We start from the raw sequence: 144,179 nt of genomic DNA, 5'->3' as shown, positions 1-144,179 counted from the left end.
TGCGATTCGTTTAACATGCTCTGATAAAAGTGGGTCACATTTGCTGAGGAGCTTAACTGTGCCTAAAGTTTCCATTTGCATGATCACCAATACATTGACTGGAACCAAGGAAAGCCAATCCCTGCTCAGAAAGAAAAAGGATGACATTCAGGATGTGTTCAAATTTTTTTCCAGTTATGAGTTTCTGTAGAGGGTTCAGTCAAGAGTAAATTCTCAACTGAACTTTCAGCTGATGCTGCCCTATTGGCTGATTTCCATGCAACATAGTTTTCTTTGTGTGACACTGAACTTTCATGTGATGGTATTCGGTCTTTCAACTTCCTCCAACCTCTGATGCTCCATCCTGATTGATCGGAGAGAACTGGTGCATTTGCAGCACTTTTGTTCAAAATGTGAAGCAGGGTGCACAGTACAGAGATTATTTTTTCATACTCCAGCATAACCAGTCTCTTGTGCAGGTCTCACCATTTGGAAGAGTTTTTGTCAGCAGACGAGTAGGGAAAGCATGATTATCAGCATCTTGTTGAATGTTACTTGGAATTTCAAAATAACTAATTTGAAGAAAAGATTGCATTTGGGCAGCATTGCTTTTGTCAATAATTCCAATGTCAGTCACAGTCAAACCTTTAGTACTCATGCATTGCTCTTGCTGTGTAAGATCTACATCTTCCTGTTGCTGTTGACTTTCTTGATCATACACAGGATCTTCTGCTGCATCTGTTACTGTTGACACGTCTCCTTGACTACTGTCCTCATGTTCAGGTATTGGCATTGAAATATCACCTGTTGCAGTTGCAGAGTCTTCATTATCTGTAACACTGTTTGTTGGGTAAGGTGTGCTTTCTGGTGGTTTGAGAAATGACGTTATTGGCTTTGAGCTCTTAGCTGCTGCTTCACCCAGTTGTTTTCTCAGTCTCTTGCTTGCACCACTTTCAAATCTCCTCTTCATAGTGATCTATCTGGTCAATATGTAGCCTATCCACGCTTGAAATATTCTGCTGTAAATAAGTAGCTTATCTACACGTGAAATCTTCTACTGTAAACATGTACACAAATGCTGAATGGTACACAAATGCTGAAAAGACTTAAAATGAAGGAATACTAATTAAGAACACAAAATGAAACAGTCAGACAGGTTATTATCTTGATCACTGAATCAAAACTCAAGCACGCAATGTATAATATAACAGGCTGAGCTGAAGACAAAGGGATGACATATATACATATAGTAAACACGGATACAGACCAAGGGATAATGTCCAAAATTTTCAGACGTATGTCCTAACGAAACTCTCTGTACAAGATGGTCCTCACAAGTTTTCACCTTGAATCTGGGCCTATAGACTACGAAAGCCTATGATGATGGCAAAACTATCAAGCTAGGGTTCAACCAACCAATCAGTCACCTCTTTTAGCTACCATATGAAGATGATGATGAGGAATTCTCACACATAAAAAATTCCTTAGTCAACTAGATGTAAAACTATAAAGACATTAAAATGTAGTAATTCTCTACCTTTCAACATGCACTTGATCCAGCAGCAGCCACTAGTAGTAGTTTTTCTTTATGTAATCAGCTGATCTGAAAGGACACGTTCACAAGTCTAATCTTGTGCCATCAGAACTGATATATTTTTATTAATATTTATGAACATTTTTAACTCTTTAATATGACAAAATCTATATCAGTTAACAAAAAAATTGTCTTTTACCAAATCACATCTCTTATTTGCTTAAATTTGCAGCTCTAAACTGAGAGTGTGTCATATTTTGGTCAAATAGGGATGCACATAAAAACAAGTTGCGAAATATATCAAATGCCAAAAAATTAACAAGTGTCTAAATTTGAGGCCCCCTTTGAGCTTGAGGCCCGGGGCAAATAGCCCTTCTGCCCACCCCCCAACCCCCTCACGTGCGACCGGCCTTGGCTATGTCTGAGGGCTTTTAATATACTGGATCCTTTAATAAGAAAATTAAGACATATAAGGTCTGAGGAATCACCTATTTTTCTTCAATTTTCTCTTTTGACAACAATAATAACTATATTAGGCATAGATGCTGAATCTACTATGGGATTGAGTGGGGCCAAGGGGTGGTAATAGCTACTGTATTTCAAAGTTTGTCCAATTGACCTTACTTACAAAATTTGTTCCAGTGATTCTAGTAGCTCAGTAGCTGTCAAATTCCATATCAGGTTTCTGCCAATCCATACTCATTTTATTAAAACACAGAAGAAAGTACTCAAACTAGTACACTTAAATGTAAATTTCAGCAAAACCTGTGATGTACTTTAAAGCGGAAGCCAATGGTGGTGTTTCAATCTTCAGTCACGCAGCAATATTGGTATTACTGTAGCTGAAATATATTAGGCTTTTGCATACAAGGCATAAAATGTTTGAGGTTCCAGTGTACAGATCTGATTGACAGTTTGCAACAAATTCATATCTCAGAAATGGGTTGATGGGTTTATCACTTCAAAAGGTTTATCACTTCAAAAGGTTTTCTCCCCCTACCCCACTCTCCTGCTGGTAATAGCTTATCTAAAGTGATCAAACACCCATTTTTTCATGGTCTGTGTGTATAAAAACATCCTCACTGCATTTTCCACTTTTATGCATCAGATAAAGTGAGCTGTAGCTCACGAAAGCTTATGCTCAAATAAATTGGTTAGTCTCTAAGGTGCCACAAGTACTCCATTTCTTTTTGCGAATACAGACTAACACGGCTGCTACTCTGAAACCTGTCATTATGCAAAGCATTGCATTTAGCCGTATGGAGTGGAAATCCATCAACTGCATGAAAAAACTTGTACAGATACAGACAGACATCATCTTCCTCTCCAAATGCAAACAGATGGACATCGTACCAAAAGGACTGAAGGTAAAAAATCCATTACAATCTACATACCACACAGACTATGCTGACAGCTTGTGCCACACGCTCTCAAAGAAACTGCAGAACCACCTGATCAATATCCTCTACAGCAAACAGGGAAAGATTAAGAATGAGCTCTCAAAACTGGATACTCTCATAAAAAAACAACCTTCCACACAAACTTCCTCATGGCTGGACTTTACTAAAACTAGACAAGCCATTTACAACACACACTTTGCTTCTCTACAAAAGAAAGAGGACACTAAACTTTCTAAACTACTACAAGCCACAAGGGACCACAGCAATGGTTCCCTCAACCCACCCAGCAATATTGTTAATCTATCCAACTATACTCTTAGCCCAGCAGAAGAAGCTGTCCTATCTCAGGGCCTCTCCTTCTGCCCCTCCACCCCCACGAACATGATACAGTTCTGTGGTGACCTAGAATCCTATTTTCGACGTCTCCGACTCAAAGAATATTTCCAACACGCTTCTGAACAACATAATAATCCACAGAGACCTTCCTACCAACACTACAAAAAGAAGGATTCTAGGTGGACTCCTCCTGAAGGCCAAGACAGCAGACTGGACTTCTACATAGAGTGCTTCCGCCGACATGCACGGGCTGAAATTGTGGAAAAGCAGCATCACTTGCCCCACAACCTCAGCCGTGCAGAACACAATGCCATCCACAGCCTCAGAAACAACTCTGACATCATAATCAAAAAGGCTGACAAAGGAGGTGCTGTTGTCGTCATGAATAGGTCAGAATATGAACAAGAGGCTACTCGGCAGCTCTCCAACACCACTTTCTACAAGCCATTACCCTCTGATCCCACCAAGGGTTACCAAAAGAAATTACAGAATTTGCTCAAGAAACTCCCTGAAAAAGCACAAGATCAAATCCGCACAGACACACCCCTGGAACCCCGACCTCGGATATTCTATCTACTACCCAAGATCCATAAACCTGGAAATCCTGGGCGCCCCATCTCAGGCATTGGCACCCTGACAGCAGGATTGTCTGGCTATGTAGACTTCCTCCTCAGGCCCTACGTTACCAGCACTCCCAGCTACCTTTGAGACACCACTGACTTCCTAAGGAAACTACAATCCATCGGTGATCTTCCTGAAAATACCATCCTGGCCACTATGGATGTAGAAGCCCTCTACACCAACATTCCACACAAAGATGGACTACAAGCCATCAGGAACACTATCCCCGATAATGTCACGGCAAACCTGGTGGCTGAACTTTGTGACTTTGTCCTCACCCATAACTATTTCACATTTGGAGACAATGTATACCTTCAAATCAGCGGCACTGCTATGGGTACCCACATGGCCCCACAGTATGCCAACATTTTTATGGCTGACTTAGAACAACGCTTCCTCAGCTCTCGTCCCCTAATACCCCTACTCTACTTGCGCTATATTGATGACATCTTCATCATCTGGACCCATGGAAAAGAAACCCTTGAGGAATTCCACCATGATTTCAACAATTTCCATCCCACCATCAACCTCAGCCTGGACCAGTCCACACAAGAGATCCACTTCCTGGACACTACAGTGCTAATAAGCGATGGTCACATAAACACCACCCTGTACCAGAAACCTACTGACCGCTATTCCTACCTACATGCCTCCAGCTTTCACCCAGACCACACCACACGGTCCATTGTCTACAGCCAAGCTCTGCAATACAACCACATTTGCTCCAACCCCTCAGACAGACAAACACCTACAAGATCTCTATCAAGCATTCTTACAACTACAATACCCACCTGCGGAAGTGAAGAAACAGATTGGCAGAGCCAGAAGAGTACCCAGAAGTCACCTACTACAGGACAGGCCCAACAAAGAAAATAACAGAACACCACTAGCCGTCACCTTCAGCCCCCAACTAAAACCTCTCCAATGCATTATCAAGGATCTACAACGTATCCTGAAGGATGACCCATCACTCTCACAAATCTTGGGAGACAGGCCAGTCCTTGCCTACAGACAGCCCCCCAACCTGAAGCAAATACTCACCAGCAACTACATACCACACAACAGAACCACTAACCCAGGAACCTATCCTTGCAACAAAGCCCATTGCCAACTGTGCCCACATCTATTCAGGGGACACCATCACAGAGCCTAATAACATCAGCCACACTATCAGAGGCTCGTTCACCTGCACATCTACCAATGTGATATATGCCATCAAGTGCAAGCAATGCCCCTCTGCCATGTACATTGGTGAAACTGGACAGTGTCTATTTAAAAGAAATAAATGGACACAAATCAGATGTCAAGATTTATAACATTCATAAACCAGTCAGAGAACACTCCAATCTCTCTGGTCACGCTATTACAGACATGAAAGTTGTGATATTCCAACAGAAAAACTTCAAAACCAGAGTCCAGCGAGAGACTGCTGAATTGGAATTCATTTGCAAATTGGATACAATTAACTTAGGTTACCTTGCATGATGACTTAGCCACTCCCAGTCTCTATTCAAAGCCTATTTCCCCTTGTTTTTTCTACACCCTTCCCCCCGTCCGTTCCTCAGACGTTCTTGTTAAACCCTCGATTTGTGCTGGAAATGGCTCACCTTGATTATCATACGCATTGTAAGGAGATTGATCACTTTAGATAAGCTATTACCAGCAAGAGAGTGGGGTAGGGGGAGAAAAACTTTTGAAGTGATAAACACCCATTTTTTCATGATCTGTGTGTATAGAAACATCCTCACTGCATTTTCCACTTTTATGCATTAGATGAAGTGAGCCATAGCTCATGAAAGCTTATGCTCAAATAAATTGGTTAGTCTCTAAGGTGCCACAAGTACTCCTTTTCTTTGTGCCTTATAAGATTCACTGAGGCCTAGATATAAGACTCTATTGGCTGCATATATTTCCTTCTACTAAAACATATTTTTATCACACTGTAAAGATATCAAAATTGTTTGGGCTTTTTCATTTGTGGTGGTTTTGACCCTGAATAAAGCTTTACATTTGTTTGATAGGATTACTGCAGCTAATGCTAAATCAGTGACCGGTGACAGTGAAATGGCATTGAGAGACACCTGAGGTCAAGTTAAGCGTGATGAAGTGTTTTGTATATTTTACCACTTTGGAAGTTTATAATTCACCTCATACAATTTTTTCCATAATATTCAATATTTCATGACAAATCCAAGGTGACAGTTGGAAGGCACCCTCTATTGTTGCATGCTTTTCAATATGGTATGAATGGATTAAACTGGTAATGAGTTCCAGAAAACCAAAGAGAATTTTCATTGTGCGCAGTATCAAAAGATCAGGCTTAACAAGAAATACAAAAATAATATAGCCTGTGGGACTGAATAGCACAGGGGATTCATAATAGGATATAGAGTGTATAGTTCACCTTTTAAAATCTAGTCCAGGTGAAGTAGTAACCAAAAGTTGACTGTTTAAATGCTATTGGGTGGCTTATGTGAAAAGAAATTAATCTCAGTCCTGTTTCCAGTGAACAAAAGTCCACATTAGAAAAAGCACTAATTGAAACCAATTCTTTGAAGTTAATGGGAGTTGATGAATCGGGCTCTTTAATTGCAATCTCAGCAAGAGGCTAAGGATTAAATCAGCCTACTCACAAAACTATCTTGTGTCTCCAAGAGGTAGTCCCTTCAGTTCAAGGTATGTAGGAGGGGCATGTACTGTACTGAATCTCTTTGGATAAAGATGTGGCTGCTCTGAAATCATTGTTTAAACCATCCATTGTTCATAGGGATATTCATTATGTTCCTATCAGCTAGGTGTTTGAAGTATATCATTATGTTTTATCATGTGTACTTTCAGTTTTTCAGGTCTCTTAGATCCTGGACTGAAGCCCATGGGAATCATTGGCAGTCATGTCATTAGTTGTTTGACATACACATTAATTTTGATCTACCAGAACAGTGGTGAACCTAACAAAATATAAGTGGGAATATCTTGGTGTTTTTTGAGAAGTACGGTATCCCTAAACATCTTACCATACTTGATGTCTTTTAAGATATCTGCCCTCCTCAGAGATTTTCCTGACATTGGCTGATCACTTATTTTATATCTGAATAAAAAAATTGCTTGAAAATATAAGGATATTTTAGTAACTGCTCTTATGGGATATGAAATTGTTGTTCCTTTTTCATGGAATTGCTTTCAAAGAAGCACACAGGAGAGGTAGTAAGTGCCCTACTATAGCATTACATGGACTCAATTGTTTACATCCACTAATTTAGGTGCCTTGGTTTTGGGGTGCACCACTTGAGATCTATAGGTGTGTATCCAAAATTAATAGAATACTTTTGAAAATTTAAGTCATAATTTTTAAAAAGCAATGCACCTTCTGTCTGTTTTCTTGGATATTTTGAGGATTTCACCTGAAGTACTTTAGTTATGGGATATGTCTTTTTAAGCACAAGTTCATTGTAGCTAAAGAACTGACAAAGGAGCTAGTTTAAATAACAATATACCAAAATGCGGTGGGGGGCGGGGAGGGTAGAATTACTTCCTCTATGTAAGATTAGTTACAAGAGTTGAATGAATTATTCATAATGAAGTCTGAAACCAGGCTAGAGTCACCCTGAATTTGTTTTTAATTGTTTTTAATTACAAACTCAAATCTCAAACTAACTTTCTTAAAGTTCACTAAAGTTCCTGGGCAAACTTTATGGTTTTACATAAAATCAAGCTAAATTCACACTTTCCTGTGGTTGTGGCATCAGACCAAGTGAAATTCAGTATTTTGGATTGGTCAGGATTAAATACATAAGTGAAGCATTTATCCCTGTGGAGTCAGAACTAAAGAAAAACTAGGTTTGCCTGAACCCTTGTGATTTTTGCACAGTTCTGCTTGCTACAAAAAGGATGGGTGGCTTCGTTAGCCACAACTATTACAAGTACAAATAGACTGAGTATATTTCTCTGAATATATTTCACAGAAATATACTATCAGAAACAGTAAATATAAGTTAGGGTTACAAACATCTCACCGTCCTATGATGGCTTTCCATGTAAAAGCAAATTTTAAAGAACTGCAGTGTGACAGGCTATCTTTTTTCCCCCTCCAAGTACAAATCTTTATGCCAACTTATCTTGTACCCCGCCGTTCCCTGGGGAACTTGGGTTCACTTAAATATTGCTGGACAAGAGATAAAAAGGATCTGTTGAACACATGTAGAGCAGCTGCTTAGGGAGAAAAACAATCTTCTTGTTCAATGGCTGTATTACTCATTTCCGCTGTCTCACTGTCCACGCAAGCACTGACCTATATGGAGCTAGTCTTTGGGATTTTCTCATGTCAGCAGCAAAAAGCCCACCCAGGAGATCATTGCTGTAAACATTCATGTGTCAAAGAAGTTGACACCTGCTTCCATATAGAAAGAGGGCTATGCAGAGAAACAAAATGTGAATAGAATCAAACAGTGAAAGGGGTCAATCCTGCAAGATACAGAATAGGGTGTGCGGCAGCACAGAGGTGAAAGGAGCACAGTTGCTCAGCACCAACATTGGCTCAGAAGGGCGCTCGGAGTGGTATGCATCTAGGTGCACCATGCTGAGCAAGACTTGCTGTTGCTTACTGCTACACAGGAGAGTACAGGGTTGCTCAGCAGCCAAAGTGGACATTCCACTGGGTGGAGTTGGGAAAGGGTTAGGAGTCACATACTTATGTGATGATCTTAGGCATGCATGTAAGGTGCTCAGCATTGGCCTAAAAATAACTTATTTTTTCAATGCACAGTGACTTCTTAGGCAAGTGTCCTCAGCTACAGGACTTAGTGATTCTGAAGAGCACAGGCAATACTTCCTTACAGAAAAAAGTAATTAGGATGTGAAATACCTGAAGGTTAGTGAGGGATTGTCAAGTGGGAGGGGGTCTTCTTGCTTGGTATTATGAGGGAGGAAGTATACTGCTAGATACAGTTTTGTAGTTTGCCTCAAGGTCCTTATTTGAGAGGCCAACTGCAGCATCTGTGGCTCTTTAATAGCTATCTCAGTAGGGCTTAGATGGTGGAACAAAACTGCCGTGCATTGGTATATGGAAACATGGATTACAATTGGTTATGAGGACTGTGATCTCTGGGGTAATAAAGATGAGGCGAGAAGGCAGGAAGAAATTTTATGAGGCATAAATGAAGACTGAGATCTTGCATTTTGATTACATTGGTTTCATCTGTACACTCCTGCAATAATGACTGAAAAGCAGAGTTTGGCCAATTTCTGCTGCTAATTAACGTATAGAAAACAATATTTAATTTATTGTGTCACCTCAGCCAAAGCAGCAAATACTCTCTCCACTGCAAAGCACTATAGTATCAAAAACTAAATCCAAATGAAAACACAACCCACTGTTACATATCATTGGTTCCTAGGCACAACTCACACACCTAATCAGTGGAGCAAACAGTCAAACCAAAAAGATGGTGAAGAAGCCGAACCACTACCTAAAATAGCAATATATGAATCACTTGGAAGAACTAATCAAAAACATCAACGAGTAGACTGCTATAGATCCCACTGCAAAACTATCGTATTAGCAGACTACTGACCAGAGTGGAATATGCAAAACTAAGGTTCTAACCAAATACAGAACCTGGGAGGCACAAAGCAAAGATTAAATCCAGGAAAAGTAACTATCTACTCAATGTGACAAAGGAGACTATACAAATGAGGTCTCAAAGACTCAAGTATGAAGTCACCTGATTTCTCTCAGGAGGGCGAGATGTTAGTGGACAAGATATCTGGTCTTTGGTCCATGTTGGTAAATGTAAGGTTACTAGTTAATTTTATTTAACCATGATTTTATTTAAAGGCAAGACCCTTAATTCTGCAGATATAACCAAGATCTAATTGGATAGCACTATGGTATGAGGTTTGGCACCATTGCCCCAGCTGGGTATTTGTGCAGCATGATACATAGCAGCCATGTGACTCCTGCCCCAAAGATAGATCTAATAAAGTGTCTGTCTTGTGTTTATCTTGTATGTGAGTAGTCCTGTTAAGTATGTGAGTAATCCATAAAGGTTTAGTAGGACTACTTTGTCCTCAGCAATTGACACAGTGGACAGCTTTTTCCCCTGATGTAGCTTTCACAGTTCATCCTGACTCATGGATGACCTATGGCAGCTGAAGCAAGCAGAAAGATGGCTGGATAGCTGGTAGCTAAATTTTTGTGTTGAAGCTGATTGATGGTAGCACAATTATTTCTTGAGGAGTTATGCTGTGTAAAGAGGTAAGGAAAAGTTCTGGATCCTTTTCTGGTGGGGGTTGCCAATGCCTGTTTGAAGGAGAGTAGTGTCCCGGTTAGGTTTGAGGAAGTACTTGTTTGGTCTTTACTTTGCAGTTAATAACTTGTCCAGTTTTTGCCCTATCTCTAATACTGTATTATATTTTTGGTTACAATGATAGAGAAGGATGAGTCAAGACAGCTTCCTCAATATTTGCATACCTTGGAATTCCATGACCCATGTCAATCTGGGTTCAGGTTTGCGTAACTCACACAGACTGCACTCCTTGTGGAGCTTGAGAGACGCTTCCTGCCAATGGATAATCAGATGTCCGTACTGTAACTGTTAGCTCTATCTGCTGACTTTGTTACTGTAGGTCACAAGATGGTGTTGACTTATAGTGATCTACATGGGAGTAAGTGAGAATACTTTCAGGCAGTTGCATTCCTCTCTTTCTGAGATATCCTAAAAAGTAATGTTGGATTGCAGGTCTCCTATCCCAGTCATGTTCTCATGTGCCACTAGATTCCATCTTGTTGCCAAAAGGGCCATGTTAGGTGCTGAAGATTTCTGGGGAGAGGGAAAGTCCTGGCCATATTTCCTTTCCCCAGTGACAAAGGCAGCAGGGAGAGGCATTAGCACGTAAGGTGCTTTGCTGGCACAAAATCCTTAGAAGATCCCTTTGTGCTCATGTGGCCAGTTACCCAAGCTTTCTAGCTACCTTGCACTAGCAGCACCTTGCAAAGAGGTCTCAATGCAGGGGAAGTTTTGGGTCATATATTTTGCATGCAAACAGCATTTTAAATAACGCACCAGCAGATCAGGTAGCTGTCTTAGTCAATTAGCTTGTCAGAATAGTAGTTGACATGTGCAATTTTTGCTTTTTGTGGGCACAAATATGGACAAAATTGCAGGCATAAGTGACAGTCCTTCAAAGTGTGACCATAGTAATCTGGTGTATTCAGTAGCAGTGAAATAGTTTAAAAGAAGCTGTATGTCTTCAGATGAATGATGTAGTCCAACAAATATGCCATACTGCATGGCTGAACATCATATTTTATTGCTTCCTGTTAAGTGACTTACATTTGCTTGTCTCAAGAAAATGAAATGTATAGTAGCTATAATGTTGTGATGAAGATCTTAAATATAATATGAATAGTTCCCAAATCAAGTGACCAAATGGCAAAATAGTCCAGGTTCAGACATGAACACATTACTGATGACTTTGGTATCTTTTTCTCTCCTTCCCTCACTGGCACTGAAATTGCTTACTGCTTATCACTGAAAATGTTAGTTACTAAGTTGAGTTTATTTCCTAAAACCATTTCAAAAATAAACTTGTTTGTTTCTACAGACATCTCTACATCACTGGCTATCATCAACCTTTTCAGACTAATGTACACCTTTCAGGAGTCTGATTTGTCTTGCTTAGCCCCAAGTTACACCACACTTAAACTATGTGCTTACAAAATCAGACCTAAAAATACAAGTGTCCCAGCACTCTGTTACTGAAAAATTGCTTACTTTCTCCTTTTTACCATATAATTATAAAATCATGTGGAATATAAATATTATACTTACATTTCAGTGTATAGTATACAGAACAGTATAAAGAAGTCATTGTATGAAATTTTAGTTTGTATTGAATTCACTAGTGCTTTTTATGTAGCCTGTTGTAAAATTAGACAAATATCTAGATGAGTTGATGTACCCCTAGGGGTCTGCGTATGCCTGGTTGAGAACCACTGGTAAAAGAAAATAATAGTAAGGAGATAATGACAACTGCAACAGACATGGCTAACGAAAATGGAAAGAAAAGCTGTAATATGTCAAGAAACACAGGTTGCAACACCCACATTTTGTTGAACACAAAGGAACCTTATAAACTCATGGCATAGATGTATATACATGTGCATTTTTCTGAAGACACTTGCATGGAATAAATAACATGGTCAAGTGGCTTTACTTTTTTAATAGTTTCCAAAACGATTGCTATTTTAGAGAGAATAGTTCCACTTAAGTCCCAAGTTTCCTGTTTTTATTATCCACACTTCACATGGTGGTTTAAAGTAAATTACCCATTGCAGACTTTGGAAAGCATTCTCTTCAGCCCAGTGTAGTGTATTGCTACTTTTCATAAAAATCTCTCTGGGTTTACATTTTGAGAGCAGTTATTTAGAAACATAGGTTTTAGATCAGTCTGTTCTTCTGTGCATATACATTCAGATGCTGCTTTTTGCTACATCCTGGAATCGTAGAGCTATTCATTTCATAATGTCTAATTCAGCTTTGTTTTCAAAAAGAAAGTAACCTCAAGCACAATCATTTGAATACAGAACTTGGTCCAGATTGAACAAGGTACTTAAAAGAATACGCCTAACTTTAAGCATACGACTATTCTCCTTGACTTCAATGGGGGTACTCACATGCTTAAAGTTAGACATATTCTTAAGACCAGAATTGGGGACCTCTGTTGTGTTCCTAGACATTTCACAAACTTCATATGCTACAAAATTTTCAGATATTTAATATCAGTTATTCTTTTCTATGGTTATGAGTACTCATATATCACCTACCTTTTTATAGTATATTAGTTAATTTAATGCAATGAAAATATATATTTCAAAGAACCCTGTTCATACACGGAGATTCTAGACAGTCAATATTTTTAGTACATTGTGGGGGGGGGGAAGAGGAGGTTAGCATAATTTCCTTTGTTCTTTCCTGCACTCCTGCTGTATTGTAAGTGGATAGTAATGCACGATAAAAATGTAAAAAGAAAAGGAGTACTTGTGGCACGTTAGAGACTAACAAATTTATTTGAGCATAAGCTTTTGTGAGCTACAGCTCACTTGACTGAATGCATCCGATGAAGTGAGCTGTAGCTCACGAAAGCTTATGCTCAAATAAATGTGTTCATCTCTAAGGTGCCACAAGTCCTCCTTTTCTTTTTGCGAATACAGACTAACACGGCTGCTACTCTGAAACCTGTTTAAAATGTAGGAATTGTTAGAGATCTGAATATATTTTCTTTAGTATGGCTGTGAAAATCCCTCCCTCACCACCCTCTTACCTCAAGGATTAAAAAAAGGTTAATCTGAACCTAAAAATCTAAATGAGATTAAAAGAAAGAGATGGATTATCCTATCATCTACAAAAGCACTACAATATATGAGCTGTTATGCTGTTTAATGGGAATGCTGTGGAAATGATAATGTGTGCCATCAAACACTGAACACAGATGGTCATCAATATTTTTTTCCCACAATGAGATGGTGAACTATCAATGACTTTTACACATTTGATGTTCGTGTTTAGGTAGGGCTGAGACTGAATTTTCTGTATGCATTTTGTCTTCCCATTTCTTATTGTTTTTGTTCAGTAACAAGTGAGGCATCCTTGTTTTAATAGGTAACAAAAAGAGAAATGGCACAGAATAAGATAAAACCCATTTTTAGACTCGTTTTATTTCTAAGTCTCTTAACATAACAATTTTTCTCAAATTTATACCCCTCTTGTATGGCCATCCCAAATTTGGTTTATTTAGTGAATGTTCTTCAGCTATCATGCCCTTTCTCTTCAAGAACCTCTGCTCATTTTCTCTTGAGACCCAGTTCTCTGTTTTCTGGGTGATGTCTCTCTCTCTCTCTCTCCTCCTCCTCCTCTCCTTTCAGGTTATTGTCTCTTTATTTCCTTCTCTTTCTGACTCAGTCCCAGATGGTGGTTCCAGTCTTGCCTTTCTTTTCCCCAATGAAGACTCTCCATTCAGCTGTGAGAGGATGTATCTTGTTAACCTTAGTTTGCTGCTAGGTTTTAGTGAAAGTAGCATGGCTTTAATGGTATGATGGAACCTCTCAAATGATGTGATCATATAATCTATAGACTGAGCATTTCAAAGTCATAGCGCCAAATTGTTGCCCCCATGGTTTGTCAAGTCAGTGGGGTTAGATAAATGCAGCAGGGGGAAGGAAACATTTTATGTGGGTGCACAATGTACTACTATTCTGACATCCTTGTGTTTTATACAACAGTCTGTACCATTCTGTAGTGCAATAACAGTGTATAATTACCTACACTAATATAATTCTTGGGGTCTAGATCAAGTAATGATTTATCTTTCTCTTGATGGTTAAAAATCCTTATCATGCACCTCAGCATATGGTAATATTCTTCCCAGATTCTCTTACACGTTTTCTTTTCATGCATTTATCATAGTATTATACATATATTCTTACAACAGGTATTACTCTTAAAAATAATTTCAACTCCAGCCAAGGGTGTCCCTCTCCTCCTGTATATATTTCCATCTACTTGTTACACACATAGAAGTGCTCATTGGTTCTTCACCAAATTTTGATTTCACCTCAGATTACATAAGCAATGTGAAATCTCGTCCATTTCGGGGGTTAGGGTATATTTAACAACAAAAATCACAAACTGGATAAATGTAGCAGTTTACATTAATTTAATATCTGAATTTAATCATTTAATTTAATATCTGGGGCTGTCTCCTGATTGGCAAAAATGTTAATCTTCATCTGTATACATTCACACCAACTTAAATCTAGAGTTGGTAGAAATGTTGTGAATTTCAAAGTTTCAGTGAAAAATTTTATCCATGTTTTAATGAAAAAATGACAAGAGTTTAACACAATTTTCTCAGTCCTCTCTATATGTTCGACCAGTTCTACGTAAATCTTCTCCACCTCCGTTCAAAACTGTCACCGGATGTCTGCTATCTGAACAAGACAGAAGGAGGGAATTTAAGAGCACTTTTCATCCAGACTTGTAGATGGTATTCCATTGCACAAATGTGCATGTATTGGCACAATGCAAATTTATGTCACAGAGAAGGTGATGTAATATGTGGAAATGTAACTTAGTTTATATATCCGTAAGTGATCTCAGTATATGCTGTGATTTTGGTACCCCTGCTAGATATCCTGCAGTCATGTTCTTGATATAATAGAGACCGGTGAAGTGCATTAAAAGGGAGGTGGACATTTTCATTAATAACATTTGTCTTTATAACGTAACTTTCGGGTTTGAAAGAAAAGCACTGAATCTTTTTCATCTTATTAGTCTTTGTAGTAAGCTTTGCTGTCAAAATTGTTCAATTTTGAATTTTATTTTTTAAATGGGCTGTTTGCCTTCAGTCCAGATATTAAATATAGCTTGATCAAACTCTTGTTAAGTATGTGTCTCAAAAATAGTTCTCTGCTTGCTTTATATTAGGATATAGAGACATGTCTCCCCAAGTAAGCCCAGACACAGTCATAGAAAGCTCTATATTATACCAGGATTTGACTTACTAGGAGAACGACGTTATTAATAGAAATAGAAGAAAAATGAGGGGGACAAGCTATGCTTCTAATGGACAGAAGAAGAAAGAAAGAGAACTTTGATTTAATCTATTGATTTGCTGTTAAGTAACAGAACAGATGTTTTCTGTTATGTCCCTGGCTAAAATTCAGTAGGTGCCAGTAATACTTTTGGACTGGTGGCTTCTGATAAGACTGAAAATTGACATCTGTTCTATTGTTACTAAATGGATATGGCAGGTTACTCTGCTGTAGGTGGCTCATTTCATGGTATTTTTAATAAAGAAACAATATCTCTCTTTTCCTAGACCAAGACAAAACGAAAGAATATTTAGCCAGGAGTTTTTTCACTCCAAAGACATGTCAGACAGGATTTGAAGTCTTCCCATGAAAAGTTTAACATTTACAGTATGTAGTTTCACACACAAATTTGTTTTGCTCTAAGGCTGCATCATTCCTGGTGCCTAGAGAAAGAATAGCTTATCTTTGTTTGCCTTATTTCTACCTGTCAGCTACCTCTTTGAATGTCGAATTCAATAATTATCTATAGTGGTTCCCAAGGTTACATGATTGAAATGCTAAGGTGTTAGAATGAGGTTGTATTAACATTGTCTTAGTTTAACCAACTTCCTCTCCTTCCTTCATACCCAAACATTAACCAGATCACCATTTAATGGAAGTTCAAAGGCTTCCCCAAAAGGTTCGGAAGGCTCTGTGATCTCTAAAAATACATGAGTTTTGTTCACCTTGGAAACCACTTGAAGCAACGTAATTCCAGAACTCAGACTGTTTCCTGGTGCTTATGTTTGGGCCTGATGTAATGGGCTTTAGACTGAGCCCTATGGGGAAAAAATTAAGCTGAATCATCCATGTACACATGAATGAGACACAGAATACAAATGCTTATATATATTTACACATATAATTGATACAAAGAGGATGAATTTGTGTTTTAAGTGCAAAATACAACTCAGTCATAACTCCATCATTCCAGTCTGTCAGTATGTATCTAGTGTGGGTAACCTTGCTGAGGTGTCACAAGTGACTCTATAATGAAAAAATATATATATTATAATTAATATAATACAAAAGCAACCTTAAAGCAGGATTAAAATTCCTGTTTCGTGTATTGATGACAAAAATTAGCTCCCACATTTGGTAAATTTTCATAGGTAAACTGAATTTTCGCTGTAATTCTTTAGTAAAGAATTTTCTAACTTTTTTCAGAGGAAACATTTGAACATATTCCCAATGTTAAGTTTGGCCCCATTTTCATCACTTTTTCTTTGAGTGCCTGTTGCTAAACAGTCCCAGTCCCCAGAAATTGCAAATTTTAAAACACACATTCTTGTATCACCTAGGAAATTGGCCACTTTTGAAATTTTGAACTTAAATGCATAAAGAATTATGCTCCTCATTCATGATAACCTAAATGAGCTATGTAAAGAATATCCTTGAGAATAGCTGATAAAACTAGAACTCGAAGAGGAGTGAAGTAGTAAGGTGGTTTGCTCCCGTAGCACAAAGGGGCATAAAGCTGCCCTCAGTGGGCTGCTGCTGGTTCCCCTGCTGGCATTCCCTGACTGATACAAGGCTAGGATATCCAGCTCTGCATGACTGGGTAATTGTATAGTTGAGGATAAACTGAGTTTAACCACTTCTGATTTGGGGAATATGGAGTTTAGTTTTTTTAAAACCACTATATGACTGGATCGCTACTGTACTCCAGTACTCCCAAATTTACATAATGGTCCTTTGAGGGCCTTTATAAACTGTCATACTTTAGAATAGCCCTGGACTTGCTCTAACTTACGTTGAGGGCAGAACCAGTCTATGGATATCATGGGGATCAGGGAAGCTCTTTCCATCCAATAGGCCCTCAAAACCCATTCCCCATCACTTCTATCTTGTTGCTTTCTTTCAGGGAAGGACTAGAGGCCCACTTCTCCTTCGTTGATGTTAGGTGAGTGTCCCACTTCCCATACCTGTCAGAGCAAGACAGGAGGAGGGGAAGATTTGTGCCTTAGATGGGAGTCTCTAAGTCACAATGCCTCCCAAGGCTACTCCAGAGTCAATGCAACGTATACACCAGCAATTGCTCAGGGCTGTGCACAATGAAGGCACAATCAAACCTTGTATCTAGGTAAAAGGCAACACATAAAATCACATTGTGAGGCAAACCTTGAGACATGGTAAGAATGGCAATGGAAGGAGTTAATTTTGAACTAAACGAGGAGGAACCACTTGGGCAACCTTGTCTGTGCAAAGCTGGAATTTGAATAAATTCAAATGCAAATTCAAGCAATTTTAATTTCACCGAGATTAAAAAGTTAGTCTATGAAAGAGCCCCAAAGTACTACAATTAGATTTCTAATAAATATCAGAAATTTTCATTTTTTAAAGGAAACTAAATTTATCCCTGATTTTAGCTGAAACAACCCAGTTAAATCTTGGAGTGCTGACACCTGGGATTTTTCCACACTGTACTATCACCATCTATAATGTTACAAAAATTTAAGAGGAAAAACTATGCATAAAACAGTGGTATTTCACCTATTTTTTTAACATACTGTGAGTTGTCTGATTCTCAATATGGAAAATAAGCATGTTGTGTAATGTCTTTTGTGGTATTGGAAAGAACAGATTTTTCCCAGATGTGGTGATGTGTAGCAAGCAATTAATAGGCTCCCTATTTTACATGTTATCATAAGGTCATTTTGTCCTATGCTGAAAGCACAGCTAATTCCATATATTGTACTATATTCAGAAAAAAACTCAGGATGATGAAGAACTTAGCAATAAGAACTGGGCTAAAATACAAATACTATACTTGGAATGCAGCCTTGACACTGTAGTTACTCCCTGTGGGTGAAGTTCATGGCAGTGCAGACAGCTCGTGAAAGGTCCTGCACACTACCTTAACCCCTTGATGGAGGATTTAAGTGGCAAGACAAGAACTACTTTCCATTCTTGGAAAGAAGAAAAGAGACTGCAAGCAGAACAATACAACGTTTGAAACCGTAGCTTGTTCATGATCTTGTTTGTGTAACCATCACTGATGATGCATTAGGGCAAAAATTATTTGGCCTCCTATGCCATATTATTGGGCCCACCTGAGTTGCCTCATTTAAGTCACTGAGATTAGTGAATGGAGATCTATATTTCTAGATTTCAAGGCCAGAAGGAAACTACTGTGGTGATCTTGTCTAATTTTATCCATAATTCAGGCCACACAATTTCACCCAGTAATTCATGCATTTAACTCAGCTCTTGTTGAGCCAGACCATATCTTTAAAGAAGATATCCAATCTTGATTTAAAGACTTCAAATTATGGAGAATCCACCACATCCTTAGAATAGTTGTTGTACTGGTTAATCCTCACTGTTAAAAATTTGGCATCTTATATCTAGTCTGAATTTGTCTATCTTCAGCTTCCAGTCACTGAATTTCGTTATGCTGTCATCTGCTAGATTAAACAGACCTATTCTATCAGAACTCATTTCCCCATGTAGGTATTTATAAACCAGGATTAAAACATCTCTAATCTTCTTAGTAAATAGACTAACCATTTTAAATCTCCAATGGTAAGGCTGGACTTCCAGACCTTGAACATTTCTTGTAGCTCTATTCTCTATTCTTTCCAGTTTTTCAACACTTACATATACTTAAGTGCTTTTCTGAATTGGAGCCATTCTGCCTAATCTGAATCAGCAAACTTTCTAAAATGGTAGCACCCTATCAAGCCTCAGAATGTTCAAAAATTTGATTTGGCTAAGAACCCAAAAGTCTGGTTTCTTAATCAACCTTATCCAAACTTTCCACGCATTTTAAGTCTGGAAAGCCAGGCTAGAAATGCTCAAGTGAACAGATTTTTTTTTTTTAACATAAGATTTGTGATGCTTCAGGGGAGACCTTGGAAAATGTCAATGGAAAATGTTATGGGAGAAAAATAAATATATCAGAATGTCTAAAGTCACACACATACATCCTCTTTTTGTAAAAGAATAAATTAAGGTTCCTGCCCTAGATGTGGTTAAATCCCATCAACTTTCATTGACATCAGGAGAGATTGAGGGCATACAGCAGCTTGCAAACTGTGCCCTAGGACAGCAACAGATCTAAAAGAAAAAGTGGTTGCTTTAAGGACTGGGATAGGAATCCATTAAAAATGTGCATGCTAATCTGTAAGCATTTGTTTACTACCTATATCTGTGTAAACAATATTGCTGAAATGAACTCAGTCACGTAACTTTGTTTTGGTATGCAAGGTTAACGTGGGACAAATCGAACTATCAGCATCCAGATTCCAGAATGGAGATTTCAACATGCAGACATCCAGGCAATCCTTACTATCTTTAGAGTTTTTTCCGTGGAGGTCACTTAGACTATTTATATCACATTTTCACTAGGCACTAGTTGAACTGACTCTGCATGGTAGAAATATAAATAGATTATCATTAAGGCTATTAATGTTCCAACCAATGGTCACAATTATAGATTTGCTTATCTGACCAGCTGAGGTTCATCTTTAAATCAGTATCAACCTGGTATATTCCTTGGGACAGCTACAAAAATATACAGTGGTGATTCACCTAACCTACCACTGGATGTCAGTGTTTACTGTACACAAATACAAGTGTATTAAAGTCTACAGTCTGGCAGTAAAAAAATGAACTCTTAAAGAAATCAGCTGAAATGTTAAAGTTTAATTCATTTAGTCGGTGGTAAGAATTTGATACTTTCATGATGATTAAGATCAGACCTTATGGTAGTGCTTTGTGTCAGAGTAGCATCATCTGTGATACATGCAAGGTGAACATAAATCTCCCTATCCCGTTATTCCTCGCATGAAAAGCTGCAGATCCATGTCATCAAATCAAAGAGTCACATTATAATGATGTCATCATGACATAATGGTGGTTGGTAGTGTGATGTTGCATCAGCAACAACTCAATATTGTCTCATGCTGATTGAGCCTTAAGCATCAGAATGCAGATACCAAAGGGACAAAGCCTTTGAAACATCTAAAGATGTTTAGGTAGATAATGTTAGGAAGTTGTGCCATGACTGTTTTGTAGCTCTAGGTCCAGGACAATATCTCCCACCCTCTCTCCCCATCTTTCCTACTCCTCCTAGCTTCTGGGAGGGAATTAGGGGAGGTGTTTCTTTTCTGTCTTCCTTCTGGTTTTCCCATCTCCTTAATTAGCTGCTGGGAAAGATAAGAAGGGTTTCTGGATGTCCTACTCTTTTTTTACTCAGCACTTCTTTCACAGCCAGGCAAATCAAGAGTAGCTCTTTTTGGATCCACAGATTCATGAAAATGGCACGTGAGACCTCAGCGAGCTACATGGCCAGCTCTACAGTCAACAGGTTGAGTATTGAAGCTCTAGCAAATGTACTGGCCTATAACTTATTCTTGTATAATTCATTCTATAAATGTCTGGAGACAAAATCTGCAATGATTTTAGAAAGATTACAGAATGACAATATTCTGCTGGGAAATTAAGAGGCTCAATTCCATGAATGCTCTCTTTGATTGAAGAAAAATCTTAAATTGGGGTGGAATGAATCATTTAGGAAAAACAAGTCCAGTGGCAGTCATCTAGTTTGAGACTGACGAATCCCTGAAGAGGACTCAAAGAATTACTGTGTATAGGCTAGACTGGGAACATACTACCCTAATGAAGTATTTACAGACTCCCTAACATTTAGTTGGTGATTTTAAAATACAATCTTTAATTTCTTGATTTCTATGTATTTTGGTTTTAATTAAAATGTTTTACCAGAAATCTATGCAAAAACTTCTTAACTATCTTAAAGTTCTTACTCTGGGAATTTCTGTATTGTTTCCAAAAAGGAAAGTAAAACATAAAATGTTTTATTTATATGTCTGATCATGGAATGCTGGATACGGTTACCTTAACTACAGTCTGTACTATAGCTCATGTTATTTTTTTACCGTTAGTTTCATGGTATAAACCATTAAGAGTTTATTAATGCCCATTTTGCACTTGGTGACATAGTTTGTAATTTTTCATAGGGAGAAGCCCCCTTTGGTTTATGTGAACAATAAGTTATATGTGTGCATTTTTCAATAAAATTATCATTTCAATTCCCCCTTTAAGACAATCCAGGAACTTTTTGGAAAGTGTATGGGACAATTTCCTGGTGCAAGTGCTGGAGGAATCAACTAGGGGCAGAACTCTTCTTGACCTGCTGCTCACAAACCAGGAAGAATTAGTAGGGGGAGCTGAAGTGGATGGGAACCTGGGAGGCAGTGACCATGAGATGGTCGAGTTCAGGATCCTGACACGGGGAAGAAAGGAGAGCAGCAAAAACGGACCCTGGACTTCAGAAAAGCAGACTTTGACTCCATCAGGGAACTGATGGGCAGGATCCCCTGGCAGAATAACATGAGGGGGAAAGGAGTCCAGGAGAGCTGGCTGTGTTTTAAAGAATCCTTATTGAGGTTACAGGGACAAACCATCCTGATGTGTAGAAAGAATAGTAAATATGGCAGGCGACCAGCTTGGCTCAACAGTGAAATCCTTGCTGATCTTAAAACAAAAAAGAAGCTTACAAGAAGTGGAAGATTGGACAAATGACCAGGGAAGAGTATAAAAATACTGCTCAGGCATGCAGGAGTGAAATCAGGAAGGCCAAATCACACTTGGAGTTGCAGCTAGCAAGAGATGTTAAGAGTAACAAGAAGGGCTTCTTCAGGTATGTTAGCAACAAGAAGAAGGTCAAGAAAAGTGTGGGCCCCTTACTGAATGAGGGAGGCAACCTAGTGACAGAGGATGTGGAAAAAGCTAATGTACTCAATGCTTTTTTTGCCTCTGTCTTCATGAACAAGGTCAGCTCCCAGACTACTGCACTGGGCAGCACAGCATGGGGAGGAGGTGACCAGTCCTCTATGGAGAAAGAAGTGGTTCGGGACTATTTAGAAAAGCTGGACAAGCACAAGTCCATGGGGCCGGATGCACTGCGTCCGAGAGTGCTAAAAAGGAGTTGGCGGATGTGATTGCAGAGCCATTGGCCATTATCTTTGAAAACTCATGGCAATCCAGGGAAGTCCCGGACGACTGGAAAAAGGCTAATGTAGTGCCCATCTTTAAAAAAGGGAAGAAGGAGGATCTTGGGAACTACAGGCCAGTCAACCTCACCTCAGTCCCTGGAAAAATCATGGAGCAGGTCCTCAAGGAATCAATTCTGAGCCTCTTAGAGGAGAGGAAAGTGATCAGGAACAGTCAGCATGGATTCACCAAGGGCAAGTTATGTCTGACTAATCTAATTGCCTTCTATGACGAGATAACTGGCTCTGTGGATGAGGGGAAAGCAGTGGATGTGTTCCTTGACTTTAGCAAAGCTTTTGACACTGTCTCCCACAGTATTCTTGCCAGCAAGTTAAAGTATGGGCTGGATGAATGGACTATAAGGTGGATAGAAAGTTAGCTAGATTGTCGGGCTCAACGGGTAGTGATCAATGGCTCCATGTCTAGTTGGCAGCCGGTATCAAGTGGAGTGCCCCAAGGGTCGGTCCTGGGGCTGGTTTTGTTCAATATCTTCATAAATGATCTGGAGGATGGTGTGGATTGCACCCTCAGCAAGTTTGCAGATGACACTAAACTGGGAGGAGAGGTAGATACGCTGGAGGGATAGGATACAGAGGGCCCTAGACAAATTAGAGGATTGGGCCAAAAGAAATCTGATGAGGTTCAACAAGGACAAGTCCAGTGTCCTGCACTTAGGATGGAAGAATCCCATGCACTGCTACAAACTAGGGACCGAATGGCTCGGCAGCACTTCTGCAGAAAAGGACCTAGGGGTTACAGTGGACGAGAAGCTGGATATGAGTCAACAGTGTCCCCTTGTTCCCAAGAAGGCCAATGGCATTTTGGAATGTATATGTAGGGGCATTGCCAGCAGGTCGAGGGACGTGATCATTCCCCTCTATTCGACAATGGTGAGGCCTCATCTGGAGTACTGTGTCCAGTTTTGGGCCCCACACTACAAGAAGGATGTGGAAAAATTGGAAAGAGTCCAGCAGAGGGCAACAAAAATGATTAGGGGACTGGAACGTATGACTTATGAGGAGAGGCTGAGGGAACTGGGATTGTTTAGTCTATGGAAGAGAAGAATGAGGGAGGATTTGATAGCTGCTTTCAACTACCTGAAAGGGGATTCCAAAGAGGATGGATCTATACTGTTCTCAGTGGTAGCTGATGACAGAACAAGGAGTAATGGTCTCAAGTTGCAGTGGGGGGAGGTTTAGGTTGGATATTAGGAAACACTTTTTCACTAGGAGGGTGGTGAAACACTGGAATGCGTTACCTAGGGAGGTGGTGGAATCTCCTTCCTTAGATATTTTTAAGGTTAGGCTTGACAAAGGCCTGGCTGGGATGATTTAGTTGGGGATTTGTCCTGCTTTGAGCAGAGGGTTGGACTAGATGACCTCCTGAGGTCCCTTCCAACCCTGGTATTCTATGATTCTATTATTTGGCTGTTCCTTACTGGGACAGTGTGTACATGTCCCAAAAATGTAACTGAGCATGCTGATTTTAGGTGTAAAATTGCACAAGTATTTTTGCATGTGCACCTTGGGCCTTTCTGAAAATTTGAACTGCTTTATTCAGAATTTAGCTGGCAATTTTGCTGGGGTGATATACAAGGCAGAATAGAATTCAGTTATCTTTTTCATACCTGTATTTACACTTCAGGGCTAAAGTTAGTAAAAATACTTAGCTCCTAACAGGTAGGGCCCTACCAATTTCACAGATGTTGAAATAAGCCCTTCCCTGTGAAATCCGATGTCCCTTTGTTCCTAGTAGCGCCCAAGCAAAGGAGGCTCCTAGCTCCAGCTGGGCAGGGGAGGGATTGGACTTGTCTATCTCCTACACTGCTACTCTGGAGGAACGGAGGAAGGAGATCAGACCCACTTCCATCTCCAGGAACCTCCTGCGGCTGCAGGAAGCTCTGCGGTTGCTGCTTTCGGAGTCCTGCTCTGAAGGCAGCACAGAAGTCAGGGTGGCAATTCCATGACTCCCCTACAAAGGTTTGCAACACCCTACCCACCCTCAATCCCCTTTTATATGGGACCCCCATGGTGACAACAATGAGAAATTTCAGAATTAAACATCTGAAAATGTGAAATTTACCAATTTTCAAATCCTATGGACATGAAATTGATCATAGTGGACCATGAATTTGGTAGGGCTGTGTCTCTGAACTGACTTCTTGTCAGCAACATAAGAAAATATGAGTAGAAGACATACGAAAAGCAGATGTGCTAAATATTAAAGTGCCAATTTTACACAGACATTTTCCTGACCATAACACACTAGAAAAATATTTAACGCATTGAGTTTGTGGGGAAAACTTTTCAAAAAGAATGCAGAACATATACTGACAAATTTAGAAGGCTGGCTAAAGCTGCTTTGAAAATTTGGCCCACAATCTTTTTTGAAGTCAAAGTGGGATATTTCTATTTGCTTTAATTTCAAAATCCCCAAGATACTTAAAATATAAAAATAAATCTTTTCCCTCTTCCATTTTTAAATACCATATTGAATCAATTTTAGTTAGTTGCAAAATCTTATAAGGAGGATGTCCTTAGATCTCCCTTGAATTAGTTAACATGTGAATCATGCCAACATTTGGTTTCAGTTGTGTAAGCCATTTGATGAAAGCTAATGAGTAAAAGGAGAAAACTGAAAATTCAGATGCATTTCTTAACACTATTGTGAGTAATTAAAACTGGGAATAAAGTAATGATTATCATGAGAATCAAATGCTCAGAAACAGTTTATTCTCTTTGTACTTTTGAGCACTCAGTAAATTAAATGATACATTCCATTTTAATATGCATTTAATTTAGTTGCAGTTCACACTTGTAATAAAAATATTTGAAATTGAACTAAATGTTTTTGTTGTCTCATCACCTCTATAGATTTGTTATGTCTGAGTGAAAGACTGTCATGTTGCACGGTTTGCCTTAGCCTGTTCTAACCAACATATGTGTGATTCATTTAGGGTCCAATCCAAGTAGGGTAGTAAGTAAGAATAGATAAACTATTTGGATAAAATAAGAATCCATCCTACCCTTAACTTTTGTTGAAAACCTCTCTGAGGCTTTTTGAGTGTCAAAAATTTGGCTCTCTTCCTAATACAAATTTTTAGCAATACTTAAATAATAAACCATTTGTTCATACAACTCTTATTAACTCACCCTTAACTAAAGAGGTAAGATATATTAAATACACCTGTCTAATGCCAGAATTTATTTAATGGATAACAAAATTATTACCACAGATATATGCATGGGAACCTTATTGAAGGACTATCATAAATCACATCTTAAAGGATGGTATGGCCTACACAGTTCCCATACACACTGGCCTTTTAGGGGAGATATGATTCTTCGTTGCTCCTTCCTGGTCCAGGGGTTAAATTACATACTTTGGTCCATTGTGACCATGGTTGCTGGGAGACACCACTCTGAGAATGCCCAATCAGGGCAAACTGCCAAAATAGGGCAGATGATCCCCAAAAATGGTGGTTTATTCTATAATTAGATTCACCAAGCCAGTAACAAAACAGCTTCTGGAATACCTTACTGGTTACCAAGAAGTTAAAATACAGTTCCCATTAAGCAATCCAGCCTTTGGCTACCATCCAGACAGCCAGTCTAATATAGTGAGGATTACTTAAAATCTTATTTATCATATATAAAATTTGACCAGTCTCAAGAGATCAGACACATTACCCACCAGATCAATGAATATTTTGGATCTTACCCGAATGCAGACTTACAGCCAATTCTTATTAACTAATTTAAGTTTTATTTTAAAAAGAAAAGAGTTACTATGGTTAAAAGATCATTATACATACAGGTATGAATAAAGTTCTTGGATCAGTTCCTAACAGAGATGGTGAACTGATTTTATAAAAGTCCTTTCAGAATCAGCTTCACAGGTTATAGTCCATGTGAAGAGTTTATTCAAATTCTTCCATGAGAAATAGCAGGGATACTCCACATGGACCTGCAGACCTCAGTCTTGTGGCTTGAACTTCCCCTGACAAAATTTAAGCAGATCTGAGATAAAAAAGGATCAGGCCCTTTATAGTTCTTAAGCAAGCTATGCTAGCCTCTCGACAACAGACATCACAGCAGGCATTCCTTGGATGAAGACTAGGTAACCTACATTGTTGCTTTGAAGTAAATCTCTGTTTCCTAGGCACTCACCAGTAACTAGCTGCATTCATTAGCATATGGTAATTAACCATTCAAGCGGTTCATAGAGAGTTTACTACAAACTTCAAAGAGAAAAATAGACAATGATATTATTACATCCCAAGTTTCATCAAGATGTTAATATTCCCTTTTGATCTCTGAATCAATAGAATATAGTAACAGGAACAGAAGTTTATCAATGCAATCTAACAGATATAGGTAAACACAGACTAATACAATTAGTATCTACTTGTTGTTCTCTGACAATACAGGTTTAGATTTCAAAGAATGTAGTGTACTTAATATGGCTTCAATAACTCTACTAGAAATGGTCCTGTTTACCATTTCAATACTTCTCTAATGTCTTTAAAGGTTGATTTTGGGTCACTTAGCCTGCTGGCTCAATGTCACACCTATAATGGAGCATACTGTTAGAACCAGTAAAATCACAGAGCTCTATAGAAGGTAGACTCTTTAAAGGAACCCACTGTTGATGCTTCAATACCATTGTGAAGGGCACTGTAGAAGAGGCAAGATAGACAGGCATGGCACTGCTAAAGATGCACATTCTTAATTGGCCATGTTAGGATCTGAAACTGCTGACACATGTTACTAGTTTCATTCTTTATTATTTCTACTGAAAACAATAGCTTCTAATTACCACAGCATGAAATATCATGTAACATCTTGTGCCAGCTCAGATTAGTTATGGAAAGGGGATCAAATAAAGAGAGAGTACATAGTTCAGTCAACAACATTTGATGTTATTAGTCTCTCTTAATTCTTCACTCATCTTTGTTTCTCTTCTCTTTCGTTGTCATTTGGAAGTGGTACTGAATGCTGATAAGACCATTTATTTTGCTTTGTCAAATCCCAGCCAATCATTTTTAGGCAATTAATTTAGTTACCAAGTATTTTCTGAGGTACCAGATGTTAGCTGCCAATAGGACAATAACATATTACAAGGCTGGGTGCTATTTCCTTCCTGCTGTGTGAGGTTGGGCAAGTCACTGTGTGCCTCTTTCTCGCTCTCTCATGTCTAAACTGCAAGTTCTTCAGGGCACAATTTATGTCTTTATTGTATAGTTTGTTCAGGGCCTAATGCAATGAGGTCCTGACCTTGACTGAAGTCTCCAGGTGTTACAGTAATACAAATAATAATAATTACTTACATGTATTCTATTTTTGACTCTAGCCCATATTGAATTATTGATCCTTTAGCGATCATCAGTTTGACTGACGTATATCAGCTTTGTTCTGATAGGAATTTCAGTGCAGGCTTGTTATTTTAAGTATCTTCATTGAGTTTCAGTTTCCAAAACATCATTACAAGTGCATTTAGTCACCCACCTCTTGCTGTACTTACATGTTTCTTAGCCTTCTGTATGGCTGAATATATTTTTCAGGACCACATAAAAATGCTACTGTAAACTCATTTGCCCTTCAGCTCATAGTTTATGCAGACTAAGCAAGACTTAAGGCATCCAGAGTGTTGAGGTGGGTTTTTCTAAAGCATTTTTTAAACATTCAAGTACTGTTCCATCTTTAGCTCTGTTAGAGACAGCATGTTGTTTAAATAAAACAGACAAATTTAGAAAGCGGGATTTTTGCTCTGGAGAGAGCTAATTTGATCAGACAGCTTCGCATATTGTAATCGGTATTCAGTTTTTCCAGCTGTCAGACATGTTATCCCTTTGAATTTAACCTAAATTTAAAGATATTTTTCCCAAAATTAATCATACCAAAATAGCTAAATTTCTGAATTAAGTCTTATAGAACCTTAAGCATAAAAGGAGAGTGATAGGATGTCGTGCATGAAGTTATTTCCTAATGAAAGACACATTGCTTGTATGATGGAGTGATGGTTAACGTTTAAGACAATTTAATATTTCTGTTACTAACAAGTACCACCTATACCAATTACATTAGTTTGATCCCCTAGCTTACTATTAAGTGTACTATTTAGCCACAGTGTCAATGTACAAATTACTAATACTCTGAATTTCAGTCTAGTCTTAAATGTTTGGATCTGGAATTTTGATTCTGCCTCATAAAAAGCCCATAGGCAAACTTTCGATCTGTTGCAGGTTCAGATGTAGAACACTTGATGTAGGATTTAAATTTGGGCCTGTCTCTATTTATTTGGGCCAAATCTAATTAACTGTAGCATATACTATCTCTTTGAAGTGAATAGAAAAAAATGCTATAAAACTGCTTAAATCAACCTACCAGTGATTTTTTCAGCTGTGTGTATAGGCTGACTGAGTCTGGAGAATGATTCCAATATAGACAAATCACATTGCTCTCCCTCCCATTAATTTATGAGAATTTAAGATTTTATTTAGCTTTTCTCTACACATCAAAATTAATTTTATTGTGAAGTGGTCCCCTGGATTAACTCTGCCAATGACATCCACCTTGATCACCCATTTTCCCCACAAGCATCTGAGTGCTTTTTCCTATGCCAGCCCCTCTGGGAGAAAGTAAAAAGCTGCTTTTGGTACAAGTCCTTTTTGATTTTGCTTATTGAAATTAGACAGTTTTATTTGGAAATAACTGTCCACACAGACACTTTCAGTAAGATAACAAAAGATGTGGATGAAATCTGATTTAGATATTTCAGTGCGAATTTGCGTGTGCAGCCTTGAATATGTTGAGACTTGGTTACCTCAGAAGCCACCTCATTCCTTGAGTGAAGTGGCTGCTATTGTGATGTCAGGATGAAGGTGTGGTTGAAAAGACCAAAGACCAACCTCCATTTTGGAAGGTGGGCTCTAAACTACAGGGAGCCCTACAGTCAACACGAGGCTCTGGTTGCTGTTATGTTATATAATATTTAAATAAAAGTAATTTAGGTGCTAAATACAAGGTCTCCCTACGTTAATATGAATAGCAATACACTCTTTGTATGATAATGAGGAAGCTTGAGATCATCTCCAGTGCTGAGCTAATTAGGAGGGGGCTGGAAGCAGGACATACTCAGTGAGGAGGCCTTTAGTTGTGGAAATTGCATCATTCATCATTTTGTCAAAGCCCATGTTGTCCTTTGGGTCACTGCAAGGCCAATTTGTTATCCAAAGCTTTTCCTGGAAGGGAAAACATAGTTACATTTTGAATGTGGAGATGTGGTAGATTTCAGAGGGTTCCATTGGTTACTGATTGGACGTAGCTATTTATAATTTATATTTATAGTGAATACACTCAGAACTCCTAACTGGACACACATTTATAAACTGAAATAAATATGCTTCTATTTCCTTAACATAGGAAATCTCTGTTTTAGCCCTAAGAACTTCTTCATCAGAAGGTTTGCAACAGCATGCATGCTCCCTCCCTCCCCAAACCTAAGGGCTTGTCTCCACAGCGATTTAGTGGAGCAAGCGGGTGTGCTATTTGAAACCGGAGTACATCAAAGTGCACTACAGAATTTTTAATGCACTGTAGCAGTGTCCACATGTTGAGTTAGCATATGGCAAGCTAGTGCACTGTACAATTATACTCTGGCTTGTCATGCACTAACAGTAACCTGATGTGTAAACAAGCCCTAAGAAGGCTTTTCTCGTGTATATCATGAGACACCTATGGAATTAGTGGCAGCTTTGCTTATAGACGTGTTATTTCACATATATAGAAATTTCCTCCATGAGCCCTATATGCCTTTTTCTGGCTTCACCATTGCTTCCTGGATATTGAGCTGAAACATATGAAATGTAACTAGATATGGCATTTTATTTCTAAATATATATAACTATATTGGTCACACTTTATCTTAAGGTTCCATGCATAAACAGTTTATAAAGGATTTATAAATGGTTAATCAATTGTTATAGATTCTAGCAAGTCAATAGGTTGTTTATAACCATAGTTTATAATCATCTATAGCAGTGGTTCTCAACCTTTCCAGACTACTGTACCCCTTTCAGGAGGCTGATTTGTCTTGCATACCTTAAGTTTCTCCTCACTTAAAAAAGACTTGCTTACAAAATCAGCTGTAAAAATACAAGTGTCACAGCACACTATTACTGAAAAATTGCTGACTTTCTCATTTTTATCATATAATTATAAAATAAATCATGAACCCACCCCCAGGTTGACAAACACTGATAGAGCATTGACAAAACATGTCATTGTATGAAATTTTAGTTTGTACTGATTTCACTAGTGCTTTTCATGTAGCCTGTTGTAAAACCAGGCAAATATCTAGATGAGTTGACGTACCCCATGGAAGACCTCTGTGTACCCACAGTGTACACATACCCCGGTTGAGAACCACTGATCTATAGCACCTTTAACTGATCTACTTCTAACCATCTGTAATACATACTACTCATGTCAATAACATGCTTAAAACAGCTGTTGATAATTTATTAATTAATTTATAAACCATTTATTAATGGAACTTAATATGAAGTTTGGCTGATATATAATTATAGCTGCATCATTTATATTAAAACATAGTGTTTATATGTTGAACTTTATGAGCTATTGTCTATATTGTGTCTTGTAAGAATTCAGTAAAAATACTATTAAAAATAAGGCTATTGCAGTATGGATAAGTTTTGTTGCAGAAATATATAGGGGATGCTTGACTGGCATCTCAGTCACATCATGTGCTCTGAAATCAGCCTTTGAATGGACAATCAGTGGGTCCAATAGTTTCTGAACAACAAACCACAGTGATGGAGAATGGGGAGTATTTGGCCTGTCAAATATTTTCTCAATGAATGTCAAGCAAAGGTATTCTTAATCCCATTCTTCAGCTATCACCACTTAACAGGTGTTGCAGAGAATTAGAATGACTGTATATAGCAGCATGTTTGTTCATTTATGCCCAGATGCTATATTCACACACTATATGCAATGGCAAAACTCCAATTGGCTTCAGCAGAAAGGGATCAGGGCTATATTACCATTAATTCTACAGACAAACACGTTACCTTAGGCCAGATTTTATCCATATATCTGGATGTGATTTGAGGCCTGTAATTGGTGCTATGAAAGTTTATACATAAAAGGCAAATAATATTTATTATGTGAGTAGCTGAATGAATGAATTTTGTTATGCAACATAATGTGTACTGGGTATGTTCTTTTGCTGGTTCCATTTTGACAGAGGTATAATGAGTCAGGGAACTCTGTTAGATAGAGTGCAGCACTGTTTAGTGATATTGAAGATTTAGGATTTGATCTTGCATTGAGAACTGTGCTGACATATCCCTGTGCCCACTTAGTTCTCAATGCTGGATAGAGGCCTATAGACAGTACTTGATTACATAATTATCCATTAAGTCACATGAAAGGCATTTTATGATACTGGAAAATGAGAAGACTGAAATCATTTATCCTAAATTAATGTTTTGTACCAGCTCGGTCCTGCAAAGTACGGAGAACTCTGGTCCCAACTGACCAAAGCACTTAAGTATGAGTTTAGCTTTAGGTACGCTGGCTCTGCCTAGGCATACCCTGTGCCTGTTCAGATGCCCATTGAAGTCCACAGAACACCACACGAGTGCAGCCGTCCATCAGCATGAAGATCATTGCAAGATCCAGATGTAAATCTAAAGAAACCAAGCTAAGTTCATGTTCCATGCTTCAGAAATGTTGTCCTTATACCCCCCAAGCAAGTGTGTTACCCTTGTCTTCAAGCAGGAATTTTCCATTTTGAGAGAGCTGAAAGAGATGATTGTACTTCTCTGGCATATTTTCCCCAAATGCCATGCTAGGAATGTATTAATATCTCTTTGATACCACAGAGGAATGTGGAATGTGAATTCTGACAGGATTTCCTGTGCTCATTGGAGGAGAGGGCAAATGGGGAGAGAAGCTGGAGTGATGGAATCTCTGCTCCCTGTGGGAAGTAGAAATGGAATTTACTTCATGCCACACTTTCATGCTGGGACTCCTCACAGTTCTGCCAGTGGCATCACGGCATGATATTAAATCATCTGTTCCTAACCATAAGCCAATGCTCACATCTTTCAAATGACCTTGGGACAGTTATGAGTAAAAGACAACCAGGATTTGAAGATATGATGCTCATAATAAATAATAAAAATAGAGCAAATATCACATCAGTTTGGGGTTAGTATTAGGTATGTTCATTTTAACTATGAGCATAGCTTTCATCTAATCTTGCTTAAAACCTCATTGTATGATCACATTTTCTTACTGGTAATTTTGAGCTTCTTAAATATTATGGTCCAGCTAATCATGTCAATTATATGCCACTGCAAAACCCAAAGGTTTCCATTTTTGCCAAAGGAAAATTCAAGTTGTGCTTTGTAATCATGACCCTTTATGACTGGCAAAACAGAGATTTTATGACTGCCTGAGTTGCAGGGGTATTGACCATTGACCTCAGTGGGAGCTGAGGTACCAGTGCCTTTGAAAATCAGGTTATTTTAAAATGTGTATCTCTTATTTTGCTGACTGTGGCAATCCTTGAATTTCAGTTGGGTGAGTGCTATGGGGTGAAAGGTCCTATAAAAGTTTGATTATTATTATTTTGTTTATTATGACTGTCACACAACTGGACAATTTAGCAATTACCTTAATTCTTGCCCTTTCCTTCCCAGGACCCTCTTGTGCTCCCATTCCTTCTTTGTGTATCCTTCTCTACTCCCAGGGTAAACTCACATGCGTATGCACAAATACACACATATACATATACAAACACATATGCATGCTCTCTCTTTCTATCTAGCTTTATTAACACTTACCAAGTACTGACATTTCTATTTATAAGAATCAATCTCTGTGACTATGTTTATAGTCTCCATTAATTCTAGCTCTTGGTGCTTGTCCTTTGCTTCTTTCTTTAGTGTACAGACACTGTAGTAAATTAATACTCTTCCTATTCTTTGTCTTTTGTTTCATATGTGGCTCTGTGCTGTACCTTATTTTGTATGTTGAAAGCATGCATTAGTTTTGAGTGAAGTGAAAGCTCCCTTTTCCCTTCTTTCCTACTTAAACAAGCCATTTCAGTTTTAGATAATGACAGGTTTCAGAGTAGCGGCCATGTTAGTCTGTATCCGCAAAAAGCTGTAGCTCATGAAAGCTTGTGCTCAAATAAATTTGTTAGTCTCTAAGGTGCCACAAGCACTCCTTTTCTTTTTCCAGTTTTAGTATAATTCTAGATCCTTCTGCTTCGGTGGAGTCTGTCTCTGAGATGAAGACGTAGCTGTACATACAATAAGAAATAACTAGGGTGCCTTAGTAGTTATGTCATGCTCACTGTCAGTAAATATTTACTTTTTAATGTAGATAAATAATACAGCAGGGGAGATGGCTTTTCAATATATGTAAACATGTAACAGTGTAGATGGCATCACTCATGACTAGATGTGGGCACATTTGTCTTTGTCAGAGGGCTTCCACTAGAACCCATCTTAAATACTGTGGAAACCTCTTAAAATGAATTTTAATGGAGTTCCCATTAGCAATATCATTGTGGCCCTATTTCAGCCAGGCATTTAAATGCATGCTTAATTTTAAATAATGGGGTTACCCATGTGCTTATTGATGTCAGTGGGACTGCTTGCGTGCTTAAAGATAAGCATATGCTTAAATGCCTTGCTGAACTTGGGCCTAAATCGGGATTTGTTGCAGTATAACTCTGAAGAGGAATGGTTTTTACACTTCATTTTAAAACATGAGAAAAACATAACAGATTCATGAGCCCATATGCAGTATTTGGTTTGCTGGAGTCTGTCCCCAGACTTTCCTGAGCGGCAGTGCACTTTTTCCAGTAATAATACATCAGCTGAAGCCTTTACTAAAACCTTTCCTCAGGTAAAATCCCATTGACATCAATGGGATTTTTCATTAAAAAGGAATTTTCAGGATGTGGCCTTATGACAGTATTTGTGAACCAGTGGTCCCTTTATTCCAAACTTGAATGCTGCCTAATTTCATAATTTTCATTCCCCTCTGAGAATAATGGGTACTAGAAACTTTATATACTGTTATAATATAATTTATCCAAAATTTTGGACGGTCACAAACCTTGTGAAGCCAATTCAGTATCTCATCTTTCCGCAACATGACTTTGATGCTATTACTCTCATGTTATTACCTTTCAGCATAACTCAAGCTCCTTAATGCACCCACCCCTCTCTGCTTTTTGGAACACACCTCAACTCCTCAGACCTGTGAGTCCCTCTATCCCACCTACCTTGGAAGAACTGCTTTGAAATAAATTTTCTACATTCTGGCCTGTTCTGGGGCTTCCAGGCTGAGATGTCTCCCCCGACTACACTACTACATACAAAGTTTGAAATTTGAAAATTGTAGTTCCCAAGAACCCAGGAGAAGGCAGCCAGATTGTGAAATGGATCCTCAAGTATAGAAGCTACAAGCTTTAGGTAGGCCTGGTCAAAATTTTTCCATCTAAAACTGTTTGACAGAAAATTGGGTTTTCGGCTGAATGATAGATGGCATGTTAGAGGGATTGTCTGACGGAGAAGCAACCCACAGCGTAGCTGAGAAGAACTTTTTGTTCTCTGGGGAAGGAGGCTTGGGGCTGGGTTGTTGTGGCAAGAAACTCTCAGCATGTTGAGAAGTCACATGATAGGAAGCTGGCACATAGACAAGTTCTCCTTGACCAAACTGGCCCTTAGGAAGGTTTGATTTGGAGAAAGAAATGAGGTTTGAGCTAGCTACTGTATGATAACAGATTAGCTATCCTTAGAATTCTTTTCCCTTCTCCTGCCATGGGAGAGGGGTTGGTGAGGGGGGAGAGACAAAGGCAGCATTTTCCTTTTAAGTTTGAAATTATAAAAGAAACTTTTGAATGAGGAATTTTAAGCTGTTGGCTTCACCCACATTAGTGGTACAGGAGACATAACTGTAAGTGACTGCTGGCCAGCTGAATGCTGTTTGTTTGTTTTTACAGCACTGGAAGCTCTTTGAAAACTCTAGGAGTAGGGATGTTTCTGAAGTTTTATTTCATTGTTTAGCTATCTATCTGTCATCCAGAAGTGCAGTGTTTACTTAAACATTACAAGTTCAGTGTTGTAAATTAACAAATCCTGTTGTAAATTAGAAGTCTTGGCTTTAAACTGTTGGACTATTAATATTATAATTGAAAACAGCTCAACAAATGTTTAGCTTTTGAGAACTAACTTTACAGAAATACCTATGCTTTATAAAAGAAATATGTTCCAAAGGAAGTTTTCAAAGTGTGTAAAACCATATATATTTATATATATATACATATATATATATAGTCCCTCTAGCCAAGTATGCTGTCTTCCAACAGTGGCCAGTGTAAGATGCTTCAGAGGGAATGAACAGAACAGAGCAATTTATTTAGGGATCCATCCCTGCTGTCCAGTGCCAGCTACTTTAGTGATCAGAGAAATTTGCCACGTAAAGGTTTGGGATATCCAGAAAATCAAGGCTTTGATGTCAATCATCCTCTTGAGCTTCTGTCTATGCTGCTCAAACATAGGGTTTTGTTAATACTATTAAATGTTGACATGTTTCCAAGAATTAGACTGCAATTTACAGAGTATAGTTAAAACATATTCTCTGCTCCAAGGAGCTTATGAGGAAGGCAGATTAATTGTGTGCTAGTCCTCAAGAGCTGGGCAGGGACTTAATGGTCACTCTGACAGTCGCAGTTCAGGTCACATTTCTCCCTTGTTCCATGAGAGAAGAACCCAATCTAAATAAGACAAGGCAAACTCATGGAATGTCAATTTGGGAACAACAGGTCTTGGGTTAACCAGTACAGAGAAGAAGGGAGGAGGGACTTTCTGAAAAGGTTTTTTAAAAGCAGGGACTTGAAGGAGGAGAGGGCGCTTGGCAGATCAGAACAGTGAGACTGTTCCAGGCATTATAATAGAGGGCACTTGAAGAGCGGAGACAAAAAAAAATGACTAAGGTAAGAAGATTGGGAAATGCTTAGGAAGTGGGAAAGGAATAATGGGAAATGAGTAGGAATTTAGACGAAAATGAGCTTATGTATTGATGTATGGATGAGCAGTTTTATGCATAACCAATAGAGGGATTTATGGAGGGTGGTAATGAAGTATGGAGCAATGAGAGTGAAAATGATATTAGCAGTAGCAGGACACACAGGAGTTTCACCACGTGGACACCTCTGCTGCAGTACAGACGGAGTAGCAGCTGTTAAGAACTGACACTTCAGGCAGGCGGTTATCAGGGGATGCAATGAGTCCATCATACATGAAGAATAATACCTCAAAACAGGTACCTCCTCCATCCTGTTGCGCAGGTCACTTAAACAAGCAGCATCACTGCTAGGTAGGTCTTGTTAGGGAGAAGGGACTCCTCTAGGTATATGTCTGATGGGGTTGACAGACCCCATACTAAGATAAATGGGGTGGTGGAACAGTGTGGGGCCAAGAAGGCCCTGCCCCTCAGCAGCTGCCAGGCATGCTCTCTATGGAGGGCCTGCTTAAAAGGAACTCTGGCAGTCTTGTGGGAGGAGCATGGAGGAGATAGTGGCTGCAAGAAGGCAGGCAGCACAGTCTACAGAGGAAGTATTGGGACTGTAAGTAAGGCTTGGCTGGTATCCCCCCTTGCACCTGACTAAGGGAGTTTGGGAAAATGGACACGGAGGGTGGGTAGGTAAGCATTCTTCACCCCAGCTGAAGCCCTGAACTACTGAGACTGTGTAAGCAGAAGGCTCAGGCCACTCCCCAAACTGAAGGAAAACAGGGAAGATAGGAAGTGGCTCAGGAGAGGCTGATCTGGAATGGCAGCCACAAGGGACTGAGCTACCCCGTTGCCTCTCGCTTCTTGAGCTGTGGGCTGAAAGTCAGAGGGCAGGGAGGGCCTGGATCTCCATATCCTTCCCCTTTTCCCCCAACCTACTGAGAGATTCTAAAGGACTCCACGGGGGCAATGAATGATGGACTGGCTGCCAGGGCTCCGAACTGCCCAGAAGAGCGGTGTCCAAGCCCAGAGACAGTATTTGGCTGTGGCCTGACAACGAGGCATGCTGGCCCCAGAGCAAAGCTTGCAACAGGTGGGTTTTATATTTTATCCTTTCCTCCTGAAGAAATGAGTTCCATATCCATGGCCCCATGTGCTCTGTGGCAAGCTGGAGGTAAGTTCTGGGGCAAGAGTCCAAGCTTCTAGTATTGTCAACCGGAACATCTGCAACATCAAAAATCATGAGATAGACAAAAAAAATGTTTTAAAATCCCATTACTTTTTGGTTAGTTTTTTGATATTTGAACTCTCAGGGGGAATTGACTCTTTTTTGGGGGTAGGGGGAGGATGTATTTCAAGAAACTCAACCAGAAATGTATAGAACATACACATAGGGTGTGACGGGGATCACCTCTTTTTTTACTTTTCACCGATGGGAAGGACACTTTCCCAGCACCTCCCAGGGTCTAACACCTCTCTTCTGGCTGCATCTCAGTCACTGTCCCCACCTTCCATGCCTGAAAACTGGGTAGTTGCTGTCAGTCTCAGAGCAGGAAGTGGCTTTTGATATAGGTCAGGCCAAATCCACTGATGGTTTTGAACGTCGGGATCAGGACTTGGACGCAATTGGCACAGATATTGCCTAACTATAGCAGGAAAAAATGGTTCTCACTAAACGTTGGCAAATGTTGATTTTTTTTAATGGTGAATATTTGCACATTGGAAATTCTGATTCATGACCATAAATAAATAACAATAACTACAAATAACCAATTTTTCAGTTTGGTTTGGTGCAAAGCAATATTTTTGAACTTTTTGGTGAAAAGCAAAAGTAAAAAAAAAATTCATTTTAGATCAAATGTAACATTTAGTTCAATCCAAAACGAAACATTTCATTTTGATTTTGAAATTTTAAAAAGTTATTTATTTATTTTAATAAAATCAAGAGGAATTCCCAAGTGAAATATGTTTCAACTTTTCATTTTTCAAAAGATTTGAGCATTTCTGATTTTTTTCCCAACTGAAACAATTTGTCAAAATTGACCCAAATTCACGACCTGTTTCAGTTAAGCCAAATCTTCCATTTTCAGTGCAAAAAGTATTTACACACAAATTTTTTCCTGGTTCTACTGAGGACCTCAAAGTGATACAGAATTTTTATACTGTTCCCAAGCAAGCTACTCTTACATCATTTCTGACTTTCTTGTTTTTCTTTGTGTCGTGCTTGGGCCTTAGGAGACTGAGAAATTCAGTTTTCAAAAGCTGTTCATTGTACTGTGGTTTGATATATTATGCAGCATTTATGTGACCTCTTACATTAATAGATCTGCTGGTGACTTTATTCCACGGCCAAGGACTCTTTTAACTTCTTGGATGCTAGTGTTTACACCACGGTTGACCTTTTTAGACCACCATAAACATTTCCATTGCCTTAATTCTGGTTAGCAAAAGGGGATAGCATGTTATGGAATAGATTAAAGGGCAAGAGTATGAATTTTGCTCAACCTGAGTCTAAACTTTAATTAGGTAGAAAGATTACGACCATTATAAAGCTGTTACACTGTTCTTGGTATTTTAAGGGTTTATTTTAATTGCTTTTGACTTTTCTGAGACAGTGTTGTAAGTAGCCCTCTTGCTAAAAAGTGATGTCATTGCAGTAAGGGACACTAGTAATCAAGTGAATCTGCTTTTAATGTTTTAATAGTGAGAAAAAAACATTTAAATATTATACATGTTGATTGTTAAATCCTTACTAAAGCAGGTTGGAAAACTGTTTGTAATGCTGGCTCCACAAACTTAGATTTCCTTATTCTCATACTAGGCTAACAAACACTACAGAATGAATTTTTAAAAAGTGTTTCTTACTGTATGGGCTGCTTTGCTGATCAAAATGGGTTTTATTTTCCTATACTCAGTTACTGAAATATATGCACTGTTGATATACATGCCCAGATTGATTGTACTTGGGGCCTGATCTAGAAAAACACTGTATGTGCTTATCTGTGGTCAATGGGATTACTCGTGTGCTTTAATTTGAGCCTGTGCTTAAATGCTTTACTGGATCAGGGTTTTAGAGCCTGAATTTCAGAAGTACTGACCACTCACCACACTAATTGAAGTCAATGGGAGTGGTGGTTGCTGATCACCTAGAGTTTCATCCTGCAAGGTGTGCCTTTTGGGAGGCGCTGAGCATCAAAACGTCACAATACTCTCAGACCTGCTTTCGGGCCCTGATCCTGGAAAGCACATGGGTTTTGATTCAGCATGTGCTTTGCTGAATCAGCGCCATAAATCAAGTAATAGCATTCTGTGCATTGACACTTCATTTTTCTTAACCACGTACAAGCTCAAAGCTGTAACACATTGAATGCCCTGGCAGCGACTGTCACCCTCATCTCTCAATGACTCCAAGGATCTGCTCCTGGAATAGGTAGTACCTGTCTCACTAGGAATCACTAGGATACCGTTTTCCAGTGTTATTGGTGGCTGAGCTCGTGACAGTACTTACACCTTACAGTGAGTGAGTGTAGCACTTTAAATTGATCTGCAGGTCCCCCACCCACCCTCACCTTGTGTGCATCTTTCTGATTTGACTTTTCTGTCTTATATCAGGCTCATATAGATCTTGAAATTTAAGTGAGACACATTACAGACACCCTCTGTTATTGTACGTTGCAATAATATAGGTGGGCACTTGATTTATAGTTCTGGTGCACCTCTACTCTACTGTTTTGAGCTGTTGGTTTACTAGTGTTTGTACTTTTATCTAAGGGTTAGAAAGTTCATGTATATTTTGTTGAAAAACAATCTAGTTTCTAACCTAATACTAGGTATTGACATTGACCATTTCAGCTCTTTGACATTGCCCAGCTTTGTTTATAGCTGAGGAACAGCCTATGTATGGGTGGAGGATCTTACATTTCTGAATGCTTATATTAACCATTGGCTCCAAATCAGGAAACATGTGAACAACATTTTCTAAATCTGATCAACTGCAGACGCATAAGTTCATGTCACTTATATGAACATTCTTCCATTTAAACTTAGTTCTCCCTCTTGTGAGTCAGGATCTATAAGATATCATAACCCTCTAGCATTTGTATATTTATGATATTAAAGAGATTTGGGACTGCTTAGGGTACAGATGGTCTCAGACCAGCTCAGGAGATCCCAGCCTGTCCAACCCATGAACAATGAGGGCATTCAAATCACGAGATGAACTTTGTGGTTGGGATCATTTTATAGTAGGCTGAACTAGATCATCCCTGCTATTTTGGATAACTCAAGCCCATCTCTAGTTTAAAGAACTATGGAAAACTTTATAAATTCTTCTCTGTAGAGTCAGTTCTCCTTAGATATCTATCTTCTTGTACTTTCTGGATCTCTCTCCATTTATTACTAGAAATGTCTTCATGGAAACAGGATCTTTGTGTCTTCAGGTGAGGACTAAACAGAAGGAAAAGAACTTTGAAGTCATAACCCTCTCTACAGCAGCTAGTAGTGATTTCACAAAAAGTTATACGGCTTCATGTGAGGAAAAAGCCAGTGAAAGCAACAAACTTTTAAACCAAACAAAAAATGTAGAGCCCAGATAGTGCTTGGGTATAATGTGGGTGGATGTGCCAGGGGAGCAAGGACACAAGTCCCTCTGCCACCCATCCATCCCATGAAGAGCAGCTGGGCACAGCTGCAGTCACTTTTTGTGCTCTCAGAGTATAAGACATCCCAAAGGAGACTGAGAGAGGCAGAGTCAAGGCAGAACTAGCCAGAGGTACAGATGTCAGTGGTTTGAGCATTGGCCTGCTAAACGCAGGGTTGTGAGTTCAATCCTTGAGGGGGCTGTTTAGGGATCTGGGGCAAAAATTGGGGATTGGTCCTGCTTTGAGCAGGGGGTTGGACTAGATGACCTCCTGAGGTCCCTTCCAACCCTGATATTCTATGATTCTATGTGAATGCTGCATTCTCCCAAAGGGATGATGTAGTGGGTGCGCTTCCCCTGTAAGCCAGAGACAAAGCCCCCTTGGGTAGCATGGCTCTGCACTGCCCTCCATGTGGGCCAGTCGCTAACATTCACAACAGAAACTATAACATACAGTCAAATGCTTTTTTAATTTTTCAAATTCTCCAGAAGGTGTTGGCTGCTCTTTTAGCTCAAACAATGTTGACAGGTCAGTAATGAGAGACAAAGGACAAATTCCTTTAAAAAAAATCCAGATAATTTAATACAAATAAAGAACCAGAAACATCAGAGCAAGCTGTATACATTGCACAAAGCATCAGGAGTTTCTGGTCTCTTTTCAGAATTTTGACACGTTATATAGTTTGGTTACAGCTATTAAGAAAATACAGTGCAGAGATATTTCCAAGCAGTCCTCTTGCCATTTAAGACAATCATTTATGTCTTTTTGAAGCTGCACATGCACATGCAGCATGGGTCTCAGTACAGGTAGGAAGGATGCTTCTGCCTTGTACTAGATTACACTAAGTAATAGTGAGGCTACCTCTGAGGACTAGGCACGGACTAGACATAGGTGCAGTGAGAACTTTGTGTATGTAGTAAACTTTCTATTTCTAATTCAGTATGCCTAAAACTGAGAGAAAAACACATTGACTGATAATAACAATGGAAAAGAACTAGAACTTATTTCAAAAACAAAATGATGGAAACAAACACAGGATCATAGGTAGGGCTGGGAATAGTTCTAGGAAGTCACAGGTGCATAATCAGGCTGTTCTGTGGTTATGTATGTTAAGGTAAGAACTTAATTCAGGTATATTCTTGTAGGTTTGTTGGCTAGAAAGTATGAAAAGGCCTGTAGTTATGTGGTATATTGCTTTAAAGCTGGTAGTATAAAATAATATACATTCTATGACAATCACTTGGACTCCATATCTTGGATGCAATTTTTTCTCATTTGTCACAAACATTTCAATTAACATTTCAAAAAGGCATTTTATGTTTTCTCATATGAGACAGAGTCATATTTTAATTTTCAGCTTGGCTGTCAGAAGCTAATTTTAGTCTGATGTATTGTACAGTTTTCTGAGCCAATCAAGAGAAACCAGGATAAGATTTAGACTTTCTGTATCTTTGTTGGTTTCAATAGACTAATAATGCATTTATTGATTCTTTATATACAGAAATGTAGTGTTTTGTATGAGTTTATCACAAAATACTGAACAAGTGCCATTGATGTTTACTCTGAGTAACAGAGTAACTTTCATAGTCCCAGTGTTTCTCTTCACTCCAGATACTGTTCATCACACTGAACACTCATTCCACTGAATGTATAGGCCAGAACATATGATCATTTAACTTAAACCTGCAAAATAAAGCTTTCCTGGGATTTAAGTGATGCATAGGACTTCTGCTTAACATGCATGAAAGAAAACTGTCTGTGAGAGTAAAGAAAGAAAATGTTTCTTTGTAAATATGCACCTCTTCAATTTTTAGAAATGTGTTTAAAATTCTTCATATGACAAGGTGCAGTTGCTAATTAGTCACTAAAGGGCATTTGACTGTCTTGTAACTAAAGCTGTGGAAGGTCTAGCTAAAGTGAATGCAGCAGAGAAGGCTGACGTAGCTGCATTGTAATCAAGAAATGTTAAAATTACACTGTTTATGATCCTAACTCACTCACTTGGCATACCATACAGTGGAAGGGAGCTTCAGCCCAAACTCATTGGTGAGGCAGAGAGGTATTCTTTGTAATTCATTCGGAATTCATTTTCTCCAGGTCTTCATTGCACATCAGTTTTTCTTAATGTTTTTGAGATCTTTCAAAGCAAAACAGATGCCATACTGATCCCGTCCCTATGAAAGCTGCCAAAACAAGCAGCCCAGCTATTATGAAATATCAAGCATTTCTATTTGTAACCACTTAATCTTACACACATGTTAAATGAAATTAGTTCTTGAACAGTTATTTTAGATTTAGTTATTTTAGATTTCCATTTTCCATAGGCAACAGAGCCTAGAGAACTTGTTTATTTTTAATATAATAACTATTCCACTTCTATAGTGCTTTAAAATATACAGGTATGCTTGTCTAATGCTACTGTCTTCACCTGCTCTGGAAACAAGCAAGAAATTCTCCACATTTAAAGTATTTTCTCTGCTTTCATTTGCCAAAAGCTTTTCGGATTAAAAAATTTAAATATCAGCATGGATTTCTTTTTCCAGTTTTCTGTTGCATTTTCTCATACTATGCCTGAATGTATCAGTCATTTATAAATATCTAACATCCTAATATAACCTCCAACAAGAACACTCCGATACTACCATGATTGGTACAGCATAAAAAAGAGAATGGAATAGAATCAAAGATTCCAGATTTCCTTGAATTGAAAGTTCTGGGTCAAATGAAGAGGTGATTAATCCAAACTCTCATTGATGTTAATAGGATTTACCCAAGCTTTGGTATTTTATTTTTTTAAATCACCGTCATAATATATGTTGAGGTTAGTCTCAATTACATTCTAGTTCCACCAGTTTCATCTAAAATACTGTGCTGGAAAACACTTGGATGACCTTGCAAGCCCATGGCAGCTCCAGCTACAATGGAAATTCTGTGTTGCTAGTGTACTTTTGGACTAGGCAGTGTAGAACCCATGCAGAGGGACTCGATGCCTTGGATGATGTCACATCTCTTCTTAGTTTGTAAAGAGGCATGGAGTGAAATGACTGTATGTAAAGTTGTCCATGATGGATGAGTGGCCAGTTAGTCATGGCATTTTTATATTATCCAAGAACCACCCCCAAAAAAAAAAGTTTGACAAATACCTAAATAAGTAGGAGTACAATTTTTTCAAATTCTGATATTTCAAAGGATAATTCTTTTTGAGTACTGGATAACATCTTAGGCATAGTTTTTATAAAAGAGCTTATAATGCAAGTGCCTGCTCAACTCGTCCATAATAATTATTAAAGCTAACAAAAAGAATATTGGAAAGGAGATAAAGCCTTATGTTTTAAGGCTTAAGACAAACTCCATTAGGATTTAGGATGAGAGATTCATGGGACAGAACACCCCAAATCTGCCTAAAAAGGGGTTTCTTGCATCTTTCTCTGAAGCATCTGGTGCTGGCCGCTGTGGGAGGCAGGATACTAGACTAGATGGACCTTGCGTCTGATCCAGTCTGAAATTAGTGTGTTCCTATATTGCATTGCTAGATGAGAACTAACTGTGTTAAATTTACAAAGGCAAATGTATAGATTGTACCTTTACTAGCTACCTACCTTTAGATTACAGTTGCTCATCTTGGAGATACAAAGCCTGATCTTGCAATCCTTGCCCACTTTAAACTTCCACTAACATCTCAATGGGAGTTTTGAGTACCAAAGGAATATCTGTTTAAACACACAAATCTTTTTACCTGTTTAAAGATTAATATAATAAAGGTTCATAGGTTTTTAAAAGAGTGTTATCATAGTGGACCTTTATGATAAATGGCCAAATACAAGGGTCTACTCCATTCTACTCCTTCTTGACTTCTCGGTTTCTTCTGATGATCTCAATCACACACTCCTTAAAATATTGTCTTTTCTTGGCTTTTGTGACTCCATCCTCTCCTGTCTCTCTTCCTACTCCTTTGAATGCTACCTCTGCATCTCTATCAATCATTTCTTTTTCTCCTCTCTCCTATTTAGTTATTGATTCTCTCCTTGAGTCCTTACTTGCCTTCTTCCATTTCTTCCTTTACAATCTCATCTAACATTTCTACTCCCATGACCCACAAATCTACCTCTCCATTCTTGACCTCCATCCACTATCCATTCTCTCCATACCATCCTCCATCTCAGCTAAACTCTCTGGCATCTCTTCCTGGATGCCTTACTAGAGACTCAAACCTTAGATGCAATGATTGTTGACAACATTATGAAACGCATTGGTGCAGCCAGCAATGGCTTTGGAGAACTTCAGCATTGACACAGTGTTCATTCCAGAAACAGACAGAAAACAAAAATTGATGTTTACCATGCCATTGTTATAACCACACTCCTCTAAGATGGTGATATGTGGACTACTGACCAATGCCACATAGAGTGCTTGGACCAATTCCACCTGTGATGTCTATGGTGGATAAAGGGAATTAAATGGCAAGATTTTGTTCCAAACACAGTGGTCCTTGAGTGATGCACCATCACAGGTACTGACACCTTTACAGTGAGAGTGCAGCTGAGATGGTGCAGTCATGTGGTCTGTATGTCTGAGAGTAGCATACCAAAGGTCGTCTCTTTTTATGGAGAATTGAGGGCTGGAATTGCTTTAGGGGCAGACCAAGAAAACATCATAAACTCAACACCTGGGAGTTCCTAGCCTGTGACAAGATCCAATGGCAGCAGCTCTGCCATCTTGGAGTGAAAGATTTTGAGAACTTGTACATTCTTGTAATCAAGAAGATATGTGAGGTGTAAAGCTAAACCCAGTGCACATTCATCTACAATTGTCTTTACTCATGGCACTTGCAGATGGGGCTGCAAGTCCAAAATTTGTCTTTGGTCTCATCTCAAGACTCAGAATAAGTGATTGACTGTAGATTATCTGTTGAACTCAATGGGTTACTCCATCATCAAACCTTACAAAACTAAAATCCTATTCTTTCCTCTAACACACTTTTTACTCCCCCATTCTCTGCCACTTATGAAAACACCATCTTCTCTCAGGCATGTTAACTAGGATTTACTTTTGATTCCTTCCTCTCTTTTGTTCCACACATCCAGGTTGTGTGTAAATCTTTCCAATTCTCTTTCTCTGTAACATTTCTATGAGCTATCCTTTTTACTTTCTCTATGGGGAGTCAAAACTCTTGTCCAGACACTCATTGCTTCCCATTTTGATTAACATAACCTCTTCCTCTCTGGCATCCTTAAAAGCACATTCCCCTTCTACTCCAGTTGAAACACAGCAGCTAAGGGCATCATCCTTGCTTGCCTCTCTGATCACATCACTGCCCACATTGAATCTTTCCACTTTCCCCTCCCCTCCCAAGTTACACCACATCAAGTTCAAGCTCCTTGTCTGGACCTTCAAAGCCTTTGCTTTGCCCCCCCTGTACTTTTCTGCTCATGTGTCTTCTGTGTTTCCCAGACCCAAACTCCTCTGTTCCACCAATGGTGCAAGCCTTATCCATCCATTTGATGGCTTCTCACACAACCTTCTCTGTGCTTTCTTCTGTGCGGCCTCATATACATGAATTTCCTTCCCTGACCTGATACCTGTAGGGCCATTACCTTCTTCTCCTTTAAATCTCTCCTCAAGACTCACCTCTGCCACAATGCCTATAAAAATCAGATAATTAATGAGGGTGAGCCTTAGAGGCAGATGGGGATAGATGATACTTTGTCTATTTATTATCATTTAAAAAACTGAAAATGAATATCTAAGAAAAATGACTATATATGATATATATATATCCCTTCCCCCATCTTTCTTGTGTCATTTGTCTTTTTAAGCTTTGCAAGCTCCTTGGGAAAGAGACTGTGTTTCTATATGTGCCTACCACAAGTGGGGCCCAGTCCTGATTGACACTTGTGGACACCATGGCAATATGAATATTAAATAATCTGATACAGAAGACAAAGATTTTTGTTAGGCCACATCTCAGAAGTGTTTGTAAAATTCATTCACTAAATTAAATCCTTTGAAAAAATTACTTGACAAGTCTTGCTTGTATTGAAAAGGAAAACAGCTGTTTTTAAAGCTGAAACCCTTCAAAACCATATTCTATGGCAAACGATTACATTGAGGGACATGACACCAACCTTCTCCCAAAGTCACTTGATAAACCCAACAAACTGAAATCTGTTCAATCAGGATTAAGCAGACAGACTTCCTTCTACAGAGAAAAAAACAAACTTGGGGTATTGAACTAACAAGCTTTTTTTTTAGATTGTTTTCTTTATTTAAAAATACATCTGATATTCAAGTTTGGTGGCTTAAGACCACAATAAAAGTCAGGGTGGGCTTCATTAGAAAGTCACATTTCACAGAACATTTGTTATTGATATGTTGGAAAAGTGTCAGACTTGTGAGGGGATGGGAGAGGACTTGCATGATCTAGTAATAAGAAACAGTTTAGTGTACTAGATTACTAAAGCATGGTTAATTTTGAAGCCAAAACCCAAACATTCTTAACTGTGTTTCTCTGCTTTAGAGCCAGTATCTGCATACACTGTACAGGATTATTCTTTGAAAGCAAACCCAGTGTTTAGCAAATCTGAAATTGAACGAACAGCACAATGTATTGTTTTAAGTGGTAATATAGCAGAATCATAGAATCATAGAAGATTAGGGTTGGAAGAGACCTCAGAAGATCTAGTCCAAAACAGGTTATATGTATTCTTGCTTTAAAGTTCTGCATTACTTGGATGTTTAATTTGTCTTGGGAAGTTCAAGGTCTCTCAAACTGACAGGAGTTATATTAAAGATCCTTTGGAGCTCTGACAATGACGAATGTACTGTGTTTTCTCCCAGTTTACATTCTTCCCAGAGATCTGCTGTTGAGAGTGAAGTTTTGATAATCTCAAGAACATCCTGAAAGGACAAGTTAATTTCTATGAACTCCATACAGTTGAACTCAAACTGCTGTACAACATTCCAAGTTATCATTCTTGCCTTCCAGAAACATTCATCTTCTTCCTATATATTAAAAAGAACAGTAGTACAATACATAAAATTGGGTGGGTCAGAAAGGGTGCTATCCAGAGGTAATTGTAATTGGGGTTGAGTAGTTATTCCTATATATTCCCAGGTTTCAGAGTAACAGCCGTGTTAGTCTGTATTCGCAAAAAGAAAAGGAGTACTTGTGGCACCTTAGAGACTAACCAATTTATTTGAGCATGAGCTTTCGTGAGCTACAGCTCACTTCATCACTTCATCACATCATATTCCCAGTTATTCCCAGTACAGAATACAGTAATATACTTCTGTTCTGCTCTGTCTAAATGGGCTGTCGCATTCTGTACCAGATGAAGCTTTTGGATGGCTTTCAAAGTTAGCTATGAATGGATCAGATTGCAGAAGTTAAGCCTTGAGATGTCAAAGATATGGGTTACCATAGTATAGTACTTCATAACTGAGAGGCGTTAGGAAGGAATAGTAGTTGCATAATACTACTTTCTGTGACGTCTCTAAAAGGAACAGGAGAAAACACTTTAAGGCAAGTCGTTCCAACCCACTACTGTCAAGTAAGTAACAGCAGATGTTCCAGGGCACTGAAGGTTGCACGTAGATGTAGCAATATCAGCCTAGATGACTGATCTCTATGCATTGTCCTGACTATGTCAACAACCACCAAGATAATGCATCTTCCATGTCATAGCCTGATTGAAATCTGAGTGACTGGAACATAAAAATTTGAGGATATCAGATGTTGTAATTAACTAGCCACCAATTTCTCAGTGATCATCCCCAAAATGGTAAGTTTAAAAACTGAGTAGCAATGTAATGAATTTGTTAAAGTCAAGCATTTTCTACAGCCTGTTATATAGAAAGTCAGCCCAGATGATCACATATGTCCCTTGGTCTTGGAATTTATGAAAAAAGACAGTCATTACTTTTTTTTTCCCCCTGAGGGTCTTGACTCTTGGCCTTCCCTCAGTGAGACACTTTTTATCTCCCTTAATAATGAATGCAGACAATATCGAATGGCTTTAACTACAAGAAGCTGAGCTCTACCTCTTCGATACCTGCATAGAAATCTCCCTGTGCATATAGAATCTTTTGATGACTGAAATTGGGCAAAAGGAGGAAGGTGCATTTGTTCTTTTCTGTGGTAGTGTTGCCTCCATTGGTCCAGTGAGATTTTTTCTAAATCTCACCAATCTCCTCTTTTTTTTTTTCCTTTTTTCATTTTTACACTCAGCTCTGGAACTGAGATGGTCTGGAACCTTATGGTAGATGGTCCACCACTCTCAAGAGTTTACTGGTTAGATGCAATAGCAGAAGAAAATAAACCTCTCTTAGTCTTCACTACAGCCACAAATAGCTTCACAAAAAACTCCATGCAGGGAAGTAAATTCAAATCTTCAGCAGTCCACCACCATGAACACTCTCCTTTCCTTTCCTCTCAATAGTTGATAGTCATTTGTAAACTTGGGTATGGTCATCTGTAAGGGGATGGTGAGAAGGAAAGGGTTCTGGAACAGCCTTCCAAGGGAAGCAGTGGGGGCAAAAGACCTATCTGGCTTCAAGATTAAACTCAATAAGTTTATGGAGGAGATGGTATGATGGGATAACATGATTTTGGCAATTAATTGATCTTTAACTATTCATGGTAAATAGGCCCAATGGCCTGTGATAGGATGTTAGATGGGGCGGGATCTGAGTTACTACAGGGAATTCCTTCCTAGATATCTGGCTGGTGAATCTTGCCCACATGCTCAGGGTTCAGCTGATCGCCATATTTGGGGTCGGGAAGGAATTTTCCTCCAGGGCAGATTGGAAGAGGTCCTGGGGGTTTTTCGCCTTCCTCTGCAGCATGGGGCACGGGTCACTTGCTGCAGGATTCTCTGCACCTTGAAGTCTTTAAACCATGATTTGAGGACTTCAATAGCTCAGACATAGGTGAGAGTGGATGGGTGAGATTCTGTGGCCTGCATTGTGCAGGAAGTCAGACTAGATGTTCATAATGGTCACTTCTGACCTTAATATCTAGGAGTCTATGAATCTAGGGGAAAGGGCATATACGATTTGATGAATAGGCTCTGTAAAAAGAAGGCAAATACTGGTAAGCAAATATTAGAGCAGTAAACATCCTTTTTATTTCCTTTAGGGCCAATGTAGAAAAACTACGTCTTTTTCAGGTAAAGCAATACAGTTAAAATGGAATGATACACATTTGTGATACTTAAGGATGATACATGTGTATAGGACTCTGACAGGCTAGACTGGGCTCTGAGGCCCCCTGCTAGAGGCCTTGTGGCCCTGCCACACCCTGCTTCAGAAAAGGGCAGTAGAGGGGTCCTCCAAGCTGCCTAAAGTGGCTGTGTGGGAAGCAACCAATCAGGGCCCAGCAGGCTAGTATAAGAAGAACTGTAGGGCCAGACTTAAATCAGTTCCCTGCTAGAGCTGGAGGAGAGTGGATGGTGCTGTGGGCTGGCTGCTAGGACTCAACTGGACAAGGCCCTGAGGTAAGGGTGAAGAATGTGTTAGAGCCATGGGGAAGTGGCCCAGGGAATTGTAGCAGCAACACAGTTTATTTAAAGGGATATGGCAGACAGCTATATCCATAGGGTCCCTGGGCTGGGACCAAGAGTAAAGGATGGGCCTGGTTGTCCCCTCTCTGCCACTAGGAAAGTGATTGGACCTTGGATGCATCCCAGAAAGGGGACTGAACTCTTTTAGTGGCCCATCTGAAGAGCTGTGACCAGAAAGGCTCAGAGGGAAATGGTCTCCAGGGAGGGAGCACTGGGGAATATGCCCCATACTAGGACTACTTGAAGAGCAGGGACAGTTTGAGAAGGCCCAGAAGGGGCTGAGACAGTTCAAATAAGGGTACTGTGATAGGCCCTTCTGGACTGATTGAGGAATGAGCTCAAAGATAGGGCTGTAGATCAAGAGACATTACTGACATAGGGTTTGCTTTGTTTGTATTTCACATACAGACTGTGTGTGACTCGGCCAGAGGGCCGAGTCAGCAAAGACCCTCCACAAACAGGTAGAGAGTCTGCAGGCCCACAGTCTTAGCCAGGTGAGTGCAAGATGTGAGTGCAACTCCATTACGAAGACTTTTGATGTAATTTACAAGGAATTGCAAAATTATCAAACATCATTTATCTGCAATAGGAAATGGATCACACTCAGTCTTTCTTCTTTCTTTGCAATATTTCAGTATCGGTGACCCTTTAACCTCAATCTGCAAGAAATTCTTTGAGTTAATGGCAGAAGAAACATGAAAGACCATTCTAATGGTATATCATCAACAACTTATTTACATATAGTTGGGGTGAAAGTAATATAAAATTCTTACTGGTACGGGGGCCCAGAGCAGGCCCTGGAAGGGGTGGGGCCTTGAGTGGACGTGGCGGGGCTGGGGATCTGCATCCCCCAGCCAGCCTATTCGCGCTGTCTGGTCCGCACTGCCCGTGGCTCCGGCTTCAATTTTAAAAGGGCCTGGGGCTGCTGCCACAGTAGCAGTGGCCTGGAGCCCCAGGCCCTTTTAAATCGCCGGCCTTGGGGGCAGCTGCCCCTTTTATGTCCCTATGGGGGCAGCGAGGTTATCGGCTGCGTATGGGCCAGTACTGGTTTCTTACCGGTACACTGTACCGGCCCACTTTCACCCCTGCATATAGTCAATAAAACATTGGGTGGATTCTATGGTTCAGGTGTGTGTGTATGTCTGTGTTAAAAAATGAAAGTGCTAAATGCTCTTCATATATTGGCGGCCAAGGCTCAGTTCGAATAGTGAGCTATCAACATTTTGGAAAAAAACAACCACAACCACCAAGGGTAATACTTGGCATCTAAAAGGGATCAGATCTGGCTTGTGAAAATGTTCAGAGTTTTGTCTGGGTTTTTTTAATTGTAAAGCCTAATACATAATTAAATACCCCTCCCCAATTCTTATTACAATATTTTTTCTTTTTTTCCTGTGCTGTTTATCTTATTTCTTGATGCATATTTGTTCATCAAAATCCTTAATTTTTTGCTCCCCAGATTTCCTTTCTCCATTCTTGGGGCTTTATAATTGTGTAGGTAGGTAACAAAGCTCTAACGCCTTGCTAGTGCCAGATACTTCTGTGATGATTCAAAGTCAACCAGGGTTGAAATGAATTGGATTGTCTGAGTGATTTGAGTGCCTACCCTGTGGGATACAAGTTAATTTTTTGGACTTTGAACTAAAGTTCCAAAACTTCAGGGAAGCCAAAGAAGATCTAACAGGAGCTGAAAGAATCAAAAACATAAACTGGAAATAGTCTTTAAAACTAATTTCAATGTTTTCATTAATACATTATTTTGCTTTAAAAAAATTAGAAAATCAAAGTCAAAGATCAAAGTCTCCATAGCCATCTAAACAAAAGTTAACATTTCTTCTAGATTAAATGTGTAAATATACTTGCACTTTCTCCTAGGACTAAAAAGCATGGGTCAAATGATGGAAATAAAGGGAAAAACATGTAAATCTGTTTGTTCTGCATTTCTTGGCAGCTGTAATGTTTCAGTATTCTGGTACTTGTTAGGCAGAAGCATGGAGCTGCCCATGGTGATATTAGTGAAAAAGGCAAGGGACCAAATGCACCCTGTTGTAATTCCACTGATTTCAGTGGAGTTCTCCAGGGATGAATTTGGAAGAGCTCTTCCATCAAGTGACCCTAGGAGAGAAGGAAACTGGGCAGGGGAAGAGTGGGGAGGGCGGTGGAGAGGAGAGAAGGGACTGGATAAACAAATCAGATGAGATATAGCAATTGCACCTTCCCCACCTCTTAGACTAGCCAGGCATTAGTTGACCCTGTTTGAAAGACAAGCTCTTCTCCTTACTGCCCTCCCATCCACAGCCACAGGGTGATACAGACAGAAGAAAGTAGCTGTGGAAATAGTGGGGAATGGAGCAGAAATAGCTCATTGTGTTGGTATCCTGTATTTGGACCCTCTGCCTAGAAGATAAAAACAAACAATCTAAAGTAAGACCAAAGTTGGAATTTTTGGACCCCCTTTTACTTGCTTCATCTGGACACTGCAGATAAATCCGTTAAAAATATATATATAGTTTGACATTACTGTCTGGTGCCCTCTTGTAACTGCCCATCTAGCTGACTTTCAAGCAAGGATGAAAGAAGTTTTTGGGTTGAATGAGAACCAGCTTGAACCTTCTCCACAATCTTGAACCAAACCCAAACTGAGCCATTGTTCATACTTCTATTTTTCTTGGTTTCATTATGAACAATTATGTTTTTTTCCTCATTCACATCAAACAAGTTCCTCCACAGTGACCCGATCTACACCTATATGGGTCTCACAAGGCAGTCTAACAAATTATAAATAACAAGTAGTTTTAGCAAATCTAGTATAGAGATTAAATATCTGCATGGGATGGATGGATTAAACCTATTTTATCTATTTAATGAGCTCATGACTGTAGTATCTACTCACCAAGGAATTTTCACACTTTGCTTTTGATTTCATTAAAATATATTTAATGTGAAAACATGTTAACACATTTTAGATAGTTACGCTCACTACAATATCAATTTAGTCCTATCTTTAAAGAAAAATAGGAAACAGAATTGAGCATGATCATGCAGAAAGACTAGAGAACTGCGTGGCAAAAAAGAGACACTGCTAGATCTCTATATCTGAGATGTTTCCAGATTACACACTCTTTAGATATAATGTACTACGTCCAAAAATTGCTGCAATTTATTTCAAAGCCTTGTCAGAGTTTTGAATGCTGGGCTTTTAACCTAGTATTTTTCATTCATTTTATATTTCCTAGTTTCATCTTGGAGAGGATGGGGAAGAGCCAAAAATCCTAAGGATGACATTATCTCTCTACCTCCCCCGAAGTCCCTCCTTAAGTCCTAAGAACCAAAAATAGGACTTAAATGGTGCATAGATAAACCTCGTGCTGGCTTTCTGCACAACAGCAAGTTTATCCCTATAAGAATGGCTGTCCTTACAGTATTGTTGGCCTTCCAAGTACAAGAAATAGTGGAAACATCATAGGAGAACCTATTTTCATAGCCTTGTTTTGCAGAACTCAGGACAGTCTGGTAAGGTGTAAATAAGCATTTACACGTTTTTCAGAACCTTTTTGAGATGGCAGCACAACTTTTAAGTTAATTTTTCTGACGTGCCCTGGGCAGTCCTACTTTTCTATTTACTCTGAACTGTTAATCCTGCCTATACTCCCCACCCCTGAGTTCTGGATTTGTTCTTGAAACTGACTTGACATCTTACTGCATTCAGTAGTTCTGTGAAAATATTGGGGGACTATTTTTTTCACTGTTAATTTTTTCCCCCCCTATTTTCACATTTTGCATTTGACTCCCAAAATTATATAAAGAAAAATCTTTTGCCCCATCTAGTTTTAGGTAGAAAACATAATGACCTTATGAGTTTACTTGATGTAAAAATGTTCAGATCTGATTCCACATATATCAGAAAAAGTGTGAAAATAACAGTTTTCTTAGTTTGTATTATAGCTAGTTTCCTTCTAACCCCTGTTTTCCACCCCTCATAACTTTCTGAAGTTTTCATCCTTGAGGTTTGAGTTTTATTTAAGGTTATTTTTCTTTGGGAATTTTGAGCAAAAATGGTTTAGCTGCTTGAGTATAAGGAAAGTTGGGGTATTTAGACTTTCCCAACTATAAATAATTATTCAAACCTTTTTGAGCAACTTTGCAGCTGGGGATAGACAGTTACCTTTTGGTAAGGAAACAGTCATTGTTGAGAAGTGGCTTTGAGTGTTACAGCAAAATTAAGTTTTGGTTTGACTGTTATGATCTTTGAAAATTGCATGTGGCACATAAATACCATATTTTGCTGTTAAAGTGCTGCTCAGGCATTCTCTGAGCACAGAAGAACATCAGTTCAGCCATAGTCCTGCAGAGGGGCTTCTGTAAGGTCAGGGGAGAAGCAGAACATGACACAGAACCACTGCTTCTTCCCTTCTGCTGTTCCTGGTCCTAGTCTGTTGCCTCTTTCTTCTCTCTCCAATAGAGATAGATGAGAGAATCCACTCTATGGTGATTCCAAGAGACCAAGGATGAATTTCTGACCCCACTGAAGTCAATGGGAGTTTTGCCATTTACTCAGAGCCAGGATTTCATCTCAAGTTTATCCCAAGTTTTTATCCCAAGTTTAAGTATTTAGGCTGGGATCCATCAACATGCTTCAGCTGCCACCAGGTCAGCAATGCCAAACAGCTGTAAACATGGCTGACTGGTCAATTTAGCCAGATTTATAGATTTTTTTTTATTATTATTTTCAGGCCAGAAAGTACTACTGTGATGACTAGCCTGACCTCTGTATGGTTACTTTCCATCACTGGTGCAGCATAAAGCAAAAATCTGGTCCTTTAATAGTGAGAAATACACGTTCTGCATCAAATTCATCCCTGATGTAACTCCATGGACTTCAGCGGAGTTGTAATTATTTGACTTGTAACAATATTGCCTGATCTTTACATTTAATTACCATAGCATAGTTTTCTTTGCCACACAGTACAATAAACTTTTAGGGAATAGAAACCTTTCTTTTTCTCTGACTGGTTATGTCACTAAATAAAAGTGACTGAATCTTCCTTTCATGTAAATTATAAACTTCTACTGATCAAGTTCATCTTTGGCTGATCAAAATGCCAAATCTTAAATAGTTTCCATGTATGAGTAATGCTTGTCCTGGAAAAGATCAGTGATAGCCACAGGGTGGACATTAACACACCCTTTTATCTGCTGCTTTCCTCTGATACCTAATGATTACTGTTAGAGTAAATAAGACCTTTCAGTTTTGCATCCCCAACAATGGAATGGAACTAGCTTGTTCTGTACCAAAATCTTTCCTTTTGGTTCCTCATGCTGTCTGATAGGATCTAAGATAAACAGAGTAGTGGAAAGGGTAATCAATTCAACTTGGATTCCACTTTTAATTCAATGAATGGGTGAAAGTATATTTAAGAATATTTTGGGATAATTTTATTTAAATTAATTGGGAACCCAATTTTAGTTTCTTAAAGCAATATTTGTCGATACTGATCATTTCTTTTGTGTGTGGGATGGGGTATAGTTAGAAGCATTTCCTTGTGATTAGTCATAGATTCATGGTTCGTGACCAGGAATGATAATACTCCATGACTGGCTTAATTGTCCTGACCTTCCTTTCATGTAAATTATAAACTTCTACTGACCAAGTTCACCTTTGGCTGATCAAAATGCCAAATCTTAAATAGTTTCCATGTATGAGTAATGCTTGTCCTGGAAAAGATCAGTGATAGCCACAGGGTGGACATTAACACACCCTGTTTCTGGCATATTCCTGGCCAACAATTTTTGCCCCAGGGAAATTGTGATTCCCAACCCTGAAAGGTTAACAACTATTAACAAATGAGCTATGTAAATCCTGAATTGTGATTGGCCAAGCCCGTCAGGCTACCATGCAGTTAGTTAATACTGCTACACTGTTCTGTACCGTTTTTAATCAAGGAGGTGAACTCATGTAATGACCAACAAGAATAAAACTCAGAACACCCCTGTCTGAATAAGTCAACATGGATTTTTAACCCATTTTATAAATTACTGCATCCTTTGCCTCCATTCCAATGTGGAATGAGGTGCTAGAAATTAGGCAGAACTATCAGAGAACATGACATCTCCTGTTCCTTTTCCAGGAGCTACATTCTGTAGCTAGGGCACTCTTGTGGCAGAGAGGGGAATGGAACTAGGATCTCCCACAACCCATGTGCATGCTCTGACTACAGGGCTAGAAGTTAAAAGGCATGAGCCGCCGCCACCACCTCCTCCTTTTACTGCCTTTTGAATAGGCCCTGACCTAATAGGCATATGCTAAGCACACCTATTGAATTAGGCCCTAGAGGCAAGATAGGTGTTACCCCACCTACCTTCACCTAGTTTGAGGATTCCTGATGTAGGGTTGGTCTGGAGTCTCCGGGAGTTAATCTTTAATTCCAAGACTGTCATGTGACTAACTCTCCAGGAATATGTCCAACCAAAATTGGCAACTCTACTCTGAAGGGCAGTCCTGTAATAGGTCTCCAGACACCTATTATGTACAGGCAGAAACATAGGCACTTTTACAGCAACGCTTTAGCTGTAACGTTAGGTGACAGCCAAGTGGGGGTTTTGTGAATTGCAGTGGTATCTGTGATTTAGGTGCCTGTGTCCTGTCTCTGGATCTGAGCCCCAGTTCTATAAACACTGAGGGCCCAATTCAAAGCTTACTGAAGATGGTGGGAGTTTTTCCATTGACTTCAGTGGACTTTGGATCAGACCCTTCATGCTAGTCTGCCATGAGTATTTCTATTGGCGTTAATATAGAAAGTGAAAGTGCGCAGCTATGTTCAAGTATAAAATGTTCCTAGGCAGCAAAGGTACTAAGGCAGCAGGGGCATTTGGAAGTCAGTTTATTTTCCTTCCTTTTTGGTATCCAAGTATTACCTCTTACTTAACACTCTTCAGTGAGTCCAAACACAAGTCTGGCACAGCTACAGACTAGGGACCGAATGGCTAGGCAGCAGTTCTGCAGAAAAGGACCTAGGGGTGACAGTGGACGAGAAGCTGGATATGAGTCAGCAGTGTGCCCTTGTTGCCAAGAAGGCCAATGGCATTTTGGGATGTATAAGTAGGGGCATAGCGAGCAGATCGAGGGACGTGATCGTTCCCCTCTATTCGACATTGGTGAGGCCTCATCTGGAGTACTGTGTCCAGTTTTGGGCCCCACACTTCAAGAAGGATGTGGATAAATTGGAGAGAGTCCAGCGAAGGGCAACAAAAATGATTAGGGGACTGGAACACATGAGTTATGAGGAGAGGCTGAGGGAGCTGGGATTGTTTAGCCTGCAGAAGAGAAGAATGAGGGGGGATTTGATAGCTGCTTTCAACTACCTGAAAGGGGGTTCCAAAGAGGATGGCTCTAGACTGTTCTCAATGGTAGCAGATGACAGAACGAGGAGTAATGGTCTCAAGTTGCAGTGGGGGAGGTTTAGATTGGATATTAGGAAAAACTTTTTCACTAAGAGGGTGGTGAAACACTGGAATGCGTTACCTAGGGAGGTGGTAGAATCTCCTTCCTTAGAGGTTTTTAAGGTCAGGCTTGACAAAGCCCTGGCTGGGATGATTTAACTGGGAATTGGTCCTGCTTTGAGCAGGGGGTTGGACTAGATGACCTTCTGGGGTCCCTTCCAACCCTGATATTCTATGATTCTATGATTCTATGAAAACTGGGAACGGCTTAATGACCATGATTGTCTTTTTCAGTAAGAAATTAAACTGCTGAGTTGGCCCTAGTGGGAGTGCTAAGGGAGGCACTGGCTATATCTGGGCTGCGAGAGCTGTTGCATGGAGTGGTGGAAATTCAGTGCAGCTGGAGAATCTAAAAAAAAAGCACAAACAATACACCTTTATTTTATATAATGTCTTTCATATAATCTGTATCCCACAATGCTTTACACAGAATTAAAAGCAGATTAGAACAGGTAATTTTGTTTGTTTAAGGGAAATAAAAACCTAGGACCGGAAACTGAACTCAAGCTGGTATAAATCAGGAATAGCTCAATTGAAGTCAGTTGAGTTATGGTGTAACTAGTGTAAAATGTGTGAGATTAGAATCTGGCCTGTAATATTTTTCACATATAGGTTGTTACCTTAGCCAGTCAAATGCTCTTTGAGATCCTTTCACTCAAAAAGTTTGCAACATCCTTGAAAGAGCTATTTTCCACTTTTGAACTAATATATATCAGAAAAGACTACATCAGCTGTCAAAATATGGACCAAATATTAATACCTGTAACTAAGCAAAATGAGTGTTTAAAAACTTTTCCTTTTTGTCATTGAGTAAAATGATTTCCAGGATTTTTTTAAAAAATTTTCCTTCCTTCTTTCCAATTTTCCTTCTGCCAGTCTAACTTTTTCAGAACATCCTCATCTCTTAGTTTCAGAGTGACAAAAGGAAAAATGAAAAAGACATGGAAAAAGTGGACAAACAAATTGGCCATAATTAATGCATTCTGTGACACAAAGAGGAAGAAGGAGGGGGGAATTCAAAATTATGAAAAACTAACATTTTAAAATACATATAGTTGAAAATTCATTTCTTTGAAGTTTTGGGGAAAAAATCATAAAACTGGACTCTTTTTTTCAAGTTTCTAGGTTTTAAAAAAAGCCCATTTGTTGGTAGGGGAAAAATGTGTTGAATGAAAAATACACGACCAGCTGTAATTAAAGAAAACACCCTGATATATTTCTAGAACAAGTCTAAAGTATTTATTTTTTTATGTGCAACAGTATGTTTAAAAACCTTCATACAACTAAAATGGTTTCCTAGTACCCAGAGAATGAGAGGCTCAGTGAAAGTTGCAAACGTTAATGTCCAGAGACAAACTTGAGGGATAAATCCATCAAGGAGATACCTTCATACTTCTTTAGAAATAAGAGAGCTTTAGTTAATCACATTTCAACTTCTGAAGCTGTCCTCTTCCCGAAGGGGAAAATGGAAGCTTACTTTCCCCTCACTACTGTTTTATTTTTGTTTGCTTGTTTTTTGTTTTAAGGTTTGCTGACTGAATCGAAAAGCAAAATGTGTGTTTCGGGTCAGCCCAAAACAAAGTGTGTTTGCTTTCTTGGTGAAACAAGAACATTCATGGGGCAAGAGAAAGTGAGAATGACTCCATAGCCTGATCCATTAGGGAACTCTAAATTTTCTGTGGAAAATAGAAATGGTGAAAAAAATTATTTGAAAATCCAATTTACTGTCAAAAATAGCTTTGGAAAAATTTTGACCAGCCCTATTGTTACCTCTCAGCCTAACTTGCATCTTGCTGGGATTCACTATTTGAGTTTTCAGCTGTTTCTGTGTAGAGCAATGTTCTTAGTATTATAGGTGGCACTAGCAGTCTATACTTAATGTTCTCCCAACACTTTCCATTGTGAAACCCTATTTCAGTTGCTTATAAGTTTGCCAGACTTGTCCCATTTGGGCAGAAATTTTCCGTGACCTGTTTGCTGCATGCTGATTTAGTTTTTTGTGTGGAGGAGTGTAAGATAAATCAGTTCAACTGTTTAGAAAATACATTGTTTTCTGCATGTTTTTAAAACAAAAAGTACAACTGTTTAATTGAGAAGCTTTAGCACCTCCATGCTTTGAGCAGGGACTTGACAGGGGTATGTGGGAAGTGGCATGTCAGAAGGGTTCCTTTTGCTGTCCCTGTGAAAATTTCCTCAAATTTGGTCAAGGTATAAGCTTTTGAAAAATCTGTTTGCACATGCTCAGTAGAGATCTTAGTTTGGCTTGTAAATTATCTGAAGATTCCATTCATATTGAGCGTGCCCCATCTTCTGACTAGACTGTATATGTACCATCCCCAGAGAGCAAGTGAGCATGCTCTAGCCTCTGTGTGCAGGGGCTGAACAGAGCTTTCCCTGCAGTTGTTCCTCCTGTCTGCTGTAGCAAGATTCTGGAACTCTGCAGGAAGATTGCAGCCTCCCCACCCCCTGCTGCACTGCTGCAGCAACCAGCTGTACTGAATGCAGTGGAGGAAGGAATGAAGTGGCGAGATCAATGCAGGAGCCAGAGGATGAGGGAGACAGCAGGTGAGGGGGCAGGAGACTGTATGTGGGGTGGATATAAGCAGAGGAGGCTGGAGATGGTAAATAAGTGCAGATGGTGAGTGAAACAGGAGTTGGTGCGCTTGGAGAGGAGAGGGAGAAAGGACCTAGGAGCAGAGAGGGGGACAGGAGCTCTGGGAAGGGTGGGGTAGGAGCAAAAGATGCACCCTGAGCAAGTGGAGAAATCCTTAGCCCTCCTGCACTTATAGTGAAACCCAGAACTTGCATCTTCAGTCCTCAAGGAGAAAATCAAATGTCAAGGAGACAATGCAGACCTTTTCTCCAAATCCTGCAAGGCAATCCTCACTCCAAAGAATCTCATGTAAGAAACATATCATAAAATAGGTTCTAGCCTTTTGGACTGCTGGATTCTCAGTTGGTTTCCCCCATCCTCTGAGCAATGCTTATTCTAGGTCACATTTATTTCTGATTCATCCCTTCACTGAACTCCACCAAATACATCCTATTACCATTCTACTATCTATTGTATCACCTTTGGACCCCCACATTTTTCTCTCTCCTTTGAACCTATACCCAGGGGCATAGAAGCTACTGGGAATTTTGTCCCGTGGTTTGTGTTCAGGCTATGTACATGATATATGCTTCTTTTTTTTTTTAATTTAAGGACAAATCATCAGATTTAGAGTGCAATCCAGCTAGGTGCTCAGTGCCTCCTCTGAGATGTTCAGCACCCTCAATGGCCACTGATTTCAGTGAGAGCTGTTGTTGCTTGGAACAGGTCATTAGATTGTAGCTTTTATTTTCATGGACTCTCTCTGTATTTCTCTCTCTCAGCCACTGTTTTATAATCCCATAAGAAGCAATATCCCAAACAGACTTGCTCATCATTGATTTGTCTATTTCTGTTGATATTTACTTCAAATAAATGGAAAACATAAATATTAGTGAGTGCTAATATGGGGTTTGATCCTGCCGCCCTAGCTCAGCCAAAAAATCAGGTTGAAGTCAGTGGGAATGTTTCCTAATTGAGGACAACAGAACCAGATCCACAGTCCCAATAAATTCTTGTAGGGCCTCATTCTCTTCCCTCTGAAGTTAGTAGGCAAACTCACATGTACTTCAATGGGAGAAGGTTCTGACTCTTATTGAGTGCTTGCAGTGTGTTCCTAGTTATACAAAGCATAGAGGAGACACTGTCTGTCCCTAAAGGTACTTATGAAATAATTAAACTGTCAATGAAGGATCACATTTTCCATCCCACATAGCTGTCTAGTATAATCACCCACAGCTTTCTGATCAATAAGCCAAAAATCTGGTCGAAGTTGTGCCATCAATTTAAGTAAGGGGGGAGAAGGTTTGTTTAACTAAGCAGAGTACTAAACTGATCTTGTATACCATGGGGGAGTGATAACTGAGATGGGAAGCAGAGCCTGCAAAACCTTGCCACTTTATCCTTCTGCTCCTTTATCACAAGCCAATGAGCGCTGCACACTGAGGCTAAGGGAAGGCTGCTTTGTGAAATCCACTGTGAAGACTGGAAAGAGACGTGATTTCCATGGTAGTAGTTCTCTGTAATACCTCAGCTCCTGGTTTGAGAACTCTTCTGACTACAGGAAAGAAACGCAGGACGTCTCTCACTGCAGCGATAAACCAGTGAGCTGCGTGTCTGTCCATCTCAGTACGATTTATGTTTGAATTTGGTGGCTGGTGTGCCTGTGTGTGTGCCTCCAGGGGTATCAGAGCTTATTGGGTGTTTCTACCTGGCAGTGTTTTAGGGATCTTTCTGCGTGCAGTCTGTTCAGATCTCACTTCACTAGTTTTCTGTGAAGCTCAAGTGATTTGAAATTATTACGGAGAAGGATCTTTTCAACACATTAAATTGCCACCGAGTTCCCAGTCACACTGGTGGTGGTATAAGTGAAAGGCTCATCCATATGTGAACTGATGAGAGGTAGCCTTTTGCTTTTGTCCTGATAGATGATTGCCCTTGCTTTCTCTCACAGGTTTCCGATGAACCAGATCACATGGGGGAAAGGTGTGTGAACAAAAGCGGGTGGGTGGGGGAGATTATTTTCTCCTTCCTAAGGAAATTTCAAAGCACTTTCCTGTAGAAATGCCTTCCATGATTATACACAGATGCAAATGCAAAAACCATCCTTCATTTCCTAACCTGATCCTGGCTCCACAAAGGGGCAAAAGACAAATGCTGTTAGCAAGAAAAACTGTCAGATTGTCAATGAAGTTTCATTTCACATTCATTCCCTCTCTGCTCAAAGGCTAGCATAGGAAAAATGTGAAACTTATAAACCTTTGTACTGACCATAATAAAGTCAATTTCATCTTTAAAACAAGGACTTATCTGACCCTGAAATCAGACTCTAAACTACTCAACACAATTTATTTTAGGACCCTATGGATTTAAGATCCAAGCTCTATAGTTGATCTGCCACTTCTGAGAAATGAAACTAATTTTAAATCCATCCATACTAAAAATGAGCACTGAAGCTGATAACCTCCTTGGATAAGAAAAAAGAGATTTTTAAAGAATTCCTCCATGTAAAATTGGGTTTTTAAAAAAAAAAATATCAAAGGCTTGAGTTGAACTTTTTATAGGTTCACTTCCCCCTTACCAGGAGCTCCTTCTAGATTACCACAAAGCCTAAAATTGGGACACGTTGACAGAAACAGTCCTCTGTGTTCTTTTAAAAGACTGTAAAAGGCAATGTTTCATATGAGGTCATTGCTGGAGACACAGCTCCTTATCTCCTTAAAAAGGATCTAGCCAGGCAAGAGAGCTCACAGAATCTAGCTTCGCAGCCAGGCAAGAGAGCTCACAGAATCAGAAGAATAAAGGATGCTGGTTCAAGGGGCTTTCGTCTCTCTGCCCTCCCTCCTCCATGCATGCCTTAGTGATTTCCTCTCACACAACTGCTGATTTAACAGGGAAAAGGGAAATGAAGTTTAATTTATTCCTCCCCATTACCCATGTAAAGGGCTATAATAAGTAGAAGTGATTGATTCTATTTCAGATGAGTAGCCCTGTGGAAGGAAAAGAACCCGTGAAGACCCAGTTACTGAACTCCTCACCTCCCAAAATGTTGTTGCTTACACTTACATGTGTAAATAAGCAACTTATAAGAAAAACTGTTCTCTCCCCTCCTGTCACTCACTATACATACATACAACACTCACTAAGGAATCAAGGGTTTGTAACTAGTCTGCAGCAGTACAGACACTGATCCAGGGTGAGCCTTTTGCAGTGAGTCCCTTGCAGTTAATAGGTAAAAGCCAGATCTAGACAGATCCTGCCAGATCTTGCTGATTTTTGCACCCAAGTCCCCAGTTCCATTGCCTGTCTCCAGTTGTTTGCAGTGCTGAGATGTGCCATGCACCTTTTTTTAGCACACTGGTAGCAGTTGGATGGGTTCTTAGGTGGTGGGATTTGGAGAAGCGGCATGCCAAAATTACTGGAATCCACATCCCAGATCCAGAAGTTTGTGGCACTGCAGTACCAAGATGTGCTGTATTCAGGACTTTTTTTTGGTATACTGATAGTAGTTGGATGTGTTCTTTATTTGGATAATGGAATTTAGAGGCTTGGGCACAAAAATTGGTGGGATATAGAAGGATTCATGTCCTGGATCTGTGTTTTTGTGGAGCTACAGTGCCAAGATGTCTCATTGTGGAATTTTTCTGCACACTACTAATGATTGGACATTTTTTATTTAGACAGTGGAATTTTGGGGGCCTGGGTATAAACATTGGCAGGATCTAGCAGAATGCACTATTTTCTGGCAGGATCCAACTTTTACTCTCATCCTAGATAATTAAAGCTACGATTTATTTATTTATTTTATGTAAATTTCACAGCAGAGGTGGGTGGAGGAAGTCACAGAATGGTCACCCAGTGACCCTCCTAGAGCTCTTGAGGGAGCCTCTCCCACCAGCCTGACCCTGCTGGAGCCCTAGCCCATCTTCCCTACAGCTCCTTATCAGCAAGAACAAGACCTCAAGTAACTGGTCCATCCTGTATCCCAGACCTGGCTGGTCCCTGGTGCTAAGAGGAGCTACTTCTGCAGTTCCAGCTGCTGGCAGTTGAGTTCTGCTGCACAGTGCAGAGCAGGACATGGCCAGCATGTTACACACAGTAGGACCTGGGTGCGGGCTAGCTGGCTGGACCACGCTGCAGTATATATATATATAAGAAAAAAAATTATATATATATATATATATATATAATTTTTTTTCTTGTCCAGGTTTTTATAAGTGGGGCACATGGCCCCTTGCCCCCTCATCTCTGTCTCAAGTGCCTATGGAGCTAGGCCCAAACCTGCAGGAGGGAGCCACCACTGCAGCACAAACTCATCATGGACTTCATTGAAATTCCTGATTTATTCTGAACACCATACCTTGGTGCCAACATCTGAGCCTTACAGATAGTCCAGTAAAAAGGGATATGTGTCCTCGAGTATGCTGATCCCTGAAACACTGTGTGTATGTACATGTGTTCAGGAGGTGTGCTGGTCACTCAGGGGGATACAGACAGACACAGCCCCTGTGTTCCTAAAGACAGGGGATACTTCCATCTCCCAGCCAAAATGGGAAGAAAGATCTGCTGTTGGTAAGGTGGGTGCAAGGGGGGAATGAGAAGAGTCAGTTTCACTCTTTGTCACTCTGAACTGGGGGCGGAGGAAAGAGAAATCCATTGTGGAAAGCTATAAAAAGTAAAGGGGGCAGTGGGAGACGAGAGCAAAGTGAGAGACTGTCAGAGAACAGTGAGTGTGTAGAGATCTGTGCTAAGGAGTTTGTCAGTGAGTTTGTCTAGATGTCTGTCTGTTTCTGCCTGTGTGATCCTTACTCCAGGTCTTCAGTCCCCAGGACTCGCCTTGTCTGCCGGATGCCTGGAGCCCCTCACCCCAGCACCAGCTCGTCTGTAGGAGGAGAACGTGTCCTTTTCACAAACACTGGCTACAGAGACTGAGGCAAAAGAAAGAAAGAAGAAGGGAGGGGAATAAAAAGGAGGGAGAGAGAAACAAAACTAATCCCAGCCCTTGACAGTGCTGCTTGGATTGGATCTGGTTTGAGTTTTCTCCCTGCTGACTTGTGTAGCAAGAGAGGAGGAGTGGGGGGAAATAAGTAACTGACTCTTCGTCTGAAGTTTGAGCAAACCTGCAGGGTGACTCCACTGGTGGGAAGCTTTCCTGGGTGCAATTGCCTCAGTTTATTGCTCCCAGTCACTAAAAAAATTTCCTGAACTTCTCAAGAATCTGGAGAAAAAAGCCGTCACTTCACTTGATCTGAATGTTGCTCATTTCTTTTAGACTGTACTTTTTTTAGGGGATTCTTTTTCCTGTCTCTCCCAGGACAGCAGTTTCCTGAGCGTGTGGCATTGAAATCTATTGAGTTGTTTTGTTAACAAACTTTGGGAGAATTTTTTTTTCTTTTTATCCCTCTGCTGTTTTTTAAATCCCTTTTTTGGTGGGGAGGGGGAGATGATGCTGCTGATATGGAATAAGTGCTCCTGCTGTCTCCTCTTACTAGCTGTGATCCTGATGGTGGAGAGCTCCCAGCTAGACAGCTCCAGCTCCAAGGTGAACTCGATCAAGTCCACCCTGATGGGGGAGGCTCCAACGCAGGCAACCAACAGATCTGCAGGCATCCACCAGGGACTGGCACTTGGGAGCAGTAAGAAGGGCAAAATCCAAGGGCAGATGGGAAAACCTCCAAAGCACCATCATCGGCAAGGAGAGGTAGGACACAGTTCATATACACATCTCTTTTTCTCTCCCTAATGTGTAAATGATGATTTTTTATGTGATCTCTCTCCCTCCCTACTTCACATAGGTCTAAAATTCAACTTTATTATATTTAAAAAAGTCAGATTTGTAGTTCCTCTCTTCTTGACAGAGCTTTCCTTCCAAAATGAAATGAATTCACTTCTCCAAGACTCTCAAAGACAACACTGTTTTTAGAGGAGTAGATGTAAGGGGGATTGATATGGTTTTAAACCTTAAGAAAAATAAAGTATCAAAAATTGACTGAGGGAGTCAGTAATCTTAAACGATTGCCTTGTGCATTTCTCTGCTGGATTTGCTCATAAAGATGGCTGGAAATAAAACCATTATTAATAATAATATTAATAATGATAATAAAATGATTTAATGAATAAAGGATGTAGCTGCTTGCTATTTATTTTAGTTAGTCAAGTTTGAACAGAAGTCAAATTAGAGCTCAAAGTGAAAACGATGTTGCTAGTGATAAAATGAAACCCTTCATAAAAATCACAAGTAGGAGACTGAGCAGGAGAAATCCTCTTGTGTGAAAGTGTACTAATGAGGGTCAGAAGGCTTGCTAGTCTAATATTTTAGCAAAATTCTTGCGCATAGTTTTGTGCTGAGAGTGAAGTAGGAAAAGATTTGCATATTTCACTCTGGGACACCCAACAATGTTTGCAGATGTTTTCTTTGGTCATGGCCATGCTAGGCTGGGGTCAGAATGACAGCCCTCAGGATGGGGAGGGCAAAGTTGAGCTGAAATAAAAAGGAGTTACAGTTAAAGTAGGAAGGGAACCTGATTTGGCTGTGAACAACAACTCCTTCCTCCCCCTGCTTTGGAGATTATATATATATATATACACACACACACACATCTGACTGAAACATTTCTGCATTCATGTTTCCTGGAAGGCAAATGATAAAGTAGCGTTTTAAGTCATCAGCCCTCTATCATCTCTTAGGTCTCCACTTGAATGGCACATTATAGTGATTGTATAAATGACATAGCTAGAACATGCATTATTCTGCTTTGGAAAATATTGGTTTTCATACAATCAGACACTAGTAGCACCTCCAGATACAGCTGCTTTTCATAAGCAACAGACAGTGTTGCGGCAAGGGAGCTGCCAACATTCAGGCACTCAGTATGTTTCCTTTCCAGTGCTGAAGGGTCCCTGTCCTGTTCACATCTTTCTTTAAAGCAAGAAAGAAGCTGCAAATTCAAGTGATTCATTGAATTCATTGAATTATTTCACTGCAGCTTCCTAATAACTGGATGTAGCTATTTTGTTCTGAGTGCATGCAAAACTAGCAATATGTGATTAGGGTTTTATTTTAAGCTAATTATATGATTTTTGAATCTCTGTAGCTTCTCTTCTCAGACCCCACAATTGTTTTATAATTCACACAGAATTCCTTACCTCTGAGCAAAAGTTTAATAGCAGGTGCTGTAGCAAAGTCTCATATTACTAAGATTATTGCATTCTTTTACTACTTTTACATTTACTAGGAAACAATGGAGTATGGCTTATAACTCGCCATTGACAAAATAAAGGAGCAATGTACATTTTTATTCATTCGCCTTGCTTTCTTCACTGTGTTTAATCACAAAGTCAAATTTTGCCACCCATGCTTGCACCCCATAATATCTTGCTCTCTGAGCAGTCCCTTAATTTCTGTGCTGCTGCTCCCACAGTAATGTACTATACAACAAGAGTATGGAAGACAGAATCTGGCTATTTGGTATTAACATGGCCATCCTTATTCAGGATAAGATGTCTTTAGCGCTAAAGACATGATGTTGATACAATTCACTTAATCCCAGTGAAGTCAGTGGAACTACTCAGGAGTAAGATTTACAGGAGTGGGCCCTTATTTGCTAATTTGAACTATTCATTAATTTATAATGGCTCTCACTCACTAGCACGAATTAATGATGCTCTACTGCAAAGCACACTGAGACATCTATATATAATTATAAATGTCCTTAGTGGGAAAGAAGATGCCACTTAGTTTACAGATCCTGTTTTCATATAATTTGCACTACAAATATCACTTCAGCCAAAATCCTGCTCAGTTTACTAGTGTGAATAGTGTCAATATTTAATGGATTACATGGCTGAGAAAGGCAAACAAGATTTAGCTCAAGGAGCCCCATTCCTGCACTCTTTACTCAGGAAAAACTCCCATTAGAATCAATGGCTGTTTATCCTGAGCAGGGAATACAGGATTGGCTCCTGTTGAGAGGGTAATGTATTCATTATATTCTCATTAATGAAGCTTCATCTTCATTTGTGGCTACATTGTTAGGTGTGGGGTTGGATAGCCATGAAAATAGCTGAGATTTACAACCAATAATTCTTAGACATTATTTTTCTCTCATTCTTTAAGATAATTAACACAACACTTCAGTAAAAAAAAAACAACAAATCTTGTCATGATCATTTTTTGTTGACATGTATGGTTTCAGAGTTGGTAAGCTGCTGAATTTCTAAACAGTGGTATCGTATATCACAAACCAATTAAGACATTTTAATAATTTTCATAAAATAGAGCTTTATTAAATTAGTACTCTTCCTTGATTTGTTTAGACAATCGGACATTGTAGTGGGAACTTGATATGTATGTTAAAAGAGCATCGCTTCCTACATCTTTCTCGTTGATGTTTTTTCCATAGCGGGATTGTTAGTCTGATAAAAATAGCAGTACCTTTTAATACCAAAGAAATAAAATGTTGAGACTTCTATTTTACGTAGAAATAGAAAATGGCTTTCCTAATAATTAGGGCATAAAGTGGGGAAAAAAAACTAATAAAATTTACCTTCAGAGCTAAACTGAAGTCAACAGAACTCTTCCAGCTAAGAATTTGGTTCATGCTGAACAAGAGAACGATAGCCAACAATTAGTTGTTTGTGGGTGGGTATGTGGTTTTGTGTTAGACCAGTATGCTGTTGGTGCATTTCTTACATTTATTTACATCCTATGATGATCTGCGACATCAAGATTACGGTTGACTCTAATTTAGTCAATTAAAGAAATGGATATTAATTCATGATTTCTCTGGAATATTGATATGTTTTCTCTAGCAATTGACACTTCATAATGCTTTCATTTTGAAAGGGATGATCTTGCACATCCTTCTCAGGCAAAGCTCCTATTGAAGTCCATGGGAATATTTGTATGAGTAAAGCAAGCAGAATCTGGTCTCGGATTACATTTACGCAGCAACTAAATACCTACAGCTGGCCTGGGTTCGCTGACTTGGGCTCGCAGGGCTTCGGCTGCGGGGTTGTAAAATTGCGGTATAGATGTTCGGGCTCGGCTAGATCTCTTGCTCTGGACCCCAGGAACGAGGAGGATCCCAGAGCCTGGGCTCCAGCCTGAGACAGCAATTTTTATCCTGCACAGCAAAGCCCTGAGAGCCCACGTCAGCTGACCCAGGCCAGTCCTGGGTATGCCTCAGGTCTTTTACTCCAGCGTAGACATACGCATACAGGGGCAATCAGGAGGAATACGATTTTGAATACTACTTGAACACAAGTATGCCTATACAATAAGCATTATTTCTTTAAAAATAGCCATAACATAATTTAGCAGTTTTTCAATAGCCAAGAGCAAGTATTCATAGAATTGCTAAATTATTTGGATTTTGGCTGTCCCTTCATCCCTGTCACTCCTTCTCATTTTATGGTTGTTTATCCACTTCTACAAAAATGTAAAATGTACTAGCAGTCACACTAGGGAAAATATATACACCTATGGGGCCATACACGCCTCCATTTACTCAGTAAGGGCCTGATTCTGTGTTACTGACTCACATAAGTAATCCCACAAGGAAAGGTGGCAGAATCAGGCCCCAGGTTAGTTGTTGCTCCATGAGGCTCAGTGAAATCAATGGACTCTTTTCCTGAGCAGGAATAGTGTAAGAATGTGCTATTCTAAGAGGGCCTTGACATGCCATCACCTCCTCTCACTTTTCTTTTTAATTTTGATTTAGATGTGTGAATTCTAGGAACAGCTACTATTTTGGCCTCTTGAGAGAGTGATTATGGATTTAGAATCTTTAAAAACAAAACAAAGAAACCATTTAAGGTTAATGAAAAATGCCAGATTAGCAGTACTGCCAATTGAATTTCTAGCCACGTATCATGCGTAGTTTACACAGTGGCCGGGCAAGCTTTCCTTTGTCCCCCACTGTTCTAAAATTATCACTTCTATGGGCAAAATTCTTACTCCTGGTTGAAAGTAATGAAGATTCCCTTGAATTCAGTGAGACTATTTGTATGCTGCCTCCATACCTCACTTCACCACAATTTGCATTTACCCCTCTGTTTTTTGGAGACTCTCCACTCTCTGTGCTTCAGCCTTGCTGAGTACTACCCACTACTGTAGGTAAAGGTCCTTCCCGTCTTCTGACTCTATCCTCTCTGCTGTGCTCTATCCACCTACTAGCTCCAACTACTTTCCTTTATTAATGCATAGGTCTTAGTAGCCCCGCCCCAACTTTTCCCTAACCCCAGCTACAGGTCCCTCCTTCCTTCCTACTTCTACCGAGTCCAGTCACTTCCCCCACTGCAGATGGCCAAAAGAGCAGATGCTGAGAAGCTGAACTGGATCGCCGTTCTTCAATGGACCTAACCTTTTGTGGTGGTGGTGGTGGGAGTTGTTGAGGGAGTGGGCAATAGCTCTGAGCTGGGGAAGAGAAAAGAACCAAGGGGTTAAGAGGTTAGAGGAAAGAGCAAGTGAGAAACTGAGAGGGTAAAAAAGGCTAGTTAAGGGAGAAACAGGCGAGGAAAGTGGAGAAGAGGTTGAAACCAAGCAAACCTTTGAGTTCAGATGGTGGGTTTTTTGTGTGTGTTTTGACTATATAAGCATTATGTGAGCTGAATCAAAATGGCAGAGCTTTGCATACCTCTAATATTCACCAGCTCATTTACATACTAGTGTTTCCCAACTGGACATAATTACCAGCATTAACACTGTGACATCCTAGAAAATGCTAAGATGAGATTTTTTTTTAGTAGCAGGCAAGTAAAACAGCATGAGATTCAGTAATTGACCACAGTATCCTAAGAACACAGCAATAAAAGGTACCAAACACACCAAAAATGTAACCACAGTCTCTTGAATTGCTAACAAGCAAGACAGCACCAATTATTTAACCACAGGATCAAGAATAATTTAACTACAGTACCCAGAACTATATCCAGCCACAATAATTTTATGTAAGTAACCAGAATTGCTAGCATCTATAAAGGCCACCAAAAAAATTATTATTTGCCCTCCTCTTTAGCTGTCTGGAATCTGGACACTTAGATTGTTAGCAATCTTGTTAAGTGGCTGAGGAAACTTTCTTTCTTTTCCTGTTAGAGAACTGGGCGGGAATTATTTCCTTTCAGTGTCTCACTTTGAGTCCACTTTAATGTTTTTTCTTAACATCTTACTATTTTATGGGAGTTCTTCTCTAAATTATTTATATTACAATTTATGACTGTTCATATAACAGTAGCATCTAGAGGCCTTCAGCTGAAATTGGAGTGCCACTGTGCTAGAAGCTGTATAAACACATCTCAAAGGCTATCCCTATCCTGAAGATCTAACAGTCTCAGTAGACTACACAGACAAATGGTGGAGAAAGCATTTGATAACATTTTTTCCCTCTGAAAATGGTTTTTTAGCATCTACCTGAGCTCAGTTAAGCTGAAGCTTTGTATGTGCAAATGATGTACAGTTTTAATTTTAGATAAAACTAAGCATTTGTGTCTGGCCGTATGCTACATCTCTATCATATTCTGTTAGTTGATTAAGCATTCTGGGTCTTATTACTGACTGCCTTACAACTACGCATCCCAGGACATATAGTACAGTAGGTATTTAATTCTGCCCAAAAGGGGCCCCTTGAAACCAGTTCCTGAGTTTGTTTTTTCATGTGTCCCTTTATTATTTTAAGCTTTGCCACATCAAGAATTAAGGTTTTATCCAAAAGATTTTTTTTTTAAAGGCAGAGGCCTGGCCTCCTCTGTGTGGACATTAAAGATCTCTGGCCAGATCCCAGGGCACTCTTTATAAGTAGGCTTTGCCCTGGTGACCTTCACCAAACTTTCCTGATCCCACAGTAAGTGTACCATTTGGTTGATGCTTTACATGCCTAATACTGTGCTTCATGTCCATGGCAGAAGTGTCAGATGTGTAGAGATTGTAAATTGTCTAAGGATCCTTAAGCATGAAAGGAACTATCGAAGAAAGTAAAGTCCTGTGTACATTTAAACTGTTAATCCTAAAGCCTCATGGGGTCCTTTGAAAATTCTTTAAGGGCTAGATTGTGCCTTTGGCACCCTTCAATTGAAGCTAGCTTCACTGAGCTGTGACTCCAGTGACATGGAAAGCCCCACACAGCAGCCAAAGTCCTTAGGAGAAAAACTTTCATAATTTTGTTCCAGGTGATGTTTTGTCTGCAAAATTTGCCTTTAACTTTTACAGTGAAAACATGAAGTTTCATGTCTTCACTGCAGATCCATCCTTGATCAAAAATTGGCTTAATTTTCCTCAATGACACCTGCTTTGAACGAAATTTTATTAGGTCTGTAGATTGCAATTTACTTACACGATTAACTCAAAAAAATGAACTGCAATTTAAAAAAATTAATTGTGATTAATTGCACAGTTAAACAATGGAATACCAATTGAAATGTATTACATATTTTTGGATATTCTACATTTTCAAATATGTTGATGGCTATTACAACACAGAATACAAAGTGTACAGTGCTTACTTTATATTTATCACTTTTACAGTGCAAATATTTGTAATAAAAAGAAATAGTATTTTTCAATTCCCCTCATACAAGTACTGTAGTGCAATCTCGTCATCGTGAAAGTATAACTTACAAACGTAGATTTTTGTTACATAACTGCACTCAAAAACAACACAGTGTAAAACTTTAGCGCCTATAAGTCCAGTCAGTCCTACTTCTTGTTCAGCTAATTGCTAAAACAAACAAGTTTGTTTACATTTACAGGAGATACTGCTGACTGCTTCTTATTTACAATGTCACCTGAAAGTGAGAACAGGCTAACACGGCACTTTTGTAGCCAGCATTGCAAGGTATTTACATGTCAGATGCTAAACATTCATATGCTAAACATTCATATGTCCCTTCATGCTTTGGCCACTATTCCAGAGGACATGCTTCCACGCTGACGATGCTTGTTAAAAAAAAAAATAGTGTTAATTACATTTGTGACTGAAGTCTTTGGGGGCGAATTGTAGTCTCCTGTTCGTTTTTTTTTACCCACATTCTGCCATATACTTCATGTTATAGCAGTCTTGGATGATGACCCAGCACACTTTTTAAGAACACTTTCATAGCAGATTTAACAAAATGCAAAGAAGGTACCAATGTGAGATTTCTAAGGATAGATACAGCACTTGACCCAAGGCTTAAGAATCTGAAGTGCCTTCCAAAATCTGAGAGGGACGAGGTGTGGAGAATGCTTTCAGATGTCTTAAAAGAGCAACACTCCGATATGGAAACTACAGAACCTGAACTACCAGAAAAGAAAATCAACCTTCTGCTGGTGGCATCTGATTCAGATGATGGAAATGAACGTGTCAGGCTGCTCTGCTTTGGATCGTTCTCAAGCAGAACCCATCATCGGCATGGACACCATGTCTTCTGGAGTGGTGGTTGAAGCATGAAGGGACATATGAATCTTTAATGATCAGGCACGTAAATATCTTGCGATGCCAGCTACAACAGTGACTTGTGAACACCTGTTCTCACTTTCAGGTGACATTGTAAACAAGACGTGGGCAGCATTATTTCCTGCAAATTGTAACCGAACTTGTTTGTCTGAGCGATTTGGCTGAAGTAGGACTGAGTGGACTTGTAGGTTCTAAAGTTTTACATAGTTTTATTTTTAATACAGGTTTTTTGTACATAATTCTACATTTGTAAGTTCAACTTTGTTTTTTACAGTGCAAATATTTGTAATAAATATAAAGTGAGCACCTTACATTTTATATTCTGTGTTGTAATTGAAATTACTACATTTGAAAATGTAGAAAGCATCCAAAATATTTAAATAAATGGTATTCTATTGTTTAACCGTGCAATTAATCAGAATTTTTTTTAATCACTTGACAGCCCTAAATGTTCTCTCTTTGCTGCAAATAAAGATCCACTTTCCCTCAAAATTTCATGAAAACAGAGCCGTTTTCAAAATGAAACTTGAAAACAATGACATTTCAGGTTTTCAGCTTCACAGTGAAAATTCCACACAGCTCTAGAACTAGCTACAAAAATTCATGTTACAAATACACAATGTGTCCTTACATTCTACCTTGGGGAAGGAGACATAAATGGACATATACAATTATACCAAATGGCCGAAGTACAAATCAACAGTGATTTCATAGTTATGGTTCTCACAATAATCATTGTTCTTGTGGCAAGCCCCATACCCATCTATGATTTATTAGTTCCTTTAGGCAAATAGACACAGAAGTCATTGATTCTGAAATAAGCATATCTAAAATCATGAATGAAAATAAAAAGCTTCCTCATTTAACAACTGCTTTGGACTTCCTATGAGTAAAGACTGGAGGAAAGGAAGATAACATTGTTTAAGCCCTTTGTCAAGAAATCACTTAAGCACTTGCTTCAGTCCCATGGGATTTGCCTTCACTCTTTGATATGATAGTGTTCATATGACAGTTATTAATCTTTGAAAACTGCACTTTGCACATATGTAGTGCAAATAGTACAACTTTTAATACATTTTAGCACATGACAAAGGTGGACTGTTCTGCAAATGCTCAGGGTATGAGGTGTTACTCAACTCCACAGGAATTCTGCTTCATTCTCTCCACATAATGTAAGTGTTAACCAGGCTGTGTATGTTTTTACAAGTAGACACATCAGTCCAGTGAATGAAAGTATAGGCTTCAGTTCCATGCACTTTATAAAGTTTGCATTGAATGAGCCAGTCGTCTGCAGGGCTTGTGACTGCCGAACTGACATTTTGACTTTTTTTTTAAGTAGGGATATTTTTAAATGGAATGATAAAGAATACCAGTGGGGTGGGTGTGTATGTGTGTGTATATATATGTATATACATACTCTGACCTGCAGTAGCCAGCTTACATCCCTAAAACCTCATATTCATCCATGCTGTTTCCTGTATATCATTAGGACCACAACCCTGGAAGTAACAAACTTTATGGGAAAAGATTCCTTAGATGATGCTCTTTTTGACACAGAATTCTGAGCAGGGTAATCTCCAGACACCCTTCTTTTAATACATCATGTTAGACTTTGACGGTTTCCCCAATTCTTTTCAGTTTAATGAAATTCCCAAAGAAACTAAAATTACATGGGTTGAACGGACTGCACAAATCTCATCTGCCACTTGTCTTCTCCTCTTCTGGGTTGAAGATTGGGGAGAACATGCCAGTTTCTATCCAGCTTCTCTTCATTATGGGGATAGGGAAATGAAGAGGCTCTCACATTTTCTCTTGACAGAGTGGTGAAAGGCATGTTATTAGAAAAGCTAGTTTCCCTCCCACTTCTCTTCATGTGGGGGGAAGACTCCATGGAGTAAATATTGAGCCAAGATCATCATGTTTCCTCTCTTCATAATGGGTAGAATCAGGCTTAGTAAATCTGCTGTTCCCTCCTCACCCACCTCTCTACAGACTGCTTCTCTTCATGAGAGTAGTGCTAAACGAATTGGCGGCTGTGATTGCAGAGCCATTGGCCATTATCTTTGAAAACTCGTGGCGAACGGGGGAAGTCCCGGATGACTGGAAAAAGGCTAATGTAGTGCCCATCTTTAAAAAAGGGAAGAAGGAGGATCCTGGGAACTACAGGCCAGTCAGCCTCACCTCAGTCCCTGGAAAAATCATGGAGCAGGTCCTCAAAGAATCAATCCTGAAGCACTTACATGAGAGGAAAGTGATCAGGAACAGTCAGCATGGATTCACCAAGGGAAGGTCATGCCTGACTAATCTAATCGCCTTCTATGATGAGATTACTGGCTCTGTGGATGAAGGGAAAGCAGTGGATATATTGTTTCTTGACATTAGCAAAGCTTTTGACACGGTCTCCCACAGTATTCTTGTCAGCAAGCTAAAGAAGTATGGGCTGGATGAATGCACTATAAGGTGGGTAGAAAGTTGGCTAGATTGTCAGGCTCAACGGGTAGTGATCAATGGCTCCATGTCTAGTTGGCAGCCGGTGTCAAGTGGAGTGTTCCAGGGGTCGGTCCTGGGGCAGGTTTTGTTCAATATCTTCATAAATGATCTGGAGGATGGTGTGGATTGCACTCTCAGTAAATTTGCGGATGATACTAAACTGGGAGGAGTGGTAGATACGCTGGAGGGGAGGGATAGGATACAGAGGGACCTAGAAAAATTGGAGGATTGGGCCAAAAGAACTCTGATGAGGTTCAATAAGGATAAGTGCAGGGTCCTGCACTTAGGACGGAAGAACCCAATGCACCTCTACAGACTAGGGACCGAATGGCTAGGCAGCAGTTCTGCGGAAAAGGACCTAGGGGTGATAGTGTACAAGAAGCTGGATATGAGTCAGCAGTGTGCCCTTGTTGCCAAGAAGGCCAATGGCATTTTGGGATGTATAAGTAGGGGCATAGCGAGCAGATCGAGGGACGTGATTGCTCCCCTCTATTCGACATTGGTGAGGCCTCATCTGGAGTACTGTGTCCAGTTTTGGGCCCCACACTACAAGAAGGATGTGGATAAATTGGAGAGAGTCCAGCGAAGGGCAACAAAAATGATTAGGGGTCTGGAACACATGACTTATGAGGAGAGGCTGAGGGAACTGGGATTGTTTAGTCTGCAGAAGAGAAGAATGAGGGAGGATTTGATAGCTGCTTTCAACTACCTGAGAGGTGGTTCCAGAGAGGATGGTTCTAGACTATTCTCAGTGGTAGAAGAGGACAGGACAAGGAGTAATGATCTCAAGTTGCAGTGGGGGAGGTTTAGATTGGATATTAGGAAAAACTTTTTCACTAGGAGGGTGGTGAAACACTGGAATGCGTTACCTAGGGAGGTGGTAGAATCTCCTTCCTTAGAAGTTTTTAAGGTCAGGCTTGACAAAGCCCTGGCTGGGATGATTTAATTGGGGATTGGTCCTGCTTTGAGCAGGGGGGTTGGACTAGATGACCTCCTGAGGTCCCTTCCAACCCTGATATTCTATGATTCTATGATCAGATGGAGAGAATCTGGTGTCAGTCCAGTCTTCTTTAGGGGGAGTGGCTCTGAGGACAGGACTGTGAGTTTACTCTCCTCCTGGTTCTCCTTCTTGTGGAAGTGTAAATGATTAGATAGTGGATTCTGCCTTCTTTCCAATTGGGCAAAGGGGTTAGGTTTTGGGAGGTCATTCACATGCATTTCCTTCACATGAAGAGTCAGTGCCCCATCCATCTCTCAGAGGGGAGATGATAGCTCATGGAGTGAGGAGAGAGTTGTCCCTTGGATAGGGGGATCTTGCAAGGAAGGATGCTTGTCTCATGTACGGAAGGGAGCACACTGAAGTGACTTAGAGAGGGGAAGAGTAAATTGTGCATTGCAAAGGAGGTAACCCACATGGGAACTGTGTACTTCACCAGTGGAAGAGGTCTCTGTCTTGGGTCAGAAAATACATTCACCCCAATTATGTATCTGGGGCATGGTTATAGGGTGACATACATGAGAGGCAGGCCTCTTGCAGGAGAAAGAAGGTAGTATTGGTAGAGATAAATAGTATTAAACAAGGTCATTCAGAAGTAAACAGACCAACTTCATTGTACTACTGTACGTGAGGTCATATTAGTTATTTGTGAATATGTGGTTGGCCACTAAGTAGAAGTAGCAATTACTCTGGAATCCTAGACGTTTCCACATTTTAGCACAGACAGTCTGAAAAGCCATATTGGAGTGGTATGCAGTGTTGGTGAAGCTGTGTGGGTCCCAGGATATTAGAAATATGGTGAGAGCTAATATTTTTTTTTTATTGGACCAACTTCTGTTGGTGGTTGAGACAAGCTTTCAAACTTACACAGAGCTGTTCTTCAGGTCTGTGTAAACTTGAAAGCTTGTCTCTCTCACCAACAGAAGTTGGTCCAATAAAATATATTACCTCACCCATCTGGTCTCTCTCGTATTGGAGTTTTGTCATTCTTTCTCTTCAGTTTATCACCCAGTCAGGGCGCAGGAATGATACTATGAGTTTTACGTAACCAAACACATGGTGCAGAATGAAGTAAACAGTTTGTGATCAGCTAATGGAGCTGAAATTGTTCATCCAGACTACTGAATGAATACTTATGAATAACAAACAAATTAGTAGCAATCAGGATCAGTTTATGAATGACTCAAAGAATATTATTCACCATGAAATAACTCAGCCAGCTCTTGTGAGGGAGCCAAGACTGGGCAACACATGGGAGTTGTATCTGTATGGAAACAGTGCATTCTGATGTCTCTGGAAGGGGCCAGGGAAAAAAGGTGGGCTGCTATTCTCTCTCCCAACAAACTCCAAAGCAGAGCTGGGTGGCATACACAACATCATGTGCATCTTGTTAAGGATAATGTGTTCACTGAGGCCAAAGTTCTGTCAAAACTTATTTTTAAAAATCCACTTTTAATATAAAGTTTTAGTGGAAGGGTTAAACTGTTTAACTTGGTAAAAATGTATCTGCAATTGTTTAAATTAATACAGTGCTTTCAAAATGCTTTTCAGGAATGCTTGTAAATTTCTGTGCTTGCTTTTTTTTTCCCCCTCTCCCTATTGCTATCTTCCAGAACCCCCTTCACAAGGAAATGGCTTTTTAACAAGAAGAATCCTCTTGAAATTACATTTCCAAGGGGGTCCTTGCCACAGCAGCTGCAACAAATTGCAACTGAACTTTAGTCTCCGTTGGTTCTCGTTGTTAAAAGGATAGGTGACCAAACAAATATTTGTATTATAACTTATTTATTAAGCAATGTTTTGCACGATGCCAAATTAATTGTCTAACCAGAAAATCAAGCTTTCTGCACAAAAATAAGTATTTCCAAGCCCTTACACCAGTGTTTGAATTGAAGGGACCTGAGTAAATATTCCTGACACTAATTTTATTTGGTTCTGTTTGATTTAGGTTCTTATATCATGGCCATCAATTACTGTGGCATCTGAGTGCCTTTCCGTGGCCAGATTCCCATACCCATACTCATGCTGGTGCAGCATCTTATTCCTTGAGTATTTCCATCCATTTCGGAGGGGCGGGGGCTGTCTGAGAGGTAAGATACAACTCCGCATGAGTAAGGGTGGCACAAACCGTCCCAGAGTGAGGAAACTAAACAAAAGACTGTCTATCATTCAGCTCCCCACTGCTGAACCATCCCAGCCAGGGAAAATTATAAGAGCAAGATGCTTCTGAAAAGCAATGCTTTTACCTTTGGGATACCAAATTACATTAAATGGGAAGCATTTTCAGAACACTTTTTCCAGGATCCCCTACAAAAGTTTTATGCCTTGTCTTCGTGTTGCTCTGTTAGAATACTTACATGGAAATTTTCTTCCTTTTTGAGCTTCCCAGAACACTTTGCATTCACAAGCTAATTAAGCCTCACAAATGCCTGTGAGAGGGGTAACCCCCATTGTTCCCATTATGCAGATGGGAGAGAGCCTTAATCTTATTGACCCTCCGTTTCCCCATATGTACTTTAGTTTCTTCCCAGGGATGTTGTAAGAGTACATTTTTATGAGGACTAGATACTGGCATTTAGATTCTGCCCTATTCATGTCTGTCACATTGCCCTAGGGGACCTCAAGAAAATACTGTGGAAAACCTTGGATTGATACAGGCTGATTCCCCAGTGCTCCTAGCCAGTTCTGTTACCTGGTGTGTGGATAGAGCCATGGCAGAGCCTGCTTCTCCTCCCTGCTACCACCCCCACCCCACCTGCCCCCAATTTTGGGGCAATTTACATATATGAGTCACAAGGCAGGAACAACCCCTGTGCTTCCCTAAGGCATGTGATTGACTTGGCCCTTGCACGGAGTGCACAAGGGATGGGGGAGAAGAGCGCTTGCTAGAACTAGGGACCATGTGAACTATAAACATTTGACTTGCTCAAAGGGATAAAAGGTACCACATATGACAAAGCATTATTATTGTTTCAGGTGGAGCTGTGGATATGTAAAACTCTCAAAATGACTTATTTAGTTGCCTAAATCCACATAAGTGTCTAACATTAGGCACCCAAGTTTGAAACTGTTGGTCTAGTTACCATCCTCCCCATGTCAGTAGCAAAGCCAGAAATAACCCCCCAAATTGCTGCACAGCTGTTGCCGGTCAGAATTTAATTGGCAGAACTGTATATGAAGGAAGCCTACATTTTATATACCTAAATCTGTTTCACACTTTAAAATAAAATATATAATCCTAAATTAAAAGACAACATAATAAATATAGAACAATATAAGAGTTTTCTTTATCACTGGATTACAGTTCAAAAATAGGAGAAACAAACTATGGAATGCTGAGGGGCAGACAGTTTCTGGTGGTTAAAGAAGGAATGAGTAGGTAAGGCTCCTGGGTTCTTTTTCCCACTCAGCTCTTTTTTGCTGTGAAACTTTAGGTATATCAGGAAATCATGCTTTGTCTCAGTTTACTCCTCTGTAAAATGGATATAATCATTTATACTTGGCAGAGATGTTGTAAGGCTTAATTAATATTTGTAATGTGCTTGTAGAGACTCATGGGAAAGGCACCTTGTAAATAGAAAGTCTTATTTTGAAATGTACATTAATTGCTTTACTGAAGACAGCTAAATAGGAGTTTACACACCATAATTCAAAACTAGAGATTCCCATTAACAGTGGGGAAGTTTTTAATCTGTATCCAAACTTTGCAGCTCAGGCCCATCTCTACTTGCAACATGTTTGCTTTAAAAATAATGCTCTTATGATATTACAGTGAAATGGACAAGTGCCTTTGTATAAACACTGTTCTCATTAGTTATCAATGAGGGATTGATAGGAGAGTCTTTAACAGAGGCAGACATGTGCATTGCAGGTGTGAAGGGAATGCTCAAACTGTTTATGAGCACACAAGTCCTATGAACAAAAAGGGCTGAAAAGGATGTTGTAATTTTAAGGGGAAATATGTTTTAAGGGCCCATTAAAAATAAAGTGAAAAGGGAATAGCAAATGAGCTGCAGATTGTCTCTGTAACAGGGATTGTCATTAAGAAAATCCTTTATTATTTTAAACAGACATGTGCTAGAGAGAGGTCAAAATAGTTTAGATACCATTGGACACTGGGGTATCCACTAAGTCATTCAGCCTGTTGTCTGAACTGAAGCAGTTACTCATAACATTCCCATTGAAATAAACAGAGACAGTGTAAGATAATACTGTCCTAACACTTCTAAACTGTGTGTGTGTATATACATACATATATATTTATATATACACATAAAAAATGGGATCCAACATACAAACAGGTACCCAGAGGTACATAGTCTCCACATATAGGGTGAAACCCTGGCCACATTGAAGTCAATGGGAATTTTGCCATTGACTTCAGTGAGCCCAGGATTTCACCCCTGACATTTGGCCTCATTTAAAAAAAAGCAAAAGCAGGCATAATGCTTCCAGGCATAAAAGTAAATGTCAAGAAATTAAGGTAAATTTCTGATATTTGAAGAATTTCGGATATGTTCACCCTGATTACAGTTTACTTTCACAATATGTTTCACCACAAATATTTGGCAGAGCAAAATAACCCAGACATTTCCTTCTTCCTTCCTGTCTGTCTCAAGTGCCCTACGTAACAGTGTTTTAAGGTTTACCCTTAATCATAACCCTAAAGGGATCATTAGGTCTGGCAAGAAAGATGACCCTGCAAATGGCAGAGTATAACCACAGTGAACCAAAACATTTTTATCTCTGGAAAACTGTTTGCCACAACTCTACAAAATACTAATGTCAATGGAACCAGAATGCAGATGCTAAAACTAATAATGAGGGCCTTAATTTAGCAAGTGTAAAGTTAAGCATTTGCCTAACTTTAAGCATGACCATAGTCTCACTTACTTCAGTGGGAATATTCATTTGCTTGGAGTTAGGCATGTTCTCAAGTACTTTGCTGAACTGAAGCCTAGGATGTTGGTATCCTGTTATATGAATATTTTGATATCAAGTCCATTTGGGGCCTGCTCTCACTTCCATTGAAATCAATGACAAAACTCTCATGGACTTGATATCAAAATATGGACCTCAGTAGGGGCTTGTTATCCAAAGAGGCTGCTTAGCTCCTAAATGAGATAAGATTACTGCAGGGGATGGGAAAAATGAGCATGGCTCAAAAAAAAAAATCAGTGGAAAGAGAGAGAAACAGAGTAATAGGTTTAGGGCCAAATTTGCAGAAGTGTACAGCACACACAGCTGGGACTGGGTCTTCAGAAGAGTTCTGCTCCTCTGTAGGCAGTTAAGGAAATGATAAGATTTTCAAAAGCACTCAGATTTTCAAGTCATTCAACGATGGGAGCTGTAGTCTTTTAAAAATCTCTCCCTGCAACTTCCTGTGATGTTCGCTGTAAGTAGTGAAGCTCTTCCTCCCAAAAAATTCCCGTAATAATTTCTGATTACAGGTGAGGATAAATAAACTTTCACAAAATAAAAAGATCATAAACAGGTCCTGTAACTTTCATTCCGAGAATGCACAGTAAATTATTTGCTGCTCTGAGATGCAGCTATTAAGCCTTTTTTTGCCCCCAGAAAAGATTTCACATTCTTTGTGCGGCTCTTGCAGCCCTTCTATGTACATAACTCCCTTTGAAGTCATTCAGAGTTCTCCATGGACAATAGCTGCAAAATCAGGCCTTACAGCAGAATAAGCATAGCTTACTTATATGTAAATAGTAGAGGTGGTTAGCACTTTCCCCTGTTTTTGATGACCCAACCAGTAGCTATGAAACATTTTTGAGGAAATGTTTGTAAAGTAGTACACATTTCATTCACCCATTCACTGACTACCATATTAGTGCAAATTATGTTTCTTTACCACTTCTCTTTTGCAACCAGTTTGTCCCCAATATAAAGGTTACACCATTGTTTAATTCACTGCTTAATTTGACCCAGATACTCCCTGGGTGTTGCACCCACTTAACCCAGGGATGAATTTGGGTCATTATCCCATTTTTCAGAGGGAAGAAAAGAGAGACTGAGAACAGAGGCCAGATAGCAATTCAGTATCAGAGTCAGGAATAGAACTCAAGGGGGCTTTCTTCCAGACTCATATTAAATTTACTAGATGAGGGACTGAGGGAACCTAATAAAAGTTACTTTGTATTTTAAATGAGGTCTTTGCCCATTTTGATGTTGACTCAGGTAAGTCCCCTTCCAACACTGTGTGCAGGCAAGAGATTGCATGTGATCTGAAAAATATTGTGTTCCCTTTGCACCCTCTCCCAGCTGCAGTTTCCTGTTACACGTTACTTAATAAATATATTTAATAATAAAAATATTTCCCCCCCTTTGCCTTACCCTTCCAGCTGTAAACTCCCACCCTGTTTGGAGCCATGATGAATACATATGTTTAAAATATTAAAAGCAAAACAAAAAATAATCTTCTGCCCCCCGTCTTCTACCTCCCAGCAGCCGTTTCTCAGCCCCATGGCAGTTTCTCAGCCCTTAGATTGCAGAAATACTTCATTGAGAAGTCCAAACTGTACCAGTGCTTCTCCCAAGTTGACTGCTGTTGCTTCCGTACACTGCTTCCAACTGCTTCCAAAATAAACCAGCTGTGAAAAATGATGAAGACAATGAGTCAAAGGGAGCCTGATGGAGCAGTTTAAACTGGGTGCAAGTGTAATGGGAAAACTGATTTGAAAGTAATCCTCTAATGAGCCTGGCTGTATTTTTGTCACAGGCTCTGACAAATGTGACAAAACCCATGACTTCTAGGTTGTTTGATCAAAATCCATGATGTCTGTCACCCCATCTGGCTTGCTTTGAAGACATTAAGCTCTGGGTTCCCCGCCCCCACAGCACAGTGAAGAGCATGCCAGCTGGCTTAGCAGACCAACCAGCCATTTGTTGGGGCTCTGCTCCAGAGCACGTCGAACACTCTGTGACTTGGTGATTTACCTGGTGATTATTAGAAGGCTCTCAGAATAATCCATGATTCTTGATAAAAAGTGACAGAAACATATATACAGTCTTCTCTATGGCATAGATTTAAAGGAGCTTGTCTCCAGAACTGGACTGTCTAGTGAATGGCTCCTAGCAGCCCTACTTTTACCATGTGCTGAAACACTGACAAATGATGTGTGTGTTTTCTGCTGCTTTTTCATTAAATGTATTGATGACCATAGCTTAACTCCCTCTTCTCTCCCCGCCCCCCCCCCGAGCCTTCCTTTTCACTGGCATGCCATACCATATGGACACAGACTAAGATTTAACAAAATGGGTGCCTAAATTTAGGTTCATAAGTCCATATTGGGGCAACTAAATAAGTGGCCTGATTTTCAAAATGAGCTCCCTGCAGCTTCCAGTGACTTCAGTGTTTTTTTAGGTGCCTAGCTAAGGACTTAGGAGCCTAAGGCTATGTCTACACTACAGTGGAGATCTTGCAGTGGCACGGCTGTACCGCTGCTGCTGCGCTGCTGTAAGGTCTCCCATGTAGCCGCTCTATGGTGATGCAAGAGACCTCTCCTACTGCCGGCATAATTAAACCACCACCGCCAACAAGTGGCGGTAGCTGTGTTGGTGGGAGAGCATCTTCCGCCAACATACCACTGTCCACACTGGTGTTTTTGTTGGTGAAACTTTTATGTCTGTCAGGGGGTGGTTTTTTTCAGCCCCCCGACCGTCAAAAGTTTTACCGACAAAAGTACTAGTGTAAACAAAGCCTAACTTCAGGCACCTGTGTTCAAAATCTCAGCCATACATCAGCACTCACCATGAGAGCCTCAGAAGCAACATTTACTAAGTTCTTTTCTTGTGATGAGTTATACTAAACTGAGCTACAGAATGGCTTGGGGGCGTGAGAGTTCTAACTGTAAAATACTAAGGACATCACATTATCTCCACAGTAAGATGGGACACTGTTAGCTGCAGGGGCATATCAAAGCTGGATCTTATCTGACTGTGCAGCCCAGCCCAAAATGGTGCAGATGGAACTATGAGTGAGAGTCAGTAGCCCGCAGTAGCTCAGCCCACAGCTGATTGTTGCTGGCCGACTGCAGGCCGGGCTGCCTGGGAGACAGATCAAGGACTCAGAAGTGGGAGGAAGACAAAAATCCATCTCAGAGATATGGGGGTAGCTTAGAAGAGACGTCTGTCTGGGGTGGGAACCAGAATTCTTATGGATTCAGGCTCCATTTAGCCTTCATCCAGTCCAATTAGCTGTGTGGGTCATTTCTCATTTTTGAAGGGATTTCTTGCTTTTGCTCTCAATGGATTTTTAAATCTATAGATCTATAAATGTACAGTTCCAAATAAGAACAGTGGCCTAAACCTATCCTCGTGTAACTCCACTGTCTTCAGTGGTGTTACACAAGGGATGAATATGGCCCAGTATTTTTTTAAAAAGTCACAATTGTTGCCAAATAAATTACAAAATTAGTCTGCTGGCTATTTTCACTGACCAAGGCCACGGAATCGCAGTCAGGAGGTGAGGCATTCAAGAAAAATAGCACCAGTGACAGGCCCATTAAATCCATTATCCTATGTCAAACCCTTTTCCCTCTTTGCACTAGTTAGCAAATTAAAATGATGGAGTTGGTTTGAATTTTCAGGATTTTGTGTGGATCAGAGATTGGCTTGAATACCTCAATATGGCAGTTTGCGTGGGGTGCACATGAAGAAAGTAAACACAATTCCAACTGGTGAGCAAAGGAAATAGCCACATTTGAAAAACAAATAAATTTCTAAAAAGGGTCTCCTTTAGTTATATCTAATACAGTGAAACTTGCACCAAGGGCCTGTTTTAAGTGATCACTTTAAAAGTAGCACTTTAACTAAAGACCACTTGACTAGGCATTTAATGTCTGCTGGTCTCTTAGGTGAGCTGTTAAGATAGATTTTACTATATTAATTCCAGTAATTGGTTATGTTATCCTTACCTGATGTTCTTCAGCAACGCAAACAATTATCACCCAGTAAGATTGCATGTACTGTAACACTATACATATTATACTATACCTTGCTATTTCCATGTGTATTATATATATATTATAATATTGTAAGCAATCTTCTTGTTCTCACGGTAGTGCCTAGAGGCCTCCACTTAGGTTGGGGCCCTATTGTGCCATGAAGAGTTTACATTCCAAAGCCCATTGAAGAATTTGAGACTCCTTCCATTGATTTCAGTGGGCTCTGGATAAGGCCCAAATAAACTAGACAGACAAAGAGTGAGAGAAAGGAAGTATTGTCATCATTTTACCCATGGGGAACTGAGGCACAGAAATACTAAGTGACTTACCTGAGGTTACACAGGAAATTGGTTACAGACCCAGCAGATAAACCACATTTCTTGAGTTGTAGTCCAGTGTTTTAACCACAAGACCATCTTTCCTCTCAGTTCTAGACATAAGGAGATATGCTACTATATAATAGTGATTTTACATCTCCAGACAGCTAGTGTATTATGGCTGCAATTTTTTTCTGCATGACAATTATGGGATTTTTTTTTTCTTTTTTGGATATGAAATAAATATTAGGAGGATAATAAAAGAGAAGATCAAACTGGAGAGATATAGGAAAAGACTGGAGTAGAATCAGAGAGGATTCAAGTGAAAAAATATACAGAAAATGAGCTGTTTGAAAATTATTTGTATGCATTTTTTTAACAGTGCGATTTTTCCTAAATGATCGACTTATATTTTTGGATTTTTCTATGGGAAAACAAAACCAAATATAATTTCAATTTTTGAACCCATTTTTGTCAAACCTCTCCCCCCCGAACACCACCACCACCACCATTTTAAAACAAAGATTTAGTTTTCAAATACCAAAACCCCCGTAGTTTAACCAAAAACAAAAAGTTGTAACTGAAAAATTTTACTGCAAATTTCAGTTTTCAGACCAGAAAAATTCAACCAAAATGAAAATTTTCCACACAAATTTATTGTGATTCAAAGCCATTTTCATCAACAAAATGTTTTGATGGAAAACTTTTGCCCTCATCTACTACCTATAGCCTTGTAAATCACCCTATAGAATTCTGTAGGAAGAATATCATTCTTCTCTGTTAACTATGTGGTATATTATGGATTAAAAATATTGTAGAAAGAGTATCACTTTGTATTTACTTTCTAATCAATTCCCTAGTCCTGCTGTACATGCACAATTAACATTCTCCATCTTGTCAGTTTGGCTCAAGCCACAATAGAGAATCCAACATGTATCCTGAATAATTTTTGAAATGTCCATGCAATAGCTGTGATCAATCCGAAGCGGGTGAGCATCAATTTGAGGAGGATCAGAGCAATAGTTTGAGCCCTAAGTGTGTGCAAAACACATGATAAGAACCATAAAATTTTCATATCACATGATATTTTTAGATGGGGGCTATGTCTCAGGAACCCTCTGCTCAGACCTCAAATTTGGACCCTAACCCTACCATGGGCCCCAGAAAGTACAGCAATTTTCAAGACAATCTGAATAAGTATGTGGATTTAAACAGTAAGCTAGTCTCAACTTTTATATTATTATAGTGCTATGCTACCACACTGTTATAATTTTATTGTATGGAGGGCAGTTCTGTCCCTTATACAAAAACACCATTTTTTTTTAAAAAAGTGCCATTATAAGGCAGCTGTTGATGCTGATTTCAATTAACTTATATTTTAAGTATTAGGGGATAGTTTAATTCATTGCTACTGCTATTGTTCCTTTTAAAAAAGTATGACGTGATTTAATAGGCAAACAAGGAGTTTGTTAATTTTTTCCTTGTCTACAGAGATGTGCATGTTGTATAACCCTTGAGGATTTTTCCACTTTAACCCCGTTTCCTCACATTAACACTCTCCCCGTGTGTTACCACTGCCTCTCTAAGCAAGATATCCTTTGCATCCCATTGACAATACAGCACCAGGACAGACTGCTGTTCCGTGACACAAGGCTCTTCTTTTCCACTAGGGCCTGAGTGGATATTTTGACTCCACAGATTTCAAACCTCTGTCACCCCAGGACTTGGAATCAAATTCAGGATTCCTCTGTCACAGGATGCATTGGAATGAACTGGAGAGAGTTGAGAAACTATGTGGGACTTGTATTGCTTTCTGAGAAGTAAATCTAGTTACAACCTCTACATAGCCCTTCACTAGAGTACCACGCCTGAGCAAGGAACTCCAGCTAACGTTTTCAAAAGCACCCAAGTCCCGTTTTCAAAAGTGAGGTAGGCACGTAGGAGTCTAAATCACACTGACTTTCAATTAGACTTGGGTTTCTAAGTGCCTAACTGCCTTTTCAGAATGGAAGTTAGGCTTACAAGTCATTTTAGAAAATTTTACCCTCATTCTTGCCTTAACATCCATAAAGACACACATATTTGCTGACCAGTTGCTTTTTTGGCAGTATAAGTCACTTAACCTTTAAATCAGAAGCATGTGATTACTCCTCTAGCAGACAAAGATTTTCCATCAACTTTTTGAAGAGAATAAAAACCTAAATAAATAACCTCCAAGGTTGAAAAGAATCTATACACCAAAGATTGGTAAAGTCATTCCACAGTAAAATAAATGTTCAGCAAAGGGATCTTTCATTTGAAAATTGGATCCAGATTTTGCATACTGGGAAGGGTGAGCAACTCTGTCAAACGCAGGAGCAGCACTCTAGGTCTGCAAGCAGCATTGTCACAAAGTGATACTGAGTGTTCTGAACATGCAGCAACCCAGTCCTGAAAAAATTAAGCAATCTGTTTGTATATCAAAATTGTGGTATTATATAAAATATAGCGTCTTCCAGCTAGTTCAGAATGATATAATTCAGGACAGATTTATTTGGCAACACATGGTTTTGAAATTGAAGATTTCTTTGCTTTGAAGAAAGATGGAAAAGTCATTATGGACCAAGTGCATAAAATTAAGCACGCAATGAGATTTTCATGAAATCAGACATTCTGTTCCCTGTGTATCTTTTATTCTAACATCACTTTTGCTTCACTGAATTCACTATTTTATTTCTTGTAAATTGAATTTTCAATTTGAAAAGCATTTGCAATTTCAAGTTGAAAAGCATTTGCAATTTCAATTTGAAAAGCATTTGCAATTTCAAGTTGAAAAGCATTTGCTTCTAAAAGGAATCCAAGCTTCTTTATACTAATTACTATTCCTGACATAGTATCCAGTCTAGAGAAAAGGAAGGAAATGTAGAGTGTTCTTTTATAACTGTAAAACCAAATGTAGTGGATAATAAACAATTAAAAACCAATGGTAAACCAGGTGCAGGAAGAACATTCAAGCACACGTATCTATTTTAAAGCTATGTATCCATATATCTAAATTGCCAAAAACAAAGTTACATTATTGAAAATCCAAGAATCTGATTCCTTCTGATTTATGCCAGTTTCATTCCAGTGTGAGTCTACTGATTTCAAAAGCGTAATTCTCAGTTTATACCACGTAAGTGAAAAATGGTTGAATATGAGCAAACAAATATACATTTGGAATTAGTGAAATTCCTAAGAACTGAACCCAAGCCTTGATGCTTCAGATTGAGGTGAATTACATATTGAAATAGAGTTAGCAAATGTTCATTTAAACTGCAGAATGATAGATAGAAGAGGAGACAAATAAATTCCTGATTAGAAAAGTATTCAATGTTTATGAAGAGGGAGAAAATAACTTAAGAGTAGGCGTGAGGGGAGAATTTTCCCACTACAGTAACTCACCTTTTTTTCAGTCTAAATTCTTTTGTATTAATAATGACACATGCACCATAATTTCAGCCAAAGAATTTACATTTTATCTGGCTTACAAAACTGTAATCCTAGTATGTAAGTAGATCTACATCGTTTGATTTTAATTGGCTTACAAGGTGATTAAGAAATTTGTCTGAGCTCCCTGTTGAGACATATTTCACTTACCAATATGTTGTACTTTTAATATTGTATTTCAAAATATCTTTGGAAGGGAATTTAGAACTTTAGCATTATAATACAACTATATTCTGAATAGGACTTTGTAAAAATGGCATCCTGGGTTTTCATGTTTATTGTCTTTCAGTCACTCCATATAAAATGTGCTCAGTTTACAAATAAAGAGATGCTAAATCTAACTGCTGGAGCTTCACATTCACCCTGGGAACAGAAAGTCAAGCTGCATTCATTTTGGCTCACACATCATCACCAGTAATAAAGATTCTACAGTTGGAATTTGGTCAACAATTCTGTTGATGATGCACAAGTCGGAAGAGAATCCAGTTCACTCTATCTGTATCCAGCTGTATTGGCTCTGCTGAGCTAACAGGAGTAAAAAGTAGTAAAACATTTATTTTAGTCAGAAAAGTCCAGAATCCATATGATTCCAGACACAGGGAGCAGATCTACTGAGTATGCATCTGACACATCTATACAATCACTTGTCTCAGCAATCCACAGTTTCAGATAGGCAGACTGAATAGCACTGAAGTCTGTGTAGCAGAAAACAGTTGCTCCTCAGGTTGAAAATTTTTTAGCAATTACTTTTTCAACTCATGAGGCAATAGGTTTTCCTTTAAATTGAAAACTCCTGTTCTTATCATCCCTCTTTCAAATCCAAGAATGAAGCAAAACACCTCCCTTAAGCAACTATTTTTCTCTTTTGCTGGCTCTTCCATTTGATTTGTGCTGAACTGTTTGCCCAAAGTGGAGTTTCTGCTGGGCCCCAAGTAGCATCTTCAAGGCTATGAGGCATCCCAGGGTTTTCTTTGACAGCAGCAAAAGGTTTCCATATGAAGTGCCACTTACACCAGTATCCTCAGGGGTCAGAGGTCATGCTGCCATTTAGTCTCCTTTGAAGAACAACCGAAGCAGGAAAAGAAGATCTTGGGGCAACGCTGAGACAGAATATGCCTGTTACGGTACCTGTAGCTCAGCAGGCTATCTACTTCAGAGGAGCAAGACGAGCACATATTAGACAGAACTAACTACCAAGGCACAGAGAGAGTCTGAGTCAAAGCCCATTGAAGTCAGTGGGAGTCTTTCCGTTGACTTCAACGGGTTTTGCATTAGGCTCCAAAACAGAAGTAATAATAATTCGTAATATAATACATAGAGATTTGTACTTGTATAACTATAAACAAATACTACTTCACTCTTAGGGCAAGATACTCGGCTGGTGTAAGCTGGCATAGTTCTATTGAAGTCAGTGATACTTTGCCAGTTTCCACCAGCAGAGAATCTGGCCCTAAATATATAACTTTAACTTCCCTTCTTGCTCCCCAGCTTAAATTAAAAAATGAACTACTCTGTCACAACCTCAACCCATCTAAGCTGTTTTACATTTAAAAACTCAATAAAATATCAATTATCCTAGAGCAACATAGGTCCTCAGATAGTATAAGTTTAGGCTGTACATGGAAAGATGCCCACTGACTTCAATGGGCTTTGAATCAGACCCTTTCTGTATAAGGCTGTACAGGTAGATAAATAGACACACAATTGTAATCAATAGTACCCACCAAGCTTCAGTGACGAGTTTAATAAAATTGGAGGTGGAGGTCTGTTGAAATTTGCCTTAAGTATATTCGCCCACAAACAAACTTTGGAGCCAAATTTTGAAATCAGGATATAATGGATGTGCTTATAAAAACGCAACTGCACATCTCAGCCTAACCTGTTGCTAAATTTGTGAGTGCAAATGCCCCATGTTTGAAAATGTGGCCCTCAATTACAATACCCCTTCCCTATCATCTTCCTATTCAATAAGACAAGGATGGCAACAGTCTAACAGTTACAGAAAAGTGTCTAGGCCTGCACTTACCTTTTTTTTTCATGGTCATTCATAGTATGTTGTTGTAACCCAGGGATCGGCAACCTTTGGCATGCGACGCATCAGGGAAATCTACTGGTGGGCCGGGACGATTTGTTTATCTGGAGCATCCGCAGGTTCGGCCGATCGCAGCTCCCACTGGCTGTGGTTTGCCATTCCAGGCCGATGTGGGCTGCGGAAAGCAGTGGCCAGCACATTCCTTAGCCCTTGCCACTTCCCGCAGCCCCCATTGACCTGGAACAGCGAACTGCGGCCAGTGGGAGCTGCAATCGGCCGAACCTGCGGACGCTGCAGGTAAACAAACTATCCCGGCCCGCCAGCGGATTTCCCAGATGGGCCGCATGCTAAAGGTTGCCAATCCCTGTTGTAACCAAATGACCAAATCTATGCAGAATATCACATGCAGTTTTTAAAAATAATTTAAGGAGGTAGTCATCTGTACAGCATCTTTTGTGACACTAGAATAATTTGATAAACAACTGTGGGGAAATATTCTTCCAGGAGAAATCAAAGATCCTATTTTCCAGTGGTGTGAATGCTACTATATTTGGAGAGTAAAACAGTATAGATTACAGTGCATATGGTAGAGATCTGAAGAAAAAAATGGCTAATTTCTTCTGTGGAAATGGAGGACAGCTTGAGTTATTGTGGGGCGTAGAAGGAAATCATGACCTTTTACAGGGACACTTTAAAATCCCTACACCATTTGCTAGTTTTCTCCTGTCGCACCTACTTAAATTTTCAAAAAGGCTTTTTAATGTATTGAGTGTGCTCTGGATCATACTTTTTCTTGAGCACTTTTGACAGCTTTCAGAGATTGCTGGTGGCTCCCAGCAGATTGTAATTCTAGAAACAGGAGCCTGATGCTAAGCATCCCCACCTGTTCTCCATTATTTTTCTTCAGAAGAAAACAATGCTTGGATAAGATTACATACTAATGGAACCCATTTTCACTAAATAGGTACATTTGGTCATATGTAATTTGGTGAACCATAAAAGAAATATATATATATAGTAAGCTGTTTTCAAAAGAGAGAAGCAAATAAAATGAAAAGTTTCCTAACTAAACATGTTAGATCAAACCAAGTCTTATGTGCAGTGTATACAGATGTGCAGTACATACAGATCCCCTGCTGGAATAAATGAATTTTCAGTCTGATGCATTGACATATCCTGGAAAGACCTTGGTTGGACCCAGTTCATCTCTGTGTAAATCCACTGCAATCAATGGACTTCTATATCAGAGATGGATGTGACCTCTTCAGGCACTTAATGGAAAATACTGAAATACATGTTTGTACAATGCCTAGACAATGCAGCCCTCTTCCATCCTGGGGCTCTTAGGCTAAAAGAGAAATATTAATAGAATCATAATACTAGTTAGAAACAAATATACCCTTATGATATATGTATTGTTCTTCAGGATTATTTGTTATTTCTAATATGCCAGTACAGCGTAGCATGATTATATGAAACTTTAGTATAAAACCATGGTAAGCAACAAGGTGTCAGAAATTTTTAATATCAATGGTAAGAGTCTGTATTGTTTTCAGCGTCCCCGCACATACACACACAATCTGTAGGAGATCAATTTTCAGATATGGGCACAAAAAGCATGCCCAGAAAAATAAATCACTATATTACTCTGTGATGTTTTGAGGTTCACGCAGGCCAGTAAGGGTTTCGATCAACATCTGCAACTCTGGGTGTCTGGTGGCTATGAAGCTTTGCCTCATCCCAACTTGGATAGTCTTTGCAGTCTGACCTTCGTACCCTTCCAGTCCCCTTCCAGTCCCGATCATTGGACCCTCCCAGAAAAAGTATTAGGTTCACTGCCTATATACAAACAGTATAACATTGTAACATATTAGCTTACTAGATGCCCACACTTTACTTAACTTACCCAGCACTGATAAGTTATCATGAAAGCAAAACAAGTGTATTAACAAAAGAGTGAGGATTAAGTGATACCAAGTAAAAGAAATAAAGGTAGCGATGGTTAACAAGCAAATAAAAAGTGAAAACATGCATCTAAAAGTCTAGAACTTAATCTAGCAAGGTAGTCTTTGTTCAAGATGGTTTTTCTATCACCAACAGTCTTCTTTCCAGCTTTTTACTGGCCAGCCTGGCTCACAGAAATCAAATTGCTTGGTTCCTTTGTCTTCTTAAGGTAAAGGGTAACTTAGGGGTTCACTTCGCCTATCTTTATGGTTCAGTGAACCTTCGAATACATTCTTCTGAAGGGTACCTTTTATCAACTCCCCCTGACATGCCCAGTTTATACACCTTTTAGTCACAGGGCTAGTCTACACTAGAAGGCTACATCTGCACCGCTGTGATGTGTCTGGTGAAGACATTCTAAGTCGATGGAAGAGAGCTCTCCCATCAACTTATTTACTCCACCTCTGTGAGAGGTGGTGGCTATGTCAGTGGGAGAAGCTCTCCTGCCGACATAGTGCTGTCCATACTTGTGCTTGGGTCAGTGTAATTTACGTCACTCAAGGATGTGGATTATTTGCACCCCGAGTGATGTATATTATACCAAAAAGAAAAGGAGTACTTGTGGCACCTTAGAGACTAACAAATTTATTTGAGCATAAGCTTTCGCGAGCTACAGCTCACTTCATCGGATGCATTTTCCACTGAATGCATCCGATGAAGTGAGCTGTAGCTCACGAAAGCTTATACTCAAATAAATTTGTTAGTCCCTAAGGTGCCACAAGTACTCCTTTTCTTTTTGCAAATACAGACTAACACAGCTGCTACTCTGAAACCTGTCATATTATACCAAAGTAAGTAGTAGTGTAGACAAGCTCACAGACTTTAAAACATAATATTAGTGAGTGTCCATAATTTCACATACAGTGTTTTTACACATATTTTACAATGATAATATTGACCAGTGTGGTGTTAGTTTTCAGATGATACCTCACAAGGCATATTTTGTACAAAAATCACTGCAGGGGTGTGTAGGGGTGTCTAGAGTCATATACTCAGGACCCGCTTATGAGCGCCTCACTCACATTGAATAGCACTTTACTCAGCGAGTAATCCCATTATGGTCAATGGGACTACTGATGGATTAAGACTTTAATAAACATGATACAAGAGGTATCAGAATCTGGGCTTAATTGTGTTTCCTGTTTTTCCTCCCCTCAGTATGTTATCACTAGGTCTGGTTGCATAGAAGTAGGATCTTTGTCTGAAACAATTAATCTGCTCCTGATGCTTATTGGTTCTACTGTAAGATACCACAACACACTTGCCATACTCTCAGTCTGTGAGCAATGCTGTTTATTAGTTGTCTCTGGGACAAGCACTGAAGCTTCTGTTGTTACTGTTTGTCAAAAAAGTACAAAAAAGTAGCTGTTCCAAAAAACGCTAATAAAATAAAAAGTATTGGTACTTCCTAAAACGTATTGAAATCCTGAGCATTGAAAATGAAAAGAAAATTATAGTCTGCCTAATAAATTCTTTAAAATGAAATTACCATTTCCCCATCACTCCCAATACTCAACTACACAAAGACAGACAAAGTCTGCTGAATTGTAATAGTGGCCATGTCTTTGATGAGACTGAGGTTATTTATGTTTATCAGCCCCTGTCTGGTTTGTAAAGCATTGGGGATGGTATGTTAGTGATGTGCCTCATTAAGGTGACCATATGAATGCCACAGAGAACCCCAGCATGGCGAACATGTAGTTTTGTATGTGAGTTGTTGAGGTATGGAGCTTGCTACTAGAGTGCTGTTATTAACATCCAGGTTTTTTCTGGCTCACATTTATGGCCTGATTTTCAAAAGTGCTGAGTTCCCAATATCTCCTATTTAGGGTCCAGATCCATTAAAGCACATAAGTGCATGAATAGTCCCATTGAAGTCAGTGGGTTCATTCATATACTTAAAGCTAAGTATGTGCCTAAATTCTTTACTGGAATAGATCATAGTGGAGGGGTGGGCAAACTTTTTGGCCCGAGGGCCACATCTGGGAATAGAAATTGTATGGCTGGCCATGAATACCCACAAAATTGGGGTTGAGGTGCGGGAGGGGGTGAGGGCTCTGGTTGTGGGTATTGGCTCCAGGGGCCAGAAATGAGGAGTTCAGGGTGCAAGAGTGGGCTCCAGGCTGGGGCAGGGAAATAGGATGCAGGGTGGGGAGGTGGGCTTGGGGATGCGGGCTGGGAATGAGGAGTTTGGGGTGTAGGAGGGTGCTCCAGGCTGGGACTGAGAGGTTCGGAGGGTGGGAGGGGCATCAGGGCTGGGGCAGGGGGTTGGGGCACAGGGAGAGGCTCAGGGGTGCAAGCTCCAGGTGGAGCTTACCTCAATTGGCTCCCAGAAGCAGCAGCCATGTCCTTACTCCAGCTCCTATGCAGAGCCACAGCCAGGTGGCTCTGCGCGCTGCCCCATCTGTAGGCGCCACGCCTGCAGCTCCCATTGGCCGCAGTTTCCAGCCAATGGAAGTTGCGGAGGTGGCACTTGGGCGGGGGCAGTGTGCAGAGTAGAGCCCCCTGGCTGCCCCTACACATAGGAGCTGGAGCGGTCCATGACCCTGCTCCCTGCCTGGAGTGCTGGAGCAGGGCAAGCCCCAAACCCCCCTCGAGGGCTGGCTTAAAATTGCTGGTGGTCCAGATTCGCCCTGCAGGCCATAGTTTGCCCACTCCTGTCATAGTGCCTAAATATGGATTTGGAGGCTAACCTTAAGCACCCTTTTTTGAAAATGTTGGCCACAAATACCCCACAATAAAAAGATTCAGGGGTCAGAATATAGTTAACGATTCAGTGGATGATGCATGATCCAAAATTGCTCCATCTCACTCTCAGTTGTGTTTACTCCACAGTACTAAATAGGAGAAAAGTAGGAACACTTCAGTCTGAAATAAAGGTAGATCTATGCTGAATATACATGTGGAGCAGTTCCAGTGAGTCTGAAGGTGCCGTTCGGACAGTGACTTTCCTGAATGCAATCACACTTTAAAAAACATTTGTAGAGTTATAAATATCAGTTCTTAAATGTTTATAAACCCAGTTGAGTTACAGAAGTGACTGCTTTTTTAGCTCTGGAAGGTTTATTTTGGATGGAAGAGATGGGCTTGTTCTGATAGTGTCAGATTATGAATGACAGCTCTGTAGCTTCCCCTGCTGTATGCAGTAGGACCCAGCCCTTTTGCAGAGATTAATGGATGTGTTATTTCAGAGAAATTAATTGTTAGGAGCAAGTTTTCCTGTATACAGAACTGCTTCTAAAGAGAATGTTGTTCAGTGTTTTCCATGAGTCATCTACTGTTCTGAAATAACTCCTTAGAACTGAACTGTTCCAACCAGTAAATAAGGTTAATAATTTCCTGGCATTCTTACGTTGCAGCATAATCTACGCTATAGGCCTTTGCTCATGTGAAAGATCTTTACAGGGTAAATCCATTGAGACTCCCATTGAAGCCAGTGGGATTCTTTACATCAGTTAGAGCAACTCACATGAGTAAGGGATTGCAATATCTTGCCTTTAGCCTTTTTATTTTCAAAATAAATTCATATTTTTGTTCTGATTCTGGCTGGGGAAAATGCTTTGTTGGCCTGATAGAGTAGGATTAGCCTAAGGACAACTCACTGCTCTGTGGAAGGGTGCGGGGGAGTATAGAAGGAGGGGCAAAAAAGCCCAGGAGCTCAGAGGGGTGAGATTTCTCCCCACCTCTCACCCTGTGCCTAGCGAGTAGGTTAAAACTTGGGGAAAGCTTTATGCTGTGGGGACACAAACTTGTTGAAGACCTTGTAAATAAAGCACACTGTATTGAACCTACACGGGAGTGTGTGAGGACTGCTTGCAAAGTGAAACACACGGGGAGGGGGAACCCACCCTGTGACAGCTGGGCAGCCACAAAATTTCCATTCATTTGTATCAATTTTCTCCAAACAGGACGGATAACAGTAGTGCTGGATATAACATCTAAAATAAGCCATTTTCCCAGAGTTTCGGCATTTATCCACAAAAAGAAAAGGAGGACTTGTGGCACCTTAGAGACTAGCAAATTTATTTGAGCGTAAGTCTTCGTGAGCTACACGAAGGCTTATGCTCAAATAAATTTGCTAGTCTCTAAGGTGCCACAAGTCCTCCTTTTCTTTTTGTGGATACAAACTAACACAGCTGCTACTCTGAAACCTGGCATTTACCCAGTCATTAAGTAGTGAATAACTTTACTATTATTCATGAAGCACGATAAAAAAAACCAATGATTTGGAAGACTTATGAACAAAGTTTAAGTCTAATGGATTATCATTAAAACAATTGTTTGTTGCTCTTCTTTAGAACTTTTCAAAAGCCTTCCTTGAGTTACATCTGATATAACTGATAAGGGTAATACTGCACATTCCTCAGTAAATCTGTAACAGACAGCTGTGTGTGTGTGTGTGTGGGGAGAGCATTTGAAATAAACGGATAGGTCCTTAAATATTGTGGTTCAGGCTCATCTCTGTTAGAAAATCATAGTATTTGAAATTGTAACAGGAGAAAAAAGAGAAAACACATGGGGTTTGTGTGTGTACATACAGACAAGGTATTACGAGAGAACATGAAAACCAGGAGTGAAATCCTGGAACCACTGAAGTCAATGGCAAAACTCCCGTTGACTTTCAACTGAGCCAGGATTTCACCATAGGTCTGTATAAATGACAGAAAGAAGACAGAACTGCATCCAGTCATTTCTGTTTTGTTACCAGACCACCATATCCTCAGTCCCATTATTCTACATAGTAGGTCAGTGTTCTTGGTGTGATATAGTGCTGCCAGTCATACTGCCAAAAGTCAGCAGTACTATATATATCTACGTCTATATCTATATTTAATACTATTCACAGGGTTTCCTAACTAGGTCCTAAAAATACACCCAGCAGGGGAAATAATATTCAGGTTAATGATTTTGAGGCCTTTGTTTTTATCTTTTTTTTTTTGTCTTTCCTATGCCAGCATTTACTAGTCTATAATGTCAATTAATACTTTTAGGATTTCTGGAGAAACATAAAATTAAGTTATTTCATTTAGGGCCAGATTCTGTTACCCTTATTCACACTGTAGTATCCCATGCCGTGAAAAAGTCCCACTGATTTCCATGTGAATTCTCATGGTGTAAAGTATTACTCTATGTATGCCTTTAGAAAATGTGGACCTGACTCTCCACTACCTTGCAACTTGTGTAGTCATTTAGGTCTATTCACATGCTACCATCCTGGTCTGGTAATGTTTTGCATCCCCTTTGCACAATTGCAAACGAATATACAAGGTGAATGGCAGCGAGGAATCAGGTCCTTGCTTTTCTGCTCATACTATCAAATTTCACACAGATTAGTATGCAAGATTCATGTGTCCATCTGGCAAAATAATTAACATAACATAGAGCTGTTAAATTCTGTTGGGTCTGAAGAACAATATCAAATATAGTATCACAGTTTAATATCTAATATGTCATCTTGGGGGACTTTGTCCGGTATTTTCAAACTAGGCAGCCTGGGCATCCTCAGTGCTACTCTGACGTGAGTAAGGGTTTGCAGGATGAAGATCAGTGTTTGTAATGCACCATGTAAACATATGATACAATATAAATGTTTTGCAATAATAAAAATTAGTAATGGAATATGGTATCAGAAATGCCACGTGGAGAAAAAGGATTTATGACACTATTCTCAGCAGTACCTTTCTGCACTAGGAAGTCCGATTTTGTAGGGACTCTTCTCTTTCATGGAGGCATCACAAAGGGGGAATATTCCTGCTTCCTTTGGACTTTATGTGCATATTTATAGGATGCAGAATTAGCACAAAGTAGGTTACAGTCTGAATTTGTGCTATCATGACTGAGGGTGAAATATTAATGTGTCCCCAGGGTTCCCATGAATCAACTCAAGTCATGTTCAGTTGTATCAGAAAAGCCTCCCCTGTAACAAAAGTAAGATACATGGGAGGGCTGGTAGGAGACTGGCCCATAAAGCCATGGGGGTGCACTGGATTTTCAAAAATGCCTAAGAAAGTTTGGCACCTAACGTCCATTGATTTACTTGACCCTCCGATATGGGCAGGGGGCGGGGGGGAGAAAGCCATGAGCAGAGGACCCCCTCCACACACAGGTTTGGAGGTATGATGCTGGGACTGTGTTGCTATATATGGTAGTTTAGGATTGCAGGAGCACACACTGTACCCGCTGTGTGACATTTACTATGCTAGATTCACTCAAAGGTTTTACTGTATCCATTTTGTAATACTCCATTTGTTTGAATGCAAATTATCCTGTGGTTTTTGTATTCACCTGGGCTATTTCATGGGCACATGTAAGAAAGAGAACTGGTTGAGATGGAGAAATATCATTCTCATAGCTGAGGAAAGGCATCTATCATTTCTTCACTGCTCCTCACTGAAAGGCTAATGTCATTTCAGTCTTCATCTGTCCTCTTTCTTTGCCTCCTTACAATGTAATTACAGGGAAATAGTCCATCTCTCCAGAAGGTAGACTATAGAGTACAATGTAATACTGTAATAAAAGATTACTATTACAAAGATTATTATTACTGTAATAAAAGATTACTTTTACTGTAATAAAAGATTATGAACAGATTTATGCTATGATCCAGTACATAAGTTCATGTTTAATTTTAAGCATGCAAATAGTTCCATTGCACTCAAATGTTTACGTGCTTTGGTGGATTGGACGCTTATTGTAAAACACATATTTCCTTTTTGCATGTATGGAAAAAATATTTTATTTTTAAGAGCAATCTAATTTACGTATATAAAGTCTTGTCAACATTAGGATTTCTAGCTATTCAAGTTTTAACAATTACAGCATGGTATGGGGACAGCGAACACATTATTAGAACATAGTGTATAGACCACAGCACAGGTTTGGCCAGCAGGATTGTGAAATGCAAGAAATGACACCCCCACTCTATGGTATGCTACAACCATGATTGCAACAAGTATCCAAGCTTTGCTTGCCATGCGTAGTGCTCCCGGAGCCATGGTTGACAGCTGGTTTTGAACAGGCTTACCTAACACAATGTAAGCAATTTAATAATACTTGCTTTCTCCTTCCTTGTCTATTCTGTTTTAAACTGTTCGGGGCAGAGATGGTCTCTTACTTTGTGCGTGTGCAGCCCCTAGCACTAGGCACTGCTATATACTACAAATAATCATCATCATTACTATTTATGGTTATTAATAGGAGTTTAAATATGGATTTGCCGCAGGTGCCAACAGTAAGGCACCCAAGTTTGGAAAAAATTGCATTAAATGTTTGCTAACGTATATGGTGTGGTCGAGAATTTGATACTTGCAGAATAGCAGTTGTCAAGGAGGGGGTGCACTATTACCAGAGTTCCTGCTTCTTGTAGGATCTAACTCGTATTAGAGAGGATTAAACGTTTCATGACAGAAGATTTACATGGGCTAAAAAAGTCAGTACCAGGTTGCTGCATTTGGCTTAGTTTCAGAGGTAGAAAATATACTAATGGGAATAACGACTAGGCCACCCACTATAAAATGTGGGTGACCTGTAGTACGTAAAAACAACAACAAATCTTCAATGATATTTACGCCAAAAGAGGCCACAGAGAAACTGCTCACAGGCTGATATTTTGCCAAGCATAGGGGATTAAACACTGTAATTAATTTATGTGGATTAGCATCCAAGACATCCAGAAACAAAGAAGAGATTTTTTTAACTAAAGAGATCAAGAATATTGTTTTCAGACGGGTTGTAAAAATGGATCAAATGAATGTTGTAAAATATGTCAGGGAAAAGGATAGAGAGAAGGATTAGCAGAACTTGAGGTTAAGGGTGAGTCATCATATAGTATAGGTACAGTAATGTCACTATTATGTAAAAGGGCAGCTTTCTATGTATTTGCACACCAACTGTCATTGGGTTACAGTGTAACAGCCGTGTTAGTCTGTATTCGCAAAAAGAAAAGGAGTACTTGTGGCACCTTAGAGACTAACCAATTTATTTGAGCATGAGCTTTCGTGAGCTACAGCTCACTTCATTGGATGCATACTGTGGAAAATACAGAAGATGTTCTTATACATACAAACCATGAAAAAATGGGTGTTTACCACTACAAAAGGTTTTCTCTCCCCCCACCCCACTCTCCTGTTGGTAATAGCTTATCTAAAGTGATCACTCTCCTTACAATGTGTCATTGGGTTAGAACAGAGCACATGCTTGGCTTCCCAAATGCATATGGTTTCTCTCTCCCCTTGACATATATTTTGCAAGGTTCTTTCTGGAGTTACAGACTTTGGGTCTGGTTTGCATTCTGGTCCCTTCTGACCATTCCTATGGCATTAAACAAGCCAGAGAGCATTGAGATCTCCCTGTCTGGCAGTGTAGGACTGTCCATTCCTTTTCCTTTAGACTCTAGTGTAGGGGGATGCTAGGACAAGCCTGAAAGTGGGAGGGGACCTGTCAGAGGGAGAAGAGGGTATGGCCAGAGCTCATCCTGAGAGGTGCAGCTCAGAATCAGGTCCAAGCTTTGCCTGAGTCTATAATAAGTCTGCAAAATGCCATATAAATATGTTAGTGTTCATCTGTTTTTATTCACATTTTTGCCTTGCTGTATTATTTTTGTTTTCTTGTTTATACAAAACTAAACAAGAACAATTTAAAAGAAAAAAAATGAAAAGTTTATACATTGTTGAAAAAATTAAGAGCTATATTGTTTACCACAGGCTGGAATAGTTCGGGTAGTTCCAGGTTAGTCATACAACACCATCATCGTGGTTTTTCTGTTGCTGTGAAGGGTCCAGGGTTTTTGGTATAGTGCCCCGTTAGTCTTAATTGGCTTCGGGTAGAGATTGATTATTGTCCTTAATGTTGTAGTACTGTGACATGGACTTCACTGATGTTAGTGCTGAATGAACCAGAGACCAAGGTGATACCATCATGTGACATTTCAAGGGCCTCTACCTTCAACTCTTACCTACATATAGTCCTTCTTCATGCAGGTAGTCCTGTTTGAAGTCAGTGGGACTATCCATGCCTAAGTATTGCTGCATTGGGCCCCAATATTATACTTCACACTGTAGTAATAAAAATGAAAGCCCAGAGTTGCAGTCAGTGACTTAATTTTGAGTTCCATTCTGCAACCCTTACTCGTGATGACCAACACTGAGTCACTTGTAAGGACTGCAGAAGTGGAATCTGTTTTAACATATATTGAAGTCCCCATCTATGTCTAGATCCTGAATTCTGCAATGATTGTGCAACAAACTGCTAATTCTTTGATATCTTGCTTGAAGTATAAAAATTGGTATTTTAATAATCATAAAAATGAAAATGATTAATACAATCTGTGTAAGTGCCCTATGTTATTTATTTTAATATTAAAATAAGACTGATTCCTGCTGTCCAGTGTTTTCAGTTTTTGATACACATCTGTGCTTTGGAGATTAATATCGGAGATTCAGTCCCTGACAACTCTCTAGCCAGAAGAATAGTACAGATTTCACATAATAGATTTTGCACTGTAAAGTAGAATGTAACAGAGAAGGTGAAGGATTTTGAAACCTTGGGTGATGACAGTTGTGGCCTTTGACACCTGGGAAAGCACTTTGGGATTGTGATGTAAGCATGTTAGTCAGCTGTTCCTGCTAAAATGTTCAGCAGGGAAGTAAATAACAATGCTTCCATATATTGACATCTTTATGTTTCAGAGTTAACAGCCAATTGAGATAAATAGCACAGGTCATGCCTTTCAGTGCTGTTGTTTCTGGCTGTCTCAGTTTGGCACTGAGTTCACATTTTCAAGAAACATGTATGAAACATGTAAACATGAGGGCTAGAAACGTATTTTAAAAAAAAGAAATTATAGATGCGGTAGCATAATTCTGCAGCAATTTGTAGGAACGGGATGGCGTCCATGGTCAAGTCCACAGACATGGAATTGCAGAATATGTGGAACCTTGCATATCTTTTTATAAACGTGCAGTATTCTCTATAGGTAAAATCCTGGCTTCATTTAAATCAGTGGGAGGTTTACCAATGACTTCAGTGGAGCCAGGATTTCACCCTATTAATTAATTGCTTTCTCTATGTTTTTGTGGACTTCTTAGTACAAAGTAGGTGCATTTCTTGAGCAGCAGTTTGAATCCACAGGGAAAGGCTATAACCGCCTCTTGTTTCCATGTTCTTGGTGCATTTATAATTTCTCCTGGTCATGACTGCTGATGACTATTATGTAGAGATGGGATCAAACCAAAACCCCAGATCAAAATACCCTCTTACTTCAGGAAAGTTCAGATCTGGATCCAACCTTTGTGACTTGGGCCCATTTCTACCACTATGAGATATTCTGTTTGGACAGGGTAAATTAAATATTGCAAGAAATGACCGGATCTATTTAGGGCTGGCACCAGTACCACTCTCTCATTAATCATTTGCAAGGGGGATGCCCCCAGACTGAAGATGCTGTCACAGATTACAGATGAGATAGTTCAGTACCATGACACCAAGCTTCCAGAAATCCATCTAAAAGATAAAATGGCAGTGATTTCACTCTGTTGTATATTCACCTCAAATAGACACTGACACAGGAGTAACCGCTGGTCAAAAATGTTCCAAATTTAAATTTTTTCATAGAAATTTCCAATTTTGACTTTGAAAAAAGAGAGGGGGAATTTTTTCAACATTTCCCCCCTGATTTTTGACCTTCTCTACATTGTGAGTAAAGATTTAGATAATATTTTCCCCTGCACTCATGGTAGGACTCTGAACTAGATGACCTCTTGAGGTCCCTTCCAGTCATATGATTCTATGATTTTCCAAAAACTTTCATCCTTAATTCTAGAGAGGGATCAGAATATTGAGTGATAGGGGATGGGATGGAGAAGCAATATGTAATGTGTTGAAACATTAACTTCTTCCCGGGTTCCTGTCTACATTAATAAACTCCTTACTATAATGTGTGAGTACCTACCTGAAGTTTAATTCTTGGTGCTCTGTGTGCCATAGACTCTGCTACCTATTTCCATCTGGATAGTATTCTTAAATAAAAAAAATGCATACTTCCAGCGTTAATAGATCATGTATGAACATTATTTTTGGGAACCCACTGTTCAGCCATACCAGTTAATGTGCTGATCAAAAAGCCAGAAAGATCTTATTCTGGAACAGATTATCAATAGCCAATTAGAGACCAAATTGAAAAGTAAAACCAGCAGAAATGGGTGAGAAGAAAGGAGAGATAAAAGGACAAACAGACTGTTGAAAGGGTTGGATTCATCTTCATCTTTCAAGAAGACTTTGGTGAGGCCTTCCAAAGATGACTTAAAATCAAGAGGTAGAAGCTTTTAGTCACAACTGATTTAGTTCTGTATGGCTGCTTTCAAAAATTATCTCATGTTACTTTGGTGCCCTCCATTATAATGCTGCTGCTGGTAGTTCATCAACCAATATGAGCCACTCAGGGGGAGCTAAAGCCAGTAAAGGTTGGGTCACTCTGACTGCTCCCCAATCTTGGAACATTTTTAACCTGTCTCATCAAACATATTAATTTTAAAGTGCAATAAGGGACCCGCATTCAAAATCGATGCACACAAATTAAGCCTGGATCCAGGGTTTCACAGATCCAGGCCCTGAGCTTGGAGGGTGCCATGGACCCAAAAAATTTACACCCAAAGTTTGAAAGGGAGGCATTGCCATATAGTGCTGGGGTCCACCAGGCAAGATGGAGCCAGGAATGCCACAGAGTGCTTTTGTTGTGTGTGCTCTTTGGTTGGATTCGATCTGGAGCCCACTGGATGTATTTAGCTACTGATAGACCAACGCAGCACTGAAGCTTTTAAGAAAGCATCCTTTTTTCCCCGGAGGTATCATATATATAAACTCAGGAGATTATTGTTAAATATGCAGAATAGCTAAAAGAGACTAGTTATTTATTTATAGTCTAATAGCTAGAATTTGTCACAAGGATACACGGGATACAAAGTGCCGGCCAGTAGCTGCATTCCACTGGGAACCACAGTTCCTTCCCTACTCTCTAGCGATAGTATTTTAGGACTGGCCTATAGTACCAGCATAAAATTGTTAACTTCCTAGCCTGCATGCCGGCTCAGATGCACTGGCCTCTCAGTAGTGTAGGGGTGAAAACAAGGTTCCATCCATTCCCTGCCCCTCCTATCCGCTCCTCGTCCACTTACTCCAGGGAAAGAGTAAATGTGTATGTGGTCTGCTTATCCTTATCCATCCAGCCCAAAGGTCCAGAGAGTAATGTAGGGAGGGTCCTTATATTCTCTCACACCTCTGGATAGGTGTGTAATCGAAACCCTAACAAGCCAGTTGAAACATGACACCTAACCTAGGGCCAGAAAATGAGCGGGTGTGCAAAGGGAGAAAGCACTAGGAGCCCATTCTTCCAAAATGAAGCAGGGACTGGTCACAATCGCTGTCCCTATGCATGGCGGATGCACACTGCACCCAATTCTTGGTAATGTAAATGCACCAACCCTTCTTGTTCCTGAGGCCTCCTGAGACACAGTGTCTCCAATAGCCCACCTAAACGGCATTGGCTACACACTGCTCCTACTACAACTCACATGCAGTGTTGCCCATAGCATTATAGTAAGAACTGGGAAAACCTGGTTTGGCAAATTCAGAATCCACTGAATACTTACATACTCTCGATTCAGAAGAGAGCTCAAAACTTTTACAGTCCGAGTTTTATTTGGCTCTGGCAAAGCATGAGGTCTGGACTGCTGCATATTTTTAAAATTTTATTCCCCTGGTAGTCCTAGAAACAAGCTGAGAATTACTCTCAAACATGAATATTTATTTTCTGCTTAACACAGGTTTTCATTTAGTAAGAAATACATGGTTTTAAAAATTAAGTTTCCCTGGGCTAAAAAATGCTTTAAATTAAGGGGAAGAAGGTTTTATGTAACTCAATAAGTTTCATGAAACCCAAAACTTTTTTTGAAAAGTTCTAGAGGTTTCATGTAACTCCTTTCCCCAATTTGGAGCAATTTTTTTTCTAATTTATAATCATGAACCTCATTATCAGGAAGTTATTCACCCACAGAAGTAGATGCATTCATATAAGTCCCATTTAATGCTAATGATAATTAAACAACTACAGTGATTTCCATTCACAGCACAGCAGGAATGTGATTTTTCCCTGTACATAGAACAGGAAATGACTGTAGTTTATCAGATACTCTGGTGTCTTGTGATATGGACAAATGTCCACTAGGGATTAAGCTGAGATCACCAAACTCATTTTCACTTGTGACCTAATCAAGATTTTAACCCTGGTCTCCAGAGCTGAAGCCCTAGTGCAACACCTGCATACAGCTCTGTCCATGCATAGCATGCAATTTGTTAGTTTGTTAAGATTATCTTGAGCGATGGGCAAATTTGTGCTCTTGAAAGTTCAACTCAAAGCCAAATGCTATTGTGCACATGTTCTGCTTAGAAAAGGCAGTGAAAAAAGGAGCAGAAAAGGGGGAAAGAATAACTATAAAGATGCTACCTCGGATACCCTGGGTAGCACAGGCTTCCCTTTAGCCAAAAAAGCATAGGTGTTTTTGTGTTTAATTAACCATGAAAAATGAAGATTAGAATGTGACTGGACTGCACATCCACATGGGGGACTGTGAGGAGGTATGAACAATCACACCTGTGTGAGAGCTACCTTAACATTGGAGTCTGGGGCACAGAGTTAAGAAAGTGCATAGCTCTCCCCTGAAGCAGGTGAGTGAGGAGGGATGAGGAATTAGTGGACACTTGGCTCCAACCCCCCCACCCCCCATCATATCAGCCAATACACGAGGTGCCATTATCAGAATAAGACAGAAGTAAATTACTATTCCCTGGGGCAAGGAGAAAGCCAGGGGGGAAATTGTGCCTCAGAGGGCTGTCTCTGAAACACAATGCCTGCTGAGGCTATTCTTGAGTCACTGCAATTTATTCACAGTCCCTTGCTAAGGTCCAAATCTAACCCTAATTGTTTACATTACAGGTGAAATATGGGTTGAGGACGTGGAACTAATTTTGTGAACCCAGAGAATAATTTGAGAAGTTTGAAAAACCTCAAACTCAAGTACATTTACTCATATATAATTATCTGTAATGAAAATGTCTTCAAGGACAATAAAACTGCTAATTTTACAGTGCAGTATTGCTGTACTTTAACAGAAACATTCACACAGATAACAGAGAGAGAGAGAGGTAACCTGCAGTCCACATAATCAGTGAGTTACTGGTATGTGCCAGTTTTGGATTCAGTTACCGTCAACTCGCCCCTCCAACCTTGTAACTCGCTATTTATTTCTTATTAGGATTGAATCCAGGAAAGAGCCAGTTGCTGCTTCTACTACTACTGAATACTCTGGTATGGAGTTGCTGTGGTGTGTCACTTGAAATCAGTATGACAGAACAGTAGTTGGAGAGGGGGAAAAAAACACCAGGGATGGTTAGACTTTTAGGATTCTTTCCTGCAATATTAGAGATGGAACAGAGTCAAAATTTGCACCAGTCCATGAGGAAGATTTGAGAATATATAGGGGCAATCCAACTTGCTTGGTATCAAAAAAGCTTGGTTACACAGGCAGTTTGCTTGAATGACTTTTGGGGCGTGCCTTCTACACTAATGCCATAGCAAGGAGCCGGGAAAGCAGAAAACTGAAGGGAAAAGGAGATACAAGTGGACTAGTGTGGTGAAAACAGATGCTGCATTGTTTGATGACCGTATTGTCTGACAGGAAGACCGTCTCCCCGAAAGCACAGGCATGGAATTATATCCTGCTAGCTCACTTCCCCCAAAACTGGCTTGCTTGCTGATATGGTACCTTTCTCCAGAACTGAGTGAGAAAATGCTGTGAATGGAATCAGACAGTGCAGACAGGAGCATCATGTTCACAGCTGCCAGCAAGTTGTGCACAGTTGTTGGGTTTTTTTATTTTTTATTCTTGTTATCTTAAAAGAAATCCTAGATAGCAGATCAAGTTGGCAACTAATTACTACGTGCCCATGAAGGAGAGTAAGGGTATGGGGAGGGGATAAGAACCCACTTATTCTCCCACATGGGCTACATGGAGTTGTGGCCTCGCTTACAGTCCCTTCACCCAGAATGGATGGGCAGAGAGTAGGTGGGGAAGGATGAGAAATAAGGAGAGTTTTGGCTCCACCCCTCAGCACACTGTCCAACACAGCTGAGCTAGCATAGAGGACTGTGGGAGGGGAGGTTGCAATATTCTGGCCCAGCAATGGGGTGGGGGAACAGGGAGGAACTGTGACTTAGATGGTTGTCTGTGAGGCACAAGGCTTGTGGGGTTATGGGTTGGAGGCAGCATCTGCCCTCACTCAGGGACACATCAACACACACAATCTGGCCCTGTATGTGTTGGCTGTACTGCCATTTTCACAGCATTATAAACAGCTGCAGAGAGGGCAAGCTGAAAAGTTAAGGGGGTTATTGGTGCAGGAAAAGAATGAGAGCAAGTGCCCCACTTCATGGCGTAGCACACTCAGCCCCCTTGGCTGAAGGGGGCTTGCTTCTGCTGGCCCATCTCTTAATCCTGACAACACTGCAGAGAGGTGGGTAAGTGTTGTTACACCATTTTACAAACTGGGGAAGAGAGGCTACGTGGCTGAGCTTGTGACTACTCACCAAAGGCCCAATCTGGCTTCCACTGAAGTCAGTGAGTGTTCCGCTTCAGTGAGAGCAGTAATGGTCAATTCCGCAGCCAAGATTAGCGCTCGAGAAATTCCTGGCTACACCCAGCCTCTCACTGAACCCATGGCTTCTCTCTTTCTCTCACTTTCAAATTAAGGAAGAAAATGAGAGCTGAACAAATGATTCGCAGCCAATAATTTTCTCAGTGGAATAAGCCTCATTTTCTTCTTGCAAACATCTGAGAGCAAATCATGATTTCCACAGTGGAGGAGCTGATTCCTTGTCTGCTTGCACACACCGCTCAGCTTTAGCAGAAGCGTCAACTCTAGCATTGTTCACCAGCAACTGTGCTTATGTGACGTTGAGAACTGGTAGTACAGTGAAGAAGCTGCATTGTCAATGAAGAGTTGTGACAAGCTCCTCTCTCATCCACAGATTTTGTGGCCTCAGACAATAGGGAACACTAAGGAAAGCGGTACATAATGGCCATTTCCCACCTGTATCCCGTTTCTCATGTGGCCCAGCCTGTTAGCCAGTGCCTAATTTGAAATGAAAGAATTGCTGGGGCTCAAGCAATTTTTTTTACTTTCATAACTGATACAAGCCTAGAGGTGCCAGGGCAATGAACTACCAAGCCTAGAGGTGCCAAGGCTCAGCCCTGGCACAAATTAAGCACTGCTGTTAGCAATAGTTATTCCACAGCAATGAGAATACTCTCAACCCACTCTGGCCACTTCGGCTAGCTTCATACAGTTTTCTTAAGGAACTTCAAGTGGAGGATCTGCTTACTGCCCTCAGAGGAAGCAGCAAATAGTGATATAATGGAATTCCACATATGATATGCTGGATTAACTCTATGAGCAGCATGTAGCCACACGGTAGTCCTACCTGCAATGCTCCATTCATTCCTAGAAAGACAGCAGCTTGAACTTGACAGGGGCAGAGTGGCTGCTTATTTGCCTCTTGTTTGAGCTTCCTTCACACACAGGAACTCACATTCATTTAGCGGTAAGGAAGGAGTTGGGCAGAGAGGGGGCAGTTCAGGGCAAAACTGTTCAGAAAAATGTATGTCCTCTAAAGGTATTTCTTATTGGTTGTGTGATGGGGTGTTCACCCCATACCAGTCCTGAAGAGGTTCAGGTCACAGGGTAGGCAAATTAACCATATAGGCGCACCATCTGAAAAGACAGTCTTTGCTCACCCAACTGGCAGAGCAATGTAAGAGCCTGCAAGGCTTTATAAAGGAGCAATTGCACATGAAGGAGCAGCTGCTCCTAAGTATGGTGAGTCCTGTGACAGGGAACCAGTCACCAGCCACAGGGAACACATAAGACAGGCCCTGTGGATGATCCACATGCATTCATAGGCAGCTTTTGAGAGGGTAGCTGTGGGTGCGGGCTGGGACAAGGAGACCTGGGCCGAATGTCTAGTCCCCTATTTGACTGGGAAGGCACCGGTGGCTTATGTGGCTTTAACAAATGTGCAAGTGAGAGACTGAGTTGGTAAAGGTGGCCATCTTGGATGGGGTAGGCCAACCCACTGAAGAATAGATGGATGTGGGAGTCCAACCCTGGGCTTTTGCCCAGAGACTGCGGGACTGGACCACCCATTGGCTGAGGGAGATTGTGAACACTCTGATCCTTGAACAGTTTCTACAGAGCCTCCCCAAGAACACACAAGTATGGGTCAGATGACATCAGCCTGCCACACTGGACATGGCTGTTAAACTGACAGAAGAATGCATAGAGGTGGACCTCCCCAGGAAAGATGGCTCACCCTCTATAGGGGGTCAAACCAGGATAGTAGAGAGATTGCATCAACTTGTGACATTGGGCACAGATTGGAGCCCGTTGCAATTTGAGATGCGGTCTGGTACCAGGGGGCCCAAGCAGTGGAAAATGTAACCCAAGCTGGAGGAAATAAAAGCTATGGGGAGGAATACTGAAACTGGAAGGATATGGATTGGTAAACACTGTACCTAGGATAAGAAGCCATCAGGAAGGGAAAGAAAGTGGAGTCTCCTGAGAAACAGGGGAAGGATAAGAAAAATGTGGAAATAGAGGCAGAAGAAACAAATACCTCAAGCCTGGTAGCCAGGGTCGAGAAGTCATCAGGTCCTCCCCCCTGCCACACACACACCAGAAGGAAAGAGACAAGACATAAATTGGAGGGTTGGGAGAAACAGGGATCCTGAGCAACCAGGTGGAGGAAGGTAGGCTCTATGCCCCACCACAAAGTAAAGAGGTTGAGAATAGAGAGGCTGATCCCATAGTTTGCCCAATGATCCGAGGACCTATGGGCAGAAGCAGAATTGTGCGGGTGACCTCTGCCCATCAAATAAAATTTCTGTTCATGAAGAATGGGTGGATTCCACAAAGGGACCCCAGATGACCATCCTGGGAGTGAGTAGAGACTCCGGCAGAGTAACACCTCAGGCAAGGGAGAAAGACCTGAGGAAAGAAAAAGACAGCGCCAGCAGGCAAGAAGGGAAGAGCAGTGACAGAGAGTTGAGAACTAACAACTAAGTCAGCATTCTTTTCACTTGAACACCAATTAATTCCCCTCAGGCTGGACCTGACCAGGCCTAATTAGTGGATTAGAATGGACTGGGAGACCACTAGTGAGCAAATTGCCCCATTAATGAAGGAGGTATAAGAAGGCTCAATAAGGAAGCACAAAGAAGAGAGGCAAGCTAGTAGAACCAGAGCTAGGAAGGATCTCTGGGGTAGAGAGAGATCTTTTCCCTCTCCCTTGGCAGAGAACTGAGGAAAAATTGAAACTGTAAATGCCTATGGTGTATGAATCAGTAAGGTGGTGGCATGTTTAACAATTGAAGGTCTCTGAGTCTGTGTACACAGAGCAGAAGATAGAAGAGAGACATTGCCCTGTCACAGCTTGTACAAAAAGTGGAAAAATAAGGATTAGTTTTGCCGCAAACTATGTCCTGATGCTTTCAGCCAATACTGCTGATGTTTTCAAAACTAAAAATAATCCACTTTTGAGGTTTTATTCCATGGCTGCTTTGTGATTTCCCCTGAATATTCCCATGACTCATTCACAGCCCTTGGCATTAGGAGTGCACAAAATCACTGTTTCAGGGGGGGGGGGTCTCTTTTTAGAGTTTACATCCATACCTCTCCATGACTTGGCTGAAACAGGATAGCCTTTGAGGACTGATCCACCTGATGCCATGACACAAACTGAGAGATGTACTTTCCAGAGACACCCCTTGGAAAGCAAAATTCAAACTATCTTGTTGCAGAGTCCTCTACCCCAGCAGTAATTTAACAAGTATTTGAAATGTGTTTTCTTGCCACCAAAATCAGCAATATCTATTATGAATTGGCTCACAGCAGACTGAAACTAGGGGCAGGGGTGGAGCAGCAAACCGTGTAAAAACAAAGGATCTCTTATTAGATTTAATAATGCAATTTGAGCTTCCAACTCCATGTCATAGATCCAATCTGCATTATTCTATAGTTTTATTGAAATGACCAAGTCTAATTTTGGGCTGAAGACATGAAATGAGTGTATCTAAATGAAGCTGCAGTGAGTGCTAAATATTATCTTTCAGTTTCATTGAGGTTCCTTTATAATCAGAGCTGTGCTTAGTGGATAAACAGTTAGAGCCATTGAGAGCGACATGTTGCCCCATGGCTGAGGAGTCTCAAGAGCTCTTTGTGCAGCGGGCCTCTCTCTGCTGGCCTCATTGGAGAAGGAAGACTTGAAGGGTGAATTATGGCCCTGCCTCTTCCCTGACCCTTTTGGATTAATTTACACCCCCAAGGATGCGTGGGGGAAGCAGTCCTTCCAGTTCCCCAAATGCAGGAGCTGTGCTCGTCCCATGTCCTTGTGTGGTGTGGAAGGATCCTGGCTGTCTGCCCGCTGCATGCCCATGCAAGGACAGGTACAGGCAATCTACCCCTGAACTGTTACTTGGTTACCTAATCCCAGCAGTCAGTGTAGTGAACCATACTCAAGCTCCGTCAAGATCACAACTTGAATAAGTTTCAGCCTTTACATTTTCCACAACAAATGAACTCAGCACGGGATAGTAGAGCAGCTGTGCTAATTTTTACTGTGTGAAAAAATACATTTGCCATGATTTGTACAATTTGATGGTTTAAAGCTTTATTTATAAACTGGCTCAGCCACTGTTGATAATGGTACATTTCGTAACACAGTGAAAAATTCCATCTCAGGCTTTAAATTATTCCCACTCGTTTGACACATCACTGGTGAACAGCTGGCTCTCTCAAAACCAGTATCTACAGGCAGATTGTTACAATGAAGACAAAACTCTACCCATAAAAAAGGATAAAGCTGTGAAGTGAAGCAAACCAACAGAACCTGGATGTGGAAAAATTGGAAAGCATCCAGCAGAGGGCAACAGAAATGATTAGGAGACTGGAACACATGACTTATGAGAAGAGGCTGAGGGAAATAGGATTGTTTAGTCTGCAGAAGAGAAGAATGAGGGGGGATTGATAGCTGCTTTCAACTACCTGAAAGGGGGTTCCAAAGAGGATGGATCTAGACTGTTCTCAGTGGTAGCAAAGGACAGAACAAGGAGTAATGGTCTCAAGTTGCAGTAGGGGAGTTTTACGTCGGATATTAGGAAAAACTTTTTCACTAGGAGGGTGGTGAAGTGCTGGACTGTGTTACCTAGGGAGGTGGTGGAATCTCCTTCTTTTGAGGTTTTTAAGGTCAGGCTTGATAAAGCCCTGGCTGGGAAGATTTAGTTGGGGATTGGTCCTGCTTTGAGCAGGGGGTTGGACTAGATGACCTCCTGAGGTCCCTTCCAACCCTAATATTCTATGATTCTATGAACCCAGGAAACTGAAAGCTGAGGCTGATGCTCTGTTCATTTCCCTCACTGTTATATTTTAAAAAAAAATTAGACGCAAAAAGTTTTGGTTAACTTTTTAATTAAAAAGTTACTCTTTGGATTACCTTTGCACTCCATAGTGGCATTTCCTGCTTAACTGAAATCAGGAAGTACCCAATTGGAAATCTCACAAGAAAACCAGTTAGTTCTTTAGGGCTGTCAAGATTCCTTCCCCACTCTGAACTCTAGGGTACAGATGTGGGGACCTGCATGAAAAACCCCCTAAGCTTATTTTTACCAGCTTAGGTTAAAACTTCCCCAAGGTACAAACTATTTTACCTTTTGCCCTTGGACTTTATTGCTGCCACCATCAAGCGTCTAACAAATATAGAACAGGGAAAAAGCCCATTTGGAAATGTCTTTCCCCCCAAAATCCTCCCAAACCCTACACCCCCTTTCCTGGGGAAGGCTTGATAAAAATCCTCACCAACTTGCATAGGCGAACAAAGTCCCAAAACCTTGGATCTTAAGAACAATGAAGAAGCAATCAGGTTCTTAAAAGAAGAATTTTAATTGAAGAAAAGTAAAAGAATCACCTCTGTAAAATCAGGATGGTAAATACCTTACAGGGTAATCAGATTAAAAACATAGAGCATCCCTCTAGGCAAAATCTTAAGTTACAAAAAGACACAAAAACAGGAATATACATTGCATTCAGCACCGCTTATTTTATCAGCCATTTAAACAAAACAGAATCTAATGCATATCTAGTTAGATTACTTACTAAGTTCTAAGACTCCATTCCTTTTGTGTTCCCAGCGAAAGCATCACACAGACAGAGAGAGCCTTTGTTTCTCTCCCTCTCCAGCTTTGAAAGTATCTTTTCTCCTCAATGGTCATTTTGGTCAGGTGCCAGCGAGGTTATCCTGGCTTCTTAACACTTTACAGGTGAAAGGGTTTTTCCTGTGGCCAGGAGGGATTTAAAGGTGTTTACCCTTCCCTTTATATTTGTGACAAGGGCTTTCTAGCCAAATTCCTAGATCAAAGGGGCTGGGATAACTTCAGATAAGTACTTAGACTTTATTAAGTTTTGCCAAACCAAATCATGACATTGCCTGGCGGAGGGGCTGATTTATGGGGGAATTATAGCATGATTAAGCAATGACTAAAGGGAGCATAATTGTTTACAAATACTGAAGAGGGTAAACACCAAAGGAGAGATTTCCCCTAGTCCTTGAGTAGGAAAGTGGACACAAAGGAATCCTCTACTTTCCTCTGCAATTCCCATGGAAAGGCAATGGACAGTTGCAGTTCCAGTGCTCAATAAGCATGATCCAGAATCCACTGAGGTCAAGTTGGAGTTTTCCATGACTTAATAGGCATTGGATTATATCCAGTAAGCCCAGAGATTGCTCTCCTCATATATCCTTAAAAACAAGTGTGTGGAGATAAGAAGGGGGCCATGGCTCCATCCCCCTCATTGCACCAGCTTGTAGAGCTAGATATGCTTATTGAAGTATAGGCTGCATACTTCTCCTGCATGCTGGGATCTCCGAGAGGGATTGTGCTCCTTGAGATTCCTATGCACTTGAAAGCCAAGGCAGGTTGGTTTAGGTAAATCAGATGTAGATACCCCTACGGTAAGGTGTAGGATGAGGACGCTCCTGATTAAATTCATCCTCCTCATTTAAATTACCAAATTCCAGTCAGCCAAACCACCTTCTCTCCCTCCACTATCCATGAGGCAGCAGTGTCAGCTTCTGAGGCAACTACAAAGGAGAAGGAGTAAATGCCACTGAGTGAAGACTGGTAAATTTAAATTTTCAAAAATAGCCAAGTGTTTATTTGTATTACTGCATGTTCATATGTGAGAAAATGGCTTTTTTAAATACTGCATATTGTGCAGGGAGAAGATTCTTTGGTTGGGAAACAGGTTTTGGGAATGTCTACACTGAAATCAAAGGTGTGATTTGCAGCTCAGGGAGGCATAACTGAGCTAGCCGTAATCTAGCTAGTATGGCTAAAAATAGCAATGAAAACAGCTACACAAGCCCAACAAGGCCCTCTGTGGTAAACAAATAATTCCATTAATCATTTTGACTGTTTTCAGTAACAATTTTGGGGGGGCAATTATGTAAAAAATTCCTCAACATTTTTTGACAGTTGTTGGGAAACTAATTTTTCTCTCAGCACTAGTTCTGAGAGACATGTTAGCATCCCAAATCCAAAAAGTTAAATAGAAAACTAAATAAAACACTGAATATAATTTTAAAGCACGTGTGTGGAAAGTCTTGAATTAATTAATGTGAGATAACATAACAATATATATTTGCTTGTGTAAGTGAAAGGATAATTTAATATGCACTAGTCAGATACAGCAGTGATGCACAATTACAGCTGCTTGGGAGCCAGTGGTAGGATTTCGGGAATGATCTGGGGTCCTTATGTGGATCTCATGGCATTATGTCTGATCTGGAAGGACAAAGCCTCTTTTTCTCTCTCCTTAGGGCCATCTTCTGCTATTCGCACATGAAAAAGGGAGGTCTTAGTGGAAGAGAATTGTGGTTTTGATGAATACAGGAGTGTTCCATGTGTTCCTTCCTTAGTGGCAGTAAGGCTAGGAGGATGTTGATACTGTTTGCTTTCAAAGGATCCCACTGATAGGTGTCAGTGGGAACAGTGTGCATGCAAAAGAAGAATTTGTACCAATGTGGGAGTATTCAGTGTAAATATCATGGGCTAATGGGAAAGGTCTCTTCATCCATGTTCTTGACATGAATTTGGAACCTTTCAAAGTAAAGATGCCACCTAAGTATTTAGCCCATTTTTAGACAAGATCCAGTGCAGAGGACACTTTGGGAGTTTTACTCACTTCCAGGTAGATCTCCACCAAAGATAAAACTGCTCATTCCTTACTTTGGATTACTGAGGTTTTATGTATTAATTACTTGGAATGCGTTAAAAAATACAGGCCAGATTCTCTCTTGCACCAAGATATGCTTGATATAAGAAGGAATACGGCTATTAAGGATCTGGTTATGGCTTCCTGATTCTTAAGTTGCCACAGCTCCAACATCAGCTAGAGCAGCCTATGGGCTGCTCGAACTTATGAAAGCTGGCCATAGTCCCTGAATGACCTCTCTGGCAACTGTAAATTGCCATAGAGAAGCACACCTTAATTTCACCCCCTTGTGGCCCCTTCTTGGATCTGATAAATTCTTCCCCCTTCCCCCCTTCCCTCTGAACATACCTCTCACATTTTGTTTTTCTTGTTTTGGTTTTGCTAATATGATGTGAACTATATGAATTAAGAATTATTGTGCATTACTACTTTATTTTAAATCCTTCTTTTTTCTTGACCAGGCATACCCTTGCACTAATGATAAAGAATGTGAAGTTGGGAGATACTGCCATAGTCCTCATCAAGCTACTTCTGCCTGCATGATCTGCAGAAGGAAAAAGAAGCGTTGCCACAGAGACGGCATGTGCTGCCCTGGGAACCGCTGTAACAATGGTACTTAAGCAACTCTTCTTGTTTTCCTTTTATATATGACAGTGACTGGTTTAATGGCATATATTGAGAATATATGTAAGCAGAGGACATGTGTAGTAGTATTTCTGTTTGGGTTACCACAATTCCTTCTTCAGAGGAAACATCTCAAAAAACTTATAGCACAGGGATTGTATAAGTATGTCATATTCTTTCTTCCTTATGATTAGAAGAGATTCTGTGATTTTGCTCTGCTAGTAAGAAACATGATTTTCAAAACTGTGTAGGCAACTGTATGCCTTATTTGTGGATGCAGTCATTTTGATTGCATGCTCAAACTGTATTTGCATGTGGCAATAGGAAGTTCGATGCATAACTAACCATTTAGAGTGTAGTCATGCAGTGACTGGTCAGATTCGTGATTCTTGTGTTAATGCAGTGCAGTTGTGTTTCACACTAATACAATGTCAAACACACCAGGGGAATGTTTACTATTTTTTTAAATCCCCCTTTTCATTGAATTTTCTGCAACATCATAGTACATTTCTGTTCATTTAAGGTACTGTGAACCACCTCTCTGACCCCCCCATTCTTTTAGGTGTTTAGGTTTTTTTTAACAAAACCTGTATTTCATGATTAAACTATGGGTGGCTGACAGATTACTTAAAATATGGATTAATTCACTGATTCAATAGCAAATTGGACAACCATTCTTTTTCAATAAATGTAAAGAACCAAATTCATCCTGGTCTTACTCCACTAAAATGACGCCTTGGAAGTTATAACTTATTCTTGTTATTGTTTATATTGCTGATGCCCCACCTGAGATTGAAGCTCCTGTTATAAGAGGATTTGAAGTCCCTGCTCCAAAGTGCCTTGAATCCAAATAAACAAGACAGACATATGGTGGGAGGGGAAATACACAGGCACAGAGAGATGCAGTGATTTGCTCAAGGTCACTAGCAGAGCCATGAATAGAACCCAGGCCTCCTGAATTTCAGTTCAGTTCCCTATTGACTGGACAACACTGCCTCTCAGCCTCTACCACAACCTTCAAATAGGCCTTCCCATTTCTAACATCTCATTCCCATAGGTATTTGCATACCAGTAACTGAAAGCATCCTTACTCCACACATCCCTGCGCTGGAAGGACCACGCAACAAAAAAAACGGTCTTTATTCTAGCAAGGACTTGGGATGGCAGAATCTAGGGAGACCACAGTCCAAGCTGTCACACATAAAAGGTAGGATTGCTTTTGCAATATAGTCCAGTTCATTCACCTCGCTGTAGAAAGACAAGATACAGCAACGCAGACCAGGCTGACTTACAGTAATCTGCTATGAAATGTTGGGAGGTCTGGAATTGTCATCATCTGTATATCTCAGGAATTCACAGACCACAAATCAGTTATACTAATTTGCTTGTATGTGTCACTCATAGCCTCTGTGCTTGGAATAGCATTTGTTCCTTTACTGTAAGCCATGTGTCAGATGTGGTGTGAAAGTGTATTTTCCAGTTGTGCAATCTGTTCAGGCCACACCTTACTTATCTTGTAATGGTCATGCAATATGTAACACATGCCTTTGTGACCATGAGACTTCATTAGTTGAACTTCTCCTTATTAGGCCTTACAGTAGATTGTATTGATATCCTCCTTGCATCTAACTCCCGCCACGCATTGGTGTTTATGCACTTCATATACCAGCCGATAAGTATCATATCCTCTGTTTCTTAGTCAGCGTCAAGCCAGACCATTCTGAATCTATACTTTCACTCTGTCTCAGGCACTGAAATATTTTGGTTGCTTTTCTTAGGGCATGAAGGAGACCCCTGCTTACGATCATCAGACTGCATTGAGGGGTACTGCTGTGCTCGCCATTTCTGGACCAAAATTTGCAAACCTGTGTTGCATCAGGGGGAGGTGTGTACAAAACAGCGCAAGAAAGGCTCTCACGGCTTGGAGATTTTCCAGCGATGTGACTGTGCTAAAGGGCTGTCTTGCAAAGTATGGAAAGATGCCACTTATTCTTCTAAATCAAGACTTCATGTATGTCAAAAAATCTGAATGAGGACTGGAAAAATGTTACGAACAGACTGTGAATTTGTGTATTTGCATTGCAGCATGGTCGGAAATGAGGACTGTAAATAAACACAGAATGGTTAAAGTAATGACTATGGTAGGAATAGAAATCACCCCAAACTGCATTTGTTTTGAACGGGAGGTGAATGCGATGGCGGCGGTAGTTTTTCCATTATGCAACTTCTTTGTGTAAATAATTTTGACAGTTTGTGGAAAATGCTATTATAAAAAAGCACAATGGAAATTATTGACATTTATCAAGCTGCATGGTCCCATGACTTTTCAAGAGTTCAGTGTTAGGCGTGGGATAGGTTTCCACCATGGTAATAGACTGTTAAATAAATTGTATACAGCATATTCCAACTCAAAGCAGTGCTTTACAGGAAGACTTTTTCTGTCAACACATTATTGGCTACTAAAATATTAGTGATAAATCGCAGCTGTTAGAGATGGGAATAAAAGTTACTGTGAATGTCCACACACCTTGTTAATCAGGGCTGTCACTTGAAAAAGGAAAGCACTCCTGCAGGGCAAGAGCGCTGGATTTTGCAGGCCCCAGTGGGAGTGGCAAAATCTCACCACATAGTGATTTCAAAACACCAGTGGCAGCTCTTCTGATCAGAGGCATTTAAACAGGGTTTTTTGTTTGAAATATATATATATAATTCTATAAATATTTAAACTGAAATGCCTTAATCGGTTCGTCTTCAGTTACTATAATTAATAGCTTGTATTCGTCTCAGTATACTGCTAGCATACATGGGCTGAGCAGAAAAAGCAAAATATGTGCATGATGCATCCAGAATGATACCCATTCAGTTGCTCATTGAGCTACTAAATATAGTTTTCTTCTCAGAACATGCCTGCATTATAGATAGTTCCATAAAGATGATATTTGGAAAAGTTATGAACATCTGAATATGGAAGGTGATAACAGAAATTGTTTTGCAACCTTAACTATAAGAGATGCTGCATGCATCTGCTACAATTAGATTGCATGCTAATAAATTAAAAGTTTTATACTATAACAGTAACAATCGGCTGTTAGTGTAAATCTGGTTCTTCTATGGTTTGGAGAGGCTAAAATGGATTGGATTCACCTTACACAATCAGCAAAAAAATTAAAAAGTTGACTTTTGCAAGCATTTCATCGCCTCTCCTAAAGAACAGACAGTGACATGTGATGCTATCATCTATGACATGCTGCGAATCATCATGAGATCTGACACAACAGCTCAGACTGAAAAGAGAACAGGTTCTGGTTGAATGCATGCTAACAGTTTGGATATTGTTGTGAACAGTGGATTCACATTGACTACAATGGCTAAAGAAATCTGTTAACATAACTACCCTGTTCGTGAACTGGCTAAAACGAAGGATGTCCACCATCTGACTTCTCTCTTAATGCCTTTGCACCTCCTCTTACTTTGTTCACTTATTTTAAAGAATGTTATCTGTGTAAATGTAAGTAAAGAGACCGGAATTTCTTTAAAAAACATCTGATTATATAATTAACTTACTGAAATATCTGTTTCCACATTTTATAAGACAATGGCTCTCCCCTTTGGTTAATCAGTTCCAAACAGCTTGGGTACAGCAGAGTAGTTGACTTTAATTGTGAAGACCAACTTTTGACCCCTCCCCCCGCCCTTTATGGCACCTTTCCCCACCCTTGCATTTCTGCACCTGTGCCTTTTGTACAAATAATGGTTCAGATACATCTTCTGACTCAAACTTTCTTACTGGAAATCAGATCTGAACTACACTTCCTGTATCTCTGATAAGAATCTAAATTCCAACGTATATACCGGATTAAAGAGAATGATTTATAGGATAATATTTTTCATATGCAAGCCAGTTTTTATTGTTATAAAGGGAATGGTCTGTAGAAATAGGCTCTCATATTCCTTAAAAAGTGATGATCTGATTCCAATCTCACTGTCACAAGTGCTATATTACTGCAACTCCAGTGACTTCAATGGAGTTTCTTCAGTGCAACTGAGAACAGAAATAAGGTCTGTAAAGTGAATCATTTCAGCAGAACAACTGAAATATAGAGGTCAATTCTGAAACCCGTACACCATAACAGCACATACATATAAGAGCAGTCTCACTCACTTCAGTGTGTCTACTCAATGTGAGTAGGAGGTTGCGGAATTGGCCTCCCCAGTGATTTGCATCTTATGTCCTGACTTCTGCATAACCTCCCCTTCTCGCCACAAAACTAGTATTTGGAGTAATTTATTTACAGGAAATGTTTAATGAGATGTATTTTCTTATAGAGATATTTCTTACAAAAAGCTTTGTAGCAGAATATATGTGCTGCCTGATGACTTTGTAATTTAGAAAAATAATGTATAATAAGATGAAATATATTAAATGTCCTTTTTCCCAAAAATATTTACCCACATTCCTTGCCTGCTGTTTAAGTGTAGGTCTTTATTGAATGGGGTGGATTGAAAGATATACTTAGTATTGCCAAGACATCATGAGTCAGGCCGCAAAATAAGTAGATTGGCTTAAAAATCATTAGATATTTTTTAAAAATTGGGATTCTTTTGAGTTGCCATCTGGCTTCTGGATTTTTAGGGTGCTTTTGTTTCATATTTTCATATTTTTTACAGCACTGAGAGGGCTAGAAACTTTTTTTAAAAGCTGAGGTTTTCAGGCAGTCTCTTGACTGTAGGGGTTTTTAAAAAAACACAAGAAAAAAAGCCTACCAAATATTATGAAACTTTCCATAAAAATCACAAGAGTTGGCAACACTGTATACTGTACAGGCTGGATGTTGAAGTCAATAGGAGTTTTGCCATTTACTTTAATACATGTGCCTAAAGAACAAAAAAACATTTATTTTAGCTGCTCATTCAGGAAGCAGAGATACTTTTCAGTTAATGGTATCTGTTCACTATGATATGGTGGAACCTGTAGTCAATTTCCTCTCAGATATCTGTAGTGTCATTTATGCAACACTGACTTAAATGAGAACTGTGTATATGCAACTGAGAGGAGAATTTTCCCCATTGGTTTTCAAGAATAACTACTTTTAAAATAAAAATACCCCCATCTGCATGCATATAATATTCAGAGTCTAGGAAATCAAATAGAACAGCTGTTCAGATACCCAATGGTAAGAGAACACAGATAGAAAATAGCCAGAGATTGTACTCAAACAATATGGCATATTTATATTAATCACAGCATGTAAGTGCTGGTTAACTGAAATGTAGTCACAAAGATAGGCAACATCTTAGACCAGTCAAATGCTACCATAATGAAACAACAGATATGACAAAATCAAAGACTTCTACTGACAAATTGCTAATAAAGGGTCAAAGTCTGCTCTCAGGCAGAGCTGGTCAAATACTGCAAATGCCATGTCTGTGAACGTTTGTTCCAGTTTTGAACAGCTGATCAGTTCCACTATGTCTGTATCCCTTTTATTTGTTATTTGCAACCATTTGTGTGAATGGGTTTTCATTCACATGAATTCTTGGAGAATGGAATGTTCTCTTGTGAACAGTGGTGTACGTACAAAACCAAAAGGATTTGCTATCTATTATTTGCTATTAATTGTCTGGTATATGCCCTTTGTTAAACTCTTATTGAAAAAAGATTCATGGCCTGCTTTTCAAGACTGTGAACATCTGCTGCTCCCCATTACTTAAGTGGGAGTTGGCTTGCTCAATACAAGCCATCAATCATCCAATCAGGGAGCAGAAACACTGGCCACAGAAAACCATCACATACCACAAATAATAAATAGCATATAGCTGAAGTGAACAGCATGCGAAGAGCTCATAGGCTAAAATTTGTTTGTATAGAAACTGTTCAGTCAATATTTTGAATCAGAAATAAATGTTCTGAAATCAAAATTGGGTTGTGAACATTTAGAAAAAGAAGAAGAAGAAAAAAGAACTGACTTTATTGAGTTGCTACCGGAATAAACTGAAGGCTGAATTTGGCTCCACCATGAAACAAGAGTTGAAGAAACTGTTGCTAAGCAACTGGGGTGTTCTAGTTATTGCCCCCAAATAGCTGCAGAGATGCAATCTCCTTTCAGAAATACTCATTAACTTCTCTAAAATGAATACATTTTTACCACATAATGGCATAACAGCATAGAAACATACATCACATCATATTACATACATAGTATATGAATTGTTGCATCACCCACCTTTGTCTTGAGTGCATTGTATTGCATCCTATGGTATTTATGGATTTTAAACATTTTAAATGACAGCAATTAAAATATTTCTATGCACTTATTCCCATAACTTCTGATATTGCAATATGGAGCACAGACCCTCCAAATGTGGCATCTGACTCCTAAAACATGGGTCAACATTTCACCCTGGTTTCTTATGTCCCTTACCATCCTTTTTCTATCCTGCCTTCCCTGCTCTTCACCTCACCTGCAAAAACTGCAAAATTTTGTTTTTCAGGTTTTCAAGATTTTTTTCTTGAAAACCTAAAAAACCTGTGTGGAAAAAAGTACAGAAAACAGACATTTACCAAGGAAAGTTCTGTTTCAGCAAAAAAACCAAAACATTTTCCATCAAATTTTTTCGTTGATTTTTTTTTTCCACCAGCTCTAGTCAGCAGATGAGGTTGGGAGAAGGGAAAAAATTTTCCTCAACAGTTTTGCTCTTTTCTGTTGGCCATTGTCACAGTTGCTGAGTAGCAGAATATTTCCTCTCATTCTCCTTGTGCCCTCTCACTGCTCTGCCAGCCGGCTGCTTACCTGCTCAGTGCAGCATAGTAGGAGATGAGAGAGAGGCATAGGGAGTGATTGAAGGGAGGAGGGACAGGACAGAGGTTATCAGGTGCTTGGGGTATGGATTCCTCTGCTGACACTCCCTACACAAAGGCCTAAGGACAGGGGAGAAAGGGAGCTGCTCTGGTTGCAAAGCCCCAGTCTCACCTCCACCCTCCGGGAATGGGCAGAAGAGAATCTGCTGTGTGAGATCCCTGCAGATTACCCTTAAGGGCTTTCAATACAATACGAATGGAGTGAGATGGAAGTAAAGCCCAGAGAGGGAAACAGCGATTTCCTGGGTGGGAGGCACAAACTAGGAAAAAATCGTTTTAAAAATGTAAAGTCGACATTTCCCCCCAGCAGCACCAGGCATGGCTTTCTGGCCTATTCAAACCTCAGTGTTTCTACAGGTCTTGGATGTGTCAAAACTTTTAAGAAAAACACTCCGTTTGGGCCGTTAGCATAGACAACAGCCTGTTGGTGACCTTGGATTCCCAGTCCACCTCCTTCTGCTGAAAGGCAGCTGCAAAGGAAGGAAGAGAAGAAAGCAGGAGGTGGCTGCTGCTGTGCTACAGAACTCCATCTGTTCCCTTCGCTATTACTCTCAGCACCACTGCTGTGACTGACCCTGTTGGAGATGAACGTACGGTGGATCTCATTGGAAACTTGTTTATGCTGGCAGTTCTGTGTTATTTTTGGAGCTGCTATTGTTGTTGCACAAGTGTCAATGACTTATTTGCAAATGTCTGGTACAAATAAACTTCTTGTTGTGTACAGTACCAGCTTGCTCTATGACTGTTTAGAAGTTTGGTGCATGATGCATTTCCAGCTTGCTCTATGACTGTTTAGAAGTTTGGTGCATGATGCATTTCCTAAAGCAGAGGAATGAATCTTTAAGTAGAAATTAACCTTTTGAAATGTACCAAGATCATTTTTAAAGAAAAAGACAATTTAGAAACTTAGATGCTAGCAAAAAATCCCCTACCCCACAATTAACCGTAAAAATACTTTTCAAAATGATAGGTAGATTACAAATGTTAGTCCTGGGCTCCCAGGTACACAAATTCCCCATTGTTATTGTCAAAGCAGCTCAAATGGTGATTAACAAACCAAAAATGTTATGAATTTAGGCCCCCCTTTTTTTCTGGTGATCAATTCACAAAGCCTTTCTGAGATTGCATATGTTTTTCATCCATATTTGCTGACTAGTTTGGGCTAGTGATTTTTACACTGTGGATGGTTTGCAAACAGATTGGTAACTGTTCACAACAACTAACCAGAAATCACAAATTGTGAATAGCCTGGTACTGGTTCTGCTCCCTAACTGAGTGACTGACATTTTCACAGGAGAATAACAAATGTAAACAGTCATGAATAACACACTATATACACAACACAAATACATTCATGAATGCCAATGACAGGTCAAATATTTGGAAATAACAACCCCATGAGTGGCAGCAAATTCAGATCAAGCCATCTAGTTGCAAATATGTTTAAACCTATTTTCCTCATTATTTGAGCAGTTCTAGCTATTGTAGTAATATAGTTATATTTAAGATGGAATAAAAAATTCAATGTATGTGCTTTAAAAATGTGTTCAGTCCATTTGTTGGGGGGAAGATGAAAAGTGGCTGAATTTTAACCTTTCAAATATGGCATGCAGCTAGCCAATTGTCAGGGAGGAAGAGTTGCTTTGCGTGGTCCAATAAACTAGTGGTTTAAGCCATTTAAAAGTTATTATTGTTTGACAGTCAGTGCTGATTACCATTGCTACTGAATATAATGGCCATGCCTTTAAACTGGGTGGGGATGGGTGTTCATACAAAAAGTGATGTAAAGGACAATAAATCCTATGACTTCACTAAAGACAATGAAATTACACTAATTTGTGTGTGTGTAATTCAGTGGAGAATGAAATGAGCATATGTGCTCTAACAGAGGTTTTCCTTAGGTAAAAGACTGTAGCTCTGGAGCAGGAAAATCTGATTTCTGTCCCCCTGCTGCTATGAAGTTCTGAGTGACCACAGCATGCATCATACTGACAGTCTTGATCTAGGGATTTGTCAGGTTGTTTTTAATTTCAGTGCACTTCTGGACTTTCTTGTTCTGGCCAGGGTTGGAAATGGGAGCACCAAAATAGCATGAGCAAGGCTGTTCTCATAGTACTGACAGGAAGTAGAATCTTAGTACAAAAATTCCCACTAGCGAGCCTGTTTTCATCAGATTTCCAGTTCAAAATTTGCACTCAGAAGGTTCAGATACTTTAGAGAAGTATACAGAATTCTGGAAATTTATCCAAATCAAACTCCTACTGTCAAACCTTTTGAGGTTCGCCCATCACAAAGCCTCTACAGGATATGCATTGTTATACAATTTTGATTATACATGCAGCATAGTATGCCTCCAAAACCTGAAAGTTAAAAATATATAATGCTGGTAGTAAAAGTTAGAATTGACATGTAACCATCTGGCAATGTGAACTGGTATTGTTTTCACAGTCAGTGCATAATTTATCCAGTCAAGGAAAAAAATACACCCTTAGTGTAAACAGGCACAACTCTAGCAAAACCTAACCAAGTTCTTCAGTGACACCTAGACTACACAAACATTCCAGCACCATCTGTATATATGCTGTACTGTAGTATACCATTCATCATCCACAACTAATGCAATATGCCTTTTGTGTGTTTGTGGGGGTGGACTATTTCTTGAAGATAAATATTTGCAAAGAGGCAATTCGTCTCATGACACCATAAACCTGTGCTTGTGATATCATAATTTCTGTGCCAGGAATGGTTTTGTTACCATCATCAGGGAAATAATTTCTTTGAACAAGCAAACAGAAGGAGGCTCTTAATGAAAAGATTTTTCAGTACATACAAAGATTTAAATAAATTAGTAATTGATTTTAATGTAGGCTTAAAAATGGTTTTTGAAGGGTTATTAAAACTCATGCTTCAAGACTTCAGCCAATCTAGCTATAAGGTGTTAAGATTCATAGAAGGCAAATTATCCCACAACTGCCTACTGTAGGGTTTCTTGCACGGTCTTCTGAAGCATTTGGTGCTGGACACGGAGAGAGAGGATAGTGGACTAGATGGAACTTGTGTCTGACCCAGCATGGCAATTTGTATGTTCCGATGTGCTCTGTGGCAAGCTGGAAGGATCTAAATTATAGAACAGGGGTGGCCAAACAGTGGCTCCTGAGCCGCATGTGGCTTTTTTTACAGTTAAAAGTGCAGCTCATGGAGCCCCTTCCCCCCATTCTCCACCTACCAGACCTACCTACGCGGGGGAGGTACCTGCCAGGATGCAGGGTGTGCCTACTGGGGCTTGGGACCCAGAGACCCCGCTCCCCTCAGGACAGAATCCCTGAGCCCCAGTACCTTGCCACAGGGCAGAAGTCCCGAGACTCAGCTGGCACGCCCAGCTATTGAACTTCTGAAGATTATTGTATATGGCTTGGAAGGTCAGTAAATTTAGCAATATCCCCTGGTTTTTGTTACACCTCAGTGCAGCAAACTGAAAATGTTATGATAGCTTTGGGTTTATTGAATTAAACAGCAAAAGGAATAATACAAGTAGTTCCTATCAATTGTTATTTATTTTGATATCACATTCCAGTTATATTACAATGCCCCCCAGTTTTCATTGCGCCACAGATTTTTTTTCAACTAGAACACGTAACCGCTGTACGGGATACCACACACCCATCCCTGAAGCGGTTAAAGGTGGCTAAGTGGGCCAATTAACCACTTAAGCTGCACCTGGAGGAGGAGCCAGCGAGCAACTAATTAAAGGATTAAGCTCAGCTGGGTAGGAACAGGCAGAGCTTGTGAAAAACAGATAGCTGAGAGCAGGCAGGGCCTGGAGGAAGGAGATCTGCAGTCACTCTCTCTGTGGCTGGGGATCATAGGAACAGGAAGCAGTCTAGGGAAACAGCTGCAAAGGGAGGATAGTGCAGACTTTAGCTGCTGGTTATGGGGGTCCCTCGGCTGGAACTTGGAGAAGAGAGGGCCTGGGATCCCCTAACAGCTAGTGGAGAAGTGACACTATGGAGATGCAGTGAATTGGAAGCCTGTGTGGAATGGCTGGTACAGAAAGACTTTGGTACACAAACCCCCATCCCCAGAAGGGGAAAACTGCAGTGACCTGTCTAGAAGACAGGGTTTGAGCCTTGTGAGGGAAAGAGACAGAGTGAGCACCTGCAGGAAGGGGCATCACACTGAATGACCTTCTCCCCAGCTGTGGCTATAAGGGGAGGGTTTCTGGTTGTGAGTATGGCTCCTTGTGACTCCATGTTCTAGAAGTTGCTAGAAGGGGAGCTGGAGGTTTTGAAAGCACCGCAGGGAACATTCTGGTCCTCTCACATGTTTGGGATAAATACATTAAATGCTAAACAGATCAGCAGTGAAATACTCAAGTTAGCATTGTTATTTAAATTCACGGTAGAGACAGTGTGTTGAATGCTGTAGTTCACAGCTCTCTGAGCTAAAGCTGCTCAAAAATCAGTGACTATATTGCAGTGACTTTTTTTTAAAAAAATTTGTTTTCTATTTTATTTTTAAAAAATCATTTCATGAGCTTTGATTTTTATTTAAATTTTAACCAGCTCTCTTGATTGAAAAATACATTTTAAATTAAAAATTCTTTGGGTCCACTTCTGGATTTTTTTTTTTTTTTGGGTCAAAGTAGAGTTTTTGGACAAAACATTGATTGAAAATTTGAAATTCTGGAAGTTTCCTCCAGCTGTATTCAAAACTATTGTTTCACACTGCAGGCAGACTTAGGGAGACAACACTGGTGTATGCTTTGCTTAATATTTTCAAGGCTACCCTCACAAGCACTAGAAGCCACTTTTAAAAAATAAAAAGGTTCTGGAGCAAAACTCTGCTGCAATGAATGGATTCTAATATAGAAAAAAATGGTGTCTGTATATATTACACTTAGTGCTACTAGGAGTTTAAGTTTGTACTGCAGTGTTACAGTAGTTATTTTTCAAATGTTTCATAAAATGAACATTGTTTGTGAGGAAGCTGAAGGAAAGGTAGATGCACAGAAAGGAGACTGTTCTAAGAAGTATAAGGGGTATCCTGGAAGATGGCATGAGCAGGAGAGTGGGGAAAATATTAGGCAGGAATAACCGCACTGCTATGCAAATAAGTTTGTAATAACAAACGCAAGGCAGGCGCTGCTAAGTATGGAGTGGTATCATTCAATTAATCTCGTCACAAAGACAGTGGCCAGATCCTCAAGGTACCTAGGTGCTGTTCTGCTCAGCACTGCAATATTTTTCACCTAGATGGCCTGCCAGTTAGTGCAATCCTCATCCCAGAGCTAGGCAATCAGGATCCCTAATTCATGGGGATAGTTAGGAGCCTAAGAAAGGGATCCTCAAAGCCAACAAGCTGAGCAGGGAGCCAGCGAAGCCAACCAGGAAAGAGGCAGAGAGAAGAGAGAGGCTTCGTCACTAAGTGGCTGACCTAGTGTGCCAGGCTGACAGGCCTGAGAGAGGCACCTCAAACCCTCTTCTGGAATTGGGCACCTAAACCAGGTCAGCCACTTAAGTGGTCTGTGCCCTAATAGTTGAAACTCTTTCTCCTGCTGCTGTTCAATACCTCTCTCTCCCATGCTACGTTTCCCTGTGCCCCCAGATATCTCTTGTGGGTTTGCTGTGCTACTCCTGCACCCCCATCTACTGGTGACTTGCATCCAGCCCTTCTGCTGCAGGGACTAATAGGCCTCAGGTCTGAGACATACTCAGAGCATACCTACAGGATTGGGCCCTGTCAAGGTTCCTCCCCCACTCTGAACTCTAGGGTACAGATGTGGGGACCTGCATGAAAAACCTCCTAAGCTTATCTTTACCAGCTTAGGTCAAAACTTCCCCAAGGTACCCTTTGTCCTGGGATTGGCCGCTACCACCACCAAACTAATACTGGTTACTGGGGAAGAGCTGTTTGGAAACGTCTTTCCCCACAAAATACTTCCCAAAACCTTGCACCCCACTTCCTGGACAAGGTTTGGTAAAAAGCCTCACCAATTTGCATAGGTGACCACAGACCCAAACCCTTGGATCTGAGAACAATGAAAAAGCATTCAGTTTTCTTACAAGAAGATTTTTAATAAAAATAGAAGTAAATAGAAATAAAGAAATCCCCCCTGAAAAATCAGGATGGTAGATACCTTACAGGGTAATTAGATTCAAAACGTAGAGAACCCCCTCTAGGCAAAACCTTAAGTTACAAAAAAGATACACAGACAGAAATAGTTATTCTATTCAGCACAGTTCTTTTCACAGCCATTTAAAGAAATCATAATCTAACACGTACCTAGCTAGATTACTTACTAGAAGTTCTAAGACTCCATTCCTGTTCTATCCCCGGCAAAGACAGAATATAGACAGACACACAGACCCTTTGTTTCTCTCCCTCCTCCCAGCTTTTGAAAGTATCTTGTCTCCTCATTGGTCATTTTGGTCAGGTGCAGCGAGGTTACCTTTAGCTTCTTAACCCTTTACAGGTGAGGGGAGCTTTCCCCTGGCCACGAGGGATTTCAAAGGGGTTTACCCTTCCCTTTATATTTATGACAGGCCCCAATGGTGAGATAAGCATCCCCACACCTAGTTTGAGAATCCCACTTCAGGGCCTCTGGGGCTTTGGTTTGAGTTAGGATTCCAAACAGCTTAAGAGCTGTGGGGTCAGGGTGAGCCGCAAGTGCAGAAACTTGGGTCCCTAGCAGGACTTAGGCACCTGCATGGTTAGGCAGCAGCAGAGTGACAGGTTTTTGAAAATGGCAGTGGCACCTAAATACATTTGAGGAGCTGGGCCTGTGTCCCTGTCTCCTAGTAAAACAAAGAGCAGGAGAACCTCATACTCCTGGTTTAAATGAGGGCCTGATCCACAGCGGTCAATAGAAAGACTTTGTCCATTAACTTAGATAACCCACTGAAGCCCTAAATATCTTACAAGCCACGTAACTGGAGAATGAAGTGGAGAGATGGTGATAATCCTTCAATCAAACAGTAAAGGAAAGGAGGCAAAACACCATGAGTGGTAGAACCACTGACTACTTTCTTTTGGCTATATGTAGCCTTAACGGTAACATTTTCAGGTGTATCTCACTTGACAGCAGTTAACTGTCAGTTAACAGAAATCCTACTAGATTTGCCATTCCTATCTTGTGAAACCAGATGCCTTTGGTATAGCTAGGATTACAAAATGCTCCTAAAGCAATATGGTAATTTAAATTACATTTTGCAGACAAGTGAGGTGAATATGCTGTAGATGGAGATCTCAGTCAGCATTTTTTTTTAAATAAATGATTGTGACAGTCGTGCTAAAGATGTTTTTCAGTTTCAAGTTTTAATCTATTGTGTGGAAAATCATAGAATCATAGAATCATAGAATATCAGGGTTGGAAGGGACCCCAGAAGGTCATCTAGTCCAACCCCCTGCTCAAAGCAGGACCAATTCCCAGTTAAATCATCCCAGCCAGGGCTTTGTCAAGCCTGACCTTAAAAACCTCTAAGGAAGGAGATTCTACCACCTCCCTAGGTAACGCATTCCAGTGTTTCACCACCCTCTTAGTGAAAAAGTTTTTCCTAATATCCAATCTAAACCTCCCCCACTGCAACTTGAGACCATTACTCCTCGTTCTGTCATCTGCTACCATTGAGAACAGTCTAGAGCCATCCTCTTTGGAACCCCCTTTCAGGTGGTTGAAAGCAGCTATCAAATCCCCCCTCATTCTTCTCTTCTGCAGGCTAAACAATCCCAGCTCCCTCAGCCTCTCCTCATAACTCATGTGTTCCAGTCCCCTAATCATTTTTGTTGCCCTTCGCTGGACTCTCTCCAATTTATCCACATCCTTCTTGTAGTGTGGGGCCCAAAACTGGACACAGTACTCCAGATGAGGCCTCACCAATGTCGAATAGAGGGGAACGATCACGTCCCTCGATCTGCTCGCTATGCCCCTACTTATACATCCCAAAATGCCATTGGCCTTCTTGGCAACAAGGGCACACTGCTGACTCATATCCAGCTTCTCGTACACTATCACCCCTAGGTCCTTTTCCGCAGAACTGCTGCCTAGCCATTCGGTCCCTAGTCTGTAGCTGTGCATTGGGTTCTTCCGTCCTAAGTGCAGGACCCTGCACTTATCCTTATTGAACCTCATCAGATTTCTTTTGGCCCAATCCTCCAATTTGTCTAGGTCCTTCTGTATCCTATCCCTCCCCTCCAGCGTATCTACCACTCCTCCCAGTTTAGTATCATCCGCAAATTTGCTGAGAGTGCAATCCACACCATCCTCCAGATCATTTATGAAGATATTGAATAAAACTTGCCCCAGGACCGACCCTTGGGGTACTCCACTTGATACCGGCTGCCAACTAGATATGGAGCCATTGATCACTACCCGTTGAGCCCGACAATCTAGCCAGCTTTCTACCCACCTTGTAGTGCATTCATCCAGCCCATACTTCCTTAACTTGCTGACAAGAATACTGTGGGAGACCGTGTCAAAAGCTTTGCTAAAGTCAAGAAACAATACATCCACTGCTTTCCCTTCATCCACAGAACCAGTAATCTCATCATAAAAGGCGATTAGATTAGTCAGGCATGACCTTCCCTTGGTGAATCCATGCTGGCTGTTCCTGATCACTTTCCTCTCATGCAAGTGCTTCAAGATTGATTCTTTGAGGACCTGCTCCATGATTTTTCCAGGGACTGAAGTGAGGCTGACTGGCCTGTAGTTTCCAGGATCCTCCTTCTTCCCTTTTTTAAAGATTGGCACTACATTAGCCTTTTTCCAGTCATCCGGGACTTCCCCGTTTCGCCACGAGTTTTCAAAGATAATGGCCAATGGCTCTGCAATCACAGCCGCCAATTCCTTCAGCACTCTCGGATGCAACTCGTCTGGCCCCATGGACTTGTGCACGTCCAGCTTTTCTAAATAGTCCCTAACCACCTCTATCTCCACAGAGGGCTGGCCATCTCTTCCCCATTTTGTGATGCAGCAGTCTAACTCAGACCTGTTGAACAGAGACCATGAGGATGTGAATTTAAAATTGTCTGTCACAAGGGGGGTGGGGACAGACTCATACTTGGCTGGCTGGCCAAGTGAGGAGCAGGGAGCTAGTTAATAGTTCTGTCTAGATTTCTTTCATAATAAAGAAGGGAGAAGGAATAGAGCTCTTTGTCAACTTAATTTTCAGTCTCTGACCTTTCACCTGAATCACCCTGGTTTGAATCCAGCATCACCAAAAGGACTGGAACTTATTCTGATGATGTGACAGTAACATTTTCTTCATGTGCTGAGTTTGGCAGTATTGGCTTCAGTCCCAAAGAACTAGAGCTTCTAGCACAAATCAGTTTTGGTCCAACTGGCAGTATTTGCTCTCTCAGAAAGAGGCCCAATGTGGAAATAAACCAAAGAGAACTTTTTTTTTTCCTATTGACACGTAGGCTCTCCAAGGGCCTGGTCACACACAGTGAAATTAATGAGAGCTTTGCCATTGACTTCAATAGGAGCAGGATCAAACCCAAGTAAAATGGCAAGATACATGGTGGTAAGGTATGTGGGGAAGCCTGTAGTGTTCTGCACTCCACTTGACCTGTGACAGGAGGAGGATTGACACTTTTAGCCTTATCAAAGCATAAAACAAGCTTTCAGAAACACAACATTTTTCATCTAGCAAAGCAGAATGATTTCATTTGTGGCCACCACAACACAGTCCACAAGGAGACGTGATGAATAAGCTGAGAGATTCTGTTCAGCAGACCTGTTGACTTTTCATATGTGGGGAAGAGTGAACTGTTCTAGTGTTTGTTAGAAATTTATGTATTTGCATGTTTCCAGACAGCCTGCTGTAATATCCTCTAACCCATGATGATACAATTTCAGCACAATGCCCTAGAGGCCTGATGCACAGGATCCTGTTTATGCTAAACCAACTCACACATTTGATTCCCTGCATGCCCAGCTGAAGATTTACAGTAGTGACTGACCTATGTGCTCATTGTGGCTATGAAAGAAAGTGGAAGAAACGGCAATAGACACACTAAGGTTTGCAACTTAGGAAATCACGAAATGCTACGAAATATTTGAGGGAGATTTTCAAAACTAACCTCCATTTGGCACACACAAATTCAGGGCACCCTGCATTATGGCCTTTGAGCCTAGGTTGGGGTGATACATTTCCACGGGTGCTATTTCTATTGATCACTTCACTTCAGCCCATCACTGTAACAGTGGAGTGCCTTCCGCAGAGAACTAGCGACTTCATTATTGCGATCAGAAGAGTTTATGGACTTTCTAGCCCTTTTTGAAGTAAAATCTCTGCTTGGGAGTAGGATTTTAATATTTTGTTTTAATTTTATTAATTTACTTTTAAATGTTTTCAGATTGGGGTTTTTTTTGTTTGTTTTCGGGTCATTTCTTTTCCTGTTGGTTGGCTGGGGCTTTGGGGCTCAAGGGGAGGTCTGGTGTGTGAGCGTCATTCTTGCACTGTAAAGCCCATTTGCCTACTCTCCTCCTGAAACTTTTTCTTGTATTTCTTCAAGTTCTGCACTTTGGGACAAACTCTGCTTCCAGTTATGCTCAGGCAGTTTCATGGCACTCCATGCAGTTGTCTATAGCAGTGGTTCTCAACAAGGGGTACATGTACCCCTGGGGGTATGCAGAGGTCTTCCGGGGATACAGTAACTCATCTAGATATTTGCTTAGTTTTACAACAGGCAATTGCACAGTCAGTGCAACTAAAATTTCATACAGACAATGGCTTTAGACTGCTCTATATACTATACACTGAAATGTACGTACAATATTTATATCCCAGTTGATTTATTTCATAATGACATGGTAAAAATGACTCAGTAATTTTTCAGTAACGGTGGGCTGTGCCACTTGAATTTTTATGTCTGATTGTGTAAGCAAGCACTTTTTAAGTGCGGTGAAACTTGGGGGTACGCAAGACAAATCAGACTCCTGAAAGGGGTATCGTAGTCTGAAAAAGTTGAGAGCCACTGGTCTATTGTATAAGAACAGACCTTGGATATATCTACACTGCAGCTGGGAGGTGTGATTCTCAGCTCAGGTAGATATATATACATGCACAGATAGTAGTGTGGCCATAGCAGTGTAGCTGGTGGCTCAGGTTAGCTACCCAAGTACAGTCCTGTCCAACCCCTGATCTCATACTGCCTGGGTCACCGCCCATGCCACCATAACCATACTACTATTTTTAGTTCACTACTTACATGCACCAGCTCTGCTAGATGTCTCCCTCAGCTGGATATCACACCTCTCAGCTGCAGTGTAGACATACCCTTTGTCCTGTGTGTACAACCTAGTTTAGAGGGCTTTTGTTTGTTCAGTGGATTAATGAAATCTTCCAAATTGGGGGGAGGAATACAATTTCTGTGACCCCCCAGTATCAATTCCTAAAAGCCTTTTAAATACCCATTAAATCTATAATTTCCCAGGATCAGATCTAGTGCTAGCATCCTTTGTTTTTAATAATCCATGCCAACTTGCTCTCAGTGATAATGAGAGAACTTTCCCCACAAAATCCTTTAGTAAATCTAAATTCAGATTTTTAATTTCTAACAAGCAGGTATCGCTTGTTAAATACTATCTTTAAAACAAGATTTGTAAGGATAATCTTTACATTGATCTTTCCAAAGTCTCATCTGACTTTGTACACAGTTTGTTTGCCATAGCTTCCACCGTGAAGATGTAGATATAAATTTGTTCCATAGTACTTTTACCCATAAAGAACAGTAATCATTTCTTGCATCACATTTTTGTCCTGCAGTAGAATGCTATTCACTAATCATGTCCGTGTACTAGGTTTAGGGAGATCAAAGGAGGAATTCCATAATGAGTGCTTGATCAAAGAGTGTAACGTAACCTATTTTGTAATCAGTTTTATTTTGGGGGAGGTCTAGTCTAGTAAAAAATACATTCTAGAATGACTGGTAATAAAAGGAATAAAAAGAGATCTCTGAAATGGTTTGCTCTTTCCAGGCGTTGCATGTGTCTTTCGTCTCCTTCAATACACTGAAGATGCCTACAGAAGAAACAAATCTACAGTATCTTCTGAGTACATGTGGTTCAGCATATTCTCCAACAAATAGCACAGCATGAACTTTTTCAACAAATTCAAATGAAATAGAGCTTGCATATAACATAGCAAGGGTTAAGTCCCCAGTTTCTTCCATAACTTAAATTAACTAGCTTTCCTTTTGTATTTGAATGGGATTTGAATAAGATGTTGACCTATTTGAATTCGGAATTCTAGGAAGAGAAACTTCTCCAGAGCAACCTGATTTAAAATATTAATGCTCCTTTGCTGCAAAATGAGCTTCTTAACAGACACAGTTTAAATTAGGGCCAGATTTTCAGAAGTGATCAGCTCCTGCTCCAAAAATGCCATGTACTTTGAATGACAATGTGAATCTGGCCATTTGATTTAGGTGTGTAAATTAGATCTGGCTGGAGCTGAGCTTTTCTCAAAATCTAGCCTTTAAGCTTTTGTTCTTTCCCTTTAATAAGGCGATTCAGCCATTTTATTAAACAAGATACCCCTGTAATTGATTGTGGTTGTCCATGACAGAGACTTTTTGTAACTGTTTTGAATTTGTCTAAATGCTGGTATACTAATTTACTGGGTAAACCAAACCATCCATCTAACTTTAAAAAATGCTCATTTCTCTTACGATAAAAGCATGAGTTGCCAATGCATACGAGTAGACTAACAAAATATAGTATGTAAAATGGATAAGAAAATCAAAATACAATGTCACACAGTATCACACTGGATTTCAAAAGCAATCTACTAGCAGGCGCTACAGGAAAAAAGGAATAAAAGCAACAAATGAATGGCTTAATCTAAAGGCTATTGAAATGGCTTAATCTAAAGGCTATATGGGAGTCCAAAAGGCTTTGGATCAAACCACAAAACAAACTAACTAGAGTAACTGAAAAGAAAGATAATATAAATTGGAGCGCCATGTGATAAAACACTGACTTGTAGTTTGACTAGCCCCTGGTAATGAGGCCATCTTATATTTATGCCCATAAATCCTTTATTATATCACAGATTCATTAAAGTAAAACTTTGCATGTATTGTATGCCAAATATTCAAGCTGGCAGAACAGCTGTAGGAGCAATTTATTCAGGGACTGCTGCATTAGGAAGGGAGAGGTCAAAGGAGATCCTGCTGCTGTGGCCAACCCTCTCCCTGAAGCATCTCCCAGACCCAGAAATGTGCAAAACACTCCTCTGTCCCCTGCCATGTGGCTTTAAGAAAAGAAACTGCAAGGAAGCACCAGCTAGAAGCTAAACCCAGCAGAGAAGCATCTAAAGCTGGGACTAATGGACACTGAAAGGATTTTCCACAATTTTTACTGGATTGTCTCTGCCCTGTGCTGACTGGTAGTTTGCTCCAATCCCATACTGCCCCGTCTCAATCTCTTCACCTCAGTCTCACTCCACATTTGCCTGCCACTCATATCTTCCTCTTCACCCCTGCTCTGACCCCTCACTCTCTCCTTTTCCTTGCCTTGTCTTTCTGTGTAGCTAATCTTCTAACACATCCACTCTCCCACCCTCAAAAATGGCAGAACTAACATGCCCGTTGTCACCATCACATTGATTGCTCTGCTTATGTGTTCTTATCCTTTCCCCTACTCCCTGCCTCTCTTGTCTATTTAGAATGTAAGCTCTTCAGGGTAGGGACTCTATTACTAGTGTTTGTACAGGACTAGCACAATGGGACCATAATATTGGTTGGTCCATTGACACTACAACAAATAACATGCCTTACAATTATCTATCAGAGGAAACTCTGCAAGAAGAAACTAACAGGGGGGCTTCCTTTTCATGGACCGCCTCCCACCGGACTTTCTGTGGAAGGGATGATCTCATCATGGTGAGATCTATTAAAAGAACAAACATCTCACAAGATCAGTGGTGTAAATCTCATATCTTCAGCCATTTAAGCTGTACAAATAGCTTAGAGTGCAGTCCTTCATTGGTAGTGAACTAGATGACCTAATAAGTTGTTTCCATTTCTAATGTCTAAAATCCTTTGATTTGCCTCACCTAGAAATTCAGAAAGTGCAGTGGCAATATTCAATCTCTTGCAGACATAGCAAGTGGAAGACAGAATCCAGACTTGGATAGAATCTCCTACCTTTGGCTGTTTAATGTTGCTTAAACTGAATTGTTCCATAAATGGTTAGACACTCTTAATAATGTGACTATAGCGATGGATCTTGGACATATAAAGTATCACAGATATCCTCATTTAAATGCATGTCTGCCAAGAGTCAGTGACCCATTCCTTAAAATGTGATGTAAAGTCAAAAATCACCAAAATTCTGCAAATCTTTGAAAACATCTGAAGAATTTGCCAGACCTTTCTGCACACTTCTAATTGACCTGCAATTACTTAGTATAATTTTCCATTATGCACTTTTTAAAAACTTACTATGTAGTCTAAAGTGCTTCTGCCATATTCTTTGGAAACATTGAAACATTGGAATATTCCCCATAATTCTCTTTAAAATCAGAATTTCCCAACATAATTTACCAAGTTTTGCAATATTTTCCCAGTGATCTTACCCATTAACTTCTTATTGCTCACATACAGCTTTTCAGGACTCTCACTTGTACCAATCATCATTCTTCCATAAATTCCTGTGCAGCAAAGACCAAGGCTTCTGATTGTATCAGGAAATCTCTGTGCATATCCTTTCTGCTGTTGGAACACTGCATCATTCCTAAGCCACTAATAAAACTTGTAGTAGAATCCTCTTCTGCAAGTCCATTTAATTTCATGTTCTCAGTCTTCAGGTTTCTTGATTTATCCTTCCTTGGACTGTTTCTTTCTCCTTCATATGAAGACAGCACTTTTGATCTTACCCGCAATATCCACAGACTCTATGGGTTTTAATCTCTTGTCTTGCTTCAGGTTTCAGAGCTTCCCTCCCTTTTGCCCCCCACACATTGATCAAGAGCTCCCTAGTGAAAGATCTAGATGCCTGTTTAACTACCGTACTCAGTGTTTCAAAATCGTTTGTCAGAACTTGGATTGTGGCCATCAGAATATGGATATTTTGGGTCATGCAGTTACTCCCATACTTTCTTCACCCCCACATCTGGAAGACAGATAAATCCTCCAGTATCTTGTTTAATCTTATCTCATATTAATTTTAGTTATGAGGATAAGTTAAGAGCTGATTCCTGGCTATTAAGCTGAGCGAAGCTGAACTGGATTCAGGGGTCTGTGACGTGTTGCGTTACCACAAAATGGCATTTGAGCAACATGTCCTGAGATTGGTGGGATGGTAAACTGTGCTATCAAGATCTTTACTATATTCTAAACTTCCTTGACTCATAGTAGGCTTGGCCATTGTCATTCTAATAAGTTAGCCCTGTGCCTGTCTATATTAGCTCTTAGTCAAATGCATGAGCCATTTGCATGATTGTCAGTGCAAACTTCCATTACTAAAACCAATTAAATCCCAAGGCTTTCATTGTCATAAATGACAGTTGCATTGTCCTAAATATGCATCCTGTGCTGCTGAGTAGCCCAACTGTTAGACTCCTCTGTAGGCCCTATGCGTTCAACTCATCGCTATTAATTCACTGGGCTCCTTCCCTTCATTTCACATTATTAGCACAATTCACTGAATGTAACTATGTTACATTCAAACAATTAAACCCTTTTGAAAGGGGGGGATGTGGTGGTGTTGCAGATGCCTACATCTGCTCATATTCAGGTTTTTATCTCCACACAATTTTATCTCCATCATTGTTTTGGGGGTTGTTGTTTTTTTAAAGTGCACAGGGCCAGAGCCTAAGCTGCTGTAAATCAGTGTAGCTTCATTGACTTCATTGGATTTAAACAGGCTGTCAGTCTGGCCCATAATATCCTCCTGAGAATGGTGGAACTAAGGGGGATGAGTGTCCCAAAAATGTAGTCAACATGTAGTCAACAAGTGAATACTTAGGAGCAGAATGAAAATATTCTACTTGTCTATTCTGTTAATTAGCTATGATGAAATAGCTCACATGTATCTTCTGCCATATGATGCAAACAGTGCTTTAATTGCCTGACAACAGGTAAGCTACTGAACCCAGTGGCAGTTGTCAGAGGACCGAGATGTGTAGGGTGGAGTCCAGAAGGTGACAAAAAGACAGTGGAGAAGCAAGATGGCCAATAAGGACTGAGCAAAGAGAAAATGGTGAAGGAAAGGAAGGGTGACAGAAAATGGAAGGAAAGGGGACAGAAGCAGAGAACAGCACATGGGAAAGAAAGACGGGAGAGCTAGAGACAAATGTAAGACCTCCTGCCTGAAATAGGACCTCTTGTCAGTTTGTTTTGGGAAGAAAGGAATAGAAATTGAATAAGAACTCAACCGCAATAAAAATGGTAGGAAACCGTACAGCTTAAATGAGCCACCGAAGAAAGGCTATTTGTTTCCATTAGTGGAAGGGAAACATAGTGACAAAGGAAAGAAAATATTGATGTGTAGTTATGTATGATGTGGGTACACAGAATCACTGGTAAACAAAATGCTAGTCTCAAACTATCCTAAATTTAGTGAGATGCAAACTCAGTGTTATGTATCATGCTTTACTCATTCAACAACAAAATCTTTAAATAGTTTTAATTAAACTTAGCATTTTGGGATGTTTAAAACACTCATCCATTTGAAAGAAAAAAATGGGAAAATAACATAGGGTGAACTCCTGGACCTATTGACGTCGATGGGAGTTTAAAATTCCTTTGAAATAAAGGGGAAGAGACTTTATGCACTACATAGTCTCTGGTTATGATGATTTTTAGGGTAGTATTTGACACCAGGGGGCATCCATTAATGAAATTTTTAAAAATATTGAATTACAACTTTTTTTTTAAGCGCTATAAAGTTAAAAACTAATGCCTCTATCCTGGAGGTTACTCTGTAGTTTTGGATCATTGTGTTCCCCCCCCCCCCCGCCAATGGGCAGTGGGATAAGGGAGAGGGGACTTCACAGAATTGTGACAAATTGCGATGACAAGGCCAAGTGAGTAGCTTGTAATTCAGAGGAATGAAGTGAAATCATTGGGAGGGCAAAAAAGACAGTGGTTATACAATTGCTTTGTTTGTATAAACATACATCTCCAAGGTGGCTGTATGATTTCATTAGGGGAACAACTCCTTGGGTCATCCCATCTCTGTTTTTCATAATACTTCTACTAGTGTTTTGTCCAGTCTAGGTTTAAATGTGTCACTTGGAGGGACTTTCTAACCCTTTATTTAGGAGAATATCCCATAAGCTTATAAATCAATGTGAGGTAGTTTTTCCTGGTACTCAGACATTCTTAATTTTATTCTGTTCTCACTTACATCCTTTTGTATTCTTCAAATATTTCTTTTCCTTGGTGATATGAATACCCATCAAATATTTGTAGGTTGTCACCCATAGTCATCACTGAACCAGTCTACATTTATTTTAATCTCTCCTCATGTAGTAAGTGACTCCCTACTGCCCCTCAAACATTTTGAATGTTCATTAAACTCATTCCAACTTGTCAATCTTTCTAGAGGTGTCCAGAAATGAACAGAAAACAGAAAGAAAGACATGATCATATAAATATTCTTGGATCTGATTCTTCCTCATGTATAATAGAGTAATTCTTGCTAACCGTGATAGGAGTCAATCTTATTTTGGAAAGGGAGTTTCATTAATTTATTTAACTGAAAGCATGTTAAATTTTCACCATGAATCTCTCCTAATGGCTCTTCAAAATTCAGTAATGAAAACTTGGAGCAAAAACCAGGCATTAGTTGTAACAATAGAGAAATATAAGTAGATGCAGCATTTTGCCCCAAAAGTTTACAATCTAAATTAGTCATACCATATACTAGGTAAGTGTTCAAAAAAGTAAAGGGGTGTAGACACCATTATTTCCATTACTGTAGCATCTAGGAGTCTTAGTCAAGGACTAGGACCCCACTGTGCTAGGTGCACTCCAAAGACAAGAACAAAAGGCAGTCCCTGCCCCAAAAAGCTTACAATCTAAGTATCCGACAAGTAACTACTGATACAGACAGGCAGATGGGGAGAGTAAAGGAAACGATGAGTCTTTATTGGCCATCCTGATTGGCAGTGGTCTCAGCACACTGGCACCTAACTGTTGCCAAGGTTTTTTTGGTAAGCATTATGGCAAAGGAGGGTTTTAAAGAGAAATGTGTAGAAGGATAACATGGAACTGTAGATAAGACCTGTGTTAGGAAGGGTTGCACGCGCAAGAGGAAAGATTTCTCTTGACTCATAAGAAATGGGAGGGAATGCCAAACATGGGCTGGCATGCTAATACCTGGGTGAGAAAAGGTAAAAGAGTAGTTATACGGAGGAAGGTTCTGAGAGAGGAGCAAGTGAGAATATTCTTTAAGGGCATGATTCCAAATCCATTGATACCATTGGAAGTATTCATTAACTTCGGTGAGATTTGGATCAAGCCCTAAACACACAACTTGTATACTATGGGTGAAATTCTGGGCCCACTGAAGTCAATTGGCATTTTGCTAGAATTTCCTGCTATGTATATATATTGTAAGTCCAATAACAAGTTGTGCCTAAAACAGCTGACTAATGTGATTAAGCACCTCCAAATATTGGGCCTGATTCTGATCTTGTCACACTGATTTTACACTAGAATAACTCAACTGATTTTAAAAAACAAGCCTATAATTTGAAAAAAATCATTTCTTCAAAACACTTCTTTAAATGTTTACGAAGGCAACTGTGT

At 40.0% G+C, this 144,179-nt stretch overlaps 1 protein-coding gene across 1 annotated transcript; it reads left to right on the top strand.

Annotated features, from left to right (window-relative positions):
* Window positions 1-65,818: 65,818 nt before the first annotated feature.
* On the top strand, window positions 65,819-122,977 carry DKK2 (dickkopf Wnt signaling pathway inhibitor 2). Its single transcript, XM_073340041.1, has 4 exons — window positions 65,819-66,567; window positions 118,396-118,546; window positions 119,616-119,765; window positions 120,337-122,977. The coding sequence occupies exons 1-4, from the start codon at window positions 66,310-66,312 to the stop codon at window positions 120,585-120,587; spliced, it is 810 nt and encodes a 269-aa protein (XP_073196142.1). The 5' UTR covers window positions 65,819-66,309; the 3' UTR covers window positions 120,588-122,977.
* Window positions 122,978-144,179: the final 21,202 nt, after the last annotated feature.

The sequence above is a fragment of the Lepidochelys kempii genome, chromosome 4 (assembly GCF_965140285.1).
Source record: "Lepidochelys kempii isolate rLepKem1 chromosome 4, rLepKem1.hap1, whole genome shotgun sequence".
Lineage (NCBI taxonomy): Eukaryota > Metazoa > Chordata > Testudines > Cheloniidae > Lepidochelys > Lepidochelys kempii.
This window is presented reverse-complemented; position numbering and strand designations above follow the sequence as displayed.

What these genes read in the sequence shown, in the direction of transcription:
- DKK2 (XM_073340041.1), top strand. Translation starts at nt 66,310, where the DNA reads ATGATGCTGCTGATATGGAATAAGTGCTCCTGCTGTCTCCTCTTACTA. An exon ending in ACCATCATCGGCAAGGAGAG is followed by an intron (nt 66,568 to 118,395) that starts GTAGGACACAGT and finishes TTTCTTGACCAG; the next exon opens with GCATACCCTTGCACTAATGA. An exon ending in TGGGAACCGCTGTAACAATG is followed by an intron (nt 118,547 to 119,615) that starts GTACTTAAGCAA and finishes TCATTCCCATAG; the next exon opens with GTATTTGCATACCAGTAACT.